We start from the raw sequence: 144,179 nt of genomic DNA, 5'->3' as shown, positions 1-144,179 counted from the left end.
ACCTTGATAATCTTGATAGCCCTTAACACTTACTGCATTTTCTTTCCTGTCAATCATCTTCCCTGTGTGAAATTCAGACTTGACACTGACAGTATAGCCCCAAACCAGTGCCCATTCCATATGATTAGTATTCATATCACAGTAGTTAGGGAATATTTTGAATATCACCTTTCAGGATTTTTTCTATTAACAAAATAACTACAAATTCGAGGCATACATTTCAAAATTTTCAAGTTTGTTTTTAATCCATTTCCAATGAATTTCCAATTCTCCCAGTACTGCATAAAAATCAGTATTCTAAATCAGGATTCTGATCTCTCTTCAATTTCATTTCCGCCCCCCTGGATTCACTATTTATTTTTATTATTTTTTAAAGATTTTTATTTATTTGAGAGAGATATAAAGAGAGAGTGGGGGGACAGAGGGAGAAAATCTTCAAGCAGACTCCCCTCTGAGTGTGGAGCCCACCCGATGTGGGGATGTATCTCACAACCCGTGAGATCATGACCTGAGCTGAAACCAAGTCAGACATTCAACCAGCTGAGCCACCGAGGCACCCCCTCACCCAAGGATTCATTACTTAATAGTTAGATAACAATAGATTCCTAATTAGTATTCTTATCTCTCTCTCTCTTTTTCTGTTTCATGGTCCAACTTATCTACTTCTCCAAAGTTAATTTTGTGGAGGACAGTCCTTTCCTGACAAATCTTTCATGATTGTTCATGATTATTCAAAATATGTCATTTAATATTTTTATCTTGGCCTTTCATGTCTTCTATAATATAGCCCCTACATGTATTTCCATTATTATTCTTCATTATTACCCTTCTATATCTCTGCACTGATTGAATTAACTCTCCTTTTTGCAATAAGCCTCCCTTGCTTTTGTGTCTATGTTCATGATGTTTCCTCCACCTTCTGTGCTGTTAACCTAAATATCCATGTATTCAAATTCTACATAGCCTTGAATACAAAACTCAAATACTATCGCATTAGTGATGTCTTTCTTTGTTCCCTCTGTTGCTAGTAGTTTTGTCTGTCAATTTCTATGATTCCTGTATATACATCCTTTGAGGTACTTATTAACTTTGCGGCTGCAGTGCCATTTTGGTTATCTATGTTATAGCCTAGATCTATTGCATAATAAAGGACATCCTCCATTAGACTCTTTAAGCACTGGGTTCTGATCCAGGTCATATTTTTTTTTAATAATTTTTATTTAAATTCCAGTTAGTTAACACACAGTGTAATATTAGTTTCAGGTGTACAATATAGTGATTCAGCACTTCCATACAACATCTGGTGCTCATCACAGCAAATGCACTCCTTTATCACCATCACTTGTTTAACCCATCCTCCCACCCACCTCCTCTCTGGTAACCATCCTTTTGTTTTCTATAGTTAAGAGTCTGTTTCCTAATTTGCCTCTTTCTCTTTTTTTCCCCCTGCTCATTTGTTTTCTTTCTTAAATCCAGATGGTATTTGTATTTATTTTTCTCTGACTGACTTATTTCATTTAGCATAATACTCCCTAGCTCCATCCATACTGTTGCAAATGGCAAGATTTCATTCTTTTCATGGCTGAATAATATTCCATTGCATATATATATCACTTCTTATCCATTCATCAGTCAGTGGACATTTGGGCTCTTTCCATAATTTGGCTATTGTAGATAAAGCTGCCATAAACATAGGGGTGCATATATCCCTTTGAATTAGTACTTTTGTATTCTTTGGGCAAATACCTACTAGTGCAATTTCTGGATCATATGTTAGTTCTAGTTTTAACTTTTTTAGGAACCTCCATACTGTTTTCCAGAGTGGCTGCACCAGTTTGCATTCCCAACAAACAGTACAAGATGGTTTCTTTTTCTGCACATCCTCACAAAAGCCTGTTGTTTCTTGTGTTTTTTATTTTAGCCATACAAACAGGTGTGAGGTGATATTGCATTGTAGTCTTTATTTGAATTCTCCTAATGATCAGTAATGTTGAATATCTTTTCATATGTCTGTTGGTCATCTGGATGTCTTCTTTGAGAAATGTCTCTTCATGTCTTCTGTACATTTTTAAAAATTGAATTATTTGGGTTTTGGGTGTTGACTTGTATAAGTTATTTATATATTTTGGATACTAACCCTTTATTGGATATGTCATTTGCAAATATCTTCTCCCATTTTGTAGGATGCCTTTTAGTTTTGTTAAGTGTTCCCTTTGCTGTGCAGAAGCTTTTTATCTTGATGAAGTCCCAGTAGTTTATTTTTGCTTTTGTTTCCCTTGCTTCAGGAGACATATCTAGAAGGAAGCTGCTATGGCCAAATGTCAAAGAGGTTACTGCCTGTATTCTCCCCCAAGATTTTAATGGTTTCAGGTCTCATATTTAGGTCTTCAATCCATTTCAAATTTGTTTTTGTGCTTGGTCTAAGAAAGTGGTCCAGTTTCATTCTTTTGCATGCTGCTGTCAGTTTTCCTAATACCATTTGTCGATAAGACTGTCTTCTTGCTATTGGATATTCTTTCCTGCTTTGTCAAAGATTAATTGACCATATCTTGTGGGCTCGTTTCTGGGTTTTCTATCCTGTTATATTGATCTATGTGTCTATTTTTGTTCCAGTACCATACTGTTTTGATTACTACAGCTTTGTAATATGACTTGATGTCTGGGATTGTGATGCCTCCAGCTTTGCTTCTCATTCTTGAGGTTACTTTGGCTATTGGGCATCTTTTATGGTTCCATCAATTTTTAAGATTCTTTTCTCTAGCTCTGTGAAAAATGCTGATGGTATTTTGATAGGGATCGAATTAAATGTGTAGATTGCTTTGGGTAGTATAGACATTTAAAAAGTATTTGTTCTTCCAATCCATGAGCCTGTAAAGATTTTCCACTGCTTTGTGTCATCGTCAATTTCTTTCATCAGTATCATACTGTTTTCAGAGTACAGATCTTTTACCTCTTGGTTGGGTTTATTTCTAAGTATCTTATTGGTTTTGGTACAATTGTAAATTTCATTGATTCCTAATTTCTCTTTCTGCTGCTTCATTTTTGATATATAGAAATGCAACAGATTTCTGAACATTGATTTTGTGACTTTACTGCATTCATTTATCAGTTCTAGTGGGTTTTTTGGGTGGTCTTTTGAGTTTTCTTTTCTTTTCTTTTCTTTTTAAAGATTTATTTATTTTATTTAGAGGGGGGAAGGGACAGAGGGAGAGAGAGAGAATCCCGAAGCAGAATCCCCACTGAGTGTGGAACCCAATGCGGGGCTTGATCCCAGCACCCAGGATCATGACCTGAGCAAAAAATCGAGACTCAGCCACCCAACCAACTGAGCCACCCAAGTGCCCCAAGTTTTCTATATAGAGTATCTCCTCATCTTCAAATAGTGAAAGTTTTACTTCTTCCTTGCTGTTTTGGATGTCTTTTATTTCTTTTTGTTGTATGATTGCTGTGTCTAGGAGTCCCAGTACTATCTTGAATAAAAGTGGTGAGAGTGGACATCCCATCTTATTCCTGACCATAGAGGAAAAGTTCTCAGTTTTTCCTTATTGTGGGTGATATTCACTGTGGGTTTTTCATATATGACCATTATTTTGTTGAGGTATGTTCCCTCTAACCCCACTTTGCTTGAGGGTTTTTATCATGATGGATATTGTACTTTGTCCAATGCTTTTTCTGCATCTATTGGAAAGATCATACAGTTCTTATCCTTTCTTTTACTAATGTGTTGTATCACAGTGATTGATTTACAAATATTGAACCATACCTCCAACCCAGGAATAAATCCCACTTGATCGTGGTGAATGAATTTTTTTAATGTATTTTTTAATTTGGTTTGCTAGTATTTTACTGAGAATTTTTATATCAATGTAAATCAAGGATATAGGCCTGTAGTTCCTTTTTTTGGTGGTGTCTTTATATGGTTTTGTATCAGGGCAATGCTGGCCTCATAGAATGAATTGGGAAGTGTTCTTTCCTTTTCTGTTTTTTGGAATAGTTTGAAAGAATAGGTGTTAACTCTTCTGAAATTATGGTTTTTCATAATATTCTCTTATAATTGTTTATATTTCTGTGTTGTTGATGGTTATTTCTCATATCTCATTTGTAATTTTATTTATGTGGGTCTATTTTCTTTTTCTTTTTGAAAAGCCTGGCTGGAGGTTTATCAATTTTATTGATGTTTTCAAAGAACCAACTCCTGGTGGCATTGATTGGTTCTACTGCTTTTTTAGTTTCTATATCATTCATTTCTGCTTTAATCTTTATTATTTTCTTCCTTCTGCTGGCTTTAGGCTTTATTTGTTGTTCGTTTTCTAGCTCCTTTATGTGTAAAGTTAAGTTGTTTATTTTAGTTTTTCTTGCTTCTTGAGGTAGATCTATATTGCTATATATTTCTCTTTTAGGATTGCTTTTGAAGCATCTCAAAGATTTTGGACCATTGTGTTTTCATTTTCATTTGTGTCCATGTATTTTCTTTTTAATTTCTTCTTTTATTTCTTGATTGACCATTCGTTATTTAGTAGCATGTTGTTTAACCTTGATATATTTGTGGTCTTTCCAAATTTTTTTCTGGTGGTTGACTTCTAGCTTCATAACATTGTGCTTGGAAAAGATGCATAGTATGATTTCAATCTCACTGTATTTATTAAGGCCTATTTTGTGATCTAATATGTGATCTATTCTGGAAACTATTCCATGTATACTTGGAAGAAATGTGTATTCTGCCATTATAGGATGGAATGTTCTGAATTTATCTATTACGTCCATCTGGTCCAGTGTGTCATTCAAAACCATTGTTTCCTTGTTTATTTTCTAGTTAGATGATCTGTCCATTGATGTAAGTAGGGTATTAAAGTTCCCTACCATTATTGTGTTATTATCATTAGTTGCTTTATCTTTGTTATTGTTCTATATATTTGAGTGCTCCCATGTCGAGTGCATAAATATTTCACAATTATTAGATCCTCCTGTTGGATTGTTCCATTTATGATTATATAATGCCCTTCTTTGTATCTTTTTACAGTCTTTGTTTAAATTCTAATATGTTTGATATAAGTATAGCTACTTATTCTTTTGATATCCATTTGCATGATAAATGTTTCTCCATTCCCTCACTTTCAATCTGAGGTGTCTTACAGTCTAAAATGATTCTGTTGAAGGCAACATATAGATGTGTCTTGTTTTTTGTTATCTGTTTTTTTATCTATTCTGACACCCTATGTCTTTTGATTGGAATGTTTAGTCCATTGACTTTCAAAGTAATTATTGATACATATGTATTTATTGCCATTTTATTATGAGTTTTGTCCTTGTTTCTGGAGATTTTATCTGATCCATTCTTGTCTTTGTCACTTTTGTCTCTCCTTTCACTCAAAAAGTCCCCTTTAATATTTTTTGCAGGGCTGGTTTAGTGTTCATGAACTCCTTTAGTTTTTGTTTGTCTGGAAAACTTTATCTCTCTTTCTACTCTGAATGCTAGCCTTGCTGGATTCAGTATTCTTGGCTGCTGATTTTTTCCATCCAGCATTTTGAATATATCATGCCACTCTTTTCTGGCTTCCCAAGTTTCTGTTGAGAAATTTCCAGCTAGCCTTAAGGGTGTTCCTTTGTAACTTAAGGACTTCTGTCTTGTGCTTTTAAGATTTTTTTTCTTTATCACTATGTTTTGTAAATGTAATTATAATATGACCTGTTGTCCTTTTTTTCATTGATTTTTATGGGAGTTCTCTGTGCTTCCTGGATCTAAAAATCTCTTCTTTTTCTTCCCCAGATTAGGGAAGTTTTCCATTATTTTTTCCTCAAATATTCTGCCTCCTTTTCTCTCTTTCTTCTGGGACTCCTATAATACAAATGTTACTATGTTTGATGGAGTGACTGAGTTCCCTAAGACTATTCTCTTGCATAATTCCTCTTTCTCTGTTTTGTTCAGCTTCATTATTTTCCATTATTTTGCATTCTAGGTCACTAATTTATTCTTCTGCTTCTTTCAGCTTGCTGTTCATTGTATCAATCCTGTTTTCAACCTTGTTTATTTGCATTCTTCATCTCTGACTGATTCTTTTTTAACTCTTTTATTTCTATGGTAAAGGTCTCCCTGATGTCTTCTATTCTTTTCCCAAGCCCAGTGAGTATCCTTATAATTGTTGCTTTAAATTCTCCATCAGGCATATTTGTTATATTGGTTTTGCTTAGATTTCTGGCCATGGACTTATCTTGTTCTCTTATTTGGAATAAATTCCTTAATCCTGGAGTTTTGTCTAAGTCTCTGCCTTCGTATGTGTTAGAAAAGCCAGTTATGTCTTCTGCTTCTGATAGCCTTATGAAGAAGAGGTCATGTAGTGCCCAGGGCATTGTCCTTCAGGCAGTGTCACGTGTGTCTTATGTGCACTCTCCTGTTCTGTTTTGGTCGCTCCATCCTTCAGGTCAGTCATCTGCAGAGCCTCTCCTTGCCTATGGGCAGTGTTTGGGTCCCTGGCTTGAATATGGCAAGGTTTAACTAGATGTCTCTGGTCTGCTTCCAAAATGAGACCTGACACCAACTCCACCAGAATTGAAGCCCTGCAGAACTCTCTGGTTGGCAGACATGTGCAGGGGCATGGTAGGGGTTTGTGCTGGTCTTCCAGTGTAGGGGCCCACTATACTGGGACTGAGGCAAGCTTGACTGAGAAGGCCAGAGCACAGGAGTTTGGTGCTTGGTATAAGCAAGTTAGGCAGCCAGTGTCCATGTTGAGCTATTTCCTTTAGGTGGCTTTGAGTTCCTGCTGTGGAATGGAGGAGGAAAATGGTGCTAGCCAGCTCCTTTGTTCTTGGAGAGGTCTCTGTGAAAGCTGCCTCTCAGGGAAGTGCTCCTAGAATAGCAAATAATAACCCCTTTGTGTGCTCCAGGTGTTTTTCAGATCTTTGTTTCCAACCAGTCTGCTCTTGGAGTTGTTTGCCTACTTTCTCTCCAGGAGTAGGGCTATGCCCTCAGGGCTCTATCACAGCCAAGCCTACTGACCTTGAAAACTCCAGATTTTAAGTCCTGCTGGTTGCAAAAACTCATGAAATTCAGCCCCTCTCATTTTCCAAGCCAATAGCTTTGGGGAAATGTTGTTCTTGTGCATTCTCTTGTGTGCCCCTCTCTCTTGTTCTTCTCTAGGACCACAGCTCCCTTCTCTGCAGCATGCATGATCTGTTTTTCCCTTAAATCATGTCTTTCCACTTCCTACATTTGATGTGGCCTCTTCTTTCCCTTTAGTTGTGAAGATTGTTCTGTCCATCTTCAGGTTGATCTCTGGGGTGTTTAGGGTGATTTGACAACTATCTAGTTGTGTTCATGGAACAAGATGAGCTTAGGGTCCTCCTACTCTGCCACCATCTTGAAAATCCTAATCCAGGTATTTTCATATCATTCCCAATGCCTAACACAGTACTTGCCACAAGGTTAGCAATCAAATAATATTGGGTAAATTAATAAATATCACCCTATATATGTGTCATTAGTCAATTTTAAAATAAATGGTATGAACAGTGTAGTTATATTAATTTCTTTCAGCTAAAATATGTATTCATATTTAAATTCTACTATAACACAATAATTTTTTAAAGTAACATAATATCCTATGGGTTCTCTTTCTTCTCCAATCATGCTTTTGTTTTCAACTTGCTCTCTTTATGTCATATATCAACAGAAAAAAAATATGTATATACCAATAAATATATTTTCAAAACAGCTTTGGTAAGGTGTAATTGATATACAAAAAACTGTATGCATTACTGTCTGCAATTTGATAAATTTGGACATATGTGTACACCCATGAAACTGTCACCAGAATCAAGGTAATAGACCTGTCCATCACATCCAAAAGTTTCCTTCTGTCCCTTTTTTTTCTTGTGGTAAGAACACAGCATGAGATTTAACTTCTTATTCTTTTTTTTTTTTTTTTTAAGATTTTATCTATTCACTTGACAGAGAGAGAGCACAAGCAGGGTGAGCAGCAGGCAGAGGGAGAGGGAGAAGCAGGCTCTCCACGAGCAGGGAGCCCAATGCAGGACTCAATCTCAGGACCCTGAAACCACCACCTGAGCTGAAGGCAGACGCTTAACAGACTGAGCCACCCAGGCCCCCAAACTTCTTAAATTTCTAAGTGTTCAATACATATTTTGACCAAGGGCACTATGCTGCACTGCTGATATCTAGATATATTTCTTCTTGCATTACTGAAGCTTTATACCAATTAGAAAGATCCATAGTTCCCCCTCCATACTGTTGCTGGCAACCACAATTCTGTCTGATTCTATGAGTTGACTATTTTAAATATCTCATATAAGTGGAATCATGCAGTATTTGTTTTCTGTGACTGGCTTATTCCACATCCTCATCAATATTATCTTTTTTTTTTTTTTTTTCGTAATAGCCATCCTAACAGTCATGATGTGATATCGCATTATGGTTTAGATTTGCATTTTCCTAATGATTAGTGATATCGAACATCTCTTCATGTACTGTTGGCCATTTGTGTATCTTTCTTGTAAAAAAAAAAGTCTATTCAAGTCCTTTGCTCACTTTTAACATTGCATTATCAGTTTTGTTTTGTTTTGGACATTACATTTTAGGAGCTTCTTACCTCATATATTGTGGAAATTAACTCCTTATCAGATATATAGCTTTCAAATATTTTCTTCCATTCCATAGGTGCCATTTTATTTTGTTGGTTCTTTCCTTTGTTGTGCAGAGTCTTTTTAGTTTGATGTAGTCTTTCTTGTCTATTTGAGTTTTACAATTTCAGTTTTACATTTGAGTCTTTAATTCATTTGTGTGTGTGTTTTTTTTTTTTTTTTTTTTTTTTTTTTTTTATGTATGGAGTAAGATAAAGTCCACATTCATTTTTTACATGTGGATATCCAGTTTTCCTAACATCATTTATTGAAGAGAATATCTATTCTTCATTGTATATTTGGTACCCTTGTGGAAGATCAGTTGACCATATATGTGTGAGTTAAATTCTGGATTAAAAATATATAATTTAAAATTATTTAGAAGATGAGTACCACTCCTAAATTTATGCTTATGAATGCATTTTTTTGAATTTTTGAATTTTTTTAATGCATTCTTCTGTAGCAAAATTTCACAACTCAACTTAAGTCAATAAGTGGCTATGAGTACAATGTTTAATTTGGGGAATTTAAAATGAAATTTGGTTTTAACAAGTCCAATTATATATAGTAAGCTGGACTAAGACTGCCAAAGTATTATCTAGTAATGGTTAGGCCTGATGCATAGAAAATTATAGTTTATTATGAATAAATTAAAATACCAGCCTCTTTCTTGATAGTTTTACATTGCTAAAATAAACATGTATTCTGTATTTGTGAATTGTTATTCTGAGTTGTCTGAAAAGAGTTCAAAAGTGTCTTACAATTTTCTCTTTACCTCATTCCATTTGATACTAGCAAATTGTTTCAATAGATAGTAGCTCTGACCAATTTAGGATTTCTAAATTAATGATGTTTAAATCTAGTTTTAAAAGTCATTTGGTATTTTCAATTATGTTAATAAATTCTGCTTGTCTTTACTATGAATAATAAAAATAACTTTTTTATTTTGAAATTTATTTTTAATTTTTAAAAATTCATTATTTTTTAATTTAATTTATTATAATATTTTTAAAACAGAAGCTATTTAAATTTTTTAGAAATACATGATTGTGGGTCCTTTCCAAATAAATAGTTTTTAATTATCTTGATTTTAAAGCAGACATTAGCCCAATATTTAATAAGATTTACATTGTGAAGCATCTTACAGATCTGACTAGTAGATCATCAACTTGTTTTCCCAGGGAAGTATCCAAATCTAGTTATTGGTGCCATATTTTTCTTTTTTTCTTTACAGGGTATATGTGTGCATGTGTATGTACAGGTACTTCCCCCATAAATCAGAGTTTTGTCTGAATGTCTCCATTGAGGAAATTTGAGACCCCTTACCTCAATTCTTTCTCATCACACTTAGAAATCTAACAAACAGAAATATGTCTTTCTTTTGCCATCATCATTTTCTCAATACTTGGTGGAGGTGGGGAAGGAGATTAGAAAGGAGACATTTTTAGTTTGACTTAAATGAATTGAATTACCTCTATAAGGGACAAATATATAGACGTATTTAGAGTTTTCAGTGAAAATTATACTTCAAAGCCAACTAGTCAAACTTTTTATAAAATTTGTTTTTTTATAAATTATATTTGCCCATTGTTTTTCTAGGCATCCCCTCCTCTACCAGAACCACTGGGGTTGCCAAAATACAGAATTAGTGAACAAACAAAAATGGAATATGAAAGAAATAATTATGTTTATAATGTTCACTTGTAAATTTTTTGTTGTTGTTTATCACAATTTAGGAACACTAGCATAGTCTCCTTGCCACTGTGACCCTGTATTAGGCACTCATATGTACAGATTGCACACAAATCTGCAATGTGGACTCAAGTGATGCTGAGGAACTTACCACATGAAATTTGCTAAAAGGCAGATTCAGATTGTTCTTCATAAGCTAGGCATGCTTTTTATTAATAAAAGAACAAATAAAGAGTGTGCAACTCTCATTACTTGATAGGACCAAAGTTATAGTTTTAACCTTGTAAATAAAGGCCTAACTTTGTCACTGTGTATATGATTACACTACAGAGAAGGTGTTTTACTCCAGTTCGATGAAAGTCAACGAGGCCACAAACATTTTATGAAGTCCATTGTTTTTACAGTATGTTCTATAAGCAAATAAATTAAGTCATGTTTTAGGGTATTGCAATAGTCCAGACATAGCATGATGAGAACATGAGAAATAATGCCATTTACAAAGAAGAAAAAAATTCAGAGAAGAAATAAAGTTTCTTTTAAGATGATCAAGAAGTTCATAATTTTCTAAATCTAAAACCGAATATTACCAAAGGTAGGATTCAAAAGAAAATAATTAAAACACATACAAGGAAAGGGCTTGACATATTATTCAAAAATATAGGTATTTTGAACATTTGAACACTCATGTAGTTAGATTTTTTTGCAGCTGTCTTTAAGCAATAAACTGCTTGATTTTTGGGGTGCCTGGGTGGCTCGTCGTTAAGCGTCTGCCTTCGGCTCAGGTCATGATCCCAGGGTCCTGGGATCTAGCCCCACATTGGGCTCCCTGCTTGGCGGGAAGCCTGCTTCTCCCTCTCCCGCTCCCCCTGCTTGTGTTCCCTCTCTCGCTGTGTCTCTCTCTGTCAAATAAATAAATAAAATCTTAAAAAAAAAAAAAAAAACTGCTTGATTTTTTATGGAGCCTAGATTTTTAATACATAATACTTTGACCCCTCAAATAACCTACATATGATAGATTCATTTGTTAATTTATTAACTAAACAACAGTGGCATTAATGTAGCTATGCTGCTAGGGGAAAACATCAACACTCACCTAATCGTTTCCAATTCTTGCGGAAAGCTCTTCACTAGCCTGTGGCTTATAAGAGTTTTTGGACTGGCCTTGGTTTGAAACAAATTCAATCACATCAACTTTTTATTTGGACAGACTTTTCCTCACTGGGAGTTGAGAATAGAATGATTCTATGATAGTGAAATATTCTAATATACTGTATGTAGTTGAAACCTTATAAAGCTCCCAATTTTCCTATAAATGCACTCTATTTAAAAAGAAAAAAACAATATGGTGGCCTTTTGTATCCGTTTAGTTCATACAGAAGTGTGGGGAAGAAATGCCAGTCCCCAGGGAGACATAGTGTGACTGATAAACTTTGTCCTAGAAGGAAAGAGGTTGATTAGGAGACCTATGAAAGTTCTCACACTCATACCAGGTTGCCTTGGACCTAGCCCTAGAAAGAAACACACCTACTAGAAAGATAATTAAATATTTTATAATTAGTTTTCTGGCTCAGTGGGAATAGAAGAATCATTATAAATGAAAATCCATTATTAAATTTGAGATAAAAAATTTCAATATATATCCTCAGAAATGAATGTACGTTTAGGATTGGTGACAGAGGTCAGTCTGAATATACAATAAAGTCTCTCACTATATATTTCTATCTTTGTATTTTCATATGTTAAGAATTAAAAGAAAACTTTTTGATTCTTAAATATAACTTCATTATTGATAAATCTGGTTTGGTTGCCTCACATAGCTGCAGCTGAAGAGGCTAATTCAACTTATTCCTTATTTTCCTTTCTAGGTAATGGTCAGAGACCATCATTTGATAATTCAGAAAAATCATCGCACACTAGCATCTGCTTTTTTAATAAGTCAGGAAATTTATAGGTTTTCTTATGTTTTACACTCCCATGAGTTTATTGGTTTTACTTACAAATTCTGAAAATTATCAAGTATTCTTAATACTTAATATATTTTATAATTGCTTCTTAGAATCATTCCAGTCGTATCACTCTTCCTTTATTTAAATTATTCTGTCTAAATTTGGAGCAAACAGCTATATCTTTTATTCTGCCAAGGAACCTAAAAATCTCAGACTCAGATGAAACTCTAGGGCTAAACCATCTGCTGAAGTATCAGTCCCATTAGTTCTCTGAATTCATAATTTAAGAACTGCAAGTAGAAGGAAATTGGTTGATTAGAGATGCCAAAATAACACTAAATAGGGTAAACATCTTTAAGTTTGAAAAAATTAAATCACAACTTTTGATTCTGGATTTTAAAAAGTACTGCGACATATTTTTATGGAGTAAGTTGTCACAATTTTAGAGATGTTTAAAGGCAATCAGTGCCTATGAGAGCATTGAATAGCAGGGAATAGGCTTTTACATAGGGGAACAACTCAATATACATCTACTGAAGACTCACATAGTCTATTGTGGTCCATTCTCTGTAAAATAATGACTTGTTATTTTATAGATGAAGGAACTGTAGTTCTAAGAGAGAGAAAAAAGATATTCCCAAGGTCTCACAAGCAATATTTAAAAGAATGAGAAATAAAACTTTGATTTTTTAAAAATGAAATCCATAACCTTTGGGTTTTTCAAGATTTCCTTTCACATTGGGAAAAGTGATAAGACCAGATATCATGAGAGTTTTGAAACTCTCACACAAATGAGCTGGTCGATTATAACACCTCCTCAAGTAGCATTTGAGTTGTGTCACAAAATTATATCTGTAGCAAAATACCATAATATGAAAATATCAGCAATTATCTTAAGAAATGTAGAAAGGTTATCTAAAAATGGGATCACAATTAATATGTAATATGTGTGCAACAGTGCCTATATATTATAGTCTATCTCTTAAACGACTGTGGTTATATACAGCATACTCTTAGAACATATGTATTCTTTTGTTTCACACATTAGGGAACTGTCTAGAAGTCTCCTGTGTGTATATATGTATTTCATCTGGAAGTATTTTTCCTTTTCTCTACTTGCTCCTTTTCTTTTAGCCTCAAGCTATGTGTATCTGAATGGTAGATCGAAGGTTTGGAAGTTATTGTTTTCACTTGATACTATTCAAATTTCATTTTAAGTATTTTCATGCTGATACCCCTACCAAAAAAAAAAAAAAACTTTTATAGATAACTCACAGAATCAGACAACAAACCGTTAATTTAAACTTGACATTTCATTAGCTGCTTGGATATAGATAAACATATTTGTCCACAATACCCAAGAATAAATTGAAAAATGGGACAGTATTTCAAAAATAAGATAAAGGGAAAATTCATACTACATAGTAATACCAAACATAGGCCTATGTAAACAAAGCATAAGCAACATAATCAAATTACATTTTATAAAGATGTGACACAGTAGAAGGTATAAATTTCAACATACTTATAGAGTTTCCCCCACACTCTTGGTTAGTCACAAAGTAATCTGACATAATAAAAGAATTGAACCTTCCTATAGTCAACTCTCAGAGGTCAACTACTGTTCACACACATCTTTAAAGTGGTATTAGGAAATATATTTCTGTTTGGGCTTTTATTCTGTTTTATTTGTACATAAAAATTACAATAAAAACTATGAAGTTTTGATTCCCAAGTAAGAGACTGATTCCTTGAAATGCTGTCTACTTGTGGACCCACTGTTTTTAAGATACTCCTTTTTCCTCAACTTTATAAATAGCTACCTCAACTGCAAAATGAAAGATTGTCTAGTACCAATTTGCAAAACAATTCCTTTACAAATGATTGTATGTTTGCAAAGCTGAGACAACCAGTATATCACAATCTGGTTTTTAAAGAACAGCAAAGATAAATGGGAAATAGAGAAGCAAAATCAGGCAAGAATAGATTTTCACTTAAAAAATTAAGAAAAAAATCCAGTGTGCTAAAATAGTGACTTTCTTCATTTATTTATTTATTTATTTAAATTATTATTATGTTATGTTAATCACCATACATCACATCATTAGTTTTTGATGTAGTGTTCCATGATTCAATGTTTGCGTATAACACCTAGTGCTCCATGCAGAACGTGCCCTCTTTAATACCCATTACCAGGCTAACCCATCCCTCCCACACCCCTCCCCTCTAGAACCCTCAGTTTGTTTTTCAGAGTCCATCGTCTCTCATGGTTCATCTCCCCCTCCGATTTCTCTGCCTTCATTCTTCCACTCTTGCTATCTTCTTTTTTTTTTTTTTTAACATATAATGTATTATTTGTTTCAGAGGTACAGATCTGTGATTCAATAGTCTTGCACACGTCACAGTGATCACCATAGCACATACCCTCCCCAATGTCTCTCACCCAGCCACCCGATCCCTTCCACACCCCACCACTCCAGCAACCGTCAGTTTGTTTCCTGAGATTAAGAATCCCTCATATCAGTGAGATCATATGATACATGTCTTTCTCTGATTGACTTATTTCACTCAGCATAACACCCTTCAGTTCCATCCACATTGTTGCAAATGGCAAGATCTCATTCCTTTTGATGGCTGCATAATATCCCATTATATATATATATATATCACATATTTATCCATTTATTTTTTGCCACTGGAGTGTCCTTTGTCTTTTAATGTTATTATGTGCATCTGACTAGACTCATTTTTGTTCTTCAATAAAGGGCACAACTTTACTTTTATATTAAAAACAGATTTTTAATTTAAAGCAGGTTTTCTTTCTGTATTACTTGAAATAATAGATTGTTTTTAAAGCCTATTGAATAGAACAGTTATCATTCATGCAATGCTATATATTTTCCTCAGTAGAGATAAGAAGGCTGATATATTAATGTATCCCAAGAATGTAAATCAAGGCTTAGTAATATATTCAATAATCAGTTTGAAGATAGCCCACTATAGTATTTAATGTGTGGTTCTACTAATTAGCACTTAATAATTAATGTCAATGTACCAATATGTCCAGAGGGCTCTCCATTGTTTCATATTCTCCAAGCAAATGCCTGTCACATAGACCTATTATTATGCTTCCATTCAAAAATGCTGGTGTCACATTTTTTTTTTTTTTTACATTACAAAGACAGTATTGTGTAATGGGACACATACTGGTTTGAGAATCATTGTCATAGTCCAAGCCTAGCTTACTGATTAGCTGCATATTCTTTGGTTAAGTCATGTAATCTCCATTTTTCATCTGCAAACAGAGGACATTTGAGAATTAGTGTCTCCCAATCCATACTCTAAGAACAACTGATCTGAAACTTTGGTATTATGTAATGTATATGAACTAATTTTATTGCATCATGATCCCGAATCCAATTCTAATACACATATTAGATTCTATACATGTTAAAATATAAAGTGATTGGGCGCCTGGGTGGCTCAGTCAGTTAAGTGTCTGCCTTCAGCTCAGGTCATGATCTCAGGGTCCTGGGATCGAGTCCGGCGTTGGGCTCCCCGCTCAGCGGGGAGTCTGCTTCTCTCTCTGCCTCTGCCTACTTGTGCTCTCTCTATCTCTCTGTCAAATAAATAAAATCTTAAATATATATATGTATATAAAGTGATTCTTAAACATATAAGAATATAAAAAAAATCAGACTACATTAGCTCTGAGGCTCCTTCCAGTACTGATATTCTATGAGTCTAAATTTCAATGAAATAATTTATATGCAAAGTATCAGATAAAAAAAATCTGGTCTTAGGTAAGGAGAGACTTAATTAGAAAGGATTACTGTAATAAGGAGTGGGGACAATTGTAATGGGGCAGGGAAGGAGACTATTACAATACAGAAATGGCAAATATCTCAAAGTTTAAGTAGATAAGCACTTTTCTTTTAATGCAGGAGTGAGCAAGAGTAGACAGAATGGGTTGTGAAGGTGTGGGATAACAGGGTGACATGACTGAACTGTTGATCAGGGATGTTTATCCTTGAAGTCAGCCAATTCTCAAGAGAAGCCCTTAAAGAAGGACTGTATGCTGGCTCGGCTGAAAGTGGGTCAGAGTTCAAGAGCCCAGGGAAGAGCAAAGCCTAACTTGGCTAGTCCCTTAACAAGCTTTTTTTTTTTTTTTTTTGCTTCTTCTTTTTTTAAATTTTATTTTGTTATGTTAATCACCATACATTACAACATTAGTTTTTGAAATAGTGTTCCATGATTCATTGTTTTCGTATAACACCCAGTGCTCCATTCAATATGTGCCCTCCTTAATACCCATCACCAGGCTAACCCCTCCCCCACCCCCCTCCCCTCTAGAACCCTCAGTTTGTTTCTCAGAGTCCAACACTTAACAAGCTTTTATTCTGATTGATCAGCTAGGACAAACAGTTGAGCTAATCTCTAAAAGGAAAGAATAGGAATTTGAATGGTCTGTGTCTGGCCTTGTCCCAGGTAACCAAGGTGGGGCATCTGTGAGTCTTATCTCAGTATATGATGAAGTGGGGGGATTCCTTGCACTAAGCTATTTACTGAACACAAAATTCGGGCAAGTTTCTTAATATTGCTGTTTTGCAAAGATCAGGCGCAATTCGACATTGTGAAAAGCAACTTCTGAATTAGGTAGAAAAATAAACCTTCTGAGACTATTATGGAAAAGAAACACTCAGCTTCAAAACTCCATAGGAAAAGCACTGCTAAATTAATGTTGCACTTCAGCAAAAATATTAAAGATCTGAGTCTTCATAGAAGTAGTATACAGGCCTCAGTTTAGTGTAGCACTTCATTCTCTCAGGGTGTATTTTGAGAAAGCATCCTGCTGCAATTTTATTTCACAAAGGTGAACCACTTCCTCACAACCCTGGATTAATATACTTGACCTTTTGTAGATAATAATTATATATATATACTTATATTTATAATATATAATATTTTATTGAATATATAAATGAAGCTCCTTGTTAGTTTAGTGTCCCCAGCATAGGAGTATTTGGCAAGCTGCAGATTTAGAACAAAAACAGTGAATCTGGGTCATCCTGCTCCCAGACTGCTCCAAGCAGTCTAAACTACCTTGCATAACAATGGAAAGTATTCAACATTTACACAGCTGATTGTTATCAAAATTGCTTATCTTGTAGTTTTTAATAATAACTATTTGATTTCCAGGAGTGCATCATCACTACTTAGCAGGAAAGAAATATCCTGTTCCTTAGGTATTGCACCCCTTTATTCCAGCCTGCCTTCCCTGTCCCCCAACACACACACACACACACACACACACACACACTTTTATAATGAACCACTCAAAGACAAAAATGAAGAGCATTTAGAAGAAAGAGTCTATGTTCCTCTCTCATAGAAATGAGTACTGGTTATAAGCATGCTTGACAATTCATCCAGTATGTTTTGTTTATGGGAAAAGTTTGATATATATATAGACTCTCTAAAATAATTTTCTTTCTTCAGGAGATCATGAGACAATAGCAAATCATTCTCAGCCTTGAATTTCATTAACTGCTTATATGATGCTTATTTTTATAAAAAGGGTAGGATGGAGGTAGATAATCTGCCCATACTGAGGATCAAGATTAATTGTTTGAAATATTTTTTTTAATACTCTTTAAAATATACTGACATATCAAATCCTAACTCCTGGTTAGTTTAGAAATTATTATCTTAAAGTAATTCTAAGAGACATTTTTTAGGAAAGAAAAATCTTGGAAATATTGTATATAAACAGGTTGTAATCAACTATTATTAAAATACATTATGCTATGAATTAATATTAACTAAAATATATTAATTTTAATGATACCTGCAGAATTAACTCTGCTTGATAAGCATTTTACAGTGTTTAATTGTTTTTTTCAATTAATTTTTTTAATTTTAATTCCAGTACAGTTAACACACAGTGTTATATTAGGTTCAGGTATACAATATAATGATTCAGCAATTCTATACATTACTCAATGCCCATTATGATAAGTGTACTCTTACTTTCTTCACTTATTTCACCTATTCTCTGACCTACCTCCCCTCTGGTAATCATCAGTTTGTTCTCTATAGTTAAGGGTCTGTTTCTTGCTTTTTGTCTTTTTTTTTTTTCCTTTGCTTATTTGTTTTGTTTCTTAAATTCCACATATGGATGAAATCATATGGTATTTGTCTTTCTCTTACTGACTTATTCCACTTAGCATTATACGCTCTACCTCCATCCATGTTGGTCCAAATGTCACGATTTCATTCCTTTTTGTGGCTGAATAATATTCCATTGCATATATGTACCACACCTTCTTTTTCATTCATCAGTTGATGGACACTTGGGCTGCTTCCATATTTTGGCTATTGTAAATGATGATGTAATAAACATAGGGGTTCATGTATCCTTTTGAAATAGTATTTTTGTATTTTCGGGATAAATACCCAGTTGTGTGATTATTGAATTGTAGAGTAGTTCTATTTTTAACATTTTGAGGAAACTCTACTGTGTTTTCCAGAGAGGCTGCACTAGTTTTTATTCCCACCAACGGTGCACAAGGGTTCCTTCTTCTCCACATCCTTGTCAACACTTGTTGTTTCTTATGTTTTTTATTTTAGCCATTCTGACAGATGTGAAGTGATATCTCATTGTAGTTTTGATTTGCATTTTTCTGATGGTAGTTAATAATGAACATTTTTTCATGTGTCTGTTAGCCATCTGGATGTCTTCTTTGGGGAAATATCTGTCCATGTCTTCTGCCCATTTTTCAATTGGTTTATTCAATTTTAGGGTGTTGTTTTATAAGTCCTTTATATATTTTGGATACTAACCTTTTATCACATATGTCATTTGCAAATATCTTCTCCTATTCCATAAGTTTCCTTTTAGTTTAGTCAATTGCTTCCTTCACTGTACAGAAGCTTTTTATTTTGAAGCAGTCCCAATACTGTATTTTCATTTTTGTTTCTCTTGTCTCAGGAAACATATCTAGAAAAATGTTGCTTTGGCCAGTGTCAAAGAATTTACTGCCTGTGTTCTCTTGAAGGATTTTTATGGTTTCAGGTCTCACATTTAGGTCTTTAATCCATTTTGAATTTATTTGTTGTGTATAGTTTAAGAAAGTGGTCCAGTTTCTTTTTTTGAATGTCGTCCAGTTTTCCCAACACCATTTGTTGAAGAAACTTCTTTTTACCATTGGATATTCTTTTCTGCTTTGTAGAAAATTAATTGAGGATATAGTTGTGGAGTTATTGCTGGGTTTTTTTTTTATTATTGTTTTTCATTGATCTATGTGTCTGTTTTTGTGCCAGTAACATACTGTTTTGATTCCTACGGCTTTGTAATATAACTTGAAGTCTGGAATTGTGATGCCTCCAGCTCTGTTTTTCTTTTACAAGATTGCTTTGGCCATTCAGGGTCTTTTGTGTTTGTTCTAGTTCTGTGAAAAATGCTATTGATATTTTGATAGGGATTGCATTAAATTTGTAAATTGCTTTGGGTGGTATAGACATTTTAACAATATTTATTCTTCTAACCCATGAGTATGGAATGTCTTTCCATTTCTTTGTGTGATGTTCAACTTTTTTCCTCAATGTTTTATAGTTTTCAGAGTACAGGTCTTTCACCTCTTTGGTTAAGTTTATTTCTAGGTTTTGTTTTTATTTTTAATTTTTGGTGCAATTGTAAATGGGATCATTTTCTTAATTTCTCTTTCTGCTGCTTCATTATTGATATATAGAAATGCAACAGATTTCTGTAGATTGATTTTGTATACTGTGACTTTATTGAATTTGTTTATCAGTTCTACTAGTTTTTTGATGGAGTCTTTCAGGTTTTATGTCATCTGCAAATAGAATTTTCCTTCTTCCTTATTGATTTGGATGCTTTTCATTTCTTTTTCTTGTCTGACTGCTGTGGTGAGGACTTTCATTATTATGTTGGATAAAAGTAGTGACAGTGGACATTCATCCTCCTGACCTTAGGGGGAAAGCTCTCAGTTTTTCCCCATTAAGGATGATGTTAGCTGTGGGGTTTTCATATATGGCCTTTATTATGTTGAGGTATGCTCCCGTTAAACCTACTTTGTTGATGACTTTTATCATGAATGAATGTTGTACTTTGTCAAATGCTTTTTCTGCATCTATTGAAAGGATCATGTGTTTTTTATCCTTTCTCTTATTGATATGATGTATCACATTGATTGATGTGTGAATATTGAACCACCCTTGCATCTCGGGAATAAATCCGACTTGATTTGATGAATGATTTTTTAAAATGTATTATTGGATTCAGTTTGCTAATATTTTCTTGAAGATTTTTGCATGTATGTTCATCAGAGATATTGCCCTGTAGTTATCCTTTTTTGCTGTGTCTTTATCTGATAATGGTATCAGGGTAATACTGGCCTCATAGAATGAATTTGGACATTTTCCTTCTCTTTAATTTTTTGGAATAGTTTGTGAAGAATAGATATTAATTCTTCTTTAAATGTTTGGTAGAATGCACCTGTGATGCCATCTGGTCCTGGACTTTTGTTTTTTGGGGCTTTTTCATTACTGATTTGATTTCATTGTTAGTAATTGGTGTGTTCAAATTTTCTATGTCTTCATGTTTCAATTTTGATAGATTATATGTTTCTAGGCATTTAACCAGTTCTTCTAGGTTATCCAATTTTTTAGTATATAGGTTTTCAAAATACTCTGTTACAATTGTTTTTATTTTCTGTGGTGGTTTTGCTATCTCTCCTTTTTCATTTGTGATTTCATTTATTTGGCTCCTCTCTCTCTCTCTCTCTTTAGAATTCTGGCTACAGATTTATCAAGTTAGTTGATCTTTTCAAAGAACTAACTCCTGGTTTCACTGATCTGTTCTCTTATTCTTTTAGTGTCTATGTGATTTATTTCTGCTCTAATTTTTATTATATTATTCCTTCTGCTGGTTTGGGGTTTTGTTTGTTCTTCTTTCTTTAGCTCCTTTAGGTGTAAGGTCTGCAGTGTTTAATTCTTAAAAAAAAAAAGTTATATAAATATCATTATACCCATTTTTCAGATGGAAAGAAATGAAGGTAGAAAGACCATATAAAGTAGTCTTTAAAGGTATAAGCTCTACAGTTTGACTACCTGTATTAGAATCAGAGCTCTTCTAATAATAAATTATATATGATAACTTTAATTAACAAAAATATTAAAAATGATAATCATATCTCACCCCAATGTAATTGGGTTGATGTGTGCCTTAAATGAGATTTTACATCTAAAACATTTTCAAATAAAACATTTTACTTGAAAAAGTTAAACAGGAAAGGTGGACTTCCTTTGAGTCCATGTCAATGGGTAGAGACACTAAGAACATAACTTGGCTGAAACAAAGGGTGGGTGAGTTTTGAAGTATCTGGGAGAGGGAGGATCTTAAGTTATTTGTATTTGCTAATTGGTCTGACTGAAAAGGGAAATTAAAAACAAAACCTTATCTTTCATTTTCATGAAACAAGGTAGCTTTATAATTTGGAGCAAGGCACCCACTCAAATTAAGCTCCTACCCTTCTACAGACCTTGGAGGATAGGGGCATTATTTTCCTTGATCATTACATTTCAAAGGGATGGCTCCTAGTTCTTTGAGATAGGATGTAAAACTGACAAGATGCTTACACCAAGCAGAAAATCCTGTTGGAACTAATTAACAAATTCAGTAAACTTGCAGGATATTTAATTAACATACAGAAATCAGTAGCATTCTTATAAACTAACTATGAAATTTCTAAAAAAAAATAAAGCAACAATTCCATTCAAAATAACATCAAAAATAATAAAATATCTAGGGATAAATATAACTAAGGAAATGAAAGATCTGTACAATGAAACTATAAAACCTTGATAAATGAAATAGATGAAGATACAAATGGAAAGACATCCCATGTTCATTGGTCTGAAGATTAAATATTATGTAAATGTACATACTATTCAATGGCATTTATAGATTCAACACAATCCCTATCAAAATTCCAATAGCATTTTTCACAATAGTAAATATATATCATATCAAAAATTTGTATGGAAGTACAGAAGACCCCAAATAGCCAAAGCTATCCTGAGAAAGAGCAAAACTGGAGACATCACACTTCCTGATTTCAAAATATATTGCAGAGCTATAGTAATTAAAATGGTATGGTACTGGCATTAAAATAGATACATAAACAAATGGGACAGAATGGAGAGACAAGAAATAAACTCCTGCATACATGTTTAACTTATACTTGACAAGAAAAACATGAACAATTAATGAGTAAAAGATAGTATCTTCAAAACATGCTATTGGGTAAACTGGATAACCAAGTGAAAAAAGAGTGAAATCGGACCCCTGTCATACACTGGTCAAAAAATAATTCAGGGTGCCTGGGTGAGTCAGTCAGTTAAGTGGCCAGCTCTTGATTTCAGCATATCATGATCTTGGGGTCCTAGGATAGAGCCCCACATCAGGTTCTGTGCTCAGTGGGGAGTCTGCTTGGGATTCTCTCTCTCCCTCTGCCCCTCCCCCCACCAACTCTCTCTCTCTTTCAGATAAATAACTCTTAAAAAAAAAAAAAAAAACTCAAAATGGATCATAGACTTAAACATAAGACCTGCTACTATAAAACTCCTAGAAGAAAACATAGGGAAGAAACTCCTCAACATTGGTTTTGGCAATCATTTTTTGCATGTGACAGCATGCATAGGAAACTGATAGGAAAGCATAGGAAACTGAACAAAAATCAACAAGACTACATCAAACTCAAGATCTTCTGCACAACAAAAGAAACAATCAGCAAAATGGAAAGGCAACCTATGAAATATGAGAAAATATTTACAAATCATTTATTGGATAAGACTAATATCCAACATATATAAAAAGCTCATATAACTCAATAACAGACAAGAAAAACAAAACAAACAAACAAACTAAAAGCAATCTGATTAAAAATGGGTAGAGGAACTGGCTAGACATTTTTCCAAAGAAGAGATACAAGTGGCCAACACATACATGAAAAGATGCTTAATATCATTTATCATCAGGGAAATGCAAATCAAAACTACAATGAGATATCAATCACACTGGTAGAATATCAACAAGAAGACAAGAGATAATAAGTGTTGGCAAGGATGTGGATAAAAGGGAAGCCTTGTGTCTTGTTGGTGGGAATGTAAATTTATACACCCTCTATGAAAAACATATGGAGTTTCTTCAAAAAATTAAAAATAGAACTATTATATGATCAAGATATCTCACTTCTGGGTTATATTTAAAAGAAATGAGAAAGGATCTCGAAGTGATTACTTTTATATATATTGCAGCATTATTCATAATAGCCAAGATATGGAGACAACCTAAATGTCTGTTAACTGCTAAACAGTTAAATAAAAGTTTTATATCTCAAATGGGTAGAGAAAGAATTTACAGTTTTAAGTTTTTTACAGTAAATGCTCTAAGAAAAGGGATGTCAAGGGCCAAGAGTTAGGAAAAAAGTCTAAAGTTTAGTCAAGCTAAGAGGAACTTTAAGGGCCTTTTGGAAGACTGGTTGGTTGTAATAGGATGTCATTATTAGAATCTTATTAGAGAAGGAAAATAATTTTTCTGTAGTCACAAAAATTTAATTGTCAAATCGGAGTGAACCAATGGCTGCTTGAATTTAACATCCATGATCTTTACTTCTGTGGTAACCCAAATTGCTAAATTAGGGGACTCCTTTTTATGTGTCTCCTTTAGAACAACTGGTCTGGTGACTTGCATCAAGCGGATTTTTTTTTTCTTTTTCTTTTAAAGACCTTTATGCTATAAGATGAGCTGCCTTTGGCAAATACAGATGTCAGTTGATATTTGTTGAGACATTTCCAGAAAATAATTATACAATCAGAAGCTGTTTTAAGCAAGGCATTCTATAATGTTGTTCTCAATATTCCCTATCTCTCCTATGAAATAATCTCAAGGCAATAAATATATTCTATATTTCATCCTACCTCTAAAAAACAAGGAAATCCTAGTCAATAAAACTCAGGTCCTCAGTAAGGAGTTAAGATTGGTTTTGCATGGAAATCAGTCAATTAATATACCCCTTATTTTTTTCTGCTTCTTTTGGACAGATAAACAGAACCAGTATAGAAATGAAATCATTCAATTTCTTTAGCTTTTGAGATTCTGGACTTAGATAAGAAAAAAAACTTGAAGGAAGTTTTAGTCCTGGATTGGCACCTGAGGGCAAGAGAGAAATAAATGGATTGAAAAAACTGCAAAATGCAGCATATGTACAAAAAAGCATATACTTCATACATGTGCAACTTAATGAATAGTTACCAAGTTGAACACTCATGTAACACATCTGAAGGAAGCTATGCTGACAGGCTCAGGGAGTTCCAACTTGTTTTTTACCTCTCGGGAGATTGAGAGGTTCATAATTATCATCAGATAATTCAAACACTCTGGTCTTAATCTGAATGAACATTTTGCCTGTGTTTTTCTGAACCTGTCCTCCTCATTACTTCAACTATTCTATGAAAACTGAATCTAAAATTCTCCTCCACTTGTTATTTCTGTATTCGTAAAGCCTCAGGACTATCGTTGCCAGTCCTGTTACAATCAATGTTCTTTTCCCTCTATCAGCAGAATCAAGTTGTTATTTTGAAATTAATTCATGTCATCTTTCTTTGCACTATTCACTGAGATCCATCTTGTCACCCACATTTCACAGTGTGACATCCTGTCAAAGCCATTTTGCTGCAAGCCTTTTGAAACCAATTTCATAAGTCAAATGACTGGTCTATATACTAAGAATAAAAATCTCTCCAGTCAGCTAAAATGTTGCTGTTGTCATTTTTAATGAAGTTGTCCTATAAAAGCAAAACACCCAACTCCGACAGATTCACATATGCATGTACAGGTATAAGACAGATTTAAATGAATGCAGCTTTAAATAAAAATTGAAACAGATTGTACTTTTAGATGAAGCTAATTTAATAAACCAATAAAAATAACTCCATATGATAGAAATTATATCTCTGTAACCGTTTGCTGTTGTCATGTCTGCCATTTGATGGAATTAAGAGGCAGGCTGCCCGTGGAATGCTATAGAAGATCAGCAAGCTGTCATCCAAGACAAGAATGCAAAGGCAGCACTCTCTCCATTCCCATCAATCAGAAGGAAAATTCAGTTCTCTTACACAGTCTTTCGTCTATTGGATTATATGGATATTACTTTTTAATTATAAAATTTCTCTGATTAAAGGACAGATGTTTAGGGGGTGCCTGGGTGGCTCAGTTGGTTAAGCGACTGCCTTCGGCTCAGGTCATGATCCTGGAGTCCCTTGATCGAGTCCCGCATCGGGCTCCCTGCTCGGCAGGGAGTCTGCTTCTCCCTCTGACCCTCCTCCCTCTCATGCTCTCTGTCTCTCATTCTCTCTCTCTCAAATAAATAACTAAAAACTTTAAAAAAAAAAAAAGGACAGATGTTTATTCTCCAAGAGTCCTTAAATAAATTTTCTCCTATTCTAATGTATTCTTGAATATGTCAGCAATAGACGGACGAAAAAAAAAAAAAATCACTGGATGGTTAGCCTGAGTGGAGTAGAAAATGTAATTGGAATGTCTTAAGGACTTTTCATCAAATGAGCTCAATTGAGGCTATTTGCTTCGCTCAGTGCAAAGGAAAATGAGGCACTTTAAGTAGTTCTTTGAGGCTTCATTCTTGGACAGAAACACAACTGTACTATGTATTTGTTCAGGGTTGTTTTTTTTTTTTACTACATATTTAGATAGTGCTTTGCTATTTTCAAAGTACTCAAAGATTGTAATCATCATTAAAAAATGAGAGACACTAAACACTCTGTGTGACAAAATCAGAAAATTGTCCTTCTGGAATTGTGGCAGGTAAAAATCATTATAATAAATATACTGAATTTGGTCTTCTATAGAAGTAATTCTCAATTACAGATGGTTTGTTACAGAAAATATATTTTTCTAATCTCGTTTCGTGAAATAAGGTGGTCCACAATGTTTACTAAGGAATTAGAATGAAATATTATTGTTACAAGTTACATTATAATTATTATAAAAGTACTATCAAATCAACAATGTGTAAGCCTGTATAAGATCAAGAAAAAATATATATATAAGAAATAAGGTTTTATGTATAATGTCTGTGTCAAAGCAATGACATATAGAAGCAGAAAAATGTTCACCTTTAGCCCAGAGGGCTGACCTATAGCCTGCAAAGTTCCAATAAGAATCAAATATGTCCTGGTTGTTAATTCTTAAAGGGTCTCACGGACTGCCTGTATATCTCAATAATAGTTAATATCAAACTGAACGACAAGCACCAGAGAAATCTTGCAAAAGTAGTTTTATGAGTGGAAATCCGGAAAAGAACATTTATGATCTGGTACTCCCTGCACCCCCCTTCACCCTTGAGCACTAAGCATATAACCACCAGCTTCATAAAGCAAGAGTGTAGCTATTTCTGCCCATGGGTCCTGTCCCCATGCTACTTAAATAAACTTGCTGCGTTGTGCCATACAACAAGAATTCTTTCCTGACCATTGCATTGGACAACCCTGCAACAAAAAGTAGCAGAATTATTGAGTCATATGCTATTTATTCCCTTAATTTTACCTTTTTCTTTTCTCTTCTCTTCTTTTTTCTTTCTTTTCTTTTTTTTTTTTCTTTTCTTTTCAGAATTGGCAAACTATGATCATGGCACATAAACGGCCAGTTACTTCTACTTTTTTTTTTTCCTTTCAGGCCTTGGAAATAATATATTTTTTTGCATTTTAATGGATACATGTGAAATGGTTATATACATTCTTACATAATATCCTCAGTTTTGTCTCTTGTCCCCCAAAGAGTAAAATACTTACTATCTGGCTCTTTAAGAAAGTTTGTTGGCATCTTGTTTTAGAACCCTGGCAACATCTCAAGTATGTGATCCTCTTAATAAGCATCACTCTTACTTTACTGACCATAGGGAAATAACATCTAAAGCTCCTCCTGTAAGTACTTTCTTAACAATTTAAGTTTCCTTCTACCTTTTGTTTCCCACGAGATTTTTAGGTGATTAATAGCAATAGAAAGGTATAAAAGAATTTCTGCTATCATTGAAATGATCATACTATGTGATGTTGATGTTGCTCCTTTCATCTGTGAATGTGGTGGAATTACATGGACTTACTACTGTTGAAACGCTTTTAAATTTGTGTAATAAATACATTATAGGTTATTTTACAATAGCATAAAATTATGTTAGGTAATATTTTAAAGTTTTTATAATTAAATTGATAATTAAAACTGATCTTTAATTCTCTCAATCTCACTGTCTCTCATTGTTTTGTATTGTATTAATTATTTTTTTGAACCTTATAAGATGCGCTAGAGTTTTATTTTTTTCTGAACTTTTATTTTTTTTAAAGATTTTATATATTTATTTAAAGTGCAAGAGAGAGAGCGAGAGCACCAAGCAGAGGGGAGGGGTAGAGGGAGAGGGAGAAGCAGACTCCCCACTGAGCAAGGAGCCTGATGCCTGGCTCTATTCCAGGACACTGGGATCATGACCTGAACCTAAGGCAGACACTTAATTGACTGAGCCACCCAGGTGCCCCTTTTCCCAATTTTTATGTTAAACTTGAATATCATGTGAATTCATCATTCAGTGCATATTTGTAAGAAGTCAACTATAACACTCTCTGGGCCTGGGTTATTATTGGGAGGCATATTTATTATCTACTGTGAAATAATGTAGATTGTAGAGAAAATATCTTTATGTTTTTAAATAGTTAAGGCATAGAAGAAATTTTACTGACCTTGGAAGCTGTGTTAGAAGAGCAAGCAGAAGTTAACTTACAGTTGTATAAATATTGAAAACTCCACAGAGATTTACCTATCTGTAGAGGTATGTTTTTACACTTGAAGGAAAAATAAGTCATTTTTGGATTATAAAGCCTAAGGCTTTATAATTTTTGTTTGCTTGTTTTTAACTGTAACACTCATCAGGACTATAAGACATACTTCCATTAGTAATAGTGATTCACTATGAAAGTTGACCTTAGTGTTTAAATAAACCATCCATGCCTGTCTTTCACTTTCCCTGGAGAAGATTATTTAAATTCCAAAGTATTAGAGTAGAAATTTCCAAGAAAGACTCTCTATGATGGCTAGAAGGAGTCAGTTGCCTACATTTTTTCTGAATTTAAGTACAGAAAATTCATTTTCTCTATTCCTTGCCTACAAGTCAGATTATGTATGTGGAGAATGTTTGACTTGGTGCCCATCATATTGGCATAAGTGTAATAACTGAGACAGAATGGCATGGCACACTTTTTATTGACTATAAAGTAAATCATAAGAAATCTGCTCTGATTCAGAAACCTCATGTGTGCATTCAGAACAAAATAATAAAGATTAATATTAAAAGAAAGCATTTTGCCATGAAAAGTTCTTGTGGGGTGTTCATTAAAATTTCTTTAAAACTGGAAATAATAAAGGGAACACTAATCTCTTTGCTGTGTTGAGTCTTCCCAATTAACGAACATAATATGTGTCCCCATTTATTTGGGTTTATTATTTATTTAGGTTTATTATTTATTTATTATTTTTTATTATCCCTACTTGCTTTATCCATGCACTAGGTCAGCTAGGAATGAAAGCCACATCTCCTAGTGGATTTCTTTTTGGTTTTGAGAGAGTCCCTCTCTGGTACAAAGAAGCTGGACCTTGCCTGTTTTTAAAGCAAAAGTACCAGCGTATGGGTTAAAGGTTATTTATTGTATAGTCCCAAGCCTCTAAAGACAAAGACATCTTTTTCCTTTGATTCATGATACACATCTGGTTCCCTAGTTTAGATTTTTATTATTTAAAAAAAAATAATTTCCCGTCTTTTGCATTTCAATTTTGCATATGTCAGCAAGTTTTTGCTGTAAAACAAATTACCCCCAAATTAGTGGTTTACAACAATAACCATGTATATATCTTATATTTATGTGAGTTGGAAATTGAGACTGGGCTCAGATAAGTGTTTTTTTGTGCTCTCTGGTGGGTACACAAATCAGATGATGGTTTAGCTGCCTGGCTAGTCCAGTAGGCCCCAGGTTGAATGGTTTCTCTCTGCCCCATGTGGTTTCTTCACTGAGCTAGTTCAGGCTTTTCCACATGTCAAGGGAGAAACACACAAAAGTCTTGAAATCCTGGCTCAGAACTGGCACATTACTTCTGCCACATGGTCTAGGTCAAAGGAAAACAATAATCTAAAGAAACCAAAGAAGTGGGGAGATAGGCCGTTCACTCTTGAGGAGTAGAGATTCATATTCATATCATAAAGGCACTCTTACTGGGAGGAAATAAATTATGACCAATTTGACAATCCTGTACAGTGTGGTTTTTTTTCATATCCCTTCATTTTTATTTCTATTTTAATTATTTTAAACATTATTTTAAAATCTTAAGTAATAATTTGAAGCAATAATTCTTTTTTTTTTTTAAGATTTTATTTATTTATTTGACAGAGAGAGAGACAGCGAGAGCAGGAACACAAGCAGGGGGAGTGGGAGAGGGAGAAGCAGGCTTCCCGTGGAGCAGAGAGCCCGATGCGGGGCTTGATCCCAGGACCCTGGGATCATGACCTGAGCCAAAGGCAGACACTTAACGACTGAGCCACCCAGGCGCCCTAAAGCAATAATTCTATTAACTCACATTTTAGATTGTTAATCTTCCTGTTTATTGTGCTTTATGATTATTTCCTTATGCAGTTGGTAATTTTTACTGTGAAATTAAATTTCAAACATAGAAAAATTTTATATGTAGGGATAGTGTGTGTGTATGGGTGTGTGTGTGTGTGTAGTGGTGGTGAAAGTGGGGGAAGGGTCTCTTTTCCTATGGATTATGGAACTTTTGCTAAAAACTTGTTTTTTTGGCTTTGTATTTTTCCATGTGTCCCTGAAGTTCTATGTGTCTAAAAACATTATTAGAAGATTCCCACATAGGGCGCCTGGGTGGCTCAGCCGTTAAGCGTCTGCCCTCAGCTCAGGTCATGATCCTGGAGTCCCGGGATCGAGTCCTGGGATCAAGTCCCACATCGGGCTCCTGGCTCAGTGGGGAGCCTGCTTCTCCCTCTGACCCTCTCCTCTCTCATGCTGTTTCTCTCTTGCTCGCTCTCCAATAAATAAATAAATAAAATCTTAAAAAAAAAAAAAAGAAGATTCCCACATAATGCAAAGGATAGGAAATCTTCCTCTACACTCACAGAATAAGTTTATTTTCTTTCTCAAAATATCAGGCAGAGGTAATTATCCATGTTGCTTATCAGTGCAAATACCCAACTTTTCTAGTGTGTATTTACTAGTGTGGAAATTCTTTTAGGGCTTCAGCTGGTCAGGCCTTTTAGTTTCAGCTGCCCAATTTGAGGATATGATGACAAAATAATGGCTTCAATCTCCTTCCTAGTACTTATATCCTCAGTGTTTCCAAGGCTTTCATGGTATCAGCTGTGCATTTGTTTCTTGCCTGAAACCCACACTTTTGTTTTTCTTTTTTCTGACACAAAGGGATTTTTCTTTCTTTTATATTTAATTTTTTCATTGTTGCTCTTGTATTTTACTTTAAAATTTCTAAGTGTTTGAAGCAGGATGGATATTCTATATTAGTTCTAAAACCATCCCCAAATATGAGAAGTGTTTTTAAGTAATCTCTATGTTCAGTGTGGGGCTTGAACTCACAACCCAAGATCAAGAGTTGCAAACTCTACCTACTGAGCCAGCCAGGCACCATGTGAGAAGTGATTTTTGTTTGCTTGTTTTTAACTGTAACACTCACTCATCAGGACTATAAGACATACTTCCATTAGTAATAGTGATTCACTATGAAAGTTGACCTTAGTGTTTAAATAAACCATCCATGCCTGTCTTAAACATTAGATAGTGCTTCCACTTTAAATGAATCCTCAGGTTATTATCAATAAACATGTCTCATTAGGAAACAGACATTTTTTTTTTTCCTTTTATCTATTCTGGTCTTGAAGTCACATTAAAGCTCAGGGGCGCTATACCTAGTTAAACTGCTTTTAAAATTCTGACTTTCTTTATTGACATACTCCTTATAGATTGCTATCTCAATATCAGGAGTGTTTTGCAAACCAACAGAGCTGTCTTCTATATATGCAGAGATTCCACAGGCTGGTAGTTTTAATTAATCTTCTTTTTGGAGTTTCTTACGGTGGAAACTTAGATTATTGATTTTAGATCTTTCTTCTTATCTAATCTATGCACTCAATGTTATAAATTTCCTTTTAAGCACTGTTTTTCCTGCATCCCACAAATTTGGGTAAGTTGTCATTTATCCTCATTTAGTCAAAATATTTTAAAATTTCTCTTGAGGTTACTTCTCTGACTTGTGTTATTTAGAAATGTGTTGTTTAATGTCCATGTGTTTTGGGGATTTTCCAGTTTTCTTTCTGTTATTGAGTTCTAGTTTAAATTCATTGTGTTCTAAGAAGAAGCATTGAATGCTTCCTTTTTTTTTTTTTTTTAGTTCTTGCTTTAAATTAAAAGGTTAGAGGGCGCCTGGGTGGCTCAGTTGGTTAAGCGACTGCTTTCGGCTCAGGTCATGATCCTGGAGTCCCTGGATCGAGTCCCGCATCGGGCTCCCTGCTCGGTGGGGAGCCTGCTTCTCCCTCTGACCCTCCCCCCTCTCATGTGCTCTCTCTCATTCTCTCTGTCTCAAATAAATAAATAAAATCTTAAAAAAAAAAGTTAAAAAGTTAGAGATAATTACGTTTTTTTTATTTAGCCCATTTTTATTTTTATCTTATTTATTTTCAAAAATTTAGGTATAATTGACATATAACATTATATTAACTTCAAGTGTACAACATATGATTCGATATTTGTATATATTTTGAAATGATCACCACAATATTGCTAATTAACACCCATGACCTTAAATTATTAGTTTTCTTTTCTTGTGCTGAAAACATTTAAGATCCACTCTCTTAGCAACTTTCAATATACAATACAGTATTACTAACTATAGTCACCACACTGTACATTACATCCCAGACTTATTTATTTTATAGCTGGATGTTTTTACTTTTTAACCCCCTTCAGCCATTTTGCCCACCCCCATCCCCCTTTCCCCTACCTCTGGCAACCACCAGTCTGTCCTTTGCATCCATGAACTCAGATTTTGATTGTTTTTGCTTTGTCCCTAGATTTTTCTATTTATATATATATATTTTTAAATAAAAGACAGAATTAAAAATATAATTGATTTCCTTCTGAAATATGTTAAATAAACCTCTTAAATTTAAACATCAGAAGTTAGATAACCTTTTGTTGTTGTTAATAAGTAAAATCAAACTCAATTTTATTATTTATTTATGTATTTGTTTATTTATTTTTAGGTTGATATATGGCCATGACTATTCTTTTTTTTAATTTTTATTGTTTTCTTCATTTCACTTTATTTATTTATTTTTGTTAGTTTCATAGTTTTATTTAAATTTCAGTTAGTTAACATACAGTGTAATATTAGATTCAGGTGTAGAATTTAGTGATTCATTACTTACGTTCAACACCCAGTGCTCATCACAAGTGCTTCTTTAATATCCATCACCCATTTGACGCATCCCCTCCCATTCACCTCCCCTCCAGCAACCCTCAGTTTGTTCTCTATAAGAGTCTGCTTTATGGTTTGCCTCTTTTTTCCCCTTATGTTCATTTGTTTTGTGTCCTAAATTCCACTTTAAATTCCGCATATAAGTGGAATTTATATAATCATATTATAACCATATGTAACCATATTATAACCATATACTATACTATAAATCATATGGTATTTGTCTTTCTCTGACAGAGCTCCATCCATATCATTGCAAATGGCAAGATTTCATTCTTTCTGATGCTGAGTAATAGTCCATTAAAAAAAATAGTCCATTGTATAAATATATATACCACTTCTTTTTTTTTTAAGATTTTATTTTATTTATTTATTCATGAGAGACAGAGAGAGAGAGAGAGGCAGAGGGAGAAGTAGGCTCCTCGCTGAGCAGGGAGCCCGATGCGGAACTCAATCCCAGGACCCTGGGATCATGACCTGAGCTGAAGGCAGACGCTTAACCATCTGAGTCACCCAGGCACCCTATTTACCATTTCTTTACCCATTCATCAGTCAATGGACATTTGGGCTCTTCCATAATTTGCAGATTGTTGATATGCTCTTATAAACATTGGGGTGCATGTATCCCTTCAAATCAGTATTTTTGCATCCTTTGGGTAAAATACCTAGTAGTGCAATTGCTGGCTCATAAGGTAGTTTCATTTTTTTAATTTTTTGAGGAACTTCCATACTATTTTCCAGAGTGGCTGCTCCAGTTTGCATCCCAACCAACAGTGTAAGAGGGTTTACCTTTCTCCACATCCTAGCCAATATCTGTTGTTGCCTGTGTTAATTTTAGCCATTCTGACAGGTGTCAAGTGATATCTCATTGTAGTTTTGATTTGTCTTTCCCTGATGATGAGTGGTGTTAAGCATCTTTTCATATGTCTGTAAGCCATCGACAATTCTTCTTTGGAAAAAATGTCTATTCATGCCTTTTGCCCATTTTTTAATTGGATTAATCATTTTATTTTATGAGTGTTGAGTTTATAAGTTCTTAACATATTTTGGATACTAACCCTTTATCAGATATGTCATTTGCAAATATCTTTTCCAATTCCGAAGGTTGCCTTGTAGTTTTCTTGATCATTTCCTTTGCTGTGCTGGAGTTTTTATCTTAATGAAGTCCCAATAGTTCATTTTTGCTTTTGTTTCCCTTGCCTTAGGAGATGTACTAGCAAGAAATTCCTAAGGCTGTTGTCAAAGAAGTTACTGCTTGTGTTCTCCTCTAGGATTTTGATGGTTTCCTAATCACATTTAGATCTTTAATCCATTTTAAATTTATTTTTTGTGTATGGTGTAAGAAAGTGGTCCAATTTCATTCTTTTGTATGTTGCTGTCCACTTGTCCCAACACCATTTGTTGAAGAGACTGTCTTTGTCAAAGATTAGTTGACCATATAGTTGTGGGTCCATTTCTGGCTTCTCTATTCTGTTCCATTGATTTATGTATCTGTTTTTATGGTGGTACTAAATGTCTTGATGACTGAAGCTTTGTAATATACCATAAAGTCTGGAATTGTGATACCTCTAGTTTTGCTTTTCTTTTTCAAAATTGCTTTTGCTATTTGGGGTCTTTGTGCTGCCATACAAATTTTTGTATTGTCTGTTCCAGCTCTGTGAAATATACTGTTTGTATTTTGATAAGGATTGCATTAAATGTGTAGATAGGTTTAGCTAGTATAGACATTTTAACAATATTTGTTCTTCAAATCCATGAACATGAAAGTTTTTCCATTTCTTGTCTCATCTTCAATTTCTTTCATAAGTGTTTTATAATTTCTGTAATACAGATCTTTTACCTCTTTGGTTAGTTTTATTCCTAGGTATCTTACAGTTTTTGGTGGAATGGTAAATGGGATCAATCCTTTGATTTCTCTTTCTGCTGCTTCAGTATTGGTATAAAGAAATGCAACAGATCTCTGGAGATTGATTTTGTACCTTGTGACTTTACTGAATACGTGTATCAGTTCTGGCAATTTTTTGGTGGAGTCTTTTGGCTCTTCTTAGAGCATGATGTCATCTGCAAATAGGGAAAGTTTGACTTTTTCTTTGCTAATTTAGATATCTTTTATTTCTTTTGTTGTTCAGTTACTGAGGCTAGGACTTCCAGTACTATGCTAAATAACAGTGGTGAGGGTGAATATCCCTGTCTTATTCCTGACCATAGAGGAAAAACTCTCATTTTTCCCCATTGAGGATGATATTAGCTGTGGATCTTTTATATATGACCTTTATTTTGCTGAGGTATGTTCCTTCTATCCCTACTTTGTTGAGGGTTTTTATCAAGAACAGATGCATTTCGTCAAATGCTTTTTCTGCATCTATTGAGAGGATCATATGATTCTTGTCCTTTATTTTATTAATGTGGTGTATCATGTTGATTGATTTGTGAATATCAATATACCCTTGCAACACAGGAATACATGTCACTTGAGTGTGGTAAATGATACTGTTGCATTCGATTTTCTAGTATTTCATTGAGAATTTTTGCATCCATGTTCATCAGGGATATTGGCCTGTAGTTCTGTTTTTCAATGGAGTCTTTTTCACGTTTCAGAATCAAGAAAATGCTGGCCTCATAGAATGAGTTTGGAAGTTTTTCTTCCATTTCTTTTCTTTTCTTCTTCTTCTTCTTCTTCTTTTTTTTTTTTTTTTTTTTTGACGAGTTTGAGAAGAATAGGTATTAACTCTTCTCCAAATGTTTGGCAAAATTCCCTCGGGCAGCCATCTGGCCCTGGACTTTTTTTGTTGGGTAATTCAATTTCTTTGCCGTTTATTGGTCTTTTCAAGTTTTCTCTCTCTCTTTCAGTTTTGATAGTTTATATATTTCCAGTAATTTATCCATTTCCTCCAGGTTGCCCAGTTTGTTGGGATATAATTTTTCATAATACTCTCTTACAATTGTATATATTTCTGGGATGTTGGTTGTGATCTCTCCTCTCTTATTTTTGATTTTATTTATTTGGTTCCTTTCTGGGTTTTTTTTGTTGTTGTTGTTTTTTTTAGTCTGGCTAGGGGTTAATCAATCTTATTAATTCTTTCAAAGAATCGGCTCCTAGTTTCATTGACTTTTCTGCTGCTTTTTGTTTGTTTTGATATTATTTTCCTGCTCTAGTCCTTATTATTTCCCTTCTTCTGCTAGCTCTAGACTTCATTTGTTGTTTTATTATCTAGCTCCTTTAGGTGTAAGGTTAGGTTGTATATTTGAGATTTTCCTTGCTTCTTAAGGTAGGCTTGTATTGCTATATACTTCCATCTTAGGACTACTTTTGCTGCATCCCAAAGGTTTTGGACTGTTGTGTTTTCATTTTCATTCATAAATATATATATATATGTATGTATATATATATATACATACATATATATATATGTATGTAATAATAGTAGGGGACTTTAACACCCAAATAACATCAAGGGATAGACTTGATATGTATATATATATATATACATAAATATATATATATATGTATGTATATATATATATATACATACACATTTCTTCTTTTAATTTCCTGGTTGATGCATTCATTCTTTAGTAGGATGTTCTTTAGCCTCCATATATTTGTGGCCTTTCCAAATTTTTTTTTTTTTTTTTCTGATTGACTTCAAGTTTCATAACATTGTGATGAGAAAATATGCATGGTACAATCTCAATCTTTTTGTACTCGTTGAGGCCTGATTTGTGACCCAGAATGCATTCTATTCTGGAGAATGTCTTATGTATTCTTGAAAAAAATGTATATTCTGCTGCTTTAAGATACAATGTTGTGAATATATCTGTTAAGTATATCTGGTCCAGTGTGTCATTCAAAACCAGTGTTTCTTGTCAATTTTCTGCTTAGATGATCTATCCCTTGATGTTATTTGGGTGTTAAAGTCCCCTACTATTATTATATTGTTATCAATGAATTCCTTTAGGTTTGTTATTTATTGTTTTATATATTTGGGTGCTCCAAATGTTTACAATTGGGGTATAAATATTTACAATTATTAGATCTTCTTATTGGATAGACACTTTTATTATGATGTAGTGCTCTTCTTTATCTCTTGTTACAGTCTTTGGTTTAAAATCTAGTTTGCCTGATATAAGTGTTACTACACCAGCTTTCTTTTGACATCCCTTTGCATGGTAAATATTTCTCCATCCCCTCACTTTCAATCTATCAGTGTCTTTGGGTCTAAAATGAGTCTCTTTTAGGCAGCATATAGATGGATCTTGCTTTTTTATCCATTCTGACATGCTATTTTTTTTATTGGAGCATTTAGTCCATTTACATTCAGATTAATTATTGATCAATATGAATTTACTGCCATTTTATTACTTGTTTTGTAATTGTTTCAGGATATTTTGTTTATTCCTTTCAAGTCTTGGCTGCTTTTGGTCTTTCTTTCCACTCTTGCCCTTTAATATTTCTTGCAAGGCTGATTTAGTGTTCACAACTCCTTTAATTTGTGTTTATCTGGGAAACTATTTATCTCTCCTTCTATTCTGAATGATAGCCTTGCTACATAGAATATTCTTGGCTGCACATTTTTCTCATTCAGCACGTTGAATATATTATGCCACTTTCTTCTGGCCTGGCAAATTTCTGTGAAAAGATCTGAAACTAAGCTCTTTTTGTCTTCCCTTGTAAGTTAGAGACGTCCTTTGCCTCCCTGCTTTTAGAATTTTCTCTTTATCTCTATATTTTGTAAATTTAACTACAATATGCCTTTGTATTGGCCTGCTTTTGTTGATTTTTAAAAAGTATTTTATTTATTTGACAGAGAGAGACATAGTGAGAGGGAACACAAGCAGGGGGAGTGGGAGAGGAAGAAGCAGGCTTCCAACTGAGCAGGGAGCCCAATGCAGGGCTTGATCCCAGGACCCTGGGATCATGACCTGAGCCGAAGGCAGACACTTAACAACTGAGCCACCCAGGCGCCCCTGCTTTTGTTTATTTTGTTGGGAGTTCTCCGTGCCTGCTGAATTTGGACATCTGTTTTCTTCCCTTGATTAGGGACATTTTCATCCATAATTTCCTCAAATAAAGTTTCTACCCCCTTTTCCCTCTCTTCTTCTTCTGGGACTCCTATGATGTGAATGTTATTACACTTTATAGAATCACTGAGTTCCATAAGTATACATTCATGATCTAATATTTTTCTTTCCCTTTTCTTTTCAGCTTCATTATTTTCCATAATTTTGTCTTCCATATAATTTATTTGTTCCTCTGTTTCTTCCATCCTTGTGATCATTACATCCAGTCAGTTTCAAATCTTGGTTATTGCATTTTTCATTTGGCCTGACTAGTATTTAGGTCTTTTATCTCTGCAGTAAGGGACTTCCTGGGTGTCTTCTCTTGCTTTTCTCAAGCCCAGTGAGCATTTTTGTGATTGTTGCTTTCAATTCTGGATCAGGCATATTATTTATGTTTGTTTTGATTGATTAGATCTCTGGCAGTGACCCTTTCTTGTTGTTTCATTTGGGATGAATTCCTCCATATTGGCATTTTGTCTAGGTCTCTTTTAGGAAAGCCTGTTTTGTTTCTTGTTCCTGAGAGTAATGACTTTATGAAGAAGAGGTTATATACTGTCCAAGGCCTGGTGCTTCAGGAAGTGTCTCTTGTGTATGCTGACACTCTGCTGCTGTGTTTTGTCTGCTCTTTTCCTCAGGCTGGTCCTCTGAAGACTTTCTTCTTGCCTGCAGGGAGAGATTTTGGGCCTTGGCCAGAGTGTGGCAGATTTTAACTAGGTGTGCTCAGGTCTGCTTGTTAGAAGAAATCTCATGCTTTTTCCACTAGAGTTGAAGATTTGCAGAACTCTATAGCCAGTAGATGTGATGTGTGCACAGACATTGTGGGGTAGTTTGTGCTGGTATTCTGGAGGTGGGGCCAGCTGCACTGGTTCTCAGGCACACTGGCCTGAGAAAAGCAGTCCCAGCAGAATGCAGGGGGGTGGACTTTGGTGTAAGCAGTTTAGGCTGCCAGTGTTGGTGTGGTGTTGCTTACTGAAGTTAGTTTATGCTAAGGGGTAGGGGAAGGAAATGGTGCCTGCCAGCTCTTTTATCCTGGAGAGGCACTACTTCCTCTCCCAGATGCACTCCAAGAAGGGGGAACTGCCTCTCCCAAAGAGTCCCAGGGGATCCTCAGATGGTGCCATCTAACCTGGGGCTATCTGCCCTACTTCTCCAGAGGAACAGTGCAGCACCCTCAGGGCTCCACACCAGCCATGCCTTGGACTTCTAAAATTCCAGTCTTTGAGTCTCACTAGTTGTAAAAACTCATGAATATCAGCCCTTCTTATTTCCCAGTCAATGACTTTGGGGAAGTATTTTCTCTGTAGGACTCCCTGTGTGTGCCTTTCTCATTCTCTCTCTCTCTCCTGCCTCTCTCCATGACCAGGGCTCCCTCCCCTCCTCACATTCATGATTTATTTTTCTCCCAAACCATGTCTTTGCACCTCCTACCTTCCATGATGTGGCCTCTTCTCTCCCTCTAGTTGTGCAGTTTGTTCTGTCAGTCCTCAGACCAACTTCTCGTGTATTCAGAATGATATGATGTTTATCTAGCTGTGTTCAAGGGATGAGGCAAACCTAGGGTCCTCCTGTTACTCCACCATCTAAGCTCCAGATTTGAATGCTTCCTATTCTTTTAAATTTATAAAGGTGTCTTTTATGACTCATAATGTGGTCTATCTTGGTGAATGTTCCATGTGAGTTTGAGAAGAATGTGTATTCTGTTATTGGATGAAGTAGTCTTTAGATTTAATTTTATCTATTAATTGATGATATTTTCAAGTTTAAGTATGTCCTTCCTGATTTTCTGTCTAACGGATCTGTCGATTGTTGAGAGAAGGGTGTTGAAGTCTCTAACTATGATAGTTGAAATAATCTATTTCTCCTTGCATTTCTATGAGATTTTTTGCCTCCTGTAATTATGATACTCTGCTGTTAGGTGTTATAAATGCTAAGACTTGTTATGTTTTCTTGGACATTTGACCATCATTATATAATGCCCTTCTTTATTCCTTATAACATTCCTCACTTTGAAATCTACTCTGTCTGGAATTAATATAGCTATTTTTCCTTTCTTTTGATTTGTGTTAGCATGGGACATTTTTTCCCATCCATTTATTTTTAATCTATATGTATATTTACATTTAAAGTGGATTTCTTGTACATAGCATAGAGTTTAGCTGTCTTTGTTGGTGTACTCTGACAATCTTAATTGCAGTATTTAGACAATTGAAATTCAAAGTAAGTATTGACATTACTGAATCAATATCTAAGACATTCATTACTGTTTTCTATCTGCTACCTTTTTTCTTTGTTCCTATTTTTGTCTTCCACAATTTTTCTGTCTTTTTTTTTGTTTGTTTTTAAAAAGAATATCATGATTCCATTTTATCTCCTTCTTTAGCTATAGTTATTATTATTTTTTTCTAGTGGTTGCCCTGGCGTTTACAATATACACTTACAGATAATCCAGGTCCATATTCAAATAATAATATACCACTTCAAAGGTAATGTACCTTATAAAAACAAAATAATTCTAATTCCTTGCTCCCATAATTGTACCATCGTCTGTTTCACTTATATTTTAGAATATTATTTTTAGAATACATATACAATTTCACATTTCACATATATACATTTCACTTATATACATTTCACTTATATTTTAGAATATTATATTTAGAATATATAACAATGTTCTAAAATATAAGTAAAATGAATATATATGTACATATATATACACTCACACACATAATTGAGGAATTGTTGCTAATATTATTTTGAACAATCTCTTATTGTTAGATAAGGGAAAAATAAGAGAAATATAAACTTTCATTTTACTTTCACTTGCTTTTTTCTTTGATGTTCTTCTTTTCTTTATGTAGATCTGAGTTTCTGAACTGTATCATTTACCTTCTCTCTAAAGGACTTATAACATTTCTTGCAAGTCAGGTGTACTAGAAATAGATTCACTCAATTGTTCTTTGTCCTAGAAAGTCTTTATTTTGCCTTCACTTTTAAAGGATAATTTAGCAGGGTACAGAATTCTAGGTTGATTTGTTTTTTCTTTCCACATTTCAAATATTTTCTTCCACTCTCTTCTTTCATGCATGGTTTCTGAGGAGAAGTCAGAAGTAATTCTTGTCTTTGTTCCTCTATCAGTAAAGTAACCCCCCTTCTGCCCCCGCAGCTTATTTCAGGATTGTTTGTCTTTGATTTTCTGTGATTAGAGATGATATGTCTAGGCATAGTGTTGGGACATCTTCCTACTGTGTGTTCCCAGAACTTCCTGGATCTGTGAGTTGGTATATGACATTAATTTGGGGGAAATTTTCAGTCATTGTTGATTCAAATATTCGTTTCCTTTCTCTCTTTTCCTTCTGGCATTCCCATTAGAATGTATGGTACACTTCTTATTTTTCTCACAGCCTCTGGATATTCTGTTTTGTTTTGTTTTGTTTTTCAATCTCTGCTCTCTTTGCTTTTTAGTTTATAAGGATTCTGATGATGTGTGCTTTAGCACAGAGATTTTTATTTTAGGTGCACCCATTCTAATAAACCCATCAAAGTCACTCTTCATTTCTGTTAGAGTATTTTTCACTTCTAGAATTTATTTATTTATTTTGTTATTTCTTAGGATTTCTATCTCTCTACTTACATTATCTACCTATTGAGGCTTGTTGTCTACTTTATCCATTAGAGCCCTTACCATTTTAATCATAGTTATTTTAAATTCCTGTTCGAATAATTCCAAAATCACTGACATGTCTGATTCTGGTGCTTGCTCCATCTCTTCAAATTGTGTTTTTGCCTTTTGATATGCCTTGTAATTTTTTCTTGGTAACTGGAAAGGATGGTTTAAAAAAATGTTGTACAGAGGTTTTTAGTATTGTAGTGGTGAAGTGTGTATATGGGAAAACTTTCTATAGTCAGTCCTATAATAAAATCTTAGTCTTTTAATGAGCTTCTGCCTCTGGAATGTAAACTTTACATGTTTCTCATTTTTTTTTTACCCCCTTTAGGTTGGCAAAACGGCTAGCATGGGCCATAGGTGAGTATTTCCCTTCTCTCACATGGAAGGCTCGAGTTGGAGTTGGGTATTTCCCTTCCCCAAGTTGCTTAGTTTCTGGCAGTTTAGGTTCTCTTTTATTAGTTTCCCCTGGAGGCAAGAAGAGAATGTTATGGCATATTTCTTTTTCTTTTTTTTTTTTTTTTTTTCTCCTGCTCTTGCTAGAAGGTTAAGGGGATTTTTCTCTGATATTTACTGTAGGACCTTGGTCGAGCTCCTGGAGGTAAATCACACATAGTTGTGGGGGTTCTCATATGACTGAGTTCCCCTGGAGTTTTTAATTTTCAAATGCACTGAACTTTCAGCAATTTGTCCATTACAGTTCAGGTTTTCTTACTCAGGTTCTGGTTCCTTTGTGGGGTTTCTGCTTGTGAGTCTTTGCTCTGGTAAGACTTGAGTCCTGATATTGGCCCATATCGCCAATCTTAGGGGCAGGGTTTTGCCCTATGTCCATGCCTTTCTTATGAATCCAGAAAGATTTATTAATTTTTAGGTCTGTTCAGCTTTTTGCTTGTTGGGATGGGGGAAACACAATATGATATTTTTGAATAAAAGATGAATGTACCTGATGAAAAATACCCATATCCATTTGCCAAGAAAAAATTGTCCTACAAACCTTACTAGAATGTTTGGTATTGTGTTTTATAAAATGCTTTTTAAGTAACCAGTTTCTAAACCTTCCCATTATAATACAAACCTGACACAAAATAATGATTATGGAAAAGGCAAAGAAAGAATACATCATAGAAAGAGATTGGGTTGGATTGGGCCTGTTCTGCTCATTCATGGCACTAAAAAAGAATAGGCTACTTATCAGTGATTATGTTTTCAGGTATTTTGCATTAATATTTTGTTCATTTTACAAAAGAAAAAAAGACTATATTCCCTACACTGTTTGCTGAATCTATGCCAAAGGACTGAATATTCATTCTAAACTAAACAGAAAAATCACTTAGGGAGAAAATGTAAGATAATTGGAAAGGTTAATCCATGACACATTCCTGAACTTTTATTAAGTCCTTCCATGTCTCAACCACTATGCTAGGTATTGTAGATACAAATGGAAGAATTAGACTCTGTGATTCTCTCTTGTCTTCTAGTTATTAGCTATAAGTATACTCCAATGCTGAATTATTTTTGGCCTGTCCATCTAATATGTTGTATAACATCTCTCTTGTATTCCAAATCTCTTCAGCCTTTTAGAATTAACTCTTTATACTATCCTGGATGTAAATTTTTAATGATTTTTATACATTAACATTGGCAGAGTCTCTTTAATGTTTCAAAAGAGCCCTATTATACCATCAACTGGAACTCTTCATGTCTGTCTATTTTTCAAATACTTATGCAGAATTCTAATCTCTCAGTGTCTACATTATAACCTTGAAGCCAAGTTGGCAATATTTCTTAAGGCACCATGTAGAGAGATTTAATCCTAAAGAGACCATGAAAAATGATGTATGTAGTACCAATTTAAATCCTGCTCTTCATGAGAGCAATTTGAAGGGAGAAATTATATGGGGTTACAATGAGCCCTAAAACTTCTTGGAAGAAGCAATAATACTGTAAGAAAATCAGTAGGATATTTAAAAGATCACAAAAGAAATTGAATTTATCTGCATTTATGATTGACTAAATGCTGTGTAAAAATTGACTATTTATACAAATACGTTTTAATTTTATTCAATGTGAATTTAGGTACTAGATTTTACTATACTAGATTTTAAGTGATTCATAATAAAGAGACAAGTATTTGTTTTGATATAAGATTCTCAATGAAGAAGAAGTAGAACTGCATATATTGATCCCCAAATAAAAAGCAATATATTCTTTTATTCACTTATGAATTTATTTAATATTTGTTAAGCAACACCTCTGTTTCTAAGGAATTCTGACAGTTTTGTGATCCAAAGATGGTTAAGACAGGCTTAGTTGCTCAGTACCTGCTTTCAAAGGGGCTTTAATGGAATTGTTATCTGTTTGAAAATAAATAATAATTCCCGTTTTTCTTACAGTTGAAAAGAGGTAAAGTTAACTATGGTGACTTCATATTAGTGCCAGTTATATCATTTTCTATCATGATGACTGATCAAATCTGGGAAACTTTCTGAGATTAGGTTGCATCATTTGTTTATTCTTTATCAATCCATTCTAGATATCTGAAATATGATAGGTATTATGTTCAACATAATTTTATATAAATTCCTGTGTACTATTCTTATTAACAAAGAACAAAATACTTCTTTCTAATTTTCTAGTAAGGAAATGATGAAACAGAAGCTAAATTCACTGTGCAAAATTCTTCAGGCTAGTAAGCATTAGTCCTAGTATTTAGGCCAGACTTACTTGGCTAAGGTAAGGCTCAAATTGTTGCTATTGGACCATTTTACTCCCTCTGGTAGCATTGGAACTTCTATTTTGGATAGGATTCTTAATTGACTGAGAAAATACCTGTAAATTCTAATTAACGCTACAAGTTTAGAGCATATAATTATAACCTACTAAAGTTTGCTATTTTCCCCTAAAGAACTGTAAATTTGAATGGAACTTTATATTCATTATAAGAACATTTTTCTTTGATTTGTTATTTTGATTTCCTTTGAGATAATTTCATGTATATGTCTTTATGTCGTAAATAGTTACACAAAATAATGAAAAGTATAAAGATACATAAATGCAAATTGGGTGAATGAAATTATATAGTGATCAAAGAAAAATGTTTTAACTTCCCTCTCTTATTTAAAATTTAAAAAAGAGAGAGTGGGGTGCCTGAGTGGCTGTCAGTTAAGTGTCTGACTCTTGATTTCAGCTCAGGTCATGATCCCAGGGTTGTGAAATTGAGCACTGCTTCAGGCTCTGCACTGGGCATGGAGTCTGCTTGACTCTCTCTCCCTCTCTCTGTGCCTCTCCCCGCTCTAAAAGAAAAAGAAAAAAGGAAACTACCAATATTTTATATTATTTAAAGATTTATTTACTTATTTATTTAGAGAAAAAGAGAGCATGAGTGGGGGGAGGGCAAAGGGAGAGGGAGAAAGAGAATCCTGAAGCAGACTCCTCACTGAGCACAGAGCCTTCACAGGGCATGATCCCAGGAGCCTGAGATCATGACCTGAGCTGAAATCAAGAGTCGAATGCTTAACTGACTGAGCCACCCAGTCGCCCCAGAAGTTAAAGGTATTTTAAAACATTAAAAACTGCAGTACTTATTTTGCTTCAGTTCCAAATAATTGATTACAAACAGTATCAAAATAAATGTGCCAATAATTCATATTACCTTTCCTTTATCTGAGACTGTTTATTTCCCCTTCAGTTTTAAAGAATAGTGTTGCAAGCTGTGGAATTCACTGTTGGTCGTTCTCTTCTAACATTTCCTTCTGGGAAATATATAATTACAGTTGACACTTAAACAACACAGGAGTTAAAGTTACTGACCCTATGTGTAGTTGAAAATTTGCATGTAGCTTTTGATTCCCCAAAAACTTAACTGCTAATAGCCTACTGTTGACCAAAAGCCTCACCAATAACATAAACAGTCAATTAAAACATATTTTGTATGTTATGTATCTATTATATAATGTATTCTTACAATAAAGTAAGCTAGAGAAAAGAAATGTTATTAAGAAAATCATAAGAAAGGCAAAATACATTTATAGTACTATACCTTATTTAGCAAAAAAAAATCTGCTACTATTGGTCAAACCCCATGTTGTTCAACATTCAACTGTATTTGAATCAGTATTCCTGTAACAAGTAATGCATAACTTCTCTCTGGCCACTTTCGATTGATTGATTGATTGATTGATCTTTTACTTTCTGCTTTTGATGTGTTTTGAAGTGTATTTCTTTGGGATTATCTTATTTGGGTTTTCTCAGCTTCTTGGACTGGGAAGTTTGAGTCGTTTGCCAAATTTGGGAAGTTTAGCCATTATTTCTTCAAATACTCTTTCAATTCAGTCTCTTGTTTCTCTCTTTCTGGGGCCCCAATGATACAAATGTTGGACTTTTGTGTACTGCTCATGATATCTGAGGCTTTCTAAATTTTACCATTTAATCTCTTTTCTTTCTATTGGTTACATTGGCTAAGCTTTGTTGTTCTTTCCCTAAGTTCACTGATTGTATCTTCTTTTATTTGTACCCATCCAGTAAGTGTTGTTTGTTCCTTTATTGTATTTTTCAGTTCTGTAATTAACATTTGTTTCTTTCTTAACATATTACTTTGCTAAGCTTTTCATTTTTTATGTGTTTCAAGAGAATATGTATATAGTGTGTGTTGGAGGGTGGGGGTTAATCACAGGTACTTCAGATCCCTTGTCAGAGAATTCCATCATAAGATTCATCTCATTATAGGCATCAGCTGAGTATCTTTTCTCATTTAACTTGTGATTTTCTTTGTGCTTGGTATGACCTGTTGCACTCTTGAAATTTTGTCTATTATGTTAGGAGATTCTGTGTCCTATTTAAATATTTTATTTTAGAAGTCAGTCACCCTGCTTAGGTTTTAGCACCTGGGTCTTAGCTTACACTTGTGGGCTGTGGTTTTAATGGCAATTTAATTTTTGGAGACTTTGTGATGTTATTCTAGTCTGCTTAGTTTATCTTGTACCTCTGGAGCTTCCACTGGTCCCTGATGGGACAGGAAAGGTTTCTCTAGGCATGGGTTCTGATGTTCCTTTGAATGTAGAGTGGGGTGAGATCTTTCTTATCAGTGCCCACATCCTACCAGGTGTCTCACAGCAATCAGAAGGGACTTGTCCTGCAGGAATAAGGAAAGTTTTTCACACCAGGACAATAATTGTGACTGGATTCTGCTTGCCTGCTCCCTGTAGAACCAAAGGCATTGAGGTGATACCAAACAGACTTCCTGACCAGTGTAGTTGATACAGTTTGGTCTCTCCTGCTAGTTGTGCCTGCTAGCTTCACTATGTCTCTTGCATTATTACCAAGTTATAGTATTGCTTAGTGGGGAGGAGCAGGGAGATATAGGTCTATACCATATTGTCTGGACAGGAAGCCTGGTATTGTCCTAATTATCAGAGATATAAATCCAGGAAGACATATAATATGACAATTACTAATCACCTTTCTATATATATTTAAGGGTGCTCACTGTTATTATTGTGATTTTACTGAAAATATTCATATAAAATAAAAACATCTATAGATTTCTTAACATTGTACCACTTTTCTTTCTCCAGTGTATTATTTTTAGCCTTGCCCATATCAGAAATCTCTAGTCTTAATTTTGAATAAATTACATATTACAACAGCATTCTTGTGAATATTATATGAATTAAGCTATGTAAAAATATGGAACCTTATTTAGCAGAAATCCTATCTATCATCTATCTATCTATCTATTTATCTATCATCTATCATCATCTATCTATCATCTATCTATATCTATCATCTATATCTATCCATCTATCTATTTAAAAACACTTTATTGAGATCTGATTGACAACAAAAAGTTGTACATAGTGAATGTATACAATTTGATAAGTTGGGAGATAGGTATACAACAATAAAGCCATCACCACAATTAATGCCATAAACTTATCATTTATAAAAGTTTCTTTCTATTCATGTATTCATATGATGAGAAAGCTTACCATAAGCTCTACATTCTTAACAAATATTTAAGTATTTAATACAATATTATTAATTATAGGCCCTATATTATGCAATAAATCTCTAGGATTTATTCATCTTGCATAACTGATAACTTATACCCTTTGACCAACACATCCCCTTTTCCCCTTCTCCTCAGCCCCTAGTAACCACCATCCTACTCTGCTTCTATGATTTTGACTATTTTAGTTTCCTCATATAAATAAGATCTTATAGTATTTGTTCTCCTGTGTCTGGCTTATTTCAGTTAACATAATGTCCTCCAAGTTTATCCATGTTGTTGCAAATAGTGAAATTTAGTTCATTTTTAAGGCTGAATAATAGTTCACTGAATGTAAGTACAACATTTTCTTTACCCATTTGTCTTTCAGTGGACATTTAGATTGCTTCCATGTCTTGGTTATTGTGAATAATACTGAAATGAACATAAGAACACAGATCTTTCTTTAAGGTACTGATTTTGTTTCCTTTGGATATATACTCAGAAGTGGGATTACTAGATCAAAGTTCTGTGTTTAATTTTATATTGCCTAAAATAAGAAGGTCTTAGAATGGACAATGGGTAAACCTTTATTGCCTAAGGGCAAATGTACAGAAGGGAAATAGAGGAGCTCAGTCCTTACCATCTTTAATCCATCAGCAGCATTTGAAACTTTTGAGAATCCTTTCTTCCTTAATATGCTTTCTACACTTGGCTTCCAGGATGCCACACTTCCCTTATTCTAATTCCTTCTACCACTGGTCACTTTTCAGGCTCCTTTGCTAGTTCCTTCTCATTTCCCTCACTTGGTAATTCCCATGAGTCCCCACTCTTCCTCCTTTCAAGATCTTTTTTCATTTTATTGGTGCTTTTATTCAAAATCCAGGTTTTAAATAGTATGCATGTGTATATGTCTCAAAAGTAGACCTTCTTTGTGCTCCTGACATATTTCTTATGAATACTGAATGTCTCCTTTTGAATGTCATATCATATGTGTAATATACAAAATATTGAGTTTATGAACTTCCCCCAAATTTGTTCCTCCCCAAATCATCTCCATCTAATTTAATGAGAACTCAAATAGTCTTATCATTTGGGAGAACAAACAAAAAAATAGTTAAAATCAACTTCAACTCCTTTCTCTCTCTCCTCACTTACCAATCAGCAAATTCTATTGGATATAAAAGATAACTAGAATCCTCATCAGTTCCACTGCATCTGTCCTGGTCCAAGTCAACATTATCTTTCCCCTATATCATTGCTTTTTGTTTTTGTTTTTGTTTTTTTAAAGATTTTATTTATTTATTTGAGAGAAAGAGAATGAGAGAGAGAGCACATGAGAGGGGGGAGGGTCAGAGGGAGAAGCAGACTCCCTGCCGAGCAGGGAGCCCAATGTGGGACTCGATCCAGGGACTCCAGGATCATGACCTGAGCCGAAGGCAGTCGCTTAACCAACTGAACCACCCAGGCGCCCTCCCCTATATCATTGTAATAGACTAACCTCTAGATGTTTTTCCATTACTGTCTTGAAACAAGGTTAGCTACACTATGCAAATATACATCCTCAACCTTCTCAAACTGAACTACAATTAGAAATTATTTGCAATTTTGGTATGATATATGTATCTTCCTTATAATAGTGCAAACTACCCACCCACCCACCCAAACCTAGCTCATTTCTTGGTACATAGTCTGTGCTCAGTAAATGCTTACTACATAGGAAAAGGAATGAATGAATGAATGCCAATGGCAGAGTATTAGAACCTAAACAGATTTTTCCCAATGACTGGCAAGGTAGGACAACTGTCCAAAGATTTAGTTTCATTCCTGGATTCACATTATATATCTTCTGCTTTATGGCCTGGTGACCTTAGACAAGTTACTTATTTTCCCTGACTCTCAGTCCACTCATCTGTAAAATGAGAGATAATAACAGAGCTTACCTCATTGAATTGTTAACAAAATTAGATGAGTACTGTGTCTGGTACAAAGTTAAAGAAAAAAAAAAAACTTATTATCAAAAGCTATTACATGGAATAGTGTACAAGTAAATCTGCTGGGTGTTGCTATTTTAAAATGTCACCTTTTTAAAACTAATTTCCTTGTAGTCATTTGTTTTCCTTGAGTGCAAAGAAATGTTTCATCATCTGGATTCTTAGCAGACCTCTGCCAAATTAATTAGAAGAGATATACCCTTCACTACATTAATAATAGCAAGTCATACTATAGAAATTTGAACAACTTTATTATTGTCTTACCAATTTTTCTTGAAATAGGCAGCAAAGTGTCTATCATACATAGGAAGAGTTTCCTTTGAAACATAACTGTGGAAGCATTTATCCTATTTTGTATTTGCAAGAGATGTCTATTTCCTTCTTAAACACCACTTTTCATTTGGCAGCCAGAGGAAAAAAAAAAAGTGTACTGCAGTAATATATTTAAGCTTTTGGTCTGTTTCTGCATAATCTAATTTTTATACACTCTGCACAAATTGTAGCCACTTTATCAATGTCTTATTATTTTTTCTCTTAACAATGCAATGACAATGATTAATTTCTAAAGACTGGTAAACAAAAACCTTACCTTGGAAGGGATTAAAACTGAGCTGCAGACTGTGTGAGGGCTAACAAATTTATACACATACTAATGCATCACACATACTCTATGAATGGAGTGATCTGTATGTCTAAATATTCCTATAGAAAGAATAGAAAACACGATAATATGGTTCACTAGATTTTGATAAATATATCCCCTATACCTGGCTACATTTTAATTATAAAACAGTAGATGTTAGTGGCCATCACATATAAAAAAGTTAATGAATTCTCAAGTAATGATTTCAATAGAAAATGAAGCACAAATAATTTATTCTTTAAAAATAATTCTCTTATAGAATGCTTATTTACTTTTCATTTTACAATTATAATAAATCTATCTCTAATAAAATCAGAGTTGAACTATTTTATCACAGGCAAATCAAGTCATGAACAAAATTGGTAATTTATTTACCTTGCCTAAGAATATTTTTCTTAGTTATTTTAGTGTGACAAAATTACTGTGTTTTATAAATAGCTCTTGATTAGACCTTTGAAATAAGCAATGAAAACCAAATAACATTTTTTTCACTATCTGATGTATTTTGGTATATATATCTAATCCAACATATATTAAATAACCAAACAATAACATTCTGAGATACTGCTATTGCCAGGGTGTATGTACTGGTATAACAAAGACAACAGTGGTGTTTCAAAAAAGGAGATTCATTTTTAGTTTAAACTCTATGCAAGAAGGAATGAAGAGAAAAATAAAGGGAGCAAGAGAAAGGAAGGGAGAAAAAAAGGGAGGAAGGGAAAAAAGAGGAGTGGAAGAAAGAAGCAGCCACTGGAGAACCATGAACTCTATAAAAGACAAGTTGGAGCCAAAATGAATTGTGTTTATAGAGACTGAACAACAATCCGAAACCTCCTCCAGGATGTCAAATGAAAACTAGGTATGGAATCTCAACTTTGAACAAAATATTGCAGAACACTTAAGAAGCTAGAAGATGTAATCTTAGGTCCAACCAGACCATGGACTAGAAACATCATTTGAAACATGAAAATGAAGTTTCAGGGAACTTGGCCAAGACGCTTATATCCTAGAGACACTGTGAGTTGTTCATGGTTCTTCAATGAGGAAGACGTACACATATTTTGTAAAAGAAGAATATACATTAAAAACTGGAATGCTTAAATATCAGCTCCAAAGTTTAAATTTTATTGCCTGGATGTCAATAAGCAAATTGTCAAAATAACCTGTATGCTACCATAGTCAAGCTTACTTTATTAAAGGTTTTGACACATGACAATTCATTGTCTGAATATGTAAGTGAATAAAGTACAATATGTGGACTCACAGATATTTTGAAGAAGCAGATATTTGGACCACAATTCCCTTACATGCTTTACATTGCCACTTCAACAATTTTGAACTGGGTTTAAAGAGTGAACTATAATTCACAGAGCAATCCCACACAGATATTTCTTCCACCTGGGCCAGTGTTGAATGGATGGATCCTTTATGATTCTTATTATTGATTGCAGGGTGCATTTCAGCAAAAACCATCAGGGAACTTTGAGGAACAAGATTTGCTACTGAAAGGTCCTGAAAAGTACACAGCATACCTAAGGGCCACACAGTAAGATTGTCAAGGAGAGAGAGAGATTGTGTGGGGGGGGGGGGGGGGGAGAGAGAGAGTGAGAGAGAGGATCCGGGGCTCTGCTTATTAGGGTCCAAAGGTAGAGTGTCTAGGGTTTTTCAGGTTCATGCTTCACCAACTAATTTAAAGCATAAGAGCGGGAAATAGGGTGCAGGGAAGGGAGTAACAGGGTCATGCAAACTGTCAGTTATCTAGGTTGCCCAGTGCTTTTTGATAGAGGGAACTTCATGGGGGTGGGCAGCTTAATTTCTTACCTGGTTGTTTTGCTAGTAGCAGTTTCATACAGCTGACAATGTGCATATTCAAGATGAATGCCTTTGAAATGGATGCCTCAGCAATCAAAAACCTAATGTCAAGCATTTACACTATAATCAAAAAGCTTAATGTCAGGTATTCCACTACAGTATTATAGTGCACTCATGAACCATATGCAGTTATTTCTTGTATTATACATAAATACATAACTAATCTGGGGGAACCTGGGTGGCTCAGTCAGTTGGGTGTCTGCCTTCAGCTGGGGTCATGCTCCACAAGTCCCCGGATCCAGCCCCACATCGGGCTCCCTGCTCAGTGGGGAGTCTGCTTCTCCCTTTGTCCTTCACCCCACTCTCGCTCTCTCTCAAATAAATAAATGAAATCTTTTAAAAAACACACATAACTAATCTAGTTTGTACCATTGGGTTGATTCACTTCCAATGATTTTTTCCTATGTATTTATGTAAACTTTGTAATGAACAGTGTGTTCATTCAATTATTTTATGTGGACAGCTTAAATTACAGTGATACCTATGTAAAATACACTTTAAATTTGAGTTAATATAGTTATTTTTCCAATTTAAAGTATTTTCTTATTAATTTTCTAGCTGGATGATCTATTTCTTAAAGTAGCATATTGAAAACCTCTACTATTACTATGTAATTGTCTATTTCTTCAGATCTGTTTGTATTGCTTAATATATGTTGGTGTTCTGATATTGGTGCATATATATTCAAAACTGATGTATCTTCTTGATGAATTGACCCATCATTATTAATGATCTTTGTCTCTTGCTAGAGTTTTTGACTGAATGTCTATTTTGTCTGATAATAGTAGATAGTTACCCTTGCTCTTTTTTGGTTTCCACTGAATGGAATATCTTTCCATCCCTTCACTTTGAATCTACATGTGTTCTTAAAGCTGAAATGAGTCTCTACTATGCAACATATAGTTGGGTCTTGCTTTTGTTTTTGTTTTTTTAAAACCATTTAGCTACTCTCCTCTTGATTTGATAATTTAATCTATTTATACAAAAGTAATTACTGATGTGTAAGGACTTAATAATGACATCTTATTGTTTTCTAGATGTTTTGATCCTTTCTTCTTTTGCTGCATTTCTCTATGAATTGATCATTTCCATAGTGGTGTGCTATTATTCCTTTCTCTTTATCTTTTGTGTACCTACTGTAGGTTTTTGTTTTGTGGTCACTATTAGGCTTACATAAAATATTTTACAGATACAAAGCTTATTTTAAGTTGATAACAAGTTAACTTTAATCACATACATCTACTCTACCCTTATTTCTCCTCCATAACTCTGTGTGTTGTTGTCACAATTCCCCTTTCCATATTCTGTATCCATTAACAAATTATTGTAGGCATAGTTAATTTTAATATTTTTGTTTATTGATCTTTAAACTAGATTAACACATCACTATAATATTAGACTTGTGAATTTCACTTTATGTTTACCTTTACCAGTATATTTTATAATATCCTATTTTTAAATTATAAACTAGGCAGAGTGATATCAGAGCAAATGGCAGACAAAGGAATTTTAAAAGCTACTTTTATCATAAAAGCAATAATAAAAGTGGAAAAAATAGAATAAAACTTCAGAACTCTGAAAATTAATAAAAGAACTGTAGCAATGTAGAAAGAATTTATTTAAGAGAAATGGCTAAATTTTGGTTAAAAAGTAAGCCTTATGCCATTTTAACACTTTCTATTCCAAGATTTCCTTTTTAACTCTAAATTAGACTTAAATCAACAGACAACAATAAGTACACAAACTATTATTATAGCATTCATTGGAGGATGAAAACAGGGTTGAAATTCCATTAAAGGTGCATTCACAGCAAATTGCCATTATTCATCCACTCTGCTAGTTTTGTCTAAGTCTACAAGCAAGGCTATCATTTTTTGAGTGAATCAGCATTCACCTAGTGTGAAAGGCCTTTTTTGGAGGCATTTGTTGAGAACATTTGTTGACACCAAATTTATGGCTACCTGAAGTGGTAGATAACAGTTGGGGAAAACAAGAGTGTAGCCAATAATCTTAAAAGGAAAAACGGGCAAATGAGATACACATAAGGGCTTTGGAAAATGACAAAATATTCCTGAGAATCTACAAGACCATGCATATGTTTAGGGCTGTGTACATGCCCATTTTGTACATGCATTGCTGGAAAGATTTGAGATGGCCTTAGTCTCTGAATGTGAGGATATGTACAAGTTGGAAGTTAAAGCTTAGGCAGATGTTTTAACTATCTATCCGAGTGTTCAAAAGTCTCCACCATACACACACACACACACACACGTGCACACACACGCACATGCACACACACGCACATGCACACACACACACTAAGTGTAGCGGGCTTGTTCCAATTCATAAAGATATCTTTATCCAAACACTAGCTGACGATGAAGACAAACAAGCAGAAACTTTGGTGGTCATGCATAGCAGAGAATATGGGCTTACAGAATTTGTCAGAAAAATCACTAAACAGTCTATTATTAACAGCAATAGACATAAACAACAACAAAATCAAACTTTGAAGAAGGGGGAAAATCTGATTCCCAGACTTGTCACATTGTATTATTTAAATTATCCAATTTAGAATAAAAAAAGAATGCAAACAACTCAAAAGTAAGGCCCATATACAGAAAAAAAAAGTGATTGATAAAATTAGTTTCAGAAAGCTCAGATATTGAGCTTGTTAGACAATGAATTTAATTCAGCTTCTTAAATGTGTTCAAAAAACTAAAGGAAAATGTATAAAAAATGAAAAAAAATTGTGAGAATGATGTCCCATCAAATAAAGACTATTAATAAAGACATAGAAATTATATGGGAAAGAAACCTAGAAATTCTTGAGTTGAAAAATACAATTGTAATGAAAATTCTTTAGAAGAGTCAATAGCAGATTTGAGCAGATATAAAAAAAATAGTAAAATTGAAGATGGGCAAATGAGATCATTCAGTGTGAGAAACAAAAAGAAAAAAAAATAATGAAGATAATTAAACAGAACTTCAGTGACATTTAAGACACCCTCAAGTGTACCAGCAACAGCATAAAGGGAGTCTTATAACAAAGGGAAAAAGAGGCATAGAAATATTTTTTAAATAATGGCAAAAGTCTCAAATCTAATGAAAAACATTAATCGATATATCCAAAAATAGTCATCAAACTCCAAGTAGGATTCAATGATGTCCGCACCTAGCCGCATCATAATCAAACTACTGAAAAGCAAAGATAAAGGCAGAATAGTAAAACAACAAGAGAGAAGCTGCTCATCCCCTAAAAAATTTTTCAGTATGATTAATAGCTGATATATCCCCAAAAATCATGGAAGCCAGAAGGGAATAATGTGATATATTAAAAGTCCAGAAAAAAAAGACCAGGAAGCAAGAATTTTATACCTGCAAAATTTTCCTTCCAAAATGAAGGACAATTAAAATATTCCTAAATAATACAAAATTGAGAAATTATGTCACTAGCTGAACTGACTGATAGGAAATATAAATGAAGTCTTTACAGCTAAATGAAATGACACTGGAAAGTTAAGTCAAATCCACATGAAAAAATAAAGAGCATTGAAAAAGCAACTTCATAGGTAAGTAAATACAAAATAAAGAATAAATGTATTTTTGTAGCATTTTCAATTATGTTTTTAAAGATTTTATTTATTTATTTGAGAGAGAGAGAATGAGAGAGAGCACATGAGATGGGGGAGGGTCAGAGGGAGAAGCAGACTCCCTGCCTAGCAGGGAGCCCGATGCGGGACTCGATCAAGGGACTCCAGGATCATGACCTGAGCCGAAGGCAATCGCCCAACCAACTGAGCCACCCAGGCGCCCTCAATTATGTTTTTAAAAAGAAAACTGTATAAAGTAAGAATTATGAATTTGTGTTGATAAGCACAGAATAAATTAAGGATGTAATTTGTACTGCAATAATAACAAAAAGGAGATAGGAAATGGATTTACATTTAAACATTTTGCATATTATTGAAATTAAGTTAGCATTAATCCAATATAGATTGTTTTAAATTAAGGTGTTAACTGTAATCTCCAGAGTAATAACTAAAAGTAAATTTTAAAAATATAGTAAAAGGAAGCACAAGAGAATTAAAAATATATATATTTAACACAAAAGAAGGGAGTGGTATTTAACTAGGGGAATATGATGACTAAGAAATATAAACAAATAGCAAAATGTTAGATGTAAATCTACCTAACAGTAGTAACATCAAATATAATGGGTTAAACACTACAATTAAAATTGAGACATAAGCAAAAAGGATTAAACTTTATGATCTGACTATATGCAGTCCATCATAAAACAAACCAAAAGAAAAGCACTTTGGATTTGAAAGTAAATAAATGGAAAAATATATATATATCCTGGAAAGAGTGGATCTACTTATATCAGATAGAATAGAGTATAAAACAAAAAAGTTACTAACAAAAAAGGAAAACATTTAGTAATAATAAGAGTCCATCAAAAAAATTAAATGTATATGCACATAATAGCAGAGCCCCAAAATACATAAACTAAAAACTGATAAAATTTTAAAGAGAAATATACAAATCAACAATAATAGATGGAAACTTAATACTTTAATTTCAATAATGGGTAGAACTAGTAAAGAGATTGGCAGGGAAATAGAAGACTTGAACAACATTACAACTAAATAAACATAACCAACATATATGGAAAACCCCACCCAGCGATAGCACAATGTAAATTCTTCTCAAGTATGCGTGGAACATTCTCCAGGATAGATCATATGTTAGGCCACAAAACATGGCTCCTTAATGTAAAGATTGATATCATACAAAGTATGTTCTTTAACTACAATGAAATGAAACTAAAACTAAATAGCAAATGAAAATGTGGAAATTTAAAGATATGTAAAATTAAATAACAGCCCCCCGAATAAGCAATGGATCAAAGAAGAAATCATGTTGGGCATTATTAGATAAATACTTTAACATGAAGGAAAACTAAGACACAATATACCAAACGTATAGGATGCAGCCAAAGAAATGCTTCCAGGTAAATTTATCACTGTAACTTACATTTTTCAAAAAATCTATAATGAATTAATAACCTAAACTTTTGCACTGAACTTAAAAAAACTAATAAAATAAGCAATATTGAAACATTTCTAGAAAATTCATAATGAATTTGAAAAGAATTCCTTGGGGCACCTGGGTGGCTCAGTCATTAAGCATCTGTCTTCCATTCAGGTCATGATCCCAAGGTCCTGGGATTGAGCCCTGCATTGGGCTCCCTGCTCAGTGGAGAGCCTGCTCCTCCCTCTCCCACTCCCCCTGCTTGTGTTCCTTCTCTCGCTGTCTGTCTCTGTCAAATAAATAAATAAAATCTTTAAAAAATGAAAAGAATTCCTTTACAAAAATCATAAAAGAACTAATAAATGTGAAATCAGAATTTAATATCTAGTTATAATATTAAACATTTTTTCAACATGATCTAGTTTATATCCTTGGATAGGCTTAAATTGGTCAGATCGCTACATAAAAAGGAAAAAAATTAAAAATTAAAAAAGGAAACAATTTTATGGAGATATATAAACTAATAAATTACATATATAAATTATATATATAATAAATTATATATAATAATAAATAAATTATTGTTTCAATTGTGGAGAACTGTTAGAAATTAAGAGGAAAAGATTAAAAAATTTTGCAAAAGTTAAAGATCTTCATTTAAGCCACCAAACAATTGATTTTATAACAATTTTTAACAATTTTATAACAACACCAAACAGTTGTCTTTATAACAATATCAGAGATTATGTGAAGTGAGACATAGCTCAATCAATACTTTCCATAAATTTTGTCTCCCAAAGCATCCAAACTGTAAACAAAATGCTGTCAATTTATGGCCTCAAAAAAGTCAAACTTGTGGGTTTTAAGTATTTGTCAAAAAACTATATTTAAATACACAAATTTTCTTTCTATCACCAAAGATTTCAGGTAAAAAATCTGAATGCAGGAGTATTTTAAAGGAAGAAATTAATGTTTCCTTTAACGAATCATATAACTGAATGACACAAATTTAAAGTACTTGTGCTCTGTTTTCTGTAGCAGACTGCACAAAAAATACCATGAATACTGTTGTTACTACCATGGATACTGTTGTTATTACCATTCAGTACATATGTATATATACTATTGATCATTGCCAGCTTATGGAACTGCTTAAAGAAATAGAAAACAATGAATTGAACAATTTAATGTTCTTTGCCATACTCACAGGTTATGTTCTAGAAAAGCATTACAAAGATACACTGTACTGTTAACATTTGTTCAAGTTTATCCTGAAAGTAAAGGAATGCATACATGTAAATACTCAATAAACAAAGGGGAAAAATGTTGGTATTATTTACCTTTATTCCATGATTTTATCCTGTTTATGAACAAGCTAAATATAAAATGGAAGAAAAAGAAAAAACTTATGTAACTACACTAGACAGGTATGAAAATTTATGTTGAAATTAAAAGATTTTAGGGGTTCCTGGGTGGCTCAGTTGGTTAAGTGTCTGCCTTCAGCTCTGGTTATGATCCCAGGGTCCTGGGATTGAGCCTTGCATCAGTCTCCCCATTCAGTGGGGAGTCTGCTTCTCCCTCTCCCCATCCCCCTGCTCCTACTGTCTTAAATAAATAAACAAATAAATAAATAAAATCGTAAAAAAAAAGGGACGCCTGGGTGGCTTAGTCGGTTAAGTCTCTGCCTTCGGCTCAGGTCATGATCCCAGGGTCCTGGGATCGAGTCCCACATCAGGCTCCTTGCCCAGCAAAGAGCCTGCTTCTCCCTCTGCCTGACTCTGTCTCTCTCTCTCTCTCTGATAAATAAATAAAATCTAAAAAAAAAAATCGTTAAAAAAAGAACTTAACAGATTTTATAATACAAAAATATAGAAGCTACATCCAACTTGAATCAATATTCAGAAGATTTTAATTCTAATCAATAGTGTTATGTAAATTGGCTACAAAAACAAAAAAATCTTTTGAAGACATACTGATATTCAAAACTTAAAGTTGCTTTTCAATTTATTGAACATTCCTTTGAATTTGACGCTAATGAGTTGACAAAGGGGATATTAAATTTTATTATCTTGGACAAATGTAATATTGAAAATTGAAATTTAAATGCAGATGTCATTATTAAAGGAAATTGATTTTTAGTGTTCAATTCTGTTATTAAATAGCCAATAAATATTGAGTGTACCAATTGAACTATGTGATTTCAAAAATTTAGTACTATAAAAATGCAAGCTACCTCACTATTAATTTTATGTTGACTACATATAGAATGGCATTTATTTGGATATATTAGATTAAACAAAATATACTCAATATTAATTTCATCTGTTCCTTTTTATTTATTTTTTATTATAGCAACTAGAGAATTTAATATTACAAATATACCTGCAGTATATTCCTATTGCATAGCACCAATATATATAATATCCTTTTTTCTTTTCTAAAAATTATTGCTATGGTATTGATTTTCATCTTACTCAAGTATCATTCATGCCCTCAATTATTCCTTAAAGATTTTCAGTGATAGTTTGGTAAATTCCTCTGTGCATTGCTTACCACCTGGCTCCAGAGAACAAAAATTATTTAGAACAGTTGAATTGTTTCATAAGATCTTTTTAAGAATTCTCAACTTTTATTACCTCAAAAAAAGTTAATTCTGTTACTGTAAATATGTTTGATTATTCTCTTTGACAAATAGTAAATCATCAAAATGGAAGTTGGCAATTTGCAGTCATTTATCTGCTATAAAATTCCATAAACTGCAATTAGATTTTCTGTTTTTTTTTTTTTCTTTTTCTTCTTGCTCTGAACAGAACATTAAAAGCATTTGTTGATGATGTTAGGATTCTCCACAATCCTCTCCCTTTAGACTTCTTGATGCAATTTTTATGAGCCTGTGACTTTTATATTGGTCCTTAGATAATGATACCCCTTCCATTTTGAGGTATGTAATTGTTTTGTTCACTTCTGTGGGTTTTAATACCTAGTTTATAAAATACTACATGCAGTTTTAAAGTACTCAGATAGTACTCAAAAGTGGATACTGTGAGGTTAAAGGAAAACTCCTGGGTCAGCTATGGGCGGACCTTACTTTAAGCTGCAAGAAATACTGTTAGCTGACAGCCTCTGATAGCTGTATCTTCAGGTCTATTATACATTTTTATGATATATATTATATTCTTGAATCCCTTATCTTGAAATTACATTTTGAAATCCCTTATCTACCCTATGATGGTTAGCTTTTGTGTCAACTTGTCTAGGCTGTAGTAACACTAATCTAGGCATTGCTGTGAAGGAATTTTGTACATCTACAGTAAGGTTACTTTAAGTAAAGGAGATGATCCTCTATAGTGAGTGTTAGGCCACATCCAATCAGTTGAAAGAATTAAAGAGTATAAAATAAAGTTTCCCAGAGAAGAAGTTCTTCCTCAAGACTGCAGCATCAGTTCCTGGGTTTCCAGCCTGATGGCCTGCCCTACAGATTTTGGACATGCCAGGCCCAGCAACCCATATATGAAAATTTCTTTAAACAAACAAATATAATTATATTAATATAATTTGTATACATATATTTTAAATATTACATATTTTAAAATATACATCTATCAAATATATCTATATAAAATACATCATCTATATCTATATAAATCGTTCTGTTTCTCTGGAGAACACTGAATGACATATACCCCATTAGAAATGAAAATATTTAATTTGTTCTTTTTGGGTAAGGAAAGATGAGAACAGAAATATTGATTGCCATATAATATTCCATTTCTCTGTGGTTTGAAAAGTTTTTGGTTTTCAAAATAATTTTGTTAAGTTGAAACCTTGAAATTCTGTGTAAGATTTATTAAGAGTAGTATTTGGAAAACATTGTATTAGAGTTCCAAAATAATTACTTTTCAAAATCTTCCCTGAAAACTCTTTTATAGGGCGCCTGGGTGGCTCAGATGGTTAAACGTCTGCCTTCGGCTCAGGTCATGATCTCAGGGTCCTGGGATCGAGTCCTGCATCGGGTTCCCTGCTCAGTGCAGAGCCTGCTTCTCCCTCTCCCTCTGCCACTCCCTCTGCTTGTGCTCTTCTATCTATCTCTCTGTCAAATAAATAAATAAAATCTTAAAAAAAAAAGAAAACTCTTTTATATAACAGTATTTATTTGTGATGAGGCAAACCCAATGCCATAATTCGGTATTCTTTTTTATTTTTACCATTGAATTCATTATTCATATTTTGGCATTCAGATATATAATTTCACACTTCATTGTCTTAGTTTTCAAATTGGAAACTACTATTGTCTCAATCAAGAATATGGTGAAGCACACCCAACATCTCAAGATTTGGAATGCTATAATTTCAAAATGTAATTCAGACTCTTCATTCAACCATAGATTTCTCTCTAGATGATTAACATGGTGCATGGAACACAGAGTAGTGGGATATTTGCATCTGCATATTTGTGGGTTTTTTATTTATTTTTTGTTTGCATTTTAAAGGAGGCTGGCAACAATGTTTTAATAGCATAAAATGACATATAAATTGATTTTCAAAGAGTAAATGAATAATAAGTACATAAGTCAACATAACATATGGTGAAAAAAAATGGGGTAAGTTTATCTTAGTGTAGAAAATCCTTGAAACCAAGCGAAATCTTTGACTGGACACTGGGAGTGATGCTCAAAACAAGAGAAAACTCTGAGGTAAAGGGACTCTTTGGGAGCTTGCCATGAATAGGCCAAAGAGGAGTGAAATCTAACTTGGGGTTGATCCTGATCAATACAGCTTCATGGGGATAAGGTGCCATTTCTGCTATATGATAGAAAAAAGGGGACAAGACAGCTTTGAATTTAATGTAGAGGTGAGTGAGTCAAGGTTCATTTTCTGGGGAAATCACTGAAGCTGTCAGGTAGTAAAAGTTAACTCATCAGTATCAGGGTACTCAAAGCCTGCATGATTCACTCCTGTGAAATTAACTCTGAACCCTTGGGAAAGAATCTAATCAGATAAGAATGTCTTTATATACCTGAGACCTAGGACCACACATCAGTTAGTTTATGTTAAATAATGTTATTTAGAGTGAATATCTGTTTTTGAAAACCTGTTTTTGTTCACCCACACTTTATCAGTTTGACATTTGTCTGGTAGTGGACTGGAGAATAAGTAGCTAAAGTCAGTCATGGAATACTTTATGACAACATGACTGATCTCCAACAAAAATTATGGACACAAAGGCTTGCGTGAGCTTCCCTGGTTGTAAATACTTTCTAAATGTTGACTCACATGATTGCTAAGAGAAAGAAGCCCATTCCTTTGGAGAAGACAACTTGAAGCTCATGTCTGTTTTTTCCTGGACTCCGCCCTATGAAGCCTTTCCTCTGTTAATTTTATTTTGTACCCCTTTGCTGTAATAAACCACAGCTATGAGAATAATGGCTTCCCCCACCCCCAAGTTCTCTGAGTTCTAACAAATCATCAATCCTAAACATAGTCATGATGACCCCATGACACATTGTATCAGTGACACTGAAATATCCTTAACCTGAAAAAGAAGTAAGTAAGCAAATTAAAAAAAAATTAATAATTGAAAAAGAATGAAGAATCACACGTTGGTAGGGAAACTCAAATGGTAGACTTTTAGGACTGTTGTCCATGGATTATTGGGCCAGGATCTGTGCCAGTCCTACCCAGAAAAATTACAATCTTCTAGATAACAATACAAAGTGATACAGGCTACCAAGAACTACTAGTTAGGTGTTTCTGAAGAAATAAATAAGTTTCAGGACCAGTAAGGCTCCTCCTCACTTCTATTGGTATTCTTAATCGTAACCACCATTTATCAAGTGTCTATTATGCACCAAAGATTGATTACGTATATTGTAATGAATTTGGTCCATTGACTTTGTCCCATTGAATTTTACCTCCCTTTAAGAGTCTCTGATTTTGATTACTCAAGTTGTCACCATCATACCCCGATTCATATTGTAATCTCTGAATACTCTTTTTTTTTTTAAGATTTTTATTTATTTGAGAGAGACTGAGAGAGAGAGCACATGAGAGGGGGGAGGGTCGGGAGGGTCAGAGGGAGAAGCAGACTCCCTGCCGAGCAGGGAGCCCAATGCGGGACTCAATCCAGGGATTCCAGGATCATGACCTGAGCCGAAGGCAGTCACTTAACCAAGTGCCACCCAGGCACTCAAGTAATCTCTGAATAGTCTAAAAAATTCTAAAAAAAAAACTGAAGAACAAAGGGGGGAGGACAACTTACCCTAAATGACTCATAGCTGGCATGTGACAGAGCAAGGGTTTGAAATCATGCTGTGAATGTGATTCTTGTTTCTTTTTCCCATGTTTTACGAGATGAAAATTAAAAAAAAAAAAATCATTTCTTTTTTGTTCCTTTTTCTTTTTTGTGTTTTGTAAAATCCTTGTTGAAATTGTAGGACCTCAGTTGTGATTACAGTATCTCACAATTTTGAGTTGTGATAGAGCTTGTTAAAACTGTTTTAACATTGGAAAAGTACACTACTATGGACTAGGTAGGGTGGTGACAGAGGAATCAGAATCTGAGAATCTCAAAGGGACAAAGCTCAATGAGACAGTTAATTGACCAAATTGATTGCAAATGTCCATCTGTTGAAATCTGGTTTTACTAGATGGGCTATACAAAAACACAACCCTGTGATTGCACACTGCCATAGTTATCCAACCCCTACTCTGGAAAACCAGTGGGTTAGCAAAGGCTTAGAGCAGGGACAAAGTCTTCTAATTACAGCTCACATGCCGACCATCTGGGTATGGCAGAAAGATCCAAGGTAAATGTTCAAATAGAGATTCAGTGGCTGTAGAATTGAATATTGAGAATGTTCGAAGTATACACAGGAGAAGAAAGCTGCCATGCCATGTTCCTCAGTCTCCTTCCCTTCTTGGGTGTCTTAGAACAAGCCACTCCTCTTTGCATAATTTATCTATAGAGCAGTAGTAAGTCTCTAAAAATCTCTGATCATATTCTGAAGGTTTATCCATGGTCAAAAGAAGCATAAATCCTATCTGACAAAGCCAATGTGCACTTGTAAATGTGAGATTTTATGCCCCCTTTTAGTAGGAGACTATTGGCTGAAATATTGAGTATCATAAGCAGAAAATCTTTATTTGAGTTTTTCAAAGAAGGAAAAGTAGAAAATATTCCTACCTACCATAAAAATGAATAACAATATAAAAACAGATTTCAATTAATTCAATGTAGAAGACTATATTATTCATGAATAACAAATGTTGGAGCTTGCCTAGGCAGAAGGTAAAGAATTGAATCCCATACTCTATTTTTCTCTCATGTCTTTTAGCATGAATACAGAATGATGAAGGCAGGGGTGGGGGAGTGAAACATTAAAATGTAAGATTCAACTCTGAGCAATCTGAATTCATCTTAAACTCTCCTTTCAATGACATCCTAGGTTCACAATCTATGAGGACATTAGTTCATAAGGACAGTGCTTCTAAGAAAATAGGGATATCAGAGCAGAGACTCATAGAAAGAAAATTAGAACTGAGGAAGTTCTCAGATTTCCTGCTCTGCCAACCCATGAGAATTAAAGTGATGAATCTTGCCTACTGGTGGTGGTGTGAGATATATTGGAAGGACTATTGCTTGACTTTAGAGGCATGACTTTGGAGTCCAAATTTGTATAAGTTGACTTCCTTAGGTTTCAGGCTCCTTCTTTGAAACATTGCCTGGCCTGCAGAACTCATGGGTTGTTGTGATTATTTACTAGGATAATGTGGATTAAAACACTTAACACAATAAACCATTGAACATACATAAACCTTGCTATGGTTACTGTAGATCATTTGACCTTGTAACCAAATCCCTGGAACTCTCAGGGTCTATTATTGCAAGATTCTGTTTCCAATGACCACTTTTCTCAACCTCCTTCTTGAATATCACTTTGCTTTTACCCTCATCACAGGTAATACTTATATTTTCTCAGCTTGGAGAACTAACTTGAAAGCAGGTAATGCGCCACAGGATCTGAGTTCTCTCAACAACAGTTGATTAAACTTTTTTTTTTCCTTTTTTCTTTTATTCCTCTTTTTAATACATCCATGCACTTCTGGGGTTCCAGTATATAGCCTAGTGTTGACATGGGAGTGGAAATTGAGAGCAGAGAGGGTGTAAGACAAAACTTTGGGTAATGTTTGAATGGATAATTGTGAAGTAGGGATGTGGGGACTGTGACCCTGCCAGGCCCTTCTGTCTCTCTTCTGCTTTATGCTGCAATTTGTATCTTCTGCCTTCTCCACCAGGTGAACAAACTTCTGTTGTTTGCAACTCCCCATAACAATTACAACAATATTTCTGCCATTATGGGTGTGAAAGCTAAGCTGTAGACACTCGATGTATTTTTCTGTTTGGAATGCCTGTGGAAAATGATGTTTCTTTTTCCATTTTGGCTTTCATAGCTCCTCTGAGTCTAGACTAGGTCTGACCACTTTACCTCTAGACTGCACTATCTCTTGGAAACAACCATCCCTCAATTCCCATTTTATTGCCATTACTACTGTATGCCTTTCTGCCACCAGAGGTTTTTTGTTTTGTTTTGTTTTGTTTTTTTAACTGCTGGATTCTTCATTCATTATGATCTATTTTTTTTACTCCCCTTACTGTTTTTTTCCTCTACCCCAGCACAAACTCAATCACTGGAATCTGTTCCCCAGCTAGAACTCACCTTTTCTCTGGAACTTATCTACTTACCCAACTATTTACTCTCTCAGGATGTCATTCTCTCGCCATACTTAACTCACTTCCTTGATTGTACTGATTTGTTAGACTGTCACCTCACACACTACCATTGATCTCTACTGTACCACCACTAGACTCTATTTTAACTCTGACTCAGTCTTACTTGATTCCAAAAATAATGAAAACTCACCCAGCAAACTCATTTGTAGATAGCCCCTCTTGGTTGACCTTTTTTGTCCCAACATCTCAGATATTAACTATTGATGCCTACCCATGTCAGCCTTCTCTTGTTGGCAGAATTTGTAAAGGGACTTGATCTATGGCATCTTTTTGTTTATTTGTTTGGCTCTCCTGCAAGGACTTCTTTCTCTCTGCCCATTGGGTATTGTTTTCTGGATGTAGCCTGAAACTAGGTGTCTGGACTCTTGTACCTGGTGACCAGGAGCTCTTGGAGATAAAATTATAAAGAGAGTGAGTTTCCGTATTTTGGAGGAGAAAGAATATAAGGGTGGGACAATTTTTTCCAAACACTTGAGGCTAGAATATGAATCAAATGTTTTTAGAAAGACTTTAGAGTTACTTTGTGCTTAGCAAGACTCAAACTCTCCCCCAACACTTCTGGAGGACTGAAAGAAAAATGAACCAAGAGGAAAAATACAAGGATTCCAGTCCATCAGGATGATCTCAGTACATTTAAGGTTCTGGTATTTGTTATTGTTGTTGGGGCAGTGGTATGGTGTCATTTTCTACTTAGCCAGAAACCTCTCTCCATTTCCTTCCAAGGGAATTATTTCAAAAAAAAAAAAAAAAAAAAAAAAGTTCTAATCCAGTTAGATAAAAGCTATTAGTTCTTAGGTTGATAATCTTCTGAGGCAGATGATATCTGTTTCTCATAGCTAAGGATATTTACCCTTCCCAAATGTATGTGTTTCTTCTAGCAGAGTGTTGTCTAATAAGTATGTGCCATATTTGTCATATAGGTTTAGAGTATCCCAGGATTTTTGACTTAGTGAAACAAAGGGATTAATTTCATCTTATATTAAATGCCTGCTTTGGCTTCTAAAAAGGACCAGGATTTGGTGTGAGACTTACAGTGGCGTTAAGTAACTAAATCAATTTGAGTCCCTTCATTTGCACCTGTGCAGACGTCCTATTCTAAAATCTTTTTTTTTTCATGACTTTGTTATTCTAAATATACAATAACAAAGCCACAGCTAAAAAACTACTGTAAAAACATCCAAGGGCTTTTCAGAGTAAGGACATCCAATGTTTATTGGGTGTTCTTAATCTAAGACATGATGAAATCATTCTTTCTAGTGCCTCACTATCTTGAATTTCCTAAACTTGTAGAGCAAAAATTGGATAACAAATATAAAAAAATGGCGTAACTCAAATCCCCCCACTCAATGCATACAGGAAGGATAAGAAACAAGTGTTGTACATTTCATAAAAGTAGGAACTGGAAATTTGGGAGTGACTAGGATCTTTATTTAAATGAGAAGAAATTTATGACCATCAATCTTTTCGTAAGGAATAGCAACACCTTACCCCTAAATCCCTTTTTCTTCCAAAGAAAGCCTGTGGGAGAGGCACCTTTCCAATCTCTTAGTCTACCCTACTGAAAATATACAGCAACTGGTCACTGTATCCTTTATTTTTTTATACCATAGGGAAGTAGGAAACATACAACTTCCGTGTGTGTGTGTGTGTGTGTGTGTAGATTTCTTAGGGAAACTTCTGTGGTTCTAGGTCACAGGTCCTAGGTCTTTGCTTTAAGTAAATGGTGCCTAGTTCTCAATGACCTGGCATAGCCAGATATAATCCAGAGGCTACCTCCAATGCATTGCTACTGAGATAATAAAATGATGCAACTTCTTTGGAAACCAGTTTGTAAGTTCTCCAAAAATTTAAACATAATCTTACCTTATGACACAGAAATTCCACTACTAAGTATATACACAAAAATAATGACAACATATGGCTGCACACAAATGTGTACAAGAATGTTCAGAGCAGCATTTTTCATAACAACCAAAAAAATGGAAACAATCCTTATGTCTATCATTTGATGAATGAATAAACAAAAAGTGATTTATCCATAAAATGGAATCTCATTCAACCATAAAAAGCTGAAGTACTAATACATGCAACATCATGAATGAACCTTGAAAACATTATCCTACATGAAAGAAGAAAACGCAAAAGGCCACATAGTTAATGTTTATCAGAGCATGGGGGAGGAGAAGGGTATAAGATATGAATGCTAATGATTATGGGGGTTTCTTATTGGGGTGATAAAAATATCTTGCAATTAGGTAATGGTGATTGTTGCACAACTTTGTGAGTCTACTAAATATTCTCTGAATAGTACATTTTAAAAGGTTAAATTTTAATAGCATATGAATTATATACCAATAAAAAATACTGTTCCACACAAAATTATGAACACTGGCAAAATGTTTCTCAAATTTATGTGGAAGAGATCATGTTGAAGACTAACAAAAACAGTACTTTGGGTGAAGAATCAAAATGAAGCCTTGTTTTACCTCAGTCCAAAACTAAGAAGCTCCCATTTGAAAGAATATATTATTTGAAAATTTACAAATAGATGAGTAAAATAGAAAAGAGAACTAAGAACAAAAAAGTACAACTGTGTATGCATTGCAGAAAGTTTCTAACTGAATGGGGAAAAAATACAATTAGATTTATCTCTGGTACCACATGCAAATTAAATTTCTGATAATTTATAGATCTAGTACAAAAAACAATATGATGTCAAACACATATCTTCAATGTATATGTCAAGGAATATTTCTTAAATAAAGCACAAAGAACAAAAATCATAAGGAGCATAGTGGTGAATAATAAGGTGAAGAAACAATCAGCTCTATGAGAAAAAAAAGCAGCAAAATATGTGAACAGATAATTCATAAAGTAGGAAAACTAACAATAAATTAACTCATTGACCAAATGCAAATTTAATAAAACAAAGAGATACTGTTTTATAACTGTATCATTGGGAAAAAAAATATATATATATATATTATATATATATATATATGACTACCTTCTTAAGAATGTAACAAAATCAAAATCTCCTTAACTCTACCTTTGGCTCAGATTGTAATTTCAGGGTCCTGGGATCCAGCCCCATGTGGAGCCCTGCGTGGAGCCTGTGTGGGGTCTTCTGCCCCTGCCCTCCCACTCATGTTCACTCTCTTTTTCTCTCTCTCAAATAAATAAATAAAATCTTTAAAAAAAAATCTTCTTATCTCAGACATTGTAGCATGACATTTTGGACACAATTCTGCCATTGTAAGGTTGGAAAATATGTATAGTCCAACAACCATATATTCTATATGCATCTCTTTATCCTAGAAAAATGTTTGCACTTGCCAAAATAAAGCTTACAAAAGCATGTTTAATGGTAAGCCACTGGAAACAATGATATGATCAACAATAAGAGCTGAAAAAATATATTGGAATATACATATGATGGAAAACATTCAATAGTAATCATTTTTATAATATATGCACATATATAGAACTGCAAAAGATAATGCTGAAAGAGAAAGGCCTAGGTATAAAAATATATATAGTATATTTTGAGAGCTTTTATGCAGACACACAAAACAATAGTCTATAGTATTTATGGATACAAACATTAAAACATAGATAAAGAAAGATATATACCAAAATCATACAGGAGTTGCTTTGAGGAAAACAGGTGTGAAATAAAGTAACACTTTTGGAGTCCGAAAAGAATCTAGAGACAATAGGAGAAAGTATTATCTTTTGCTAGTTGTGGGGTTTTTTTTTTAATTTCTTTGTATTTTATGTTTGAATGTTATACCTGAAAAATTCACTGAGAGTCAAGTTTTATTCTCTCATATTTCCAGTTCAACGGTTCTCCAAATGTTTGATACAAAATAAAAATTAAGTCCTCTCGCATAATACTACTTAAAGTTAAAGGAAATTTCTCTCAAATTTTGCCTTTTTGGTGTAACAATGTGTTAATCATTAAATGAGGCGTCCAATAAATTGAACGAGAAAACAGCAGGAAACCCATGTTAGAACATAATCCTTTGATTAGAAGCAGTCATTTCTAAAATTAATCCCATGTGACATCAACTGTTAGCCTCTTTATTTTTTTATTCTGTAAGTTATACTTTACATTCAGAAACAGTGGGGCTTTCCTCCTGGAAATTGGGAAGTGAGTTAAGGTATCCTTATGATTTTCTTAAAATCTATTTGATGGAGGATGGATGTTAACTAGACTAATTGTGAACATTTTGTTATATATACATTATACTAATCATAATGTTGTACACCTGAAAGTAATGCAATATTATATGCCAATTATATCTCAATAAGAACTCTATTTGTTCAACTTTCATAGTTTGGGAACATAATCCAAAGAGCTGACAGCACAAGGGAGAGGAAAAACAAATGAGTGACAGAACTATGGATTGAAGTTCAAGTGTTTTTTGGTTTTCAGAAAATTCTTCTCCTCAGGTCTGAAAACTCTAAAGGGAAATTGACAGCCACTTCTGTTAAGTTTATTGGTCTATTTTTGTTGTCCCTCCCACTGTGGCAGCTTATATTCCATGTCTATTGTTATAGAGTTTGGCCAACAGAATATTAGCAGATATAATGAAAATGAAAACAGAAGCTTTAAATATGCTGGAACAATTTTTTGTGTCTAACCTTTGATTAACCAGCCCTGGGGAGAATACACCCTACATAGCTACTGTGCTTTCTGCACAATGATTGTTGGGGTTGAAGCTATACTCCAGCTATTGTATCTTTTAATATATTCCACAACAACTAAGGCTCCACATCACCGTCCCAGTGATTGTCTCAAACGAGATATACTTAAGGCTGGATTATCCCACTGTATTATGGCAAAACTTTGGAGCAGAACTCAACTCTATATATAACCGTTGAGTTTTTATATCTACAGACAGTCCCTGACTTACAATAGGTTGACTAATGATTTTTTTACTTTACTAAGGTGCAAAAGTGATATGTTCAGTAAAAACCATACTTCAAATTTTGAATATTGAACTTTTCCTGGGCTAGCAACATGGGGTACCATACCCTCTCATGAGGCTGAGCAAAAAGCCACAGCTCCCAGGCAGCCACACAATCACAACTGAAACACTTACAACCATTCTGCATCCATATAACATTCTGATTTTCACTTTTAGTACAATATTTGATACATTACATGAGATATCTAATACTTCATTATAAAATAAACTTTGTGTTAGATGATTTTGCTCAAGGATAGGAATGTAAGTTTCTGAACACATTTAAGGTAGCCTAGGCTAAGATATCATGTTAGGTGAGTTAGGTGTATTAAATGCATTTTCAATTTATGTTGGGTTTATCAGGAAGTAACCCTGTTGTAAATTAGTCAATGGAGATCTGTATTTGGATGGGCAGTGACCCAATTACTTGGCTGGGTCAGTGTCTCCCATATCTCTCATTTCCTCTAAAAGGGAATTTAAATATCATTATGTCACTGATAATTGACCCTAACATACCTTTTTTTTTTTCCAATTTATTTTAATTCTCTTATGCCAGGAAATTTATTTGCTTGATTCTTTCCCCCCTCTTATATAAACATTACCTACACTTAGCTACTCTAAAATTCCATATAATGTCAATGTTGTCTTTTATAAATCTGTGGAATATATCTGGTGAGCCCTGACAATGATGGGGCAGAGCTGTCTGTGCTCACTATTTACCATCCTATGAGAATGCTATTGAATACAGAAAGGTCTACTTCAGTACTTATGACAAAAAAAAAAAAAAAAAAAAAAGTACCCAAGACTATATGGATCTTTGTTCAAGTTCCGTTTTGCTAATATCTTAAGGTTTATGGCTGATATAGAGGCAGCTGGGATTAAGACCTTATTTAGTCTCTGTTGTAAGGCTCTAAGCTTCATTTTGTTTTGATGAAAGCCCAGCTAGAACACTGTTGGCTGCATAAAGGATGTACCAGTGTTCTTGAAAGTTTTCAGTGATCCTATCCACATTTGTTACTATGTCTAAAGATGTAAGATATTTTTTTTAAAGATTTTATTTATTTATTTATTTATTTATTTATTTATTTATTTATTTGAGAGTGAGCGAGGGAGAAACAGCATGAGAGGGGAGAGGGGAGAGGGAGAAGCAGGCTCCCACTGAGCCGGGACTCGATCCCAGGACCCTGGGATCATGACCTGAGCCGAAGGCAGTCGCTTAACCAACTGAGCCACCCAGGCGCCCAACATTGTTAATAATTTGGTGGAAGACTGCCTGGAAGCTCCTGGGAAAGAGTTGATTCGAAGTCTGAGAAGTTTTAATTGACATGTGCAAACAGCCATGTGTGATATCTCACCTCTATCAATTGCTAGTCTTGTTATTTAATTGACCAAATCCATGATTACACTTACTTGGTCAAATCTTTTTTTTTTTTTTTTTATTCTTATGTTAATCCACATACATTACATCATTAGTTTTAGATGAAGTGTTCCATGATTCATTGTTTGTGAATAACACCCAGTGCTCCATGCAGAATGTGCCCTCCTCAATACCCACCACCAGGCTAACCCAACCGCCCACCCCCCTCCCCGCTAGAAACCTCAGTTTCTTTTTCAGAGTCTATCGTCTCTCATGGTCCGTCTACCCCTCCGATTTCCCCCGCTTCATTCTTCCCCTCCTGCTACATTCTTCTTCTTCTTCTTTTTTTTCTTAACATGTATTGCATTATTTGTTTCAGAGGTACAGATCTGAGATTCAACAGTCTTGCACAATTCACAGCGCTTACCAGAGCACATACCCTCCCCAGTGTCTATCACCCAGTCACCCCATCCCTTCCACCCCACCCCCCACTCCAACAACACTCAGTTTGTTTCCTGTGATCAAGAATTCCTCATATCAGTGAGATCATATGATACATGTCTTTCTCTGTTTGACATATTTCACTCAGCATAACACCTTCTGGTTCCATCCACATCATTGCAAATGGCAAGATCTCATTCCTTTTGATGGCGGCATAATATTCCATTGTATATATATACCACTTCTTCTTTATCCATCATCTGTCAATGGACATCTTGGCTCTTTCCACAGTTTGGCTATTGTGGACATTGCTGCTATAAACATCGGGGTGCACGTAGCCCTTCGGATCCCTACTTTTGTATCTTTGGGGTAAATACCCAGTAGTGAAATTGCTGAATCATATGGTAGCTCTATTTTCAACTTTTTGAGGAACTTCCATACAGTTTTCCAGAGTGGCTGCACCAGCTTGCATTCCCACCAACAGTGTAGGAGGGTTCCCCTTTCTCGGCATCCCCGCCAACATTTGTCGTTTCCTGACTTGTTAATTTTAGCCATTCTGACTGGTGTGAGGTGGTATCTCATTGAGGTTTTGAATTGGATTTCCCTGATGCTGAGTGATATTGAGAACTTTTTCATGTGTCCGTTGGCCATTTAGATGTCTTCTTTGGAAAAATGTCTGTTCATGTCTTCTGCCCATTTCTTGATTGGATTCTTTGTTCTTTGGGTGTTGAGTTTGATGAGTTCTTTATAAATTTTGGAGACTAGCTCTTTATCTGATATGTCATTTGCAAATATCTTCTCCCATTCTGTCGGTTGCCTTTTGGTTTTGTTGACTGTTTCCTTTGCTTTGCAAAAGCTTTTTATCTTGATGAAGTCCCAATAGTTCATGTTTGCCCTTGCTTCCCTTGCCTTTGGCAATGTTTCTAGGAAGAAGTTGCTTCGGCTGAGGTCAAAGAGGTTGCTGCCTGTGTTCTTTAGGATTTGGATGGACTCCTGTCTCACATTGAGGTCTTTCAACCATTTGGAGTCTATTTTTGTGTGTGGTGTAAGGAAATGGTCCAGTTTCATTCTTCTGCATGTGGCTGTCCAATTTTCCCAACACCATTGGTTGAAGAGACTGTCTTTGTTCCATTGGACATTCTTTCCTGCTTTGTCGAAGATTAGTTGACCATAGAGTTGAGGGTCCATTTCTGGGCTCTCTATTCTGTTCTGATCTATGTGTCTGTTTTTGTGCCAGTACCATGCTGTCTTGATGATGACAGCTTTGTAATAGAGCTCGAAGTCCGGAATTGTGATGCCGCCAGCTTTGCTTTTCTTTTTCAATATTCCTCTGGCTATGCAGGGTCTTTTCTGGTTCCATACAAATTTTAGGAATATTTGTTCCATTTCTTTGAAAAAAGTGGATGGTATTTTGATGGGGATTGCATTGAATGTGTAGATTGCTCTAGGTAGCTTTGACATCTTCACACTATTTGTTCTTCCAATCCATGAGCATGGAACGTTTTTCCATTTCTTTGTGTCTTCCTCAGTTTCTTTCATGAGTATTTTATAGTTTTCTGAGTACAGATCCTTTGTCTCTTTGGTTAGATTTATTCCTAGGTATCTTATGGTTTTGGGTGCAATTGTAAATGGGATCGACTCCTTAATTTCTCTTTCTTCTGTCTTGTTGTTGATATATAGGAATGCCACTGACTTCTGTGCATTGATTTTATATCCTGCCACTTGACTGAATTCCTGTATGAGTTCTAGCAGTTTTGGGGTGGAGTCTTTTGGGTTTTCTACATAAAGTATCATATCATCTGCAAAGAGTGAGAGTTTGACTTCTTCTTTGCCAATTTGAATGCCTTTGATTTCTTTTTGTTGTCTGATTGCTGTGGCTAGGACTTCCAATACTATGTTGAACAGCAGTGGTGATAGTGGACATCCCTGCTGCGTTCCTGACCTTAGGGGGAAAGCTCTCAATTTTTCCCCATTGAGAATAATATTCGCTGTAGGGTTTTCATAGATGGCTTTTATGATATTGAGGTATGTACCCTCGATCCCTATACTCTGAAGAGTTTTGATCAAGAAAGGATGCTTTACTTTGTCAAAAGCATTTTCTGCATCTATTGAGAAGATCATATGATTCTTGTTCTTTCTTTTGTTAATGTATTGTATCACATTGATTGATTTGCGGATCTTGAACCAACCTTGCAGCCCAGGGATAAATCCCACTTGGTCATGGTGACAAATCCTTTTAATGTACTGTTGGATCCTATTGGCTAGTATTTTGGTGAGAATTTTGGCATCCATGTTCATCAGGGATATTGGTCTGTAATTCTCCTTTTGGATGGGGTCTTTCTCTGGTTTTGGGATCAAGGTAATGCTGGCCTCATAAAACGAGTTTGGAAGTTTTCCTTCCATTTCTATTTTTTGGAACAGTTTCAGAAGAATAGGTACTAATTCTTCTTGAAATGTTTGGTAGAATTCCCCTGGGAAGCCATCTGGCCCTGGGCTTTGTTTTTTGGGAGATTTGATGACTGCTTCAATTTCCTTAGTGGTTATAGGTCTGTTCAGGTTTTCTATTTCATCCTGGCTCAGTTTTGGTAGTTGATACATCTCTAGGAATGCATCCATCTCTTCCAGCTTATCTAATTTGCTGGCATAGAGTTGCTCATAATATGTTCTAGAATTGTTTGTATTTCTTTGGTGTTGGTTGTGATCTCTCCTCATTCATTCATGAGTTTGTTGATTTGGATCATTTCACTTCTCTTTTTGATAAGTCTGGCCAGGGGTTTATTGATCTTGTTAATTCTTGCAAAGAACCAGCTCCTAGTTTCGTTGATCTGTTCTACTGTTCTTTTAGTTTCTATTTCATTGATTTCTGCTCTGATCTTTATTTTTTCTCTTCTCCTGCTGGGTTTAGGCTTTATTTGCTGTTCTTTCTCCAGCTCCCTTAGGTGGAGGGTTAGGTTGTGTACTTGAGACCTTTCTTGTTTCTTGAGAAAGGCTTGTATTGCTCTATACTTTCCTCTTAGGACTGCCTTTGCTGCATCCCAAAGATTTTGAATAGTTGTGTTTTCATTTTCATTGGTTTCCATGTATTTTTTTTAGTTCTTCTTTAATTTCCTGGTTGACCCATTCATTCTTCAGTAGGATGCTCTTTAGCCTCCATGTATTTGAGTTCTTTCCGACTTTCCTCTTGTGATTGAGTTGTAGTTTCAAAGCATTGTGGTCTGAAAATAGGCAGGGAATGATCCCAATCTTTTGGTACCGGTTGAGACCTGATTTATGACCTAGGATGTGATCTATTCTGGAGAATGTTCCATAGGCACTAGAGAAGAATGTGTATTCCGTTGCTTTGGGGTGGAATGTTCTGAATATGTCTGTGAAGTCCATTGGGTCCAGTGTGTCATTTAAAGTCTTTATGTCCTTGTTGATCTTTTGCTTAGACGATCTGTCCATTTCAGTGAGGGGGATGTTAAAGTCCCCCACTATTATTGTATTGATTTTGATGTGTTTCTTTGCTTTTGTTATTAATTGCCTTATATAACTGGCTGCTCCCATGTTAGGGGCATAGATATTTACAATTGTTAAATCTTCTTGTTGGATAGATCCTTTAAGTTGGATATAGTGTCCTTCCTCATCTCTTATTACAGTCTTTGGTTTAAAATCTAATTTGTCTGATATAAGGATTGCCACCCCAGCTTTCTTTTGGTGTCCATTAGCATGGTAAATGGTTTTCCACCCCCTACCTTTCAACATGGGGGTGTCTTTGGTTCTAAAATGAGTCTCTTACAGACAGCATATCGATGGGTCTTGTTTTTTAATCCAGCCTGTTAGCCTGTGTCTTTTGACTGGGGCATTTAGCCCATTTACATTCAGGGTAACTATTGAAAGATAGGAATTTAGTGCCATTGTATTGCCTGTAAGGTGACTGTTACCGTATATTGTCTGTGTTCCTTTCTGGTCTATGTTGCTTTTAGGCTCTCTCTTTGCTTAGAGAACCCCTTTCAAGATTTCCTGTAGGGCTGGTTTTGTGTTTAAAAATTCCTTTAGTTTTTGTTTGTCCTGGCAGCTTTTTATCTCTCCTTCAATTTTCAATGACAGCCTAGCTGGATAGACTATTCTTGGCTGCATGTTTTTCTCATTTAGTGCTCTGAATATATCCTGCCAGTCCTTTCTGGCCTGCCAGGTCTCTGTGGATAGGTCTGTTGCCAATCTAATGTTTCTACCCTTGTAGGTTACATATCTCTACTCCCGAGCTGCTTTCAGGATTTTCTCTTTGTCTATGAGACTCGTAAGTTTTACTATTAGATGTCGGGGAGTTGACCTATTTTTATTGATTTTGAGAGGGGTTCTCTGTGCTTCCTGGATTTTCATGCCTGTTTTTTTACCCAAATTAGGGAAGTTCTCTGCTATAATTTGCTCCATTATACCTTCTGGCCCTCTCTCTCTTTCTTCTTCTTCTGGGATCCCAATTATTCTAATGTTTCGTCTTATGGTATCACTTATCTCTCAAATTCTGCCCTCATCATCCAGTAGTTGTTTATCTCTCTTTTTCTCAGCTTCTTTATTTTCCATCATTTCATCTTCTATATTACTGATTCTCTCTTCTGTCTCATTTATTCTAGCACTTAGCGCCCCCATTTTTGATTGCACCTCATTAATAGCCTTTTTGATTTCTACTTGGTTGGATTTTAGCTCTTTTACTTCTCCAGAAAGGGTTTCTCTAGTAACTTCCATATTTTTTTCAAGCCCAGCTAGTATCTTTAAAGTGATGATTCTGAACTCTAAATCTGACATTGTACTGATGTCCGTATTGAGTAGGTCCCTGGCAGTCCGTACTACCTCTTGTTCTTTTTGTTGAGGTGATTTTTTCCATCTTGTCATTTTGTGCAGAGGAGAATAGATTAATGAGAGAACAAAATGCTAGCAGAGTAACCACGTCCCCAGAAAATATACTTTAAACAAATCAGAAAAGACCTGAAGCAGTGGGATAAGAAAGGGAAAGAGAGAAAAAAGAAAAAGAAAAAAAAGAAAAAGATAAAGATAAAGATAAAGATAAAAACAAAAACAAACAAAACAAAACAACAACAACAAAAGAAAAACCAGAATGTGATCAAATATGATCTATATGGTATATAGATCAGTGCCACACACTAGATTTGGGGTGTATTTTGGTCTTTTAGAAGAAAGTGCCTCCCAAAATATTAAAGAAAGAAAAACTTATATATGTACAAAAATAAGGGTTAATATGATGAAGGGATGGAATATGACTGTAAAAATGGAAATTATAAAAAAATGTTATAAAAGGAATTGATAAGAAGTTGTTTGAAAAAAGAAAGAAGAGGATTTAAAAAAAGAAAAAAGAAAAAGAAAAAAAAGGGAGAGGATGTGATCAGACGGGAATAGAAAACACCATATACTAGAGATTTAGGGTATATTTTAATCTGTCAGAAGAAACTATCTCAAAATTTTAAAGAGAGAACAACTTATATATATAAGCCAAAAATATGGGTAACTAATATGAAGGGATAGAATATGACTCTAAAAATGAAAAATTAAAATTAAAAAAAAAGGGATTGATAAGATGTTGGTTGAAAAAGGGAAAAAGAAAAATTCAAAAAGAAATAAAAAGACAAAAAAGACAGTTAAAAAAAATTAACTTTAAAAGACTAAAGAATCGTGGTAAAAAAGCCGTGAATTCTATGTGCAGTAGTCCCCTAGCGCTGGAGTTCTGCCGTTCTCATTGATTGGTAAACTTGGTCTTTGCTGGCTGTTCTTGCTGATCTTCTGGGGAGAGGCCTGTTGCCGTGGTTTCCAAATGTCTCTGCTGGAGGCGGAATTGCCCCGCCCTTGCCCCCTCCCAGCTAAGTAATCTGCTCCCGTTTGCTCTCTGGGGCTTTTGTTCCCTGCGAGCTTTCCATACAGCTTTGGAGGCGGAGAGTGAAAATGGCGGCCTCCCAATCTCTGCCCTGGAGGAGCCGAGAACTCGGGGCCCCGCTCCTCAGTGAGCCCCCAGAGAAAAGCCGTCAGTCACCCCCGTCTCCCCGGTCTGCAGCTGCACTCCGTGCTCACCCGGCCTGTGACCGCGCGTTTCTATCTCTGGCACCCGACTCCGGGTGGAGTCTCCAAACCCAGCAGATCCCTGCAGTGCAGTCCCGTGCGGCTCCTCCCGGGGGAGGAAGGTGAGTCTCCCCGGATCTGCCGCTTGTTGGGTCCCTGCTGGAGGAGCAGGGGCCCGACTGTGCCGCGGATCACGGTTTATGTCAACCCCGAGCTGAGAGCCCGCGCCTGGGCTCTGCCTCTGCAGCCGGCTTCCCTGCTCTGATACCTGGGAGCTCTGCCGCACTCAGGCACCCCCGGTCTTTCTGTGACCCCGAGGGTCCTGAGACCACACTGTCCCGGAGGGTTCAACCCCCCGCTTAGCCACCAGAGTGACGTCCCTCAGCGGAGCAGACTTTTAAAAGTTCCGATTTTGTGCTCCGAGGTTCTATCACTTGCCAGAAGCAGCCGACGGAGGCCCCTCCCCTGCCATCTATCCTCCCGAATATCACAGCGGATTCACTTCTCCGCACGTCCTACCTTCCAGAAAGTGGTCGCTTTTCTGATGAGAGAGTTGTTGCTATTCTTTTCTTCGATCTCCTGTTGAGTTTGTAGGTGTTCAGAATGGTTTGATCCCTATCCAGCTGAATTCCTGAGAGGAGATGAAATCCAGGTCTCTTACTCCGCCATCTTGCTCCGCCCCCTTGGTCAAATCTTTATACCATTTAAATTAAAAGAGGACTTACAAATCCAGTCAATGCTTTGCTTCTAGGAACTTGCTTTTCTTGTTTGTTCCCTGTAAATTCTCAATTCCAAGCATTCTTTTTCCGGAAAGGTTTATATAGCCATGCTAAATTGAGACCAAAGATCAATAATTAAATAGTATATACCCTCGTTTTGAACTATCTTTGATAGTACAGGCTGGCTGCCTTGAATTTGCAAATTTCCAGAACCAAGAGTTCTGGGAATTTTTCATCTTGGAAACTTTTAATCTTCAGAGTAGTAATCATCTAGCTTCCTTCATTAGATTTTCTCCTACAGAGTCTAAGGCTTAACCAATTTCACAGCTTTTACTTTCTCTAAGAGAGACACCTCTTCTTCATATTAGGAAATCTGGCTTAAAAAATCCATGGATTTACAGTTTGTGCACACTTGCTTTCCAAATCAGGCTATGATTTCATCCTATCATGACCACTTTCCTGAAGTCTCTAACCTTCTATCAACAGCATTAAATCAAACCTCATACCCTGATTGTTGTCATTGCACACTCTTTTGTAATCTTTTGAACTACTTATCTGTATGTCGTTCAGGACACTGTGCATACATCTATCATTATTTTTTTTTTCTTTTCTAAAGACTACACATCTCTAATTCTAGCATATTTCTTCCAATGTCATTTAGAGAGGTAACCTATTAAGAGATATGAAGCTCATCTATTCTGGATATGGCAACACATCAGTTATGCAAGTAAATCCTACCTGTCTCCTCCATCTTCAGTGGAGTAATTCCATACAGGAAAGTGTTTCTTAACTATTTTTGTGTGCCAAATACCTAGTTGGTAGTCTTTTTTTTTTTTTTTTTTTCTTTTGACAGAGAGAGACACAGCAAGAGAGGGAACACAAACAGGGGTAGTGGGAGAGGGTGAAGCAGACTCCCTGCTGAGCAGGGAGCCCGATATGGGGCTCCATCCCAGGACCCTGGGATCATGACCTGAGCTGAAGGCAGATACTTAACGACTGAGCCACCTAGGTGCCCCCCTAGTTGGTAGTCTTGTGAAGCCAATTCTATGACTCCCTCTTACAATACTGTTAAAATTACAAAATAAACCAATATAACTGACATAGAGTTATCAAAATTTTTGAAATTGTTATACAATATTGTATATGTTTTTGTATTGACATGATATATATATCAATTCTAGCTCTGTGTCAAAAAAACTGCTGTATTTTTTCAAAAGTGATAAACACAAAGGATAGTTCAAGATATTTACAACTCTAGGGGTGCCGGGATGGCTCAGTAGGTTCAGTATCTGCCTTTGGCTCAGGTCATGATCCCAGAGTCCTGGGATCAAGCCCCACATCAGGGTCCTTACTCAATGGGGAGCCTGCTTCTCCCTCTCCCTCTGCCTGCCACTCCCCCTGATTGTGCTTTCTGTGTCAAATAAAGAAATAAAATCTTTTAAAACATATTTACAACTATAGTGTGATAAAAAATATCTGTTAATTATTTTAATAAAAAAATCATATTGCTAATATGAATATATGTGATCTATATTCACCATAGTAAACAACAGTATATCTGAATTAGAACTTAATGAAGATGAAAATGTGAAATTTTCCTATTCAAGTTTACAAATCACTAAACTTTATTTATGTAGGCTTTGTGTTTGTGTAGTGCTGGTAAGAAACTATGACCCTTGCAAGGGTTATTCTTCCTCAACCCCAACTTCTAGCCCAAGCTTGATTCTACCAATGATATCTCTGCTTATCTATTCAGATGTGTTTTGAGAATATATTCAGTTTCTGGATCTCAAATTTCAAAAACATGATTGAGTTACCTTTAAAGTTACTAAAGTATTACTGGAATAATTTACACTCCTTTTCCCAGTATTTTCCTTACATAATTCCAAATTTTATATCATCATTTGATATAGGTGCCCCAGTCTCCAAATAATTTTACTATGAACTTTCAATCAGTAGCTTTGAGATGCTGCTTCTTAATAGCTTCCTGGGTCTTAGCTCCTACTGGGGAGTTATTCCAATTAACTCTTGCCCTGAAACTTTTAGATACTTAATTTTTATTATCTCTCTTTAGACAACTGTAATTTTTTTCTGACTTGATAATCACTAAAACATCATCAATATACCTTTTTCTGACCTCTCTCTAAAAAATTAGATTTGGGTATATCTCACATAATGTTTTTATACCTTTCCCACAAGGCTCAGGTAGGCTTCCCTAATCACAGTATTAATGACATCTTTGGCCAGATAATTATCTATTATGATGGGCTATCTTAAACATTGTAGGATGTTTAACGTCATCCCTGATCTTTACCTGCCAGAGGCCAGGAGGCTCCCACTTATGACAACTGAAAATACCTCTGGACATTGCTAACTCTCCACAGGGGAATGAAATCATGTCCAGTGGAGAACCACAGGTCTAAGGTGACTTGTGTGAACTTGAGTCTCAATTGAAAAACATCATTCTATATTATTTGTCAGTATATACTTAGTTTGTCCTCTGATGTTTTGAGAGTTATTTTTTTTTTAAATCCTCCTTCTCTTTTCATTTAGAGAAATTTGTCTTTCTGCTTATTGATGTCATTGCATGGTTTCTTGGCTAGCATCAGGATAAAAGCATCTGGTATTCAAGCTTTCTTTAGATTTTTGGCTCAGGATTTATGATTATTTAATCTAGCTTTTTCCTTATCTCTATTCCAATGGGGGTTTATATCACTGTGGTAGGGTCTCTAAGATAATTTTATTTATTCAGGAATAGGAATAGGAACTTCTGGGGAAGATGGAGGAATAGGAGGACCATAACTCACTTCATCCCGTGGATATAACTATAGATAACACTCACATCAGTGTAAATAATCCAGAATGTGACCAAAAGACTTGCAGAGCAAACTCCACATTTACTGTAGAAAAGAAGTCACATGATGAGGATAGAAAGAACAGAGACACAGTGGAGAGCTAAACCCCAGGGTCTCTCTGCCAGAGGGAGGGGGCCACAGGCATGGAGAAGAGAGAAAAACAGACACACTTGGGAGCTCCATTGGGGAAGATGAATACCCATACATTTCACTTTGAAAACCAGAGGGGCTGAATTTTGTGATTTCTTACAACAGTGAAATTTAAAGCCTGTTGGCTTGGCTTTGGGAGAGCTGGGAAAGGGGGAATAGGAAACTGAGTCCTTACCCTTAAAGAGATAACACACACACACGCACACACACACATGCACACACACACACAAAACAGGCTGTAGAGAAGCAGCTTAGCACTGAAGCGAGCACAGAAGCAACAGTTTGAAAAACATGTGGGGCAAACAGGAGGGAGAGTTATTTAAACTTTGCAGAGTTCACTGAGGGACTTTTCCGGAAAAAAGCTGGCAGATGCCATTTCCCTGTCCTGTCCCCCAGCATAAACACAGAGCTGCCTGCTGGAGCCAGAATAGAGTGGTATTCATTACCTTACTTGTGTACATCTTTCCTCACCTCTCTAGCTGGCCTGCCTCAGTCCTACCACTGTGGGTCCCCTCCCTTAGAAAACCATTATAAACCTTACCAACATCACATCTTCTGACTGTACACTCTGTGGGGCCTCAGTTCTGCTGGCAGCAGCCTCCAATCACTTCATGCAAAGCATGCATGCACCTTGTTAAAATTGTGTGCCCCACCAGCGTAGGCTTTGTGGAGTGGCCCAGCTGGCTGAGCCTCCATGGTGGCTGCACATTCCTTGTGGAAGAGGACTTTAACCATCTTGTTAAAAGTGTTTACCCCACCCACTACTTTTGAAAGCAAGAGACATAGCTAACTTCCATGACACACAGAAACAGGTATTGAGAGCTAGACAAGAAAAAGAGACAGAGGACTATGTCCCAAATGAAAGAAGAGGGCAAAATCACAACAAGAGACCAAAGTGAAATGGATGTAACATGCCTGATGGGGAATTTAAAGAAATGATCATAAGATGCTAACTGGACTTCAGAAAAGAGTGGAGGAAATCAGTGTGACCCTTAACAAGGAGATAGAAAAGAACTAATCAGAGAATACAATAACTGAATTTAAAATACACAAGAATACAATAACTGAAATTAAAAATACACAAGATGGAATAAATATCTGGCTAAGAAAAGCAGAAGAACAAATTAGTGACCTGGAGGACAGAGTAATAGAAAGGAATCAATCTGAGCAAGTGAGAGAAAAAAAAATATGCAAAATGAGAATTGACTTAGGGAACTCAGTGACTCCATAAAGCATAATAACATTTGCATTATAGGAATCCCAGAAGAGACAGAAGAGAGGGCAGAAAACTTATTTGAAGAAATAATAGCTGAAATCTTCCTGAATTTGTTGGGGGAAACAGAAATTCAAATCCAGGAGTCACAGACATCCACCAACAAAATCAATCCAAAAATGTCCACACCAAGAAACATAGTAATTGTCAAAAACAGTGATAAAGAATTTTAAAAGCAGCAACAGATAAGAAGACAGTTACATACAAGGAAAATCCCATAAGACTGTTAGCAGATCTTCAGCAGAAATTTTGCAGACCAGAAGAGAGTGGCATAATATATCCAGGTGCTGGATGGGAAAAATATGCAGCCAATAATACTCTATCCACTATGACTATCATTCAGAATAGAAGGAGTAATAAAGAGTTTTCCAGACAAACAAAAGCTAAAGGAGTTCATGGCCACTAAACGTGTCCTTCAAGAAATGTTAAAGGGGACTGTGAGTGGAAAGGAAAGTCCATAAGTAAGAGTAAGGAGAGTAGGAAGCACAAAAGTAATAAAAACTAAGTATATCTGTAAAAATCAGTCCAGGGACTCACAAAATAACAGTATGTAAAATATGACATCATATACTTAAAAAACGCAGAAGAGTAAAGAATGGGGTCAACTTAGGCAGCCAGGGACATAATACAGACTACTATAGGCAGAAGATGTTATACAAACCTAATGGTAACCACAAATCAAAAAGTAGTAATAGATATGCAAAAATAAAGAGAAAAGAATACAAGTATATCACTAAAGAAATCCAACCTATGGTGAGAGAAGAGAGCAAGTGAAGAAAGGAACAGAGAACTGAAAAAAACAAACAAAAAACAAATAATAAAATGACAATAAATAAATATCAATAATTACTTTGAAAGTAAGTGGACTAAATGCTCCAATCAAAAGACAGAGGGTGACAGAATGGATAGAAATAAAAATAAAAACAAACAAAAGAACAAGATCCATCTATATGCTGCTTACAAGAGACTCATTTTAGATCTAAAGATATCTGCAGATTGAAACTGAAGGGATGGAGAAATATTTATCATGTGAATGGAGTCAAAAGAAAGCCAGGGTAGCAATACTGATATCAGACAAAATCAAGTTTAAAATGCACACTATAACAAGAGACAAAGAAGGACACTGTATAATCATTAAGGGAATAATCCAATAAGAAAACATAACAGTTGTAAATATTTATGTACCCAACATGGGAGCACCTGAATACATAAAACAGTTAATAACAAATATAAAGGAAATAATTGAAAGTAATACAATAGTAGTAGGGGATAGTAAAACCCCACTTACATCAATGGACAGATCATCAAAACAGAAAATCAGCAAGGTAACAATGGCTTTGAATGACACACTGGACCAGATGTATTTAAAAGATATACTCAGAACATCCCATCCTAAAACAGCACAATACAAATTCTTTCCAAGTACACATGGAACATTTTCCAGAATAGATCACATATTAGATCACAAATCAATTTCAACAATTCCAAAAGATAAAATTTATAGTATGCATCTTTTCTGACCACAACACTATGAAACTGGAAATCAACTACAAGAAAATCTGGAAAAAGCACAAATACATAGAGGTTAATAACATGCTACTAAATCATGAAAAGTCAACCAAAAAACCAAAAAGGAAATTTAAAAATACATGAAGACAAATGAAAATACAATTATCCAAAGTATTTGTAATGCAGCAAAAGTGGTTCAAAGAGGGACATTAACAGCAAAACAAGTAGTTACCAGAGGGTAGGTGGGTGTGTGTGAAAGTGGAAAAGGTGAAGAGGATTAATGGTATATTTCTCTTGATAAGAACTGAGTAATATATGGAATGGCTGAGTCACTATATTGTGTATCTGAAATGAATGTAGCACTGTATGTTAACTACACTGTAATTAAAAAAAAGGAGTAAGTTCTGTGACATTTCTCAGGATAAAGTGAAAATCCCTATCTCTAATGTGCACAGGAATGAATGCACTTTGTGGAAAATAAAGGTATAGAAGGAATACAAAGAAAGCCTACTACTTAATTTCCAGAATTTTCCCTTAGTCTAGATAAAGGTCGGGATTTACAACTCCATGTCAAATATTCTCTAATGGCCAGGATATCTGCCTGAGAAACAAAACAGTGATAGTAAAATTATTTTACCCACCAATGCTGTAGAGAGAAGATGTTCTAAGTTGAATATTAAAAGGACCTAAAGAGGGGTGCCTGGGTGGCTCAGTTGTTAAGCATCTGCCTTCAGCTCAGGTCATGATCCCAGGGTCCTGGGATCAAGCCCCACATCGGGCTCCCTGCTCTGCGGGAAGCCTGCTTCTCCATCTCCCACTCCCCCTGCTTGTGTTCCCTCTCTCACTGTGTCTCTCTCTGTCAAATAAATAAAATCTTTAAAAATAAAATAAAGTAAAATAAAATAAAATAAAATAAAATAAAATAAAATAAAATAAAATAAAAAAATAAAAGGACCTAAAGAAAAATGTCAGTATCAAACGTCAAGCTTGATGACTTGATGAAGTCCAAAGCCCAAAGTCATTTGCCCAATGCAAAAAATAAAAAATTAAAAAATAGCACATTATGTGTTATTGTGTTAGTTTCCCGAATTCCATTCACAAGGTCAAGTTTTTCAAAGTCCAGCCATTATGCCAAATATTGTGGTTTTAGAATTCTAATAATTAGTAGTTCTATCAGAGGCAACCACTAAGATGGTCTCCAGTGATTCCCATATCCTGATATTTGTGTCTTTGTGTGATTCCCTCCTTTTCAGTGTGGGCTGAGTTTAGTGCCTCCATTCTAATGAATAGAGTACTCCAAAAGTGATAGTATGCCTTTCTGAGAAAAGGTTACAAAGGGACTGTGGGGGTATTCTCACTGTCTCATATGTTTTCTCCTTTAGATCCCTTGCTCTATAAGGGAAGGAAGCTCCCATTTGTGAGAAGTCCTATGAAGAAGTCCATATGCTGGGAAACTGCTATCTCTAGCCAGATCAGAGTGAGGACTGAGACCTGTCAACAGTCACATGTATAAGCTTGCAAGTGAATCCTCCCCTAGTGGAGCCAAGAGGTGATGACAGCCCTGATCAATGCCTTTTTTGAGACACCCTGAGCCAGAGGCACCCAGATAAGCCACCCCAGATTCCTGATCACAAAAACTGTTACCCAATAATTGTGGATTGGGAGCTATTTTTTACATGTAAGTATATAAAACTATTATGTTTGAGGGGCTATTTTTTACATGAAATATATTTATATAAATTTTATTATTCTCTAAGTTGTTTTTTTTTTTTTAAGATTTTTTATTTATCTGACAGAGAGAGACACAGTGAGAGAGGGAACACAAGCAGGGGGAGTGGGAGAGGGAGAAGCAGGCCTCCTGCTGAGCGGGGAGCCCGATGTGGGGCTCGATCCCAGGACCCTGAGATCATGACATGAGCCGAAGGCAGATGCTTAACGACTGAGCCACCCAGGCACCCCATATTCTCTATTTAAGTTTTAAGTTTCCACTTAAAAGTACTTTTCACCACTTAAGTTTTGCAACAGTTCAGAAAGGAGATGGAAGAGGCTTTAATACATAATTTTCATCTTTTATACTGATAAGACTATGGAGTAAAAAGGCTAGTGTGAGAGACCAGTGAGCCTCAAGTGCCCCATCTAAAAATTGGGACAACCCATGTGATGGGAAGTATGAGGCCAGGTAGCAGACGCAGTTATCCAAGTCTGTCTTTTATTCTTTGATATGGAAAGTTCCTAAATCCCACATTTAGTAGTCTTGATATATATTAAAATGCACACAGCAGTTTTCAGTAATAAAATATGAACCAGTAGCTCTTCCATTGACCAAATAATACATTTTACCTTAGAGGGAAAAGCAAAGAGGGCAACTGAACAGAAAATATTTGAAAAACTGTTATCAGGAAAACCAGAGCAGTAGAAGAATAGTGATAAAGTGTAATTCTTGAAAAAAATCATTGGGTGTATTTAATTTATTTGCTTTCAGAATATGTCACTGAATTAAAAAAAATATATTTTGGGGGTAATTCATTAATTCAATAAAATGGCTGAATAACTTATATACATGGCACTATATATGGGAAACAATGAAGAATACAAAATGGTTTCTTTTCAGCTCATGCTCTTCCTTGGAAGACATAATGGGTACACATATAGAAAAAATCAACACTCACTGGTTGTCTTTGCTAATTAAGTGATGTTATTAGGTGCTCAAGGGTATTGGTAAATACTCTGGTTTCTTTCCTTTTCCAGAATCATTGCCCTGGCTTTTTCAGAGTCATCTTTGTTATTCTAAGCGCTTTGTTTCATATCAGTTCAATCAAGGCACTTGTATCAGACTTTTCAGATAAAATGAAAGCTTTATCTTATTTAAAATCTTTATCCAATTTTTTACTCTTGCTGAACCACTTTCCTAAAATATCTCTTCCATCTTTGCCTTTATAATATATCTATTGGACCTGTACCTCTGAAACAAACAATACATTATATGTTAAAAAAAAAAAAAAAAAGAAGATAGTAGGAAGGGAAAAATAAAGGGGGTGGAATCAGAGGGGGAGATGACCCATGAGAGACTGTGGACTCTGAGAAACAAACTGAGGGTTTTGTAGTGGAAGGGGGTGGGGAGATTGGTTAGCCTGGTAATGGGTATTAAAGAGGGCACGTACTGAATGGAGCATTGGGTGTTCTATGCAAACAATGAATCATGGAACACTACATCAAAAAAATACAAATTAATTTAAAAAATAGGAGAAGGTAAACACAATAGGTTATTGTGTGGTAAGATGTGGTAAAGAACTAAGGACAAATACTAAATTCCAACAATATCTAAAAAAAATTAAAAAATAAAAAATAATACTATCTATCAATCAATCATCTATCTATCCTCAATGATTTCTTATAATTTTTTTTTTAATTATTTATTTATTTATTTGAGAGAGAGAGAATGAGAGACAGAGAGCATGAGAGGGAGGAGGGTCAGAGGGAGAAGCAGACTCCCCGCCGAGCAGGGAGCCCGATGCGGGACTCGATCCCGGGACTCCAGGATCATGACCTGAGCCGAAGGCAGTCGCTTAACCAACTGAGCCACACAGGTGCCCCGATTTCTTATAATTTAAGTCTATAATTTTCCATTAGTATTTCTGAAGAGGGTCTGGCAGGGCATTTGTTGTTACTCCCATGTTTCAGAATCTGTCTGATAGAATGTGATTAATTTTACCAGGCTCACATATTTATAAACAACAGAGTCAGGAGAGGAACATAGAATTTTGGTTCATATTCCTTAACCCTTTTTCATTACCATCATAAATTTCTTTATGCTATTTTGCTCAAGAATTTAATGTGTGTGATCTTCAAAGTCTTTCCTGTCACAGATATCACACCACTAATACCACATCAACTATATATAACACATGGACTTGCATCATTGGAATTTTTATCTTTACATTTTTGTTTAAAATTTCAAACTTCTGCAGCAATCAAATCAGTCTACTCTCCTGAATATCTCATATGTTCCCCTGTATTTTGACTGCAAATGGAAATAAATTCCTTTATCTCTTCTATATTTTATTTGAGAGGGAGAGAGAATGAGTGAGAAAGAAAGAGAGAGCATGAGCAGGGAGAGGGGCACAGGGAGAGGGAGAAGCAGACTCCCTGCTTTGCAGGGAGTCCAAAGTGGGGCTCAATCCCAGGACCCTGGGATCATGACCTGAGCTGAAAGCAGATGCTTAACTGCCTGAACCACCCAGATGCCCCATGAATTCCTTTATCTTATCAGCCTACCTGAACACTCTTTTCAAATACCAGCTCATATCCCACCTTACTGATGAAGACTACCTCATAGAGATTTTTTTCCTTTTTTACCACCCAGTAGTGTTAAAGCATGCCATATTATTCACTACTTGTTTCATTTATTTTTCATGTGTCAGCTGTCTTCCCATCTATGTCTTACATAATCTTTTGTGTCCTCAGCAGTCCATGAAAAAGGGATATTAATCCATTTACATATTCAGCAGCATTTATTAAAAGCCTACTATTGCTAGGCTTGGGATTTACAAATATGAAAGAAAATTAATTAATTAATTAATTAATTAATTTATTTATTTATTTATTTATTTAGATGTAGTGTTCAATAATTTATCAGTTGCATATAACACCCAGTGCTCATCACATCACATGCCCTACTTAATGCCTATCACTGACTTACCCCATGCCCCGCCCACCTACCCTCCAGCAACCCCCAGTTTGGTTCCTATAATTAAGAGTCTCTCGGGCACCTGGGTGGCTCAGTTGGTTAAGCGACTGCCTTCGGCTCAGGTCATGATCCTGGAGTCCTGGGATCGAGTCCCGCATCGGGCTCCCTCCTCGGCAGGGAGTCTGCTTCTCCCTCTGACCCTCCTCCCTCTCATGCTCTCTCTCATTCTCTCTGTCTCAAATAAATAAAATCTTAAAAAAAAAAAAAAAAAAAAGAGTCTCTCATGGTTCTTCTCCCTCTCTGATGACTTCCCCTTCAGTTTTCCCTCCCTTACCCTATGATCCTCTGCACTGTTTTTATATTCCTCATGTGAGTGAAACTATATAATTGTCTTTCTGTTTGACTTACTTTACTCAGCATAATATCCTCCAGTTCCATCCACATCAATGTAAATGTTAACTATTCATCTTCTCTGATGCCTGAGTAATATTCCATTGTATATGTATATACCACATCTTCTTTATCCATTCATCTGTGGATGGACATCTCAGCTCTTTCCACAGTTTGGCTATTTTGGACATTGGTGCTATAAACATTGGGGAGTGGGTGCCCCTTCAGATCACTGCATTTGTATCTTTGAGGTAAATACCTACTAGTGTAATTGTTGAGTCATAGTGTAACTCTATTTTTAACTTCTTGAGGAACCTCCATACTATTTTCCAGAGTGGCTGTATCAGTTTGCATTCCCACAAACGGTGTAAGAGGGTTCCCCTTTCTCCACATCTCACCAACATTTTTTGTTTCCTGTCTTGTTAATTTTAACCATTCTGACTGTTGTAATGTAGTATCTCATTGTGGTTTTGATTTGTATTTCCCTTATGCCAAGTAATGTGGAGCATTTTCTCATGTGTCTGTTGGCTATTTGTATGTCTTCTTTGGAGAAATATCTGTTCATGCCTTCTGCCCATTTCTTGACTGGGTTCTTTTTTTGGTGTTGAGTTTGAGAAGTTCTTTATAGATCTTAAATACTAGCCCTGTATCTGATATGTCACTTGGAAATATCTTCTCCCATTCTGTAGGTTTCCTTTTAGTTTTGTTGACTGTTTCCCTTGCTGTGCAGAAGTTTTTATCTTGATGAAGTCCGAGTAATTCATTTTTGCTTTTCTTTTCCTTGCCTTTGGAGAAGTGTCTAGCAAGAAGTTGCTGTGGCCGAGGTGAAGAGGTTGTTGCCTGTGTTCTCCTCTAGGATTTTTATTCATTCCTGTCTCACATTCAGGTCTTTCATCCATTTTGAGTTTATCTTTGCATACGGTGTAAGAAAAAAGACTAGTTTGATTCTTCTACATGTGGCTGTCCAATTTTCCCAGCAACATTTATTGAAGAGACTCTCTTTTTTCAATTGGATATTCTTTCCTGTTTTGTCGAAGATTAGCTGACCATAGAGTTGAGGGTCTATTTCTGGGGTCTCTATTTGGTTCCACTGATCTATGTGTCTGTTTTTGTGCTAGTATCATATTGTCTTGATGAATACAGCATTGTAATATAGCTTGAAGCTTGGTATCGTGATGCCACCAGCTTTGGTTTTCTTTTTCAACATTCATCTGGCTATTCAGTGTCTTTTCTGATTCCATACAAATTTTAGGATTATTTGTTTCAGCTCTGTGAAAAATGTCAATGGTATTTTGATAGGGATTGTATTGAATGTGTAGATTGCTCTGGGTAGCATAGACATTTTAACAATATGTATTCTTCCAATCCATCAGCATGGAATGGTTTTCCATTTCTTTGTGTCTTCCTCATTTTCTTTCATAAATGTTCTGTAGTTTTTAGAGTATAGATCTTTTATCTCTTTGATTAGGTTTATTCCTAGATATCTTATGGGTTTTGGTGTAATTATAAATGGAATTAGAGTATAGATCCTTTATCTCTTTGGTTAGGTTTATTCCTAAGTATCTTATGGGTTTTGTGCAATTTTAAATGGGATTGATTCTTTAATTTCTCTTTCCTCTGTCTCATTGTTAGTGTACAGAAATGAACTTATTTCTGTGCTTTGATTTTGGCATCCATGTTCAGGGAAATTGGTCTGTAATTCTTTTTGATGGGGTCTTTGTCTGGTTTTGGGATTGAGGTGATGCTGGCCTCACAGAACAAGTTTGGAAGTTCTCCTTCCATTTCTATTTTTTGAAACAGCTTCAGTAGAATAGGTATTATTTCTTCTTCAAATGTTTGGTAGAATTCCCCTGGGAAGCTATCTGGTCCTGGAATCTTGCTTTTTGGGAGGTTTTTCATTATTTCTTCAATTTTCTTGCTGGTTATGGGTCTTTTCAGATTTTGTAATTCTTCCTGTTTCAGTTTTGGTAGTTTATAAGTTTCTAGGAATGCATCCATTTCTTCCCAATTGACTAATTTGTTGGCATATAGTGGCTCATAACTTGTTCTTAAAATTCTTTGTATTTCCTTGGTGCTGGTTGTGATCTCTCCTCTTTCATTCATGATTTTATTAATTTGGGTCCTTTCTCTTTTCTTTTTGATAAGTCTGGCTATAAGCTTATTTATCTTAGTAATTCTTTCAAAGAACCAGCCTCTAGCTTCATTCATCTGTCCCACTGTTCTTTTGGTTTCTATTTCATTGATTTCTGCTCTAATCTTCATTATTTCTCTTCTCTTGCTTGGTTTAAGCTTTTTTTGCTGTTCTTTCTCCAGCTCCTTTAGGTGTAAGTTTGGCTTGTGTATTTGAGATTTTTCTAATGTTTTGAGAGAGGCTTGTATTGCAATGTACTTCCCTCTTGGAACCACCTTTGCTATATCCCAAAGGTTTTGAACGGTTGTGTTTTCATTTTCATTAGTTTCCATAAATTTTAAAAATTATTCTTTAATTTCCTAGTTAACCAATTCACTCTTTAGTAGGATGCTCTCTAACCTCCAAGTGTTTGAGTTCCCTTCAAATTTCCTATTATGATTGAGTTCAAGTTTCAAAGCATTGCGGTCTGAAACTATGCAGAGGATAATTCAATCTTTTGGTATAAGTTGAGACCGGATTTGTGACCAAGTATGTCACCTATTCTGGAGAAAGTTCCATGTGCACTCGAGAAGAATGTGCAATCTGTTGCTTAGGATGGAGTGCTCTGTATATATCTGTGAAGACCATCTGGTCCAGTGTGTCATTCAAAGTCCTTATTTCCTTGTTGAACTTTTGCTTAGATGATCTGACCATTGCTGTGAGTGATGTGTTGAAATCTCCTACTATTATTGTATTATTATCAATGTGTTTCTTTACTTTGGTTATTAATTGGTTTATAGAATTAGCTGCTCCCAAATTAGGAGCATATATATTTATAATTGTTAGATCTTTTTGTTCGGTAGACCCTTTAAGTGTGATATGGTGTCCCTCTATATGTGCTAGTATGGTCTTTGGTTTAAAATCTAATTTTTCTGATATGGAGGATTTCTACCCCAGCTTCCTTTTGAGGTTCATAAGAATGATAAATGCTCCTCTCTGTCTTACTTTCAGTCTGGAGGTGTCTTCAGGTCTAAAGTGAGTCTTTTATACAGAGCATATGGATTATTATTTTTTATTTATTTATTTTTTTTGCAAACTTCACTATTAAATGTCAGGGTGTGGATCTGTTTTTATTGATTTTGGAAATCCCCAGATTAGGGAAGTTCTCAGCTTTGATTTGCTCAAATGTACTTTTTGGCCCTCTCTCTTTTTCTTCTTCCTCAGAAACCCCAGTAATTCTCATATTGTTTCATTTTTTTTTTTTAATATTCTCCTTACATTCCTTTTTTTTTTTTTAATTTTATTACGTTATGTGAATCACCATGCATTACATCATTAGTTTTGATGTAGTGTTCCATGATTCATTGTTTGTGTATAACACCCAGTGCTCCATTCAGTACATGCCCTCTTTAATACCCATTACCAGGCTAACCACTTCCCCCACCCCTGTCCCCTCTAGAACCCTCAGTTTGTTCTCAGAGTACATAGTCTTTCATGGTTCATCACCCCCTCCGATTTCCCCCACTTCATTCTTCCCTTCCTGTTATTTTCTTCTTCTTCTTCTAATTCTTTTTTTTTTTTTTTTTTTTTTTTTTTACATATAATGTATTATTTGTTGCAGAGGTACAGATGTGTGATTCAACAGTCTTGCACAATTCACAGCGCTCACCATAGCACATACCCTCACCAATGTCTATCACCCAGCTACCCCTTCCATCCCACCCCCCAACCATCTAGCAACCCTCGGTTTGTTTCCTGAGATTAAGAATTCCTCATATCAATGAGGTCATATGATACATGTCTTTCTATGATTGACTTACTTCATTCAGCATAATACCCTCCAGTTCAATCCATGGTGTTGAAATGGCAAGATTTCATTCCTTTTGATGGCTGCATGACATTCCATTGTATATATATATAACTTCTACTTTATCCATTCATCTCTCAATGGACATCTTGGCTCTTTCCACAGTTTCGACATTGTGGACATTGCTGCTATAAATATTGGGGTGCACGTACCCCTTCGGATCCCTACATTTGTATCTTTGGGGTAAATACCCAGTAGTGCAATTGCTGGATCGAATGGTAGCTCTATTTTCAACATCTTGAGGAACCTCCAACCTGTTTTCCAGAGTGGCTGCACCAGCTTGCATTGCCACAAACAGTGTAGGAGGGTTCCCCTTTCTCCACATCATCACCAACATCTGTCGCTTCTTGACTTGTTAATTTTAGCTATTCTGACTGGTGTGAGGTGGTATCTCATTGTGGTTTTGATTTGAATTTCCCTGATTCCAAGCAATGTTGAGCACTTTTTCATGTGTCTGTTGGCCATTTGGATGTCTTCTTTGGAAAAATGTCTGTTCATGTCTTCTACCCATTCCTTGATTGGATCATTAGTTCTTTGGGTGTTGAGTTTGATGAGTTGTTTATAGATTTGGATACTAGCCCTTTATCTGATAGGTCATTTGCAAATACCTTCTCCCATTCTGTCTGTTCTCTTTTGGTTTTGTTGACTGTTTCTTTTGCTATGCAAAAGCTTTTTATCTTGATGATGTCCTAATAGTTCATTTTTGCCCTTGCTTCCCTTGCCTTTGGCGATGTTTCTGGGAAGAAGTTGCTGCAGCTGAGGTCAAAGAGGTTGCTGCCTGTGTTCTCCTCTAGGATTTAGATGGACTCCTGTCTCACATTGAGGTCTTTCAACCACTTGGAGTCTATTTTTGTGTGTGGTGTAAGGAAATGGTCCAGTTTCATTCTTCTGCATGTGGCTATCCAATTTTCCCAACACCATTTGTTGAAGAGACTGTCTTTGTTCCATTGGACATTCTTTCCTGCTTTGTCAAAGATGAGTTGACCATAGAGTTGAGGGTGCATTTCTGGACTCTCTATTCTGTTCCATTGATCTATGTGTCTGTTTTTGTGCCAGTACCATACTGTCTTTATGATGACAGCTTTGTAATAGAGCTGGAAGTCCAGAATTGTGATGCCACCGGCTTTGCTTCTTTTTCAATATTCCTCTGGCTATTTGGGGTCTTTTCAGGTTCCATACAAATTTTAGGATTATTTGTTCCATTTCTTTGAAAAAAGTGGATGGTATTTTGATGGGGATTGCATTGAATGTGTAGATTGCTCTAGGTAGCTTTGACATCTTCACACTATTTGTTCTTCCAATCCATGAGCATGGAACGTTTTTCCATTTCTTTGTGTCTTCCTCAGTTTCTTTCATGAGTATTTATAGTTTTCTGAGTACAGATCCTTGGCCTCTTTGGTGAGATTTATTCCTAGGTATCTTAAGGTTTTGGGTGCAATTGTAAATGGGATCGACTCCTTAATTTCTCTCTCTTCTGTCTTGTTGTTGGTGTATAGGAATGCCACTGATTTCTGTGAATTGATTTTACATCCTGCCACTTTACTGAATTCCTGTATGAGTTCTAGCAGTTTTGGGGTGGAGTCTTTTGGGTTTTCCACATAAAGTATCATATCATCTGCAAAGAGAGAGAGTTTACTTCCTCTTTACTGATTTGGATGCCTTTTATTTCTTTATGTTGTCTGATTGCTGTGGTTAGGACTTCTAATATTATGTTGAATAGCAGTGGTGATAGTGGACATCCCTGCCGTGTTCCTGACCTTAGGGGGAAAGCTCTAAGTTTTTCCCCATTAAGAATGATATTTGCTGTGGGTTTTTCATAGAAGGCTTTTATGATATTGAGGTATGTACCCTCTATCTCTATACTCTGAAGAGTTTTGATCAAGAAAGGGTGCTGTACTTTGTCATTTTTTTTTTTTTTGCATCAATTTAGAGGATCATATGGTTCCTGTTTTTCTTTTATTAATGTATTGTATCACACTGATTGATTTGCAGATGTTGAAACAAACATGCACCCCAGGGATAAATCCCACTTGGTTGTGGTGAATAATCCTTTTAATGTATTGTTGGATCCTATCAGCTAGTATTTTGGTGAGAATTTTGGTATCCATGTTCTTCAAAGATATTGGTCTATAATTCTTTTTGATGGGGTCTTTGTCTGATTTGGGGATCAAGGTAATGGTAGCCTCCTAAAACAAGTTTGGACGTTTTCCTTCTGTTTGTTTTTGTTTTTGTTTTTGCTTTTTTTGGAACACTTTCAGAAGAATAGGTATTAATTCTTCTTTAAATGTTTGGTAGAATTCCCCTGGGAAGCCATCTGGCCCTGGGATCTTCTTTGTTGGGAGATTTTGATGACTGCTTCATTTACCTTAGGGGTTATAGGTCTGTTTAGGTTTTCTTTTTCTTCCTGGTTCAGTTTTGGTAGTTGATACATCTCTAGGAATACATCAATTTTTTCCAGATTATCTAATTTGCTGGCCTATAGTTGCTCATAATATGTTCTTATATTTGTATTTCTTTGGTGTTGGTTGTGATCTCTCCTCTTTCATTCATGAGTTTATTTATTTGGGTCATTTCTCTTTTCTTTTTGATAATTCTGGCCAGGGGTTTATCTATTTTGTTAATCTTTCAAAGAACCAACTCCTAGTCTTGTTGTTCTGTCCTACTGTTCTTTTGGTTTCTATTTCATTGATGTGTACTCTGATCTTTATGATTTCTCTTTTCTTCTTTTTCCCCTGCAAGGTTTCTGTATAGGTCTGGAGGACCAGAGTGAAAATGGCAGCCTCCCAAGCTCCACCCTGGAGGATCCCCAAACCTCAGTGAACCTCCAGCGAGCAGCAGTCAATCACTCCTGTCTCCCTGGTCTCCTGCCACACTCTGTGCTCACCCGGCCTGTGACCGAGCGTTTCTATCTCTGGCACACAACCCCGTGTGGAGTCTCCAAACCCAGGAGATTCCTATGGTGTGCTCCCGCATCACTTCTCCTGGGGGAAGAAGTGGAGATCTGCTGCTTGTTGTGTCCATGCTAGAAGAGCGGTGGCCCAGCTCTGTTGTGGATCATGGTTTATGGCAACCCCAAGCTCAGAGCCCACTCCATGTCTCCGTCTTTGCAGCCGGCTTTCCTGCTCTGACACCTGGAAGCTCTACAGTACTCAGGCACCCTGGTCTTTCTGTGACCCCAAAGGTCCTGAGACCACACTGTCCCATCAAGGATTTTACCCCCAGATTAATCACTGGAGCGACGTCCCTCAGCAGAGCCAATTTCTAAAATTTCCAATTTTGTGCTCTGCTGCTCTATCACTTGCCAGTAGCGTGTAGCGAAGGCCCCTCCCCCGCCATCTATCTACCCGAATATCACCTCAGATTCACTTCTCAGCATGTCCTAACTTCCAGAAAGTGACCGCATTTCTGTTCAGAGAGTTGCTGCTATTCATTTCTTCGATCTCTAGTTGAGATCGTAGGTGTTCAGAATGATTTGATCTCTATCTAGCTGAATTCCTGCAGCCAGACAAAATTTAAGTCTCCTACCCTTCTGCGATCTTACTCCTTCACCTCTCTTCCCCATGTTGTTAATTCTTTCAAAGAACAAGCTCTTACTTTCGTTGATCTGTTCTACTGTTCTTTTGGTTTCTATTTCATTGATTTCTGCTCTGATCTTTATTATTTCTCTTCTCCTGCTGGGTTTAAGCTTTATTTGCTGTGTTTTCTCCAGCTCCTTTAGCTGTAGATTTAGGCTGTATATTTGAGACATTTCTTGTTTCTTGAGAAAGGCTTGTATTGCTATATACTTTCCACTTAGGACTGCCTTTGCTGCATTCCAAAGATTTTGAACAGTTGTGTTTTCATTTTCATTGGTTTCCATGTATTTTTTTTAGTTCTTCTTTAATTTCCTGGTTGACCCATTCATTCTTTAGTAGGATGCTCTTTAGCCTCCATGTATGAGTTCTTTCCAACTTTCCTCTTGTAACTGAGTAATAGTTTCAAAGCACTGTAGTCTGAAAATAGGCAGGGAATGATCCCAATCTTTTGGTACAAGTTGAGACCTGATTGGTGACCTAGGATGTGATCTATTCTTGAGAATGTTCCATGGGCACTAGAGGTGAATGTGTATTCCATTGCTTTGGGAGGGAATATTCTGAATATATCTGTGAAGTCCATTGGGTCCAGTGTGTCATTTAGTCTTTATTTCCTTATTGATCTTTTGCTTAGACGTTCTGTCCATTTCAGTAAGGGGAATGTTAAAGTCTCCCAACATTATTGTATTGTTGTCAATGTGCTTCTTTGCTTTCGTTATTAATTGCCTTATATAATTGGCTGCTCCCATGTTAGGGGCATAGATATTTACAATTGTTAGATCTTCTTGTTCGATAGAAACTTTAAGTAATATATAGTGTCCTTCCTCATCTTTAATTATAGTCTTTGGGTTATAATCTAATTTGTCTGATATAAGGATTGGCACCCCAGCTTTCTTTTGGTGTCCATTAGCATGGTAAATGGTTTTCCACCCCCTCACTTTCAATCTGGAGGTGACTTTGGGTATAAAATGAGTCTCTTACAGACAGCATATCAAGGGGTCTTGTTTTTTTTAATCCAATCTGATACCGTATGTCGTTTGATTGGGGCATTTAGCCCATATACATTCAGGGTAACTATTGAAAGATAGGAATTTAGTGCCATTGCATTGCCTGTAAGGTGACTGTTACCGTATATTGTCTGTGTTCCTTTCTGGTCTATGTTGCTTTTAGGCTCTCTCTCTGCTTAGAGGACCCCTTTCAATATTTCTTGTAGGGTTGGTTTTGTGTTTGCAAGTCCCTCTAGTTTTTGTTTGTCCTGGAAGCTTTTTATCTCTCCTTCTATTTTCAATGACAGCCTAGCTGGATAGAGTACTCTTGGCTGCATGTTTTTCTCATTTAGTGCTCTGAATATATCCTGCCAGTACTTTCTGGTCTGCCAGGTATCTGTGGATAGGTCTGTTGCCAATCTAATGTTTCTACCATGGTAGGTTACAGATCTCTTCTCTCAAGCTGCTTTCACGATTTTGTCTTTGTCTCTGAGACTCATAAGTTTTACTATTAGATGGTGAGGTGTTGAACTTTTTTTATTGATTTTCAGAGGGGTTCTCTGTGCCTCCTGGATATTGATGCCTGTTTCCTTCCCCAAATTAGGGAAGTTCTCTGCTATAATTTGCTCCAATATGCCTTCTACCCCTCTCTCTCTTTCTTCTTCTTCTGGGATTCCAATTATTCTAATATTGTTTCTTCTTATACCACTTTCTCCCAAATTCTGCCCTCATTATCCAGTAGTTGTTTATCTCTCTTTTTCTCAGCTTCTTTATTTTCCATCATTTGGTCGTCTATATCACTATTCTCTCTTCTGCCTCATTTATCCTAGCCTTTAGTGCCCCCAGTTTTGATTGCACCTCATTAATAGCCTTTTTGATTTTCACTTGGTTAGATTTTATTTCTTTTATTTCTCCAGAAAGCATTTCTCTAATATCTTCCATGTTTTTTTCAAGCCCAGGTAGTGTCTTTAAAATCGTCATTCTGAACTCTAGTTCCAACGTCTTACTAATATCCATATTGATTAGGTCCCTGGCAGTTGGTACTGCCTCTTGTTCATTTTTTTTGTGGTGATTTTTTCCATCTTGTCATTTTGTCCAGAGGAAAATAGGTGAATGATACAACAGACTGCTAACAGGGTAACAACGAACCCAGAAAAATATATACTAAACAAATCAGAAGAGACCTGATACCGGGGAAAAGAAAGAGAAAGAAAGAAAAAAGAAAAAAAGGAAAAAGACAAAGAAAAAGATAATAAACAAACAAACAAAATACAGAATATGATCAATTATGATCAGGCTGGTTCATAGATCATTGTCACACATAAGATTTTCGGCATATTTTGGTCTGTTAGGAGAAAGTGTTTTCCAAAATTTAAAGAAAGGAAAGCTTATATACGTACAAAAATAAGGGTAAATACAATGAAGTGATGAAATATGACTCTAAAGATGAAAATTATAAAAGATTTTATAAAAGGAATTGATAAGAAGTTGGTTGAAAAGAGAAAGAAGAGGATTAAAATAAAAAGGAGAGAATGTGATCAGGCAAGAGACTAGAACAAAGCCATACACTAAAGATTTAGGGTATATTTTGGTCTGTTAGAAGAAACTGTATACCAAAATTTTAAGGAGAGAAAAACTCATACCAAAAATAAGGTTAACTACTCTCAAGGGATAGAATATGACTCTAAAAATGGAAAATAAAATGATGTTTTTAAAAAAGGATTGATAAGATGTTGGTTGAAAAAGGGAAAAAAATTCAAGAGAAAAAAAGGAAAAGATAAAAAGAAAATTAAAAAAATTAAATTTGGAGGGGGCAGAGCAAGATGGTGGAGGAGTAGGAGACCTGGATTTCGTCTCCTCTCAGGAATTCAGCTGGATAGGGATCAAACCATTCTGAACACCTACAAACTCAACAGGAGATTGAAGAAAAGAAGAGCAACAACTCTCTCATCAGAAAAGCGACCACTTTCTGGAAGGTAGGACGTGCAGAGAAGTGAATCCGAGGCGATATTCGGGAGGATAGATGGCGGGGGAGGGGCCTGCATCGGCCGCTTCTGGCAACTGATAGAGCCGCAAAGCACAAATTCGGAACTTTTAAAAGTCTGTTCCGCCAAGGGACGTCACTCTGGTGGCTAAGCGGGGGTTGGAACCCTGCGGGACAGTGTGGTCTCAGGACCCTCGGGGTCACAGAAAGACCGGGGGTGCCTGAGTGTGTAAGAGCTTCCAGGTAATGGAAAGGGAAGCCGGCTGCAGAGGCGGAGCCCATGTGCGTGCTCTCAGCTCGAGGTGGCCATAAACCGTGATCCGCGGCACACTCGGGCCCCTGGTCCTCCAGCAGGGACCCAACAAGCGGCAGATCCGGGGAGACTCACCTTCCTCCCCCGGGAGGAGCCACGCAGGAGTGCACCGCAGGGATCTGCTGGGTTTGGAGACTCCAGACCGGGTCGGGTGCCAAAGATACCACACGAGGTCACAGGCCGGGGGAGCACGGAGTGCGGCCTGAGACCGGGGAGACAGGAGTGACTGATGGCTTTTCTCTGAGGGCTCACTGAGGAGCAGGGCCCTGAGTTCTCAGCTCCTCCGGGGCGGAGATTGGGAGGCCGCCATTTTCACTATCCGCCTCCAAAGCTGTACGGAAAGCTCGCAGGGAACAAAAGCTCTAGAGAGCAAACCCAAGCAGATAACTTAGCAGGGAGGGGGCAAGGGCGGGGCAATTCAGCCTCCGGCAGAGACATTTGGAAACCACGGCAACAGGCCCCTCCGCAGAAGATCAGCGAGAACAGCCAGCCAAGACCAAACTTACCAATCAATGAGAATGACAGAACTCCAGTGCTAGGGGACTACTGCACATAGAATTCACGGCTTTGTTACCATGATTCTTTAGTCTTTTAAAGTTAATTTTTTTTTTAACTGTCTTTTTGTCTTCTTATTTCTTTTTGAATTTTTCTTTTTCCCTTTTTCAACCAACATCTTATCAATCCCTTTTTTAAAAAAAAAAATTTATTTTTCATTTTTAGAGTCATATTCTATCCCTTCATAGTAGTTACCCATATTTTTGGCTTATATATATAAGTTGTTCTCTCTTTAAAATTTTGAGATAGTTTCTTCTAACAGATTAAAATATACCCTAAATCTCTAGTATATGGTGCTTTCTATTCCCCTGACTGATCACATCCTCTCCCTTTTTTTTTCTTTTTTTTTCTTTTTTTAAATCCTCTTCTTTCTTTTTTCAAACAACTTCTTATCAATTCCTTTTATAACATTTTTTATAATTTCCATTTTTCCAGTCATATTCCATCCATTCATCATATCAATCCTTATTTTTGTACATAATGTTTTTCTTTCTTTAATATTTTGGGAGGCACTTTCTTCTAAAAGACCAAAATACACCCCAAATCTAGTGTGTGGCACTGATCTATATACCAGCCTGATCATATTTGATCACATTCTGTTTTTTTTTTGTTGTTCCTGTTGTTTTGTTTTGTTTGTTTTTGTTTTTATCTTTATCTTTATCTTTTTCTTTTTCTTTTCTTTCTTTTTCTTTTTTCTCTCTTTCCCTTTCTTATCCCACTGCTTCAGGTCTTTTCTGATTTGTTTAGAGTATATTTTCTGGGGATGTGGTTACTCTGCTAGCATTTTGTTCTCTCATTAATCTATTCTCCTCTGCACAAAATGACAAGACGGAAAAAATCACCTCAACAAAAAGAACAAGAGGTAGTACCGACTGCCATGGACCTACTCAATATCGACTTTAGTACGATGTCAGATCTATAGTTCAGAATCATCACTTTAAAGATACTAGCTGGGCTTGAAAAAAATATGGAAGTTACTAGAGAAACCCTTTCTGGAGAAGTAAAAGAGCTAAAATCCAACCAAGTAGAAATCAAAAGGCTATTAATGAGGTGCAATCAAAAATGGGGGCCCTAAGTGCTAGAATAAATGAGGCAGAAGAGAGAATCAGTAATATAGAAGATGAAATGATGGAAAATAAAGAAGCTGAGAAAAAGAGAGATAAACAACTACTGGATGACGAGAGCAGAATTCGAGAGATAAGCGATACCATAAGACAAAACAACATTAGAATAATTGGGATCCCAGAAGAAGAAGAGAGAGAGGGACAGAGGGTATAATGGAGCAAATGATAGCAGAGAACTTCCCTAATTTGGGTAAAGAAACAGGCATGAAAATCCAGGAAGCACAGAGAACCCCTCTCAAAATCAATAAAAATAGGTCAACACCCCGACATCTAATAGAAAAAATTACTAGTCTCATAGACAAAGAGAAAATCCTGAAAGCAGCTTGAAAGAAGAGATCTGTAACCTACAATGGTAGAAACATTAGATTGGCTACAGACCTATCCACAGAGACCTGGCAGGCCAGAAAGGACTGGCAGGATATATTCAGAGCACTAAATGAGAAAAATATGCAGACAAGAAAATATAATGAGCTAGGCTATCATTGAAAATAGAAGGAGAGATAAAAAGCTTCCAGGACAAACAAAAACTAAAGGAATTTGCAAACACAAAACCAGCCCTACAGGAAATCTTGAAAGGGGTCCTCTAAGCAAAGAGAGAGCCTAAAAGCATCATAGACCAGAAAGGAACACAGACAATATATGGTAACAGTCACCTTACAGGCAATACAATGGCACAAATTCCTATCTTTCCATAGTTACCCTGAATGCAAATGGGCTAAATGCCCCAATTAAAAGACACAGGCTAACAGACTGGATTAAAAAACAAGACCCATCGATATGCTGTCTGCAAGAGACTCATTTTAGAACCAAAGACACCCCCAGATTGAAAGGTAGGGGGTGGAAAACCATTTACCATGCTAATGGACACCAAAAGAAAGCTGGGGTGGCAATCCTTATATCAGATAAATTAGATTTTAAACCAAAGACTGTAATAAGAGATGAGGAAGGACACTATATCCTACTTAAAGGATCTATCCAACAAGAAGATCTAACAATTGTAAATATCTATGCCCCTACCTAACATGGGAGCAGCCAATTTTATAAAGCAATTAATAACAAAAGCAAAGAAACACATCGACAGCAATACAATAATAGTGGGGGACTTTAACATCCCCCTCACTGAAATGGACAGATCGTCTAAGCAAAAGATCAACAAGGAAATAAAGACTTTAAATGACACACTGGACCTAATGGACTTCACAGACATATTCAGAACTTTCCACCCCAAAGCAACGGAATACACATTCTTCTCTAGAGCCCCTGGAACATTCTCCAGAATAGATCACATCCTAGGTCATAAATCAGGTCTCAACCGGTACCAAAAGATTGAGATCATTCCCTGCCTATTTTCAGACCACAATGCTTTGAAACTACAACTCAATCACAAGAGGAAAGCCGGGAAGAACTCAAATACATGGAGGCTAAAGAGCATCCTACTGAAGAATGAATGGGTCAACCAGGAAATTAAAGAAGAATTTAAAAAATACATGGAAACCAATGAAAATGAAAACACAACTGTTCAAAATCTTTGGGATGCAGCAAAGGCAGTCCTAAGAGGAAAATATATAGCAATACAAGCCTTTCTCAAGAAACAAGAAAGGTCTCAAGTACACAACCTAACCCTCCACCTAAAGGAGCTGGAGAAAGCACAGCAAATAAAGCCTAAACCGAGCAGGAGAAGAGAAATCATAAATATCAGAGCAGAAATCAATGAAATAGAAACTAAAAGTACAGTAGAACAGTTCAACGAAACTAGGAGCTGGTTCTTTGAAAGAATTAACAAGATCAATAAACCCCTGGCCAGACTTATCATAAAGACAAGATAAATGACCCAAATCAACTAAATCATGAATGAAAGAGGAGAGATCACAACCAACACCAAAGAAATACCAACAATTATAAGAACATATTATGAGCAACTCTATGCCAGCAAATTAGATAACCTGGAAGAGATGGAGGCATTCCTAGAGATGTATCAACTACCAAAACTGAACCAGGATGAAATAGAAAACCTGAACAGACCTATAACCACTAAGGAAATTGAAGCAGTCATCAAAAATCTCCCAAAAAACAAAAGCCCAGGGCCAGATGGCTTCCAAGGTGTATTCTACCAAACATTTCAAGAAGAATTAATACCTATTCTTCTGAAACTGTTCCAAAAAATAGAAACGGAAGGAAAACTTCCAAACTCATTTTATGAGGCCAGCATTACCTTGATCCCAAAACCAGGCAAAGACCCCATCCAAAAGGAGAATTACAGACCAATATCCCTGATGAACATGGATGCAAAAATTCTCACCAAAATACTAGCCAATAGGATCCAACAGTTCATTAAAAGGATTATTCACCATGACCAAGTGGGATTTATCCCTGGGCTGCAAGGTTGGCTCAACATCTGCAAATCAATCAATGTGATACAATACATTAACAAAAGAAAGAACAAGAATCATATGATCCTCTCAATAGATGCAGAAAAAGCTTTTGACAAAGTAAAGCATCCTTTCTTGATCAAAACTCTTCAGAGTGTAGGGATCGAGGGTACATACCTCAATATCATAAAAGCCATCTATGAAAACCCTACAGCGAATATTATTCTCAATGGGGAAAAACTGAGAGCTTTCCCCCTAAGGTCAGGAACGTGGCAGGGATGTCCACTATCACCACTGCTGTTCAACATAGAATTGGAAGTCCTAGCCACAGCAATCAGACAACAAAAAGAAATCAAAGGCATCCAAATTGGCAAAGAAGAAGTCAAACTCTCACTCTTTGCAGATGATATGATACTTTATGTAGAAAACCCAAAAGACTCCACTCCCAAACTGCTAGAACTCATACAGGAATTCAGTCAAGTGGCAGGATATAAAATCAATGCACAGAAGTCAGTGGCATTCCTATACACCAACAACAAGACAGAAGAAAGAGAAATTAAGGAGTCGATCCCATTTACAATTGCACCCAAAACCATAAGATACCTAGGAATAAATCTCACCAAAGAGACAAAGGATCTGTACTCAGAAAACTATAAAATACTCATGAAAGAAATTGAGGAAGACACAAAGAAATGGAAAAACGTTCCATGCTCATGGATGGGAAGAACAAATATTGTGAAGATGTCAATTCTACCTAAAGCCATCTACACATTCAATGCAATCCCCATCAAAATACCATCCACTTTTTTCAGAGAAAGGGAACAAATAATCCTAAAATTTGTATGGAACTAGAAAAGACCCCGCATAGCCAGAGGAATGTTGAAAAAGAAAAGCAAAGCTGGCGGCGTCACAATTCCGAACTTCCAGCTCTATTACAAGGCTGTCATCATCAAGACAGCATGGTACTGGCACAAAAACAGACACATAGATCAATGGAACAGAATAGAGAGCCCAGAAATGGACCCTCAACTCTATGGTCAACTCATCTTTGACAAAGCAGGAAAGAATGTCCAATAGAACAAAGACAGTCTCTTCAACCAATGGTGTTGGGAAAATTGGATAGCCACATGCAGAAGAATGAAACTGGACCATTTCCTTACACCACACACAAAAATAGACTCCAAGTGGTTGAAAGACCTCAATGTGAGACAGGAGTCCATCAAAATCCTAAAGGAGAACACAGGCAGCAACCTCTTTGACCTCAGCCAAAGCAACTTCTTCCTAGAAACATCGCCAAAGGCAAGGGAAGCAAGGGCAAAAATGAACTATTGGGACTTTATCAAGATAAAAAGCTTTTGCAAATCAAAGGACACAGTCAACAAAACCAAAAGACAACCGGCAGAATGGGAGAAGATATTTGCAAATGACATATCAAGTAAATGGCTAGTATCCAAAATCTATAAAGAACTCATCAAACTCAACACCCAAAGAACAAATGATGCAATCAAGAAATGGGCAGAAGACATGAACAGACATTTTTCCAAAGAAGACATCCAAATGGCCAACAGACACATGAAAAAGTGCTCAATATCGCTCGGCATCAGGGAAATCCAAATCAAAACCTCAATGAGATACCACCTCCCACAAGTCAGAATGGCTAAAATTAACAAGTCAGGAAACGACAGATGTTGGCAGGGATGCGGAGAAAGGGGAACCCTCCTACACTGTTGGTGGGAATGCAAGCTGTTGCAGCCACTCTGGAAAACTGTATGGAAGTTCCTCAAAAAGTTGAAAATAGAGCTACCATATGATGCAGCAATTGCACTACTGGGTATTTACCCCAAAGATACAAATGTAGGAATCCGAAGGGGTACGTGCACCCCGATGTTTATAGCAGCAATGTCCACAATAGCCAAACTGTGGAAAGAGCCAAGATGTCCATCGACAGATAAATGGATAAAGAAGAGGTGGTATATATATACAATGGAATATTATGCAGCCATCAAAAGGAATGAGATCTTGCCTTTTGTAAGGACGTGGATGGAACTGGAGGGTATTATGTTGAGTGAAATAAGTCAAACAGAGAAAGACATGTATCATATGATCTCACTGATATGAGGAATTCTTAATCGCAGGAAACAAACTGAGTGTTGTTGGAGTGGGGGGTGGGGTGGGAGGGTTGGTGTGACTGGGTGATAGACACTGTGGAGGGTATGTGTTCTGGTAAGCGCTGTGAATTGTGCAAGACTGTTGAATCTCAGATCTGTACCTCTGAAACAATAATGCAATATATGTTAAGGAAAAAAGAAGAAGAAGAAGAAGGTAGCGGGAGGGGAAGAATGAAGCGGGGGAAATCGGAGGGGTGGAGGAACCATGAGAGACGATGGACTCTGAAAAACAAACTGAGGGTTCTAGAGGGGAGGGGGTGGGAGGATGGGTTAGCCTGGTGGTGGGTATTTAGGAGGGCACATTCTGCATGGAGCACTGGTTGTTATGCACAAACAATGAATCATGGAACACTTCATCTAGAACTAATGATGTAATGTATGGGGATTAACATAAGAATAAAAAAAAAATTAACTTTGAAAGACTAAAGAATCATGGGAAAAAAGCCATGAATTCTATGTGTTGTATTCCCCTAGTGCTGGAGTTCTGCCGTTCTCATTGATCAGTAAACATGGTCTTGGCTGGCTGTCCTTGCTGGTCTTCTGGGGGAAGGGCCTGTTGCCATGGTTCTCAAATGTCTTTGCCAGAGTTTGAATTGCCTTGCCCTTGCCGAGTGCTGGGCTAAGTAATCTGCTCGGGTTTCCCCTTGGGAGCTTTTGTTCCCTGAAAGTTTTCCATACTGCTTTGGAGGACCAGCGTGAAAATGGCAGCCTCCCAAGCTCCATCCTGGAGGAGCCAAGAACTGGTGGCCCCACTCCTCAGTGAGCCCCAGAGAAAAGCAGCCAATCACTCCCTTCTCCCCAGTCTCTGGCTGCACTCTGTGCTCACCTGTCCCATGACTGTGCATTTCTATCTCTGGCACAAGACCCAGTTTGGAATCTCCAAACCCAGCAGATTCCTGCGGTGTACTCCCACACCACTCCTCCTGGGGTGAAGGGGAGTACCCCCAGATCTGCTGCTTGTTCGGTGCCTGCTGGAGGAGCAGTGGCCTGCCTGTGTCGCAGATCATGTTTTATGGCAACCCCGAGCTGAGAGCCCACTCCTTGGCTCCGTCTCTACAGCCAGCTTCCCTGCTCTGATACCTGGGAGCTCTGCTACACTCAGGCATGCCTGGTCTTTCTTTGACCCTGAGGGACCTGAGACCATACTGTCCCAGTGAGGGTTCCACCCCCCGCTTAACTACTGGAGTGACGTCCCTCAGCAGAGCCAACTTCTAAAATTTCCAATTTTGTGGTCTGCTGCTCTATCACTGCCAGTAGAGGCTGATGGAGGCCCCTCCCCCCACTGCCTATCTTCCCTAATATCGCCTCATATCCACTTCTCCGCACATCTTACCTTCCAGAATGTGGTTGCTTTTCTGTTCAGAGAGTTGCTGCTATTCTTTTCTTTGTTCTCCTCTTGAGTTCATAGGTGTTCAAAATGGTTTGAGCCCTATCTAGCTGAATTCCCGGGACCAGACGAAATAGGTCTCCTACTCCTGTGCCATCTTGCTCTGCCCCCTCTAATTTTTTTCATTTTATGGCATTGGTGATTTCTCAAAGCCTCCTCTTATGGTCCATTAGTTGTTTTTCTGTCTTTTCCTCAGTTTCCTTCCTTTCCTTCAACTTGTCTTCTGTATCACTTACTCTCTCTTCTGCTTCATTTACCCTAGCTGTTAGATCAGCCACTTGAGACTACATATTATTTAGAGATAATTTTTTAATTTTGGCCTGATTAGGTATCATTTCTGCACTAAGATATTTTCTAGTGTCTTTATGTTTTTTTTCAAACCCAGCTAGTAACTTTATAATTGTTATCCTGAATTCCAGCTGGCATTTTACTTATATCCATATCAATTAGATATGTGGCAGAGAGTATTACCTCTGGTTCTTTCTTGAATTGTGAATTCCTCCTAGTCATTTTGCCCAGGGGAAAATGGATAAACAAGTGAACAGAATCAAAAATATCAACCATGACCCAAGTAAAATACATACTAGACAAATCCAAAGAGGTCAGAAACCCAAAAAAGAAAAGACAAAGACAAAGAAAAAAGGGGAGGGAAGAGAGAATATAATCTCATAGGACAAAACAGAGTGATCCCCTTGGTTCTGAGTGTATTTTAGACTGTGTTAGAAGACACTAATCCCAAAATTGTAAAGAAAGCAAAATTTATATATATATGTATATATATACATATACATATATATATAATGGAATAGAGTGAAAGGAAGCCAAAAATGAAAAATATATCTATAAAGTGTGAATGTAAAAATGAAAGTGAAAAAAAAAAAACTTAAAAATAAGAGTTGATAAAATAAGAATCTAGTTGAAAAAGGAAAAAAAGAAAAAAAAAAGATGTGGTAAAGTTTAAACTGAAAGATAAACAAACCATGAGAAAAAAATAAATTCTATATAATATTTTCCCCCGGCACTGGAATTTTACAGTCCTGTGTGGTCTGTAAACTTGCTGTCCACCTGTTCTTCAGTTGGTCTTCTGGGTTAGGGGCCTGTTACACTTCTTCTCAGGCGCCTCTGCCTGAGCGGAGTTGTACCACTTCTTTCCAGGGGGCTGGTTTCTGTGTAAGCTGTTTTTGGTTGCTCTGTGTGACTTTTGTTCCCTGAAGGCTTTCTGCACCTCTTTAGAGGATCAAAATAAAAATGGCCACACCCTGATTTCCACCCCCAGAGCCAAAAGATCACAGTTCCCGCTCTTCAGTAAACCCTCAATGATAAACAGTCTTTACTTTTGTGTATGTCAAACTCTGCAAACTCCTGCAGTGTGCACCCACACCAATCATCCCTGGGGGAAGGCATAGGGTCCTGAGTTTCTGCACTTTGTCAGGCCCTGGCACATAAAGCGGTTAACAGATGGAGCCTGCACCCTCTCCACCCCTCCTGGGGGAAGGCAGAGGGTCGCCCACCACTGTCCTTTACAGGGCTCCTGCACTGAGAGCTGTTGCCCGGTTGTGTACACATTCACTCCACCCCTCCTTGGGGAAAGTGGAGGGTAGCTATTTTCTTTTTTTTGTAGTGTCCCCACATGGAAAGCAGTACCCTGTCCAGGTGTAGTTCACAGTTTATGGTGAACTGAGCTGAGAGCTCCCTCCCAGCTTTGCTGACTGTAACCAGTTTCCCTGCTCCAATGCTTGGGAACTTTATGGGCTCAGGCACCCTTGTTCTTTCTGTGACTCCAAGAATTCTGAGACCCCACTATCCCACATAGAATTCTGCCCTGTTTCACTGCCTGAGCACCTTTCAGGCAGGGATATCTCTCACTGGAGCAGATTTCTAAGGGTTCTAATTTTGCCCTCCTGGGTTATATCACTTTCCAGTAGCCAACTTACTGAGGCTCCCTCCCCTTGCCATTTATCTTCTGATATATCCCCTCAGAATTACTTCTCCACACATCCTACCTTGCAAAAAGTGGTTGTTTTTCTACTTGCAGAGTTCCAGATATTCTTTCTTTACATCAAAGTTTGAATTCATGGGTGTTCAGAATGATTTGATAGTTATCTAGCTAAATTCAAGGGACCAGATAAAACGAGGTCCCCTACTCTTCAACCATCTTTCCTCCCACCCCCTCATAGAAAATTTGAAAAGGCATTGACATTGTCCTCAAGGAACTTAAATACCAGCACTCAACATCCTGGAGTTACACAACATATGTAATTATAAATAAATGGTCTGTTTTACACTATGAAACTTTTCAAAGACATCAAATAATTGACATCAAAACTCATTTTGCTGCTATGGAACTACTGAAGACTCTCAGTTACATTAGGACATAAACAATGAACAGGGATATTGAGCCTATTTCTTCACAAACAGAGTCAGGTCTTTGATCTTTATTACCTCCCCAGACATTGCTCATTTTTCCTTTTCTACTTTCATTTTCCCATGGATTTCTCATTCCCTCTCATTATTTTGTCCTTTTGCACTTCTTTATTTTTTTTCTGTTCTATGTTTTAACAGATAACAGTAAGCATGACAACTTAATTTCTAGATTTAGAAGGCTCTTAAGATGTATGTTATTTTGATCATGATTCAGTCTTATTGGAATTTAGCCATTTAAAAAGTTTTAGTGGTTTTATTATTTGAAGGAAAGATGGAATATTTTCTATCTTTAGGTAGAAAATAATATCATAAGTACTTTATATGGTAGTCTTTCTTTGGCACATGTTATCATATGATTTATTACTTTTATTCTAACGTGACTTTCTTCATTGAACTACCATTCTTTGTGTTTGACACAATGCAAGTTATTTTCTTACATTGTAAGTAAATGGATGCATCATTTAAGGATTGTGGTGGCTGTGAGGAGCACAAAACTGATGGCTTCAATTCATAAATATTAGATAGATGATAGATAGATAGATAGATAGATAGATAGATAGATAGATAGATAGATAGATAGATGATAGATAGATAGATAGATAATAGATAGATAGATGATAGATAGATTTTTTTTCCCCTCACTAAACAAGACACCTGGTGAGTGATTACTGGAATTATTTCAGCAGCTAAAGGAAGCCAAGCCAAGGTTTCTGAAATTTTGTTGACCTTTCTCCCATGTACTGGTGGGATGCTGTATCTCTAACTATCATGTCTAAATTCCAGCAGGAAAAATGATTGGCTAAAGTAGAAATGTTTTAATCTTAATTTCTTTTAAAATCAGGAGAAAAAAAGAATATAATAGTATAAATATATAATAATGAATGAAGCATGTGTTTTATTTGTTTTTATACCAATACAGTTGTAAATTCATATATTTTTATTTAGTTCTCTAGTTATTTTTTCTGGAAAAACATGCCCCCAAAGTGAATAGTACCTAGATCCGTGAAAGCCATGATGCAGCATTACAGGTTTTCCTAGGATTAGGGTTTCCTGGATATGATATTTTCAGTGCTAAACTGGGATAATCTCTGGCAAACTAGTATTGTTGTTCTCTCTAAGAACCTCCTGCCACTGCAAGGAGTCTTGTGAAAGTCAGGTTTTAGTTGTTAGCTTCTAAAATTAGGGAAGCAAGGTAGAAGAGGATAGAAATGAATGCTAAGCAGGAAAACTGTATTTGACATTGTTCATGCCTGAACACTCACATACCCATCTTCTCTTCTCATAACACATTTTAATATGGATTACACTTATACCCTACCTACAAAAGAAACAATTGTTAAATCTTATTAGTTACTGCTATAGGTGTATATTATTTTCTAGTTTCTGTTGTAACAAATTATTATAAACTTAGCTACTTAAAAACAGATTTATTCTTTGTATTCTGGCAGTCAGAGTCCAAATTGGGTTTGCAGGGCTACATTTCTTCTGGAGGCTCTATGGAGAATCTGTTTTTGTGTCTTTTCCAGCTTCTAGATATTATCTACATTCCTTGGTTTATGGACCCTTCCTTCATTTTCAAAGACAGAGTGTAGCATCTTCCCTTTTCTCTGACCTCCCCTATATTGAGTCCAGCTGAAAAATCCTGGGTAATCCTTCATCACAAGATTGTTAACTTATACATATCTTCAAAGTTTCTTTGGAATGTAAAGTGATATATTCACAGGTTCCTGAGATTAGGATATGGACATCTTTGGGGAGACATTATTCAATCTACCACAAGGACCAAGTCAATTATTCCTAGGTCAAATACAGATTAATCCTGCCTAACAAAGCCAAGATTAAAAAAAAAAAAAAAAAAAACCTCTAAGGAACCAAAGCCAGGGATTATCAGATGGATTAATCAAGGGATTTATTCCAATGTCAGAGCATGAGATCCTTAGCATTCTTGCCCAGTGGGATTTCATATTGATATTTGACTGCTACATATGTCTCTGATGGTCTTTCTTCCAGTTTACTCCAACTTCTGTCATTCCATTTGAATATTTTTTCTGACCTATCCTAAAGTTTATAAATTCTATTTTAATCAATGTCTAATCTGCAGAAAACATTTTATTCTGATTCTTGTTTATAGTTTCCTATAATCTGGTAAATGCTTTCTATATTAAATTCCTTAACATAGTAATTATACTTATTTATATGCCTTTATTTCACATTATCATTATCATGCTATCTGGTACTTTTTCTGTTTTACTTGCTTGGCCAACTTTTTTTTTTTTTCCTAAGTTACTTTGTTATTTTTTATTGAGTATCATACATTGTGTATGATGTATTGTAAAGACTAATTGAGGATATGATAATATTTTTCTCTACATCTATTCACTCCCTTACTGATGTAGGAAGGTGACCTGGACCTAGTTTAATATCCTTGCCAACTGGAATTGGGAAAATAAACTAATTATATTGCTTGGAAGTCATAAAAACCTATGCCTCCACCAACATATTGTTCTGTCCAGAACTCTCCAATCTCCAATGGGAATTTGAATAATTTATATTTGTCAGAAATATATATATATATATGTGTATATATATGTATATATATAATTATCTATCTCAATTTACATTCGTGTGTGTGTGTAAATATGTGTGCATGGGTGTGTAATTGTAATAAAATCTAATGTTTAGCTAACCAAGATAGAGCCTATTTGCCTATTTTTAACACTCAGCACTATTGTGCAAATAAAAAATGTTAAATTTTTTCTATGATTTTTCCTACTATTTTTTGCTTATATTAAATACCAACTGTCCAGTTGAATATATTGTTTCAGATATGCTGGGTACAGAAAAATGCTACAGGAAATTAGATACCATTAAAAAATTAGTCGGGCTCTTACAGAAGGGCAAAAGCATTACATAAAAATCTTCAAAGGGTATATCAGGTCATAACTTCTTTGGAAGTCCTTTAGCGTTACCAAAGCATTTCTTATAGCCTTCTCTTTTACACACTTGGCAGAAATCCCATTATCATAGCCTAGGGCAGTCAAAATCATCCTCATGTTATATGCAATTTCTCAATTTTATTTCTGTTTATCTAGATCTGCAGAACTTTTAATATAGCAGCTTATGCTTGTTTCTAGAAAAATACTCCAGTCATGTATCTCATAATTTGAATAATTTGGAATGACATCTCTGAAAATGTATCAAATTATTTTTTCTCTGTTCACCTTTCATTAATGAATGAAATTAATGGCTAAATATTTTTTTATCTAATTAATTAAAGATATTTATACAACACTCATCCACTCATCTTTCCCCTTTCACATATAACCCTTACTATCTTCATAGTATTACATTGATTATAGGTTATTCAACTAATTTATTAAATATATCCTTTTTGAATAATTAGTATGTTTGCATTTTTACTGCAGTCAATGTATTATCAACCTCTAAAGGAAAAATAAAACAAACAAACAAACAAACAAACAAACAAGCAAAAAAAAAAACAAGCTATAACCAATAACAGTTAATTTGACTTTCCCAACAACTTGAAGTTTCTAAATCTGACTGAGGCAAAATAGACATCATAAAATATGTGAATTAGCATTTATGAGCAAGGAACTCAAGACCTCATAATGAATTATAGTAAGAGAAAGCTGAATAACTGGACTTTAGTATCTTGTCTTGTATACCTAGGTCCTACACCACTGAGTGTTATAAACAGCAAATGCTTCAAAAGCATACATGAAAGTAAGAATAGCAGCTAGATCACTTAGGGTAGGGAATAATCATGTAATTTCTCTCAGTAGTTTTTAAGGAATATTTGAAGTCTATGTCCCTCTTTCTCTGCCTGGAATGTCTGTCCCCTTTTTGTCAATATGTATAAACTTGAATTATCTCCCAAATCTCAGTATAGTTATCACATCATGACAAAGGTTTCCCCTGACCTATTCAACCCAACCTAATACAACATACTTTTCTTTCTACTACTTCTGTTGTATTATTAGGTAATTTAGGCCATATTTTAACTACTGATTTATGTGTCTTTTTTTTTCCTCTCTAAACTGAATCTCTGTTTTATATTGTTTTATATTGTTTTAAATATCCTATGTTTAGGAAGTTAATGTAAAGTATCACATATAATTTAGAAAGAATATAATAAATTTTCAAATATTTGTTATTAACAGTTTTCCATTGAAAATGGAGGCTTTTGATTTTTTTAAAAAGAGCATGTATGTATATAACTGCTAACTCTTACTTCATAAAGATGTTTAGGTAAAGGGACATGAAGTTGCTGCTCTTATGATTTTCATCAATAGGGTTTAGTACATAACAATTGCCACATGTATGCCTTCTGAATTTACCATATGGCTCAGCAAAATAGAAGTAAGAGAAACAGTTGTCTAACAGAGAATTAATAGATGGAATAGTTGGTAGACAGAATTTTAGAATTTCTTTGAAATTACTTTGTAGATCCTTAGTCTGATATTCCTATCCTATTCCCCCCACCACCATAAAGATGATAGAAATAATACAAAGAAATTATGTTCTTTGGATTACCTGTTTACTTGTTATTGTCTTCATTAATTTGGTATAGAGCTACTGAGAAAGAACATCATTGCACAAATACAATTACATTTATTAATTACAATATTAAATAATAATTACATTATTAAACAAAAATAAGCCTTAATGTGAACTATGATAAACTAGTGTTTCTTGAATGACATTTCAGAATGTCATTACCATACCTGCAAAGATTTTTAAAAATACACATGCTTGGGTGCCTGGGTGGCTCAGTTGGTTAAGTGACTGCCTTCAGCTCAGGTCATGATCCTGGAGTCCTGGGATCGAGTCCCACATCAGGCTCCCTGCTAGGCAGGGAGTCTGCTTCTCCCTCTGACCCTCTCCCTCTCATGCTCTCTCTCTGTCTCATTCTTTCTCCTTCAAATAAATGAATAAAATCTTAAAAAAAAAAAAAATACACATGCTTGGGCCCCAATCTTAGATCAAATGATTCATAATTTCCACAAAGGGCATTCATTCTGTATTTTAGGCAGACTTCCTAAATATTTTTGGAAGTAAAAGCTGGTTTGTGTAACACTGGAAATTTGTGAGGTACACAGTCCTTGGTTCTAAAGCAAAGAAAATCCAGTTTCTGCATCAAATCTCCTGAACCAACATAAATGTTCCCTATATTATTTGTAGTTAATTAGCATTTAATAATTTCTACTTCATACAATAATTCCCATGGAAAATAAGAAGGAAAATCTGATAAACAGATAAAACCTAAGGGAAATATTATATAAGACATTAATGAGGGGCGCCTGGGTGGCTCAGTTGGTTGAGCGACTGCCTTCGGCTCAGGTCATGATCCTGGAGTCCCGGGATCGAGTCCCGCATCGGGCTCCCTGCTCGGCAGGGAGTCTGCTTCTCCCTCTGACCCTCCTCCCTCTCATGCTCTCTGTCTCTCATTCTCTCTCTCGCAAATAAATTAAAAAAAAAAAAAGACATTAATGAAAAAGATAGTTTTCTCTGGGTTTGTGGGTGTGGAAAGATTATGAAGAATCTCAATAGTAAGAAAGCAGCACTGTTGAAGTCCTTGATGATTAAGATTTTTTGGTTTACTGAACTTTTCTGCCATTCATTATAAATATGCCAGTTCTGATTCTTGTTTTTTTATATTACAAAATATTTGAAAAACAGCTAACATATGCTGAGGCATTACCTATGTTTGTAATGAGGTTTGCATTATTTTCATGCATTTACTGGAAACTAAAGTCTATTTTAGAACCAAAAATGAGAAAAAAATATTTATATAGAAAATTATATGATCCACACATCTCTTTTATGTCCTTCAGGTCTATTTTATTACTAATTATTAAACTAAATTAGGTTTAAAAAAAACTAAACTATATTTAGACAAACATTCTATTCAACTTGGAACATAGAGGAAGCTTTTTGGTTACATTACAAATGCACATAAAAAATAACCTTGAATATTTTTGGTTGAAAATATTTTTATCTTCTTTGTATATTTAAAATATCCATGTTTTGGGGCACCTGGGTGACTCAGTTGGTTAAGCGTCTGCCTTCGGCTCAGGTTCATGATCCCAGTGTTCTGGGATCAAGACCCACATTGGGCTCCCTGCTCAGCGGGAGGTCTGCTTCTCCCTCTCCCACTCCCCTTGTTTGTGTTCCTGCTCTTGCTATCTCTCTTTGTCAAATAAATAAATAAAATCTTTAAAAATAAATAAATAAATAAAATATCAATGTTTTAATCTAAATGATAATAATAATGGAGTAATTAAATCAAATGAAAATACAGTCCACAAAGATTTTCAAAGTAAATAGCTGGCAATTAAAAAAAAATAATGTAAATAGTTATATTTAGTATTAGACTAACATAAGTTTTGAACTACCTAGATTCAAATGCCAATTTTCTCTCTCCCTAGTTCAATAACTTGTGCATCACTTTCCTCATCTATAATATAATAGAACGTAAAGGATTAAATGATAACATTTTGCCAATAGTGTTTTGTACTTATTGAAAAGTAACTATGATTTTCACAAAGAAAATAGTATTATTTGAAATAGTTTGTTACCAACTCAAGGAGAAATATGTAATTTCTTTTAATCAGAAAGATTTCTACCTTTAAAGAAATAGATTCACCTATGATTTGTTTTATATATTCTATTTTAATGACTTGATGTGAGTACTAGAATAACCATTGACACATTTTGCAATAAGTTCAGAAGCAGAAAGCTGAAGAAAACTGCTCTAATAATGATCTGTTCCATCAAATTGTCTTCATGTTTTGAAGATATCTTAGAAGTGCACTGAATATTCAAAACATACAATTCTAGTGCTTTGTTATCTGAATTATAATACTAAATGGAAGTTTATGGAAATCATAGTTGTTAGACTTCCTATGATACAAGACTTCAAGAGCTAAATATTTGTGGTTTTCATTAAAGTTTTTGCTCTGGAAGATGACCACTGAGGTTGAAGAAGCTCAAGAGAACTGAAGTAAATACTCTAAAATTTGTGATTTTTTTGTTTAAAAATTAATAATAAACATATAATAGATACTTTATAACTTATTTTAGCTGTTTTTATGAATGAAAAATATAATACTAAAATTTCCTATAAGCCAAAATTATAAAATTTTTATTTTTCATATCATAAATTATCAGAGGAACATTAACAATATTCTTGGACTTATGATCAAATCGCATGTCATTTCTGATATTTAAGAATTTAATGTTTCTAATGGGCTATACTTTTCTTAGCTTCCAAAGAGATTTTTCTGAAAGAATCTAAAAAAAACAGCCACCTTCCTTCTTATATACTAATCTTTTGTTTCAGACTAATAGCCAGGTTCTTTAGAATGGCATACAGAACCTTTTAGAGTTAGGTCTTGGCCTATCTCTACAGGTTTCTCTTGATATTCTCTTTCAAAATACTGTACTTCAGCGCTATCGAATTACTGTTATTCGTAACAGCTCATGCTGTTTGCTGCCTCTTGTCAAAAGCTTTCTCCCTGTAAATATCACCAAGACAACCTGATGATAAGGTGAAGTTGTGTTTATTCTTACTTGGGTAAGGGAGATAGCTACTTGACAGATTCTTAGCAGTATCTCAAAAGGAAGGACAAAGTCAAAATATTTAAGAAGTTTTGGAGTCTGGTTTAAGGCAAGTCTTTTAATGGGAGGGCTTAATAAGAATTAGGTAAATGTTATGATAAACAATTTTAAGCTGGTAGCCCCAGCAAGGTAAGGATTTGTAGGTGAGGGTTTGAAAGAATATTGGGAAGTAAACAGTTAATTGATTCTATCTATTGAAAAGTTGTAGGGGCGCCTGGGTGGCTCAGTCCCTTAAGCATCTGCCTTCAGCTCAGTTCATGATCCTAGGGTCCTGGGATGGAGTCCCACATCGGGCTCCTTGCTCAGTGGGGAGCCTGCTTCTCCCCTCCCTGCCCCTCTCGCTCGTGCTCACTCTCTCACTGACTCTCAAATAAATAAATAAATAAAATCTTAAAAAAAAGTTGTATAATCTGACATTTATTTAAAAGTCCCACCCCCAAGTTCCTCAAACATATAAAAAGGTCTTTGAAACTTTTATCTTCCTAGGCAAATTTTCTAGAAATATTAAGGTAATTTCATCTTGAAAACAATGGACTAGTAAAGTCATGTTGGTGAAGACAGCTAAATAGTACAGCCAGGTCAATGTAGTTAGTAGGCTCTATGGCTGTAAATGGTTTCTGATTTTACTCTATCTGTACATGTCTCTTGATCCTTCTAGGATGCTCTCCCTTTTTTTTTTTTTTTTTTTAAGATTTTATTTATTTATTTATTTGAGAGTTAGTGAGAGAGAGTGAGCACGAGTGAGAGGGGTGGGGAGGGGAGAAGCAGGCTCCCCACTGAGCAAGGAGCCCGATGTGGGACTCCATCCCAGGACCCTAGGATCATGAACTGAGATGAAGGCAGATGCTTAACGGACTGAGGCACCCAGGGTCCCGGGATGCTCTCCTTTTGGAAGTTTTGGGAAACTTATTCCAGTTTTTTTTCTCATGCTTTTCCTACAGTTGTCCCCCATGAAGCATTGATGAAGTTCTCATTTGTGCTACTTTTGTCCTTACCGCTATTACTAATCTTATGAAATAGTGTAAGACTGCATGATGTTTAAGAAAATTCAGGTTGGCAAGAAAAATGATATTACATTTAATTATCAACAAAAGTCAACTTCTTTACTTATATTTCTCAAGGCTCACAAAGGGATAACCTATCACAACAATTTTCTTAAAACATCCATTTTGTCCTTCCATTCATTTACTTAACGCACTATCATTTTAAACAAAAAGTGCCAGAATATTTTCTTTTATTTGGCATTACCATACTAGTTTCTTATACTTCTTCATCCTATACCCATCTTCACTCCCAGTCTCACCACAGTCTTTACACCCAGTCATTCCCAACTGTAGGATTTTGAGGGACTACACTGGGCATAGTAGACTTCTGTGTGCTCACATGCTTGGATTGTCGGTGGGAAGGGGATTGTTGGAGAATAAGTAAAAGTAAATTTCTCTTTAGAGGTCAGGGCGAGGGAAAAAAAAACCTGATAATTCTTTCCCTCTAATCTCTGTATTATAAATACTGGGTTGCAAGTTTATATCTGCCAATAATCAATGAAAACCTTGAAAGAAGGGATAGGGCCTTATAATTATTGATATTATAAATAAAAATGTCATTGTATGTTTTTAAATATTAACGTAAGAGATATAGGGTTTGAAAATTTTCACTTATTATTGTGCTGGGAAGATCAATCCACGTTCTATATAATGATTGAATTTATGTGTTTGAATTATACTACGTAGTATAACATAAGAATATACCATATGTTTTATAATAATTTTCCTTGTAAGTAAAACATTAGATTGGTTTGGTTTACTTTTTTAAAAACTTACAAATGATAATATGTTCAGCCCTTTATGTCTCCCTAAGCACCTGAGCTTGAGGACACTGCAAGTGGAATTACTAGTCTTCCAATAGGTGCATTTTTAATTTTTAACAAAGATTGCCAGATTGATTCCCAAGGTGATTGTACAAATATTCATTCCTATCAGCTTTCCCAGTGGCAGCTGAAAACTTAAATTGTTGATTTTCTTGTCAATTTAAATTGTGTGGAATGGTATATTACTGTTTTTTATTATGAATTTGCTGTTGTTTATAAGTTCTCCCAGTATGTTTCTTGTCTTTTAATTTTATTTATAGTGTTAGTAATTATATAATTATTTTAATGATGTGTAGTCACATTTATCTATATTTTCATTTGAGTTATTTATTCTCTGGGAGTTTATTATTATTTTTTTTACTTATGTGATGAGAAAGACTGCATGGAGTGAGATAACGATAATTTTTTTCTGTTTGAGATCAATGCTTTCTCCACTAACTTCTAGTGTCACATCTATCATTAATGTTATCTATTCTAGGATATCTATTTTCTTTAATTAGTCCAATATTATCTGTGTGAATAGATGCCAAAATATTTTAATTCTTTTAACTTTTTATAATGATTTTATTTATTTATGTGAGAGAGAGAGAAAGAGAGAGCGTGAGCAAGGGGAAGAGCAGAGGGAAAGGGAGAGAACAAGCAGACTTCCCGTTGAGTAAGGAGCCCCACTCAGGGCTCGATCCCAGCACCCTAAAATCATGACTTGAGCCAACTTCAGATGCTTAATTGACTGAGCCACCTAGGCAACCTCAATTCTTATAACTTTTTAATAAGATTTATTATTTAATAGGAAAAAACCTCCCCCTCCCTAATCCTTATTTTGCTTTTGTGCCGCTTGTCTGCCTTTTATTTTATTCTACTATATGGATTTTGAGTTCTCTTTGATTAATACCATGAAACATTCTTAGTAATTTTAATTGGAAAGCTTAATTTTAAAAGAATTAATATTTTCCTATTCATAAATGTTGTATACAAATTTTATCATATATTTTGTTATATATTCTGATAATATTTTTAAGTTTATTCTTCTTGCATAATTTTGAATACATTATTCCTAGGCCTATTTTATTTTTATTCAATAATAATATTTTTTACTAAAGTTATATTTTTATTAAAGTGTAGTTCACACAAATGTTACATTAGTTTCAGGTATTCCACATAGTGATTCGAAAATTCTATATGTTAGGCTATGCTCACCATCATTTATTAATTAATAGTACTATTTTTTATTATTTGTTATTTATTAATGCTATTTACTTTTGTAAGATGATCATGTATCTAATAGCAGATTTTTTTAAATGACATGAAATTATGAGCTTATTTTTGGAACTTTGCTATTGGTATACTCTTATCATCTACAATTTTAAGAAGTCTCTGTCTTTCAAATAGTTATTCCTATCATTTTCTTCTTGTCTTACTAGATTGACTAGAGCTTCTTACAGTACATTTAAAAATAAGTATGCTTTTGAGAAACATATTTTCCACAAATTTAATATAAATATTTCCGAAATTTTTCCTTTTTATGTTAATCTTCTGTAGGTTTTTGATGTTTATTTGTCATATTTAAAATGCTTCCTATATTCCAAGTTTGATTATTTAAAAAATATTATGAATGACATTAAGAAGCAAAATAGCAAAATTGTTAAGTGTGCAAATTATGGAACCATACTGCCAGGTTTCAAATCCTGCCCCTACTAGCCTTGTTATTATTACATTACATGCCACTAACCACTCTGTATTCAGTTGTCTCAACTGTATAGTAAAGATAATTATAATACATTTGTCATAGATTAATGCATTTGTTAATGGTTTTTAAAATATTTAGAACTGTACTTGGCACTGTGTGCTAAATAAGTGTTAGTCACACACAAAATGATACATTTTTGCTGTATCCATTGGGTCATATTTTCTCTCTTATCTATTAGTATGAAGAATGACATAGATTTTCCAATGTGGAAACTTTCTTGTTTATTTTGTTTTATAAACTCTATGCTTACTCCTTTACTTGATTAATACTTCATTAATACATGATTAAAATTATTCTTCCTATAGTCTGTATTCATTTGGATTTTCCATAAAGTTAAAACAATTTTATGTAACTATTGCTCCATGCATGCCAATTTTTTCTTCTGTATTAACTTCTTGAGAAAGTACACAGTCAATAGCTTCAAAGATTGTAATCATAAACTCTCTCAGTATGTTTTTCACAATAATACAACTGGATAGAATTTTATATCCACTCTTTATTTTGTACTTTCAAGATATTGTTTGTCTTCTGACATCTCTTTTTATTAATGACAACACTGCTGACAGTTGTATGGTCCTTCTTTATTAAACTTTAATATCTTTTTATTTCATTTGTATTTGAATTTTAATGTGTCTCAGTGAAGATTAGTGTTGGTTTATCCTTCATGAGACTAATTGTCTCCTTTCCTGAGATTTCATGTTCTTCTTCAGTCTTAGAACTTCCCCATATTATTTCTCTCCCATTTAATATTTTTTTCTCTTTTTGGAATTATTGGTGGATATACTTTGGGACTTCTTATATCTCCATCTATTTGGTATTTTCCATGCCTTTTTCTCTCTCTGTGCTGCGTTGTAATCTCTTCAGCCCTATATTTAAATTTATCATTAATTATCTCTAAATTCTAGTGTTTTTTCCAAGTATTTGATGGATATGTGGGTGTATGGGTTTTAATTTCATTATGTATATTTTAATAGATTATTCAGATGGCTATTATTTTTTTAAAAATATTCAAAATGTTTTATTTTTCTTGTTTTCTTATATCTTATTATGTTGGACATTTTAAGCACGACTATTGAGAATATTGAATTTTTTCTTTTTATGTTGTTCTGTTCAGTTCTCCTTTTGTGTGTGTGTGTGTGTGTGTTTGTGTATGTGGGTGTTTGTGTGAATGTATGCATACTCACTCATCTTCATAATGTATTGTTTCCTCAAATACTTTGTTATTTAGAAGTTATGCCTTCCTCAGTGATATTGTTTTCTATGGTGATATCATGGGTTGTGAGATTATCCCTTTTCAATATGTTAATGTTTGTCACTGCTAAGTCTATATGAATTTTTCTATTTCTGAACTCATTTTGAGGTTAATCTCTCAATTTACGTCCCTGTGTATCACATTAGTGGTATTAATCATGACCTTATAACTAAGCATACTGCAGTACTCAGTTTCCAAAGTCTCATGGAAAACTTTTGTTCTATTCAAGGCCCTATGTGGGCCACAGGCTTCCTGTGTCCTTCCAACTTGCCACTCACCAAATATTTTCACTTCTGGATGAGTCCTTTGAGACTTTCAGCTATCTACAGTTATCTCAGTTGATACTTTTTTTTACAAGTATTAGAATCCAGACTTACTTTCCCCCTTGCTTCTGGGGCATAAATTCCTTAAGTGTGGCATGGGATCCCTGGGGTTCCTGAGACACTTTCAGAGTGTCTATGAGATCAAAACAATATTCATTTGTTCTCTTATAAATGTCAAATAAATTTCTACATCCCATATGATATCTACATCCCATATGATATCTATACAGATTGAATTAAAAAAAACATATATGGGAATATGGCTGTAATATATTAATCTAGATATGAAATAAATTTACAAATACTATAAAACAATGCAACATTTCTTATAATATTCTTATTGTTTTGAAAAAAAATAATTAAAATCTTATTTATGTTAACTTATGAATTAATTGCTATTTAAATGAATTTATAAATAAACATTTTCAGTTTTAATTTCTAATAGAATAAATATCAAACTATCAATCTAATACAGTATGTGAATAAACAACAGCTCTTTGGGATCATAATTATTTTTTTAGGCATTTAAGTGGTTTTCAAGACCAAAGAGTAGGAGAACCACTGCTCTGGGGCACACCTTAAGCATTAAGGATCATGTCTGATTCTAATTATGCTGTAAGCACCTAGATTTTAGTTCCTTCAGAGTTCTAACTTTGAGTTTATTTTTTATGTCTTCATTTATCTTTTCTGATTTTGAGCTCCGGAATTTATTGTTTTTCTTCCAAGCATTATTATATATGAGAAAAAGGAGAGGGAAATTAATTTATCAGTTTAGTCTGCCAAATTAACTAAAAGTGGCCCAGCCATTTATCTTAATTTCTCCTACCCAATCCAGTTCTATCTTCATTTTCCCCAGTGTTAGCAGTGTTCTGCATAAATGCCATCTGACTAACTATAAACAAATCTCAATGTAAACAAAGCTACAGTTGTAAAGGTGTTTTCACTGCATGAAGTTTTTTTTTTTTTTTTCAGAATATCAAGAAAGTTGGATAACTTCATTCCATCATATGAATATATTGACTTAATCATGTTTTATGACTGGATCAAGAAGACAAAAATTAGATTTAGAAATGAAGGAAATAAAACACACAGATACTACCAGCATTCTTTTCTCATTTCTTTTGAAAAACAATAGATATTATCACCATGCTTGATAATACATGAAGTTGAAATGATAGGTATGTGTGTTTCACTTACATGGCTCTCTGACAGAATAGAGGATAAAAGCCTATCAGCCCTTTGTTTAACACTTATGAACTTGCGGTTTTCTCTACTATTTGGAATATCAAAGTGAGATACAGAAGATAAAGATGAAACACAATGGCTTCTCAATGTCCCTCTTCCATTTCCAATGGACCATTGGTGAAGGTAATGGTCAGTACTTCCATGAGGTGAGGAATAAGGACTTATGTGACAAACCAACCTGGTTTGCCCATGTCAGTCACAGTTTTAACATTGACAATTTTAAATCTTTGGAAACTCCATAGCTCAGCCATACCAGTATGACTGGTTACCCTAAATCAGGCCATAATCATCAGGGGCTACCATGTAAGACCATAATCACGGTATTCAGCAAGCAATGATGTTCAAGTCTAATGTCATGATTCTGACCCTGAAATTAATTTGAGCCCTGGGTGGCAGGCTGACTTCCAAGATGTTCTAAGGTGTTCCCTAAGGTTTCTGCCCTCCAGAATACACACTGTATGTAATACCCTCTGTTTGGGTATGAGTAGAGCCTGTGAATGTAATAGGATATCACTCCCATGATTATGTTATCACATATGGCAAAAGGAATATTTCTCATAGGTAATTAAGGTCTCTGATCAGCTAACTTTGAGTTGGATCTAATCCAGTGAGCCCTTAAAAGAGTCAGGAAGCAACAGCAGACATTTTCCTGCTAGCCCTGAAAAAAAGTGAACCTCCTATGAGAGTCATGTTATAAAGCACCACAGGTGGCCTCTAGGAGCTGAGTGTTCCTTGGGTGATAGCCAAAAAACAACTCTGGACCTCAGCCATATGAAAAGGAAATGAATCCTGCCAACAACAACAACAACAACAACAACAACTCCCTCTCTAAACTTGGGAGTTTAGAAGAGGATCCCAAGAATGAGATGAGAATTGCACCCCTAGCTAAGCTTGCTTTCAACCTGATGAAACCCTGAGTAGAAAACCCAGTTAACTGCACCCACACTCTTGACCCATGCAAACTGAGATACTAAATTTGTTTGGTTTTTAAGTTGCTATATGAATGGTAATTTGTTATTCAGCAAGAAAAAAATTACATGATGTGTGTGTGTACTTTTCTTAAGCCTCTGCACTGCTAATTATGTACTCTGCCTTGATTTCATTGCCTGTACTAGGAATTGTTTATTTTTATTTTTCTTAAGAACTTGGTGTGGACAGTTAGCACATGGTTTACCAAGAACTACATGCTATTTTTTTTTCTTGAAAACTTGTAGTAAATTACAGAGGTCACAATTTATGTTGAACACCTTAAGTAGAAAGAGGGACATTAAACTAAAATCGGCTATTACAATGTGTTGATTAACAGTTATTATCAAAATTTGTAGGAGCTGTAGAGTTGAAAATGACAGTTGTGACCTTTAAAGGATTACTCATCTAGAAGGAAATAATGCTAGTTCCTAGAACAAAGGCACAGGATTAAAAAAAATAAAATAAAATTGAGTTCAAAAGATAAAGTGTTTAAAATTTAAGAGGAATGAGACTAATTTTATATACATTTTGAAAGGAAGATTTTATTAAGTGGTTGAAGAACAGACAGAGTTTAAATATATAGATGTTATAATGGTACAATGTGGATAATGGTGCACTGTCAGTGACTGTGGGTTCAGAAGGGTCATTTGAAGCTATAAAAAACAGCTTGTACAAGAGAAAAGGTGGAATGCTAGGCATTTTTGAATAATTATGAATGGAACATCAATTCTCTCACTTCATTCCACTTCCTATCATATATTTTTCAGTTATATGTTGTTTTTTGTTTTTAGAAGTTACGTATTTCATTTTTTCCATTCATTCTATGATGCAAAATAATTGTGGGAACAAAACTAACAAAATCAAGATTTGTCTATATATTACATTATGGCAGAGGAAAATGACATGGGTAATTTATAAAATACGTAGTTGGCTTCTAAATAGACTGGAAACAACTGTATTACTTTTATCAAGATTTTGTCATAACAAAATCAATACCAAAGTATGTTATATTAGCCAGATAGTCTTTTTTATACAATCATTATATTGTCCAAACTTCAATTAAATAAAAATAGAGTAAAACAATGGAAACTATCTTTAGATATTAGGTACATCTCTAATATGTCTATTTTTATTTGGTTGTTTTTTGTCCCATATAACATGCTTAAATCCTGGATCAATTTGGAAATGGGGAACATTTTTATTTCTCTGAACACTTCAACTAAAATTGTAACATATATCCTCAAGGGTAAATTGCTAATGAGTGGTCTCAGATCAGCCAGCATTCATCACTAGAAAAATAAGCTTCTTTAAAAAAGAATAAGGTCAACTTTTGTGGAAAACTACAATTACTTTGAAGCAATGATCTTATGCAAATGTATAGTTGGGTAACTGTTAGTATAAGGACTCCCCTGGAATCATCTGAGTTTTCAGAAATCTTAAAATTGTTCTTTTCAAAAAAATAATGATAAAAATTATAGGTTACATCTAATGAAAATCAAAGTTTTATGTATTAAGTTTTAAAGGACATTAGAGGACAATAGAGGACATTAATTTGGGGCAAGAGAGACTCAGATTCTATGACTTACCATGTGATCCTAGTAAGCCACTATTTCACATTTGTAAAAATTTGTATTACTACTTGGATTTTTATATAAGAATTAAATGAAAATTAAATGTATATTTCTTGTTCTAGGTAAGTGTTCATTTTTATTATCAAAAGTAATTTTAAATGTCATTTTATCAATATTAAATTACGGTATTAAGCACCATGAAAATTCAAGTAGGCCTATCTGCTATTGAATCTTTAAAAGATATTATTTGAATATCGACTCAGTAACTATGCTGAATGAGAAAGATATACCAGAGGATACCATTTTAAATAATCTTAAAGTTGTGGAAAATTAGGGGAGAAAATGATAGCTCTTTTATTCAACAAAAGCTAGAAACAATTTCAAAAGCTTGTGTCTGAAATCTGAAGAAGAAATTTAAAACTGACATTATCTCTGGAACTACCTTGGTGGTATCTAGAGATGTGCTTGAGAACTTTGATCATACTTTGCAGTATGAATAGAAATCAATACTTGAGTAGCAAAGATATAAGAATCTCACTAAAGAAGACAAAAGATCCAAAGAGGTTAGACCACATTTTGAATCATGCAGTAGATCAGAACAATAAAAACAACAAAACATAATCCTCACGATCATGGCCTAAAACATTGTTCTTAAGCTGTGGAAGTTATGAGAATCACAGAGGAGAAGATTGACTTTCCATTCTCATAAAAATTATTAAATACATGAAATGCTAACCTTCTGCTTGACTCTGGAAGTACCCCTCCCCTTGCTTCCCAAACGCACAAAGCACAGGGACTCACTGATGGAGAGGTACATCCAGCACCTGGTAAAAAAGTAAAGTATAAGAAGGGAAGGTAGGAGTTAGAGTTACAGGATTCAGTTGGCTGATTAGCATCAGAGAATTTTGGAGAAATAAACGTGATGGTTTGCAGTAAAGGCTTCTAGATGTACCCTTTAAAATCTTGATATTTCTCTGGGTGAGTCAAAGTTGATGCTATGGACTTACGATGATCTTTTGATAAAGCTGAGTAAGGGACAGGCGGGGCTAGGTAAGGAGAGATAGATAGGGGGCTATATGATCAGGCTCACAGAAATCCTAAAAATGTGGAGGTGTGGGGAAACCAGAGATAAGGGAACAAACTGGACCACCCTGCCCTAGGACCACCTTGCCCTAGGCATGGGGAATGGGTGTCTTTTTTATGATAATCACCTGTGACCAACAAAGAATAACCAGACCTTAAAAAGGAAGTAAGCCATTGAAAGTTTTATCACTAGTCCTTGCTCAGTGGTGATATCAATAGAGATGCTAAAAGAATTTAAGTCCCCTGGGTTAGCTTTCTATAAAAGACCAACCCTAAAGGCCTTCAGTGGCAACCCTGCCTGTTGGACCCCTGTCACTCCTAAGAGCTTTTTCTTTATCCTTGCTTAATAAACTTCTATCACTTTACTCACTGAATAAATAAATAAATAAGAAGTAAAAACTGGTACCTCAAAACTTTTAAAACATTACTTCATATTTTTATTGCAACTAGAAATCTGATTCTCATTTACTTATTTATGACCCATATTTCTCCTTCAGGGAAGTTTTGAAAATTTCTCTTGTTTTAGATATACTTAAATTTTACTACCCTATGTCTGTGTGCTTACAACTCAATAGACCTTCTTGATCAGAGATCTTATGTTTTCTCCTCATTCTGGAAAATTTTCCATTCTTATTTAATTATTGCTTCTCTTTATTCTCTTTTTTCTCCTGGGACTAATTTTAGGAGGATGTTCATACTCCTGTCATTCAAATTTTGTGTTTTTCCTCATTCTTTTCTTGTATTACTTGGTAAAGACACAAGTTTTCTAGTTAGTCTGGATTTGAATCCCATTTCAATTACTTGCAAAATGTGTGACTTAAATCTAACAAATATTTCTCTACTTCCAATTCATCATTTATAAAGGGTCAAAAATAATAGTAGCTCTGATGCAGGAGAGCTAGTATCTTGTCTCACAGAGTCGAAGAATGAATCTCTCAGACAAAGGAGAGTGCGTAAAGTGATAGAAGTTTATTAAGCAAGGATAAAGAAAAAGCTCTTAGGAGTGACAGGGGTCCAACAGGCAGGGTTGCCACTGAAGGCCTTTAGGGTTGGTCTTTTGTAGAAAGCTAACCAGGGGACTTAAATTCTTTTAGCATCTCTATTGATATCACCATTGAGCAAGGATTAGTGATAGCATTCAATGGCTTACTTCCTTTTTAGGGTCTGGTTATTCTTTGTTGGTCACAGGTGATTATCATAAAAGACACCCATTCCCCATGCCTAGGGCAGGGTGGTCCTAGGGCAGGGTGGTCCAGTTTGTTCCCTTATCTCTGGTTTCCCCACACCTCCACATTTTTAGAATTTCTGTGAGCCTGATCACATAGCCCCTTATCTATCTCTCCCTACCTAGCCCCTCCTGTCCCTTACTCATTCCTCCCCCTGGAATAGTAACCTTAACTGCCATTAGGAAATGGGACAAAGACCACTCTGGCTGCTTCCTGCTGAAATGGGGTGGTGGTAACAGCTTTTAATTTAGAATTTTATACACTGTTGAACTATATTATCTTTCAAGATTGTAGCTCCTACCAGACTACATGGTTCTTGACTTGCAGGAAGTTAGAACCACCACCAAGTCCCTCCTGCTGTGATCCTAAAAAACACAAATAGTTTCACTTAGGTATAATTCTTGTATGCTTATTTAGAAAATAACAAAATTTCATATCAAAGCAGTCTTATCAAGGTATCTTTAAATTTCCAAACTTGGCTATATTGTATTTTATTTTGAACATAAAAAAATAAGTACCATCCTAATTTTTTTAAATAATTATATAACTAGAATTGATTGGAAGAATTCGTATAAATTATGTCAGTAGTGTCATTTCAATTAGAATTTTGAATCTCTTATCCATATTATGAATTACCAAAGAATTTATTTCCTCTTTTAAATTGAGTAGAAGTGACTACAGCTGCCATGCAATGAATGGAGGATCTAATTAAGCTCAAAATAATATGTATTTTGTAATAGAATTACTTGTATTAGGCTTAATTGCTCACCATCTTGTGTAAGAGTTAAGTAGAAGTAGCATAAAGTGCAACTATTCAAATCTTTTAACGAGTCTTATCTGGCACTTGAAAATAACTCTCAAAGCATATGATTAACTATAGTACTTTATTTTCCATACATAATTCTGAGGATTAAAAAATGCTTAGGTTCTTGAGATCATTATTTATTTTTGAGAATTCCAGTATCTCAAGTATTTTGAAAAACATATTTTTAATTTAGATTATATTCTTTGAAATATTAAAAGAAATGATATAAGATATATTTCTTGATTCTCAGTTCAAAACCAGATAGTTCCAAGTAGCACTATTTAAATACACAAGTATAATATTATTCAGACTAATATAATTATGTTGCCTGGTAATATAAGTCATAAGTTTGATTTTTTGAAATGAAACTACATACTTCTGTCTTTTTCTTGCATTCTTTGCATTACTTGTGGAAAAATCCCCTTGACAAAAAGGAAAAGAATTATTGAAGGGGATGGTGGAAAAACTGTATTGTTTTACCAGCAGACAAGTTGCTTTAAATCATTTATTAAACAAAACTTATTGAAATTTTACCCCTTTTCTCTCTCTTTTTTAATTCTTACATATAGCTGTAGCAAATGACTTAAAACCAAACCACATAGTGAAATTCTATTTTTCATGTATGGAATAAGTTACTTTTAAGAATACTGATAAATCATGAGATGCAATTTCCAACTTCCAACAAAGTTACCACAATCTATTATCGATCCTCATTAGTCTGTAAACTCTTCCTACAGACTACAAAAAGAAAAGCAAAATGTCTTAGTATTTGTTCTAACCCAAACACTTTGTGTGATATATTGAAGGACTCAGTAAATATTCAATAAACTGAATTCTCTCACTTCCTTTTCTTTGCCCTCCTATAGCAAAAAGGATATAGAAAGTTCTCCAATAATACTGTTCCAAATTAGCCAGATTATCATTAATACCTAGAAAATGAAAAAAACAAAACAAAACAGTTGGGGAATGAGAATTGAAGCAAAATAGAATATATATTTGCAGCTTGGGAGAAATAAATAACAGCTTTATTATGATTAGTATGAAATTTTCACAGGCTACACAATATGTATTAGGAAGAATATTCACCCCATTGCCATGCTGAATTAATTTTGTTAGTAAAATCTATCTAAAGCTTTTAATTTCTTAAGCATTCAAATTGCTTTATGTCTCTAAAGCCAGAGCCTAGTCAGAGGTTCTGTTTAACCTCCTGATTAAGCAGTGTTATATATGTACATATATATTCAGTAAATATATGAAATACCTACTCTGTATGGGACACTATGCTGGGTGGTGGGGCTATTGATATGAAGGGACACCCTTTAGTCTCAAGAACTTATTTTAAAACAAAACAAACAAACAAAGAAAAAAGAGAAAACCCAAAAAACAGACTCTTAACTCTAGAGAACAAACAGATGGTGACCAGAGAGGAGGTGGGTGGGAGATGGGTATAATAGGTGAAGGGGATTAAGGAGGGCACTTGCTGTGATGAGCACCAGGTATTGTGTGGAAGTGTTGACTCATATATCGTACAGCTGAAACTAATACTACACTGTATGTTTACTAGCATTAAAATTTTAAATAATTTGTATCTTTTCAAAAGACTTAATACCCATGGAGAAACTTACACATTTGAACAGCAAGGTTTTACATTAACATAGAATGGTATTTTCTTAAATTATGATAGAATGTATTCATTTAAAAAAAAAAAAAAGGGATATGAGGAAGCTTTTGGAAGTAATGATATGTCTATTATCCTAACTGTGCATGGTTTTACAACTATATGTCAACTTGTCAAATTGTATACATAAAAATGCATTTTTTGTATATTAATAATCCTGCAATAAAGCTGTTTTTAAAATTAAACAAAAGAACTTATTTTAAACTATCAAAGGCCAAATTTTGAGAGGAATGTATATTGTTTTTAAAATAGCTATAATAAGTCACATGAATTATGGTAACATACTTTTATGGGTGAACACATTTCATTCTCACATTAAATACTTAAACAGTACAGGGTAAAAGAGGGTCATTCAGTAGTAGTGTTCTAGCACTATCTTTAGGGATTTGCACCCAGAGATAGGCCACTAATACTAAAGGTCAAAAATGACTAATTTTGCAAGGGTTCAAACTTTGTCTCAGTACATTCATACATATGCATAATTTTCTTAGCCATGGTTGTGACCCCAGAACATGTCCTCAAAACTATTGCTTAAGGGGCGCCTGGGTGGCTTAGTCGTTAAGCGTCTGCCTTCGGCTCAGGTCATGATCCCAGGGTCCTGGGATCGAGCCCCGCATCGGGCTCCCTGCTCAGTGGGAAGCCTGCTTCTCCCTCTCTCACTCCCTCTGCTTGTGTTCCTTCTCTCACTGTGTCTCTCTCTATCAAATAAATAAAATCTTTAAAGAAAAACTATTGCTTAAAATATCTTTAATAACTATCAATGTAATAAATTCTGTTACTAAGCAGTAAGAGGCTAAAGTTCAAAAACATTTCTAAGTCTAATTACTTTTAGATGTGTGTTATAAATTAATATTTTTAAAATAAGGATGAATTAAAATTATGACATTTGCTCTAAACAGTGGATATATCTATTCATTTGCATTTATATTTTTTAGTAACCATTGAATTTTCATAGCAAGCCATATATCATAATCTCATTACCTAATAACAGGAATATTGAAAGTGTTGAAAGCTTAAGAATATAGAAAGTTTTACCACATGATAGTTCCTGTGAACTTTCTTCTTTTTTTTTAACATCAATGTGCTCAGTTAAAGTGTAAAATTTGAGGAATATTAACAAATGTACACCCATGAAACCATTACAAAATCAGGAGACAGAACATTTCCATAACCCATCAATATTTTTTTGTACCACTGTCGGCAATCACTTCTTATGTCCTTGGCACCATAGAATCAATAATATGCTCTCTTTTTTTACATATTAGTTTGAGTTATCTGGAATTTTATATATATATATATATTTTTTTTTAATTTTATTTATTTATTTGACAGAGAGAGCAGGAACACAAGCAGGGGACTGGGAGAGGGAGAAGCAGGCTCCCTGCCGAGCAGGGAGCCCGATGCGGAACTCGATCTCAGGACCCTGGGAACATGACCTGAGCCGAAGGCAGACGCTTAATGACTGAGTCACCCAGGCACCTTGGAATTTTATATATGTTGTCAGTACATTTTGGTGTCTAACTTCTTTCACTGAACATAATGATTTTGAGATCTATCCATGTTGTTGTACTGATAGTTCCTTCTTAATACTGAGTAATGTTCTATAGCATGGAGATACCACATTTATCAATTACCTTATTGAGAGGCATTTGAGTTGCTCATAATTTTTGGCTGTTAGAATAAAAGCTATTATGGACATTCTTGTTAATTCTTTCTGTGGCCTTGTGTTTTCATATTTCTTGGTAAAGGCCAAGCTCTTATGAATGGTGCATATTGAACTTTATAAGGAACATACAGGTGTTGTCTGAAGTGTTCATACCATTTTAAATCTGTTCTAGCAGTGTATGAGAGTTTTGATTGCTTCACATCTAGTATCTTTTTGTGTGTTTATGTGACATGTCCAAAACTTTGTTATATTTCATTTTTTGTCTCATATATTGTACATGAGTTCTTTACCAGGTGTATGTACTAAAATAATTTCTGCCATTTGGTGTTATATTTTTCATTTGATAGCTGTGTTTCAGAGCAAATAAATTATCAAATATTATTTTTATTTTTTTCAATTATTGTTTTTAATTGTATGTATATCTGTGTAGTGTTTGAGAAATCTTTGCCCATAAGCAAGAGCGAAATAGTTTGTGCTGTTTTCTTCTAGAAGTATTACAGTTATAATAACTTTTTAAATAAGGTCTATGACTCCATGTTAAGTCAGTGTGTATGTATGATATGATGTATGTGTCCCTAATGTGTTAATTTGACACCTTTATTGAAGATTGATATATCATTTATGGGTTGGTCTTCAACTATCTTTTTTTTTTTTAAAGATTTTATTTATTTATTTGACAGAGAGAGACACAGTGAGAGAGGGAACACAAGCAGGGGGAGTGGGAGAGGGAGAAGCAGGCTTCCCGCTGAACAGGGAGCCTGATGCAGGGCTCGATCCCAGGACCCTGGGATCATGACCTGAGCCGAAGGCAGACGCTTAACAACTGAGCCACCCAGGTGCCCCGGTCTTCAACTATCTTCATTGATGTACATTTTTCTCCTTTCACAAATACTACTACTACTACTATTACTACTATTACTATTACTATTACTAATGTACCTTTATGTATTCTAATTCATCCTTTATTTTTCACTTAAAAAATTGCTTTGACTATTCTAGGAAATTTGCATTTACTTTAAATTCCAGAATAAACTTGTCCACTTCTCAAAAATAGCTGCCTGGAATTTTTTTATTGGATATTTTATTGGAATAGCTAAACTTATGTAGCATGTTGCTGTTACAAAAATAAAATCAGTATCTGGCTCATTGCTGGTAGACAGTATCTTATTTAGGGAGCCAAATTATTTTGTATGCATATATGTGGTCATAAGTGAAAAGAAGCTTGACTGAAACCAATAGTTTATAGTCCCCAGGTGAACAGAATATAATTTATGGATGTGTATAGAAAGAGACGTTTAAAAGAAGGCACCATATCTAATAAAGATTTTTCCTAAAAAATTAGAAAGTACCTATGGTCTATAAAATTAAATTTTAAAAGAAAACTTTCTTGGTATTCATATCTAATATTTAGGCTGCTGGGTTTTTAAATTATTATTTATGTAATGTTTTATGTGACAATGGTTGGATTTACTTTTAGTCTTCAATTTTAAAAATGAGTAAAATCTCTTTCATAAATATAAACAACACTGTGAGAGTAACTTAGATGCAATTAGACATTTTTCAATTCTAATTACTAACTGAAGTTGTTTTCATAATACTACGGTGAAAATCACAGGAAATGAAAATCTTTGGTAAAATTTGTAGAAAATCATAAAGTGAATATTAATGATGGGATAAATTCACCCTGTGATTATTTGTGAATATATTTTGCCAAGTGAATAATTCTAGGGGTGAGAGCTAAATTCAATTTATGGTGAGGACAACTAAATAAACTATTTCTGAATACTATATTAAACTATGCTGCTTATATACATTTAATTTTGGAATTTCTTTTGGCTTAACTCCATGTCTTTTCATTTACATTAAATCTATGATTATTCAGAGAGGAAGTCATAAGAGAGGGCAAAGCAAATAAACATTAACATACATAAGGAAGGCCACACCACTCCAGGGATTTATCTTAAATCCTAGTTTAAATTGAGTTGCTAATAGTGTGATTAATATTTCTGAGAGTTTTGTAAGTCTACCTTAAGTAAGACCATCTTATCATCATTTTAAAACTGAATTTTAGAGTCTTTAGGGCATGAATGAGTCTCTACATAAATATAAAATAAATAAATGATAAGGATTCCTATTACATACGCACATCCGTCTCTGGCTTTCTGCATTTGACCTACTTTTCGTTACCATCTCAGAAATATAATTTTTGTTTCCTTTCAATTCCCAGTAGTCATGGCATTTTAACCATTCATAACATCACCAAGTTGATTTAATGATATTTTACGTTTAAGTTGAAATCAGCTATGATTTCTACATCATTTATTTTTGAAAACCATGGAGCCCATCCTAATATGGTTATTTAAATTTTATTTAGGTTTGCATGCTTTAGTATTTTGAGACTTTTGCTCAAATTAGTGTGTGTGCATGCATATGCATGTATGTATAATATGCATTCACTATTATGAACATTTCTACTTAAACACAGGTGTTTTTTTTAAATTTCATTTATTTATTTGACAGAGAGAGAGAAATAGCGAGAGCAGGAACGCAAGCAGGGGGAGTGGGAGAGGGACAAGCAGGCTTCCTGCTGAGCAGGGAGCCCTATGTGGGACTCGATCCCAGCACCCTGGGATCATGACCTGAGCCGAAGGCAAACGCTTAACAAATGAGCCACCCAGGCACCCAAACACAGGGTTTTTATATTTTTATATTTTTTTCTAAAAAAAGTTTTTATGTTTTATTGTTATCTTTAGTACATTTTTTTTTCTTAGCAGTTATAATAGTCAGAATTTGAGATATGATTTGGAAAGATAGAAGGACATCTTATCAGTCAATATGCACAGGTTTTATTGAATTCAGTTGGTTTCAGTTCAGAACCTCATGTCTGCTCTCTATTCTACTTTGTTTCCCTAAGGGCAGCTCCCCTGCTGAAGGGCAATAACCTGATTGCCAGAGCTGGAGAATGATTTCCAGGTGTAACTTACACAGTGGTTAAAATAGTCTTTCTGTTTTTGGTCTCACATTATACTGGTTCCTTCACAGACATCTGGAACCTGGATTTATTGAATTTCTGGAATGGAGTTCCTCTAACAAAATTATGGCTTTCCCCTTTTTATTACATAAAATTCAGCTTTCTTTACTCTGATAAGTTTTTAACAATTTGTTCATCACTCTCTCATTTGCAGGATTTTGTTGGCACTTTTTCTGTTCTCTTTTGCAATACACATGTACATACTTCTTTTACCTCATTTTACTGGAGTTCAAAGAAAACAGAGTCACATAGGATTGTCTAAAATGGTGTTTGTTTTTTTTTAATTGTGGTAAGAACATTTGAATGAGATCCTCTCTTTTAACAAATTTTTATGTGCACAATACAGCATTGTTAACTGCAGAAACAATGTTGTACAGATCTCTACAACTTATTCATCTTGTATAACTGAAACCGTACCTGTTGAAGAGCAACTCCTTACTTCCCCCTCTATCCAGCCCCTGGTAACCATCATTATGGTTTCTAGAAGTTTGACTATTTTAGATACCTTATATAAGTGGAATCATGCAGTATTTGTCCTTCTGTAATGGGTTTGTTTCACTTAGCATAGTGTCCTCCAGGTTCATCCATATTGTTGCACATGGCAGGATTTCCTTCTTTTATAAGGTTGAATAATAGTCCATTATATGTGTCTATCTACCACTTTTGCTTTATTCATCCATTGATTAGCATTTAGTTGTTTCCATATCATGGCTATTGTGAATAATGTTATAATGAACATGGGAGTGCAGATATTCTTCAAGAGCCTGATTTCATTCTTTTTGGATTTTACTCAGAAGTGGTATTTTTGGATGATATAGTAGTTCCATTTTTAATTTTTTGAGGCATCTCCATACTGTTCTTTTCAAAGCAGCTGTACAATTTTACATCCCCACTAACATGTTATAAGGGTTCCAACACACACAAACACACACACACACACACACATCCTGACACCCACACACAGAGTTTTGATTTTATAATATCCATCCTAGCATGTGTGAGGTGATATCTCATTGTCATTTTGAGTTACATTTCCCTAATGATTAATGAGGGTAGCATTTTTTTTATGTAGACTTTGGTCATTTACATGTCTTCTTTGGAGAAATGCCTATTCAAGTTCTTTGCCCATTTCTTACTCAAGTATTTGTTTGTTTGTTTGTTTTTGCTATTGAGTTGTAGTGATTCCTTATGCATTTTGGATATTAACTTCTTATCAAATATATGATTTGCAAATAATTTCTCTCTTTTCATAAGTTGCCTTTTTTTCTGTTTTTTTCTCTTGCTACATAGAAGCTTTTCAGTTTGATGAAATTCAACTTATCTTTCCTTTTGTTGTTCATGCTTTTGTGGTAACACATAAGAAACATTGCCTAGACAACTGTCATAAAGCTTGTCCCATATGCATTCTTCTAAGCGTTTTAAGTTTCAGATGTTACATTTAAATCTTTATTCCATCTTGAGTTGAGTTTTGTGTATTGTGTAAGATAAGGGTTGATTTCATTCTCTAGCATGAATCCAGGTTTCACAACATCATAAGTTGAGGAGATTATCCTTTTCCCATCTACAATAGCATAAAAAAATAAAATACTGAGAGCTAAACTTAATCAAGGAGTTGTAAACTGGAAACTACATAACAACAATAAAAAAAAAAAAAAAGAAGGAAGACACAAATAAATGGAAAGGCATTTCATGTTCATGTGTTGGAAGAATTAATATTATTAAAATGTCTAAATTACTCAAAGCTATGTATAGAGTCAATGCAATCTTTGTCAATCTCACAATGACATTTTTTACAGAAATAGAACAAACAATCCTAAAATTTTTATGGAACCACAAAAACAAAAATAGTCAAAGCAATTTTGAGGAAGAAGAATAAAGCTGGAGACATCACACTTCGTAGTTTCAAAATATATTAAAAAGCTACAGTAATTAAAATCGTTATGTATCGGACTAAAGACAGACATGTAGACTAATGAAATGAAATAGAAAACCAAGAAATAAACCCATGCATATACAGTCAACTGGTCCTCAACAACAGTGTAAGAAAGTGTGTCTTCTCTCTCCTTTTATCTTAGTCTCTAAATTATTTATGGATTCCTATAACTTAATATCTTCAATGACTGTTACATGTTCTTCCATTTCCTTCTGACATTTCTTTTGTTTATTCTTCATAATTTCTGACAAAGCATCTGTCTACATTTGCACATACTGTTCACATCTAACATGCTGCCAATGTGATAAGAATAAAATCTAAATGAAATCTTTACTTTTTAAAAAATATATAATGAATTTCATTTGTGTACATAGTAAGTGCCTCTCTTCTGTGTACACTGAATGATATTGTGCTTGATCTGACATCTACATTTCTGTCAAGCTTTGAGCTACCAACTTCCTTCTTTTTCCAATTCACTTTTGTCATATTATACAATTTGTTATTTCTTGAACATATCCTGCTCCTTCATTGGTTTGTATAGACCTAAAATGCACTTTCTCTTTGGGCTTGTTCCCTACCCATATTTCGTATTCATTTGGAATATAGTCTCTATTATGTTTTCTTTGATTTCTCACAAGTAAAGCTGGTCACTCCCTCTTTCCTACCACTTTCTTCATTTGTGCATAACCTTACTTATAGTATTTATGCACAATAGCTATTACTAGTTTGCCTCACTTTCTACTATGTTATGAGCATTTATATTCCCAAATCCTGTAGTATTTACATTTTAAAGTACAACAGTATTTGTTTACAAGTAAATAAGCAAACAAATAATTTATGATGCCTCATTGATAGTGCTCAAAGGCTAAATGAAATTGCTGAATTAATGTCATTTCCTTGGCCTGTGGGAATGAATAATACTAAGCCAGTTCCACTTTTAGAAACAAAATACTCAAATATGTGAGAATGTGTGTGTGCATGTATTGTCTATATATGTATATAATACACAAAAAAACCAAAGGTTTACTACGTTAAGATGTACAGATTTATTCCATAGAGAATTCCATTTTTTTAAATTGCAAGTTTATTTTATGTATTTTGTTAGCTAATTCTTGATTTGTCTTATTATAAAAAAATCATATATAGAAAAAAACAAACAACACATACTGCAATGTCTAAAATGCCTTCTATATTAATTTTGCATTGAAGTTTTATTTTGAAAGATGTCTATTCTTTTGATTTTAATTTATTTTGGATTATAATTTGATTTTCAATAAATTAAGGGGCACTTTTAAATGGAATAGTAATAAATCTGTTCTTTTGACCTTAGACTGTGAATTATTGGTATCTGTAAATATAAATTCAAATTCTAGAAATGTAAGTCTCACAATTTAAACAGATTGTTCATAGATTATATATACACCGTGGTACACAAAATAGAATGAAACAACGGCTCATCATATGATATTTGGAAAAAAAAAAACTTATCTATCTAAGGCAACTTGCAATTTTTAAATGGAAATTTCATGATTATTTTCTACACTCACAGTAAATTACATCAACATTTATTAGTACCAGTTCTTAGACATGACCAAGTTAAAGGAAGGGTGAGCTAGGATGGACATAGGAAAGTGGGGATTAAACATTGGTCTAGGTAACACATACTTGAAGAGGATTCATATGTCTAGTGAATAGACAGAATCATAGGAAAGTTTAGAATGAGCATATCTACTTACTAATGAGCTTTTGTCAGTGGGTGTCTATAGGGTCACATGAAGAAAAGGGTAAAAATGTTAACCCAGTGTCCAAATTCAAATGTAAATGTACTTTCAGAAGAAATAATTAAAAAAATAGTGTCATATTGACAAGATGTGGTTTGTATTAGATTTAAACTTGTATAGCGTATAGCAAGGCCATCTTCAGAGAAGAATGTATCTACTTTGTTCTTCTCATGCTGCATGCTTCTGTCCTGCCCCATCACCCTAATTCTTAATAAAACACCTGTAGTTTTGTCATTATATCAAGGAGATATAAATTTTTCATGATAATTTAGTCATTTGTATTGCAATAAAACATTTTGTCACAAATCATAAATACCTTGCTTATATGTGTACATAAACTCTACAAAATGTACACAAATTTTTAAAGATAAAATAGAATTATGCATGTGCATGCTTGTGCTTCCACACATGTGTATTATTCTTTAGATAAAAAAGCACTGTCCAAAATAAAAAATATCATAACTTTTGTTCATAGTTCATATTTCTCAGTCTCCACTCTGATACTGTCTTGATTTTAGTATCAATTACCAGTATATTTCATAATGCACACACACCAAAAAGGTAAGTGTTCAGAATACATATTTAAGTTTCATAGTTTAAACTGAGCTCTTGAAGAACGTGGGTAGCTCAGTTGGTTAAGCATCTGCCTTTGGCTTAAATCATGATCCCAGGGTCCTGGGATTGAGCCTTACATTGGGCTTCCTGCCCAGCGTGGGGCCTGCTTCTCCCTCTTTCTGCCCCTCCCTCTGCTTGTGCTCACTCTCTCTCTCTGTCAAATGAATAAATAAAATCTTTTTTTAAAATTAAAAAAATAAACTGAGCTCTTATTATTATAAAATTTTTTACATACAGTTGAGAATATATTGACTAAAATGATTCTGTTCAAAATAGAAATCAACATACAAAATATTGGGCATCTCTTTTTATTTAAAAATGGCAAATATGGTAAACAAAGACTTCCTGTTGTTTGAGAGAAAATACTTTATACCTCTTAGAGTAAACTGCTCATCATTAGAGAATGTCTATGCATTTTGGCACAATACTGTGTCTATTTCTGGAAAGGACCTGACATTAAAACTTTCAGATAAGGGAAACCTAGATGGATCTCCATGGTCTAGGAAGCTGCAGAAGTGGAGTAAAGCTTAGTCACAGCTCAAATAAGACCGTTCAACTTCCCAGTGTCCCATTTATCTGTACCAAATACTTTAGCACAGCTTTTTGGCAACATAATTAGAGTTACAACTCCAGTGAATGTATTTTTTTTTTTTTTCAGTTAACAAGAAATGGAAAAAAATATACTTTGATATAATATTTAGCATCAGGCATAAAAAACAACACTGTATGATATCACTAATATGGAGAACCCAAGAAAAAACAAATGATAGAAACACAGTGTAGATTGGTGGTTGCCAGGGGGAGAGGTGAGGAAAATGGATGTTATTGTTCAAAGGGTGTATACTTCCAATTATAAGGTGATTAAGTTCTGGGTATATAGTGTAGAGCATGGTAACTTTAGTTAACAATATCATATTGTATACTTGAAAGTTACTATGAAAGTAGATCTTAAAAGTTCTCATCACACAAAAAATGTAACTATGTGAGGTAATGAATTGTTAACTAACCTTTTTGTGGTATTATTTAAAAATATCTATATAGGGACACCTGGGTGGCTCAGTCGTTAAGCGTCTGCCTTCGGCTCAGGTCATGATCAAGCCCCGCATCGAGCTCCCTGCTCCGTGGGATCAAGCCCCACATCGAGCTCCCTGCTCCGTGGGAAGCCTGCTTCTCCCTCTCCCACTCCCCCTGCTTGTGTTCCCACTCTCGCTGTGTCTCTCTCTGTCAAATAAATAAATAAAATCTTAAAAAATATATTTCTATATATCAAACCTGTTGGGGTTAATGTAGAGCATGGAATCAGCCATAATACCTGGCTTGCTAAAATGTAACACGGAGGCCGCTGGGGCGACGGAGGTTTTGGAGAGGGTGTAGGCCTTTGGAATGCCAAGGCCCGCGTGACCACTCTGCCTTTGGAATGCCCTGGGGAGTTGCCTTCCTGAAGCCTTCTTAGCCCAAACAGCAGCCCTGTGATCTAAGAGAGTATGCATTGTCCCTTAGGCTATGTTTAGCAGAACTCGTGGAACACTCAGCTTAGCATATCTATCTTTCCTGTAAACAGATCCTCCTAGTTCAGTAAGACCCCTTATCACACATCATATGCTTGAGAAACTGATAAGGATTTGTGATTATCCTGAAGGGCCAAGAAAAACATGAGCAAAGAAGAGCAAAGGGTCTTGTCTCTGAGCATTTAACCCCCTTGCCTTCCCCTCTCTTTCACAGCAAAGTTTGGAGTAAACTTTTCATCTGTCAGTACAGAGATTGCTGGCCATTCCCGGCAAAACCATAATGTTGTACACCTTAAACTTACACAAGTTATATGATTATATGTTATATAGTTATATTTCTTTTCAGTGAAGCTGAGGAAAAAAGTGTCATTTGACACATTTTAATTTTATTTAAATATATGTTTATATACACTTAATCATATGGTAACACTATTATTAGAATGGTTTAAATATACAAAAATATAATCATCTTAATCCTTCTAATTAAACACTAGTATCTCCCTAATTCTGTGATTTGCACCCCATAAATTATATCCCTTTAATCAAATAAACTGCCCTTAAAAATGTCTTTCACACATTTTCCTTCTTCACATTTTCTCTCTTCTAATCCTATACTCTCAAACTCCTTGTATAGATGGTAATTTTAAATCAGGGAACCAACAATTTTTAAAGGGCTATTTTAAGGGAGCATTTCTTACGTTTTTCATTGGAAAGAAGAGGTACCCTATCTATACCCTTGTGTTTTTCAAAAAAAAAAAATTATGAAATATTATAATATTCATTGTAATTTTCATCAATAGATGAAAATTGTAATTTTGTAATATTTCATTTGTAATACAAATGAAAATTTGTAATGTGTTCATTGTAATTTTCATCAATAGATGTGTTGGCATTCTATTTCATTCAGGCTGAGAGTTCATTTGTTTTGTGCACCATTTCTTAAAGAAAAAGTCTAGAAGTGAGATACACTCCACAAATACATTATGCCAGTAGAAAATAATACGTTCGCAAACAATGAA

Source organism: Mirounga leonina, unplaced genomic scaffold (assembly GCF_011800145.1).
Source record: "Mirounga leonina isolate KUSES-001 unplaced genomic scaffold, KU_Mleo_1.0 Mir_447, whole genome shotgun sequence".
Taxonomy (NCBI): domain Eukaryota; kingdom Metazoa; phylum Chordata; class Mammalia; order Carnivora; family Phocidae; genus Mirounga; species Mirounga leonina.
The sequence above is the reverse complement of the archived record's forward strand: the minus strand, read 5'-3'. Positions refer to the sequence as shown.